Source organism: Myxine glutinosa, chromosome 6 (assembly GCF_964187855.1).
Source record: "Myxine glutinosa chromosome 6, kmMyxGlut1.1, whole genome shotgun sequence".
Classification (NCBI taxonomy): Eukaryota; Metazoa; Chordata; class Myxini; order Myxiniformes; family Myxinidae; genus Myxine; species Myxine glutinosa.
The window spans coordinates 107769571-107913749 of NC_136266.1; the positions used below are offsets into that span (position 1 = coordinate 107769571).

A 144179-nucleotide genomic window follows, 5' to 3' on the forward strand; every position below is an offset into this window, starting at 1 on the left:
GAGTGGAGATGATGTTCCAGATACTTCTGGCACTCTTGACACCATTGTGGAGGAAACCGATGAACAGATCAATGATGAGGTTGCGGTTGATGCTGCGCTTGAGGATCAATCAGTGATGACAGCCAAAGTGCCAGCCAGTGAAAGTGAATTGTCAAGTAATGATCAGGTGGTCTTTATGGAGGTTGGGGAAACAAACAATGCAGTCACTCAGTTTGTTGGAGACAATATAGATTTAAACATTGTCTCTATTCACGGAAACACTCCCTTTCACTCAATGGGTTGGATCGAAGTCACCTCTCCGGCACCACCTTTGCCAGATCCACAGACAACAGCAGCTTTCCCCCCGGGTGAAGTTGAAGGCACTCGACAAAGCTAAGATCCTGAGAGGAACTGAAGTAAAGATTATTCCATTTACGAACAGGAAACAGATAGGAACGAACGCGATCATGTTTCTCCCCCTCGCTGAGCTTTCCTCCTCCCTGGCTCATGATCAGCCACTCCTCACTCCAGGTGACACACTCTGGGCAGCGGGGTGGGTGATCAAAGCCAACGATCCTGAGTTCCCACACTCCAACTGGAATGGCTGGATGAAGAGAATCCATGCTAATGATGCAAAGCAGAGCACACAGATCGAGTTCCTCCCAGTTATTGAAGGAGACCCTAATGACCTCAACACCATCTTCACCACTCTGAAAGAGTGCATACGGCGCGCTGGGGTCGCTATAGTGACCTTTGATCTTCCGATTTGGCTGAAGGCTGTGAATATAATAAAGCAGGCAAATCTACCCGTCATTCCAAGGCTGGGTGGTTTTCACCTGCTGAAGTCTTATCTTGGATCAATGGGTAACATCATGGAAGATTCTGGACTACTAGATGTGATCCAGTTGATCTATCCTGGAAGTACGACAGCCAACCACATCATGGATGGAGGATGTTTTGACAAGGCAATCCGTGTTCACCTCCTCATCGATGCAGCCACCCTAACCCTACCTGCAGACCTGGGACTGGATCCTTCTACAGAGCGTGTCTCTGAACCCCAGTGACTATGGATGGACAATAGGTGTGCATGGGTATGAGCCAGTTCCAACACTGGACCCCACGGCTCCTGAGGAGCTATTGCAGTTCACGAGCTGTAATTGTCATGGAGATTGCAGCAACCGGCGATGCAGCTGCAAGAAGAATGGGGTCACGTGCATCTCGGCCTGTGGAGTCTGTAATGGCATTACATGCAGAAACTGCAGTCATGATGTTGTTGAGTCTGAAGAAGACATAGACAATGACTGTTGAAACTTCTGACATTGTGAATGAGAAATAACTCTTGAGTATTATATATGTATGTGAAATAAAAGCTACTTTGTGTGTAAATGTAAAAGTGAAAATATAAATGTTAACAATAATAATAATAATAATGCATTTATTTTATATAGCGCCAACTCAGAATCATGAAAAACCCTTATTTGACCCCTCATAAGTTACTTAAGGGCCGATTTAAAAAAAAAAAATTCTCGAAAATAATTTTTCGGTACCCGAATTCAACAGCTTTTTTTCTGGGTTTCCCACGGGAGTTGAACTTCAACATTTTAACACATGTTATTACACACCTTTACAAACATATTGGTGAAGAAATTTTTTGGCAACAATTTAGTTAACAGATTTGTGAAATATCTCATAAAATGCCCTTACTACAAGGCAAGGATAACTTTCTTCATCGAGGGGATAACATCTTTAATACTGATGATGAGTAGTTAAAACGACCTCATTAAAATGAGATAATCAATCATTTCCATATAAATAAGACTGATTGATTGATCAACTGCATTTCGCACTTCTAGAACCTCGTTCAGTGGCAAGGCGTTATTATGTATACAGCTATCACACCATATGTAAAGTCGAAAATGCAGTTCATGTGTACCGATGCTGCCAAAAATGAAAATGCTTCGCAGATCGCTTCACAATATTATTTTTTATTTTCCTTGACAATGATTGCATATCAAACTAGAACGGCACTCAGTAGAGAGCACACCTCCGCCTGGTGAAGTTTTTTTTTTTTTAAATCCCACATAATGTACTTGTTGAATCCGTGGGAGTTGTTGTATGCAGATGATCTGGTGTTGATTGCAGAAAGTATGGATGGACTGAAGGAAAAGATGAACAAGTGGAAGGAATGTATGGAGACAAAAGGTCTGAAGGTGAATAACGGAAAGACGAAGGTGATGGCAAGTGGTAAAGCATGTGGTGAGGTGGAAAGAACTGGGAAGTGGCCCTGTGTTGTGTGTAGGAAGGGTGTCGGAGTGAACTCCATTCAATGTACAATGTGCGCTGAGTGGGTTCATCAAAAATGTAGTGGTCTGAGACGGTCATTAACCAGTGTGGCAGCTACATTCAAATGTAAGGTGTGCACAGAGGGAGCTGCAGATGGAGGAAATGTTGAGTTGGATCTTGGAGACGGCGTGAAGCTGGAAGGTGTGAAAACATTTTGCTACCTTGGAGACATGCTGAATGGAGAAGGTGGATCAGACTCGGCAACGGTTGCTAGAGTGAGATGTGCATGGAAGAAGTTTCGGGAACTGAGTGGCGTGCTGATGATGAGGGGAGTGTCGTTGAAGCTGAAGGGAAAGGTGTATGCTGCATGTGTGAAAAGTGTTATGATTTATGGGAGCGAGACATGGGTAATGAACGTAGAGCAGCAACGAAGGTTGGAAAGGGTGGAAATGCGAATGGTTCGGTGGATGTGCGGAGTATCGTTGAGAGAGAGGAAGACAAATGATGACTTGCGAAAGATGATGGGAATAGAGCCTGTGATGGATGCTGTGAAGAGGAACAGGTTGAGATGGTTTGGTCATATGTTGAGGAAGGATGAAAGTGACTGGTTGAGAAGAGTGATGGAAATGAATGTAGAAGGAAGTAGAGGACGGGGAAGACCGAGAAAGACTTGGCTAAAGTTGGTGGAAGAAGAAATGCGGGCAAGGGGGTTAACAAAGAGAGATGCAGAAAATAGGGCAAAATGGAGAAGATTGTCATGGGGACCGCAAGGTTAACGCCTGCTCTAGTAGGGAAAATGGCTTTTAAAATGCATGTTGTTTGTTTGTATCCCACTGATAGGCCGGATCTGGATTCGGACCTGAACCAAAATCTAATTGGCTTGTTATTGTCACCTAACCTGAGTTGTGTACTCATCATCAGTCACTATCATCCAGAACATTCTCAATATAAACTTTTTCAACTGTTATAATAGTATTGTGGCAATCACAACAGCACCAAGGTCAGTGCAAGACAAACTAGAACGGCACTCAGTAGAGAGCATACCTCCACCTGGTTGGCAATATCGCTCAATGGTGAAGAATCACTTAAATTAAATAATTCTCAAATCCGAATCCACATTCAGATCTTCACCAAAATCGAACCTATTTGGCCTTGTCAGACACCCAACCGGTCCACCAGGTTTCGTCCAAATCCGTCCAAAACATTTTGAGATATCTTGTTCACAAACGGACAAACAAACAAACAGACAGACAGACAGGGGTGAAAACACAAGCTCCATCCACCTTTGGTGGCAGAGGTAACTAGAAGAGCACTCAGTAGAGCGCATACCTCCACCAGGCGGAACAGTTTATATTTTGTAATCCCACTGAGGCCGAATCTGGATTCGGACCTGAATCAAAATGGAATCGGCTTGTTCTCGTCACCTAACCAACTCGTTCCCCAAGTGTAGTCATAACTCGTCCATAACTTTTTAAAATATCATGTTATATATCTAGTGCATGGCTTAGCGGTTCGGGTGCCGGCTTGGGATCTTAGGGTCCTGGGTTCGAATCCCGGTCGATCGCTGAATTAACGCCAGGAGGGGTTGACTCAGCCTGTCATCCTTCCGAGGTCGGCAAATTGAGTACCAGCTTGCTGGGATGAATGATCCCAGTGTGTACCCCGATTTAGAATAGGTACACCGTATCCCTGCGCATCGTAAGAGCGTGACTAAGGGTTGGCATCAGGAAGGGCATCCGGCCATAAAAACATTGCCTCAAACAGGGAACCGATTGTCATGGGGCCCACAAGGCAAACCCTGCTCTAGCGGGGAAAATGGCCTTAAAACGATCATTCATTTATTCATTGTTATATATCGCTTTTCGCACGATCTCTCAATAGTGAAGAATCACTTAAATTTTTTAATAATTCTCGTATCCGAATCCATATTAAGATCTTCACCAAAATCGAATTGATTTGTCGTCACACACCCAACCTCTCCACAAAGTTTCGTCCAAATCCGTCCATAACTTTTTGAGATATTGTGCTATGTATCGGCCCTATCTCCCAATGGTGAAGAATCACTTAAAAATTCTCTGATCCGTATGCGAATCTGAATCTTCACCAAAATTGAATAAACTCTTCCTTGTCACATACGCAACCTCTCCACCAAGTTTTGTCCACATCCGTCCACAACATTTTGAGATATCTTGTTCACAAACAAACAGACAGACAGGGATGAAAACATAACCTCCATCCACCTTTGGTGGTGCAGGTAATATTTTGTTATGGTAGCAAGGTAAATATATTATACGGTATAGCTTCTCTTACTGAATTTGGAGACTGGTTTGCATTGGGTTCATTGTGTCTATACTTGCTACCATAACAAAATATTTGGTGCACTTTCAACAATCACAGTGTATAAGTTGATAGACTCTGATAGCTTTAACTTTTTTTTCGCAGATTACCGACTTTCAGCCCTCCAAGCCATCCACATAGTTTATGGTGATTTTATTTTAAGCATCAAGTTCAAAATTGGCACTTTTCCCCCTATTTCGATTATATTCAGAAGGCTGTGTATGAAAACTGGGGCTGATCCAAACGTGGAAAAACGATTTTGGATTCAGCAACTCATCCCTTTGCCAAAACAATATTTTAAACAATACCCCTTAGGGTCAACAAAAGTCAATTTCTAGCCACATTTTCCGACCACACCTCACGGCTTAGCACAGTTACCCTGAGGCATCAAGTTACTCGTAAGTTTCAATAAAAAACAACCTTCCTCCTCCCTCACAACATGGTGCTGACTCGAGACGAGATTTGAATAGTCTTCATTTCAACAAGAAAAAGTTATTTATTTTATCTCATTCTTTCTTTGAGATGTTTTACTCATGCCACTGAAGGTGGATGGAGCTTATGTTTCCACTCTTGTTTGATTGTGTTTCTGTCTGTGAGCAGGATATCTGAGTTATGGACAGATTCAGACGAAATTTGGTGGACAGGTTCTGTGTGTGACATGGACGAAATTATTCGATTTAGGTGAAGATCTGGATCTGAGAATTTTTAAAGTGATTCTTCACCATTGACAGCCAAAAACGACATAACGCATGATATTTCAAAAAGTTATGAACGGATTCGGACGAAACTTGGTTGGGTAGACGACAAGAACAAGCCGATTCGATTTTGGTTCACGTCCGGATGCAGATCCGGCCTACTGGTGGGATACAAAAATGTACACTGTTCACCTGGTGGAGGTGTGCACTCTACCAAATAATGTTCTAGTTTTTCCTGTAAAGCACCTTGAGAAGTCTCCTCGTGAAAAGCGTTAAACATTATAGTTAATGACTACGCCACTATTGACGAAAGCCTAACCTTTGTCACTTAAGGTTTATAAAAAGCAAACAATGTGTTCAGGACAAATGTTTCTCCTTTTTATTGATACAGAGGCAATACTGACTAATGGTAAAACAAATAAAAATAAGAGAAGTCAGAAAAACATTCGAAATTGTGACGTCAATAATAAGCTGTGTTTTTAACTGCTATTTTATGTGTGTTTCATTACTAAATAATATTAATTCATAAACTGCCTTTAGACTTTGGATGAAAACTTTCAGACACTAACAAAGTTCAACCTGGAGGGGAGGAGCCGTTTGGGTATCGTAAACATATTAGTTACTAGTTAGGGGTGGAAATTTAATAAAATGGCATTAGCTGGATAGAATAACTCCATTCCATGGATCCGGCCAGGTTCGAGGGTAGCTCACCCTTTTGGATGTGGATCCAGGTTCGAGAGATGCTCACACATTTTTATGTGGATCCAGGTCGAGGGTAGCTCACACTTTTTGGACGTGGATCCAGGTTCGTGGATAGCTCACACCTTTGGGACGTGCATCTAGGTTCGTGGGTAGCTCACCTTTGGGACGTGGATCGAGGTTCGTGGTTAGCTCACACCTTTGGGATGCGGATCCAGGTTCATGGGTAGCTCACACCTTTGGGACATGGATCCAGTTTCGTGGGTAGCTCACACCTTTTGGACGTGGATCCAGGTTTGTGGGTAGCTCACACCTTGTGGACGTGGATCCAGGTTCGCGGGTAGCTCACACCTTTGGGACGTGGATCCAGGTTCGATGGTAACACACCTTTGGAACATGGATCCAGGTTCGAGGGTAGCTCACACCTTTGGGACGTGCATCCAGGTTGGAGGGTAGCTCACACCTTTGGGACATGGATCCAGGTTCGTGGTTAGCTCACACCTTTGGGACGTGGATCCAGGTTCGTGGTTAGCTCACACCTTTGGGACACGGATCCATGTTCATGGTTAGCTCACACCTTTTGGACGTGGATCCAGGTCGAAGGTAGCTCACACCTTTTGGATGTGGATCCAGGTTCGTGGGTAGCTCACACCTTTGGGACGTGGATCCAGGTTCATGGTTAGCTCACACCTTTTGGATGTGGATCCAGGTTCATGGTTAGCTCACACCTTTTGGACGTGGATCCAGGTCGGAGGTAGCTCACACCTTTTGGATGTGGATCCAGGTTCATGGTTCGCTCACACCTTTTGGACGTGGATCCAGGTCGAGGGTAGCTCACACCTTTTGGATGTGGATCCAGGTTCGTGAGTAGCTCACACCTTTTGGATGTGGATCCAGGTTCGTGGGTAGCTCACACCTTTGGGACGTGGATCCAGGTTCATGGTTAGCTCACACCTTTTGGATGTGGATCCAGGTTCATGGTTAGCTCACACCTTTTGGACGTGGATCCAGGTCGGGGGTAGCTCACACCTTTTAGATGTGGATCCAGGTTCGTGGGTAGCTCACACCTGACCTTGTGTACATGGATCCCGATCTCTTGCGTGAAACACCTTTTTGACGTCGACCCTAAGAGTAATATCTTAGCTCACGACATGAAATGAGATTTTGAGAGTTCAGTTGGATATTCTCAAACCAAAATCATTATAGGTTGTTGCACTTCTGCGATGCCGATAGTGTCCATTCAATGTGTACAACAACTACAAGTGTTGAATCGACAATCCTCTCAGTATAAGGCAGTTGGCCTACGTGGAGTGCGAGTTTATATTCCCAAATCGCCTCGTCCTTCATGTACAATGTACACGCCATTTTATCATGCGACTCAGACGCGGTAAAAACGTCGGCCCACACTGCCCGACACGGTCTTCGTGATAACTATCAACACTCACCGCGACCAATGGTAATAACGAACCACCTACCTACCGCCCTCTCCCCTATGACTACCAGCTACCCTGGTCACCGATACTTCGTACCGTCTTATTCACTTACCTGCTACCTGCGGACCCGTGCCGAAAGACCGCGGCCAGCAGATGACCCGCCATGTCCCTCCCAGAACCACACCACCTTAGCGACCTCTGACCTCACATCGAAAGCCAAACATGCACTTCTATACGGCACGCTCTCTCACGTCACGTCTGCTTCCTTTTACTCCTCTTTTGTCCAGTAGTCTTTTGTTCTCCATAAGATTAACACACTTGAAACGCATCACACCAGCGATCGAAATTTAAACCGAAGAGCACGTTGAATTTTAAAAAAAAATTCCACCGGAAGTGCAGCGACGGCCATGTTTAGACACCCAAATGAAGCCTTTGTTTAAACGTAGTCGAGCATGCTAAAATGGCACCTTATGCAGCATTTCAGTGTAGAAATTAGCGGGAGTCAGGAAATAATTTCACGTGTAAATGTTACGTTTATTGGATATTAAAATTCATTATTTAATATTGTCAGACTAAGGTGAAATGGTTTCATTTTGACGGTTTCAAGCGGAACCAAAGTTAACATCGACTTGTCGGTGTTTGGTGCCCTCTGCTGCTCTTTGTTCCTCTTCCGGTCCGTGTGGTGAAATTGATGAGAAGACGTTGCTGGTGGGGAAGGAGGGCAGTGAAAGAAATGGGTTTGGATTCTCTACCAGTAAATTAATCCCTTGAATAAAGTGGCAATTTGTCCCCTTGGATTCTACACGCCCCTGGTATATCCACCTACAGGGTGAGTCATAAGTCCCAGGACACGATTTTATCTCCTTTTACAAGATTTGTTTATACCTGCTAGAGCTGCCCCAGTCAACTCTAAGTGCTGTTATCGTGAAGTGGAAACGTCGAGGAGCAAAAACAGCTCAGCTGCGAAGTGGTAGGCCACACAAGCTCACAGAACGGGACCACCGAGTGCTGAAGCACATAGCGTGTAAAAATCATCTGTCCTCGGTTGCAACACTCACTACCAAGTTCCAAACTACCTCTGGAAGCAACGTCAGCACAAGAACTGTTCGTCGGGAGCTTGATGAAATGGGTTTCCATGGCTGAGCAGCCGCACGCAAGCCTAACATCACCATGCGCAATGCCAAGCGTCTGCTTGAGTGGTGTAAAGCTCGCCGCCATTGGACTCTGGAGCAGTGGAAACGCGTTCTCTGGAGTGATGAATCATGCTTTACCATCTGGCAGTCGGACAGATGAATCCGGGTTTGGCAGATGCCAGGAGAACGCTACCTGCCCGAATGCATAGTGCCAACTGTAAAGTTTGGTGGAGGAGGAATAATGATCTGGGGCTGTTTTTCATGGTTTGGGCTCGGCCCCTTAGTTCCAGTGAAGGTAAATCTTCACGCTACAGCATACAATGACATTCGAGACGATTGTGTACTTCCAGCTTTGTGGCACAGTTTGGGGAAGGCCCTTTCCTGTTTCGGCATGACAATGCCCCTGTGCACAAAGCGAGGTCCATACAGAAATTATTTGTTGAGATCAGTGTGGAAGAACTTGACTGGCTTGCACAGAGCCCTGACCTCAACCCCATCAAACCTCTTTGGGATGAATTGGAACGCCGACTGCGAGCCAGGCCTAATCGCCCAACATCAGTGCCCGACCTCACTAATACTCTTGTGGCTGAATGGAAGCAAATCGCCGCAGCAATGTTCCAACATCTCGTGGAAAGCCTTCCAAGAAGAGTGGAGACTGTTATAGCAGCAAAGGGGGGGACGGACCAACTTAATATTAATGCCCATGATTTTGGAATGCGATGAGTGATGTTCGGGTGTCCACATACATTTGGTCATGGAGTGTATCTTATGCACCCCCACTGTTGATCGCACACACAAAGTTTCATTTAAAAAACGTGGTCAAATGTGACTAATTGTATTTATTGCTATGTGACCTTTTGAACCTGCCCTAGGAGGCAGGACCAAAAATGTATTCTGCGCTCGCACCATCTTTCCATGTTGCGATCATAACTTCTAAGTTTGGTGAATTTCTGCACAACCGTTTAGGAGATAACGTGACGAACTGACAGACAACCCCGATTACAATATTCCCCCGTTTTTTTTTTCAAAAAGTGTGGGGAAGATTATTTTATTTCAAGTGGACATGGTTCATGGAACAGTTTTACAATAAGGGCAGTATTGTGCCATGGACAAAGCAGCATAGACTGATAAATTTGAAGCTGGTTGTTAAGTCAAGCATCATGATTCACATCACCTTTGTAATACGTACATATTGCTACGTTTATAGTTGGGGCGGGATAACCCTGGTGTTGGGCTAGCGGCTAGGGTGCCGGCTTAGGATCCTAGGATCCTGGGTTCGAATCCCGGTCGATCGCTGAATTAACGCCAGGGGGGTTGACTCAGCCTGTCATACCTTCCGAGGTCGGCTAATTGAGTACCAGTTCACTGGTAATTCCCTGTTTGTCGTTAAAGGCGGCAAAAAAGGTTGGCGTCAGGAAGGGCATCCGGCCGTAAAACATTGCTTCAAAAAGGGGACCAAAAAACAACAACAACCACGGTTCCCGGAAAAGGCCAACCCCCGCTTCGCGGGGAAAAATGGCCTCTAAAGGTGGTTTTTTTTTTTTTAAATAGTTGGGGCGGGATGGAAGTGGGGGAGGAGTCAGTTATTAGCATGAAGGTGCTTGGAAGAGTTAAAAAATATTTGGCTGGCAGGATGACCCAGAAGTGCGAGATGACGCACACTCGCTTCCAAGCTGTCTTGCCTGGGTTTGAATCTCGACCCAGCTATAAACTGTCATCCTATTGCTTCATCAATGTGCGTGCCCCTAGGGTGGACGCTAAATGGGCGTCCTGTCTGCCAACATTATTTGGTGGACGTTAAAGATCCCAGTGTCCTTCCCGAAGAGTAGAGTGGGCGAGCTATCACCGGCACCATGAACAAATTACGAATTCCTGCCCTAACCTTAATCGAATGTCAGGCCTGGACAGTTAGTTTGTGAAAGACTTGGGCCAAGTTTCCTCCCAGCCAACCCATGGTTGTAAGTTAATGAGAGTTGGAAAATAATGCCTTTTAATGATTTTTCAGTCTGAAATAACGACTTTTTAATGACTCTGCTTATGCATACTGTCGTGGCCAAACATATTGGGCACCCTTGCAATCAAAAAGTTTAAATTCACAAAATATTTGGTGTCCACAATTCTTTATTTCACTGTTAATATTTCAGAACCTTTGTTTTTGATTCAGAACTTAATATATCCTTTTATATCAGAAAATAAAAAGAAATGGCATTGACAAAATCATTGACACAATAGACTTAATATTTGGTAGCACAGGCTTTGGACAAAATAACTGCAGTCAAGCGCTTCATATAGCCATGAATGAGCTTCCTGCACCTCTCTACTGGTAGTTTGGCCCACTCTTCTTGTGCAAACTGCTCCAGTTCTCCCAGATTTGAAGGGTGCCTTCTCCCACCTGCTGTTTTCAGATCTCCCCACGTGTTCAACGGGATTTAGATCTGGACTCATTGCTGGCCACTGCAGAACACTCCAGCGTTGTCTTGAACCATTCCTGGGTGCTTTTTGAAGTGTGTTTGGGGTCATTCTCCTGCTGCAAGACCCATGACCTTCGACAGAGACCCAGCTTTCTGACACTGGGTAGAACATTGTGCTCCAAAATGCCTTAGTAATCTCCTGATTTCATCATGTCATGCACACATTCAGGCACCCAGTGTCAGGGGCAGCACAGGAACCCTAAAACATCACTGAACCTCCTCCATCTTTGACTGAAGGGAAGGTGTTCTTTTCTTTGAAGGCTTCATTTTGTTTTCTGTAAACATAGAGATGATGTACTTTACCAAAAAGCTCTAGTTTGGTCTCATCTCTCCACAAGACATTCTCCCAGAAGGATTTTGGCTTGTTCAGGTGTTTTTTGGCAAACTGCAGTTGGGCTTTCTTACATCTCCCTCTCAGCAGTGGGGTACTCCTGGGTCTTCTACCATAGAACCCCCTTTCATTGAGTTGGTGACGGATGGTGTGAGTTTTTTTTTTTTTGCATACTAAATCGAGGCTCGTGAAAGAGCTAACATTTACTTCACAAACAAATCAACCAGACAAACAAAATATGTAAAAAGAGGGAGTGGAAAAACAAGATGGGGAGAGAAGGGGAAGCACACAAACACAACATTTGAGAGCAGGGAGATGTGTGGAAGGAGAGGGCTTGGGGGGCAGAGGCGTGGGAAGGGGGGGGGGGGGGAGGGAGAAGTATAAAACAAGGACACCAAGGACTTCCAGGACAGAAGTTGGTATTTCAAAAAAGTGGTATTGGGGTGAAATTAGCAGGGGTATAAAAGACCAAGGTTTTGGATGGGGGAAGATAAGAGATGGTGGTGAACAGCTGTTTTAAAGACCTGGAGGGTGGAGTGGGATTGAAGAGAGTGAGGGAGTTTGTTCCAGAGGCGGGAGAAAAGAGCAATGAAGGAGTGAAGGTGAGCAGAGAGTCTTGATTTTGGCAGTTTCACCATAAGAGGGTTGCAGGCAGATCTTGTGCGACCTGCAGGAATATTTGCGGGACAGAGCCCAGAGAGAGCTGGGGGGGGGGGAGGGGGGGGCAAGGCCAGAGAGGAGTCGGTAGAAGATGGAAAGACCACCAACCTGCCTGCGGTGAGTGAGTGAGAGGCCCTTGGAGTTAGCTTCATCGCTGGAGATTCCAATGATTCTGAATGCTTTGGTTTCAACAGCGTGAAGACGAGCTAGGTGTGAGGCAGGAGCACCAGCCCAGAGGGGAGAGCAGTATTCCATTGAGCTGCGGATGAAAGCCTTGTATGTGGTGAGGAGCTCAGGTGTGCCAAGGAAGGACTTCGCACGACGGAGGATGCCCAGTCGGCGACTGGCTTTGGAGGCCAGATTTGAAATGTGGTTTTCCCAGGAAAGATCATGGCAGATAGTGAGACCCAAAAGCTTGAGTGACAGAACTTCTTGGAGAGGATTATTCAGAAAGTGGATGGGAGGGTTGTCCAGTCGGTCTTTTCGGAGAGACATCGTAAGAGAGTGAGATTTGTCAGGATTGAAAGACATGTTCCACTTGTTTGCCCAGTCTGTGATTTTGTCCAGGTCTGCAGAGAGTGAGGAGGCTGCAGACTGCCGATCTGAGGGATGAAGAATGGAGCGACAGAGAGTAGAGTCATCAGCAAAGAGATACAGAGGATTTTCAAGAGAGTCAGAGAGATCATTGATGAAGACCAGAAAAAGCACAGGGCCCAGAACACTGCCTTGTGGAACTCCAGCCTGAACAGGAAGAGGAGATGAGAGAAACCCATTCAGGGCCACACGTTGACTACGACTAGAGAGGAAGTCCGCCAGCCATGCGTGGAGATTTCCATGGATACCAAAAGAGGAGAGGTTGGTGAGCAGAGCGGGGTGCCAGACCGTATCGAAGGCACGTGATATGTCAAGGGAGACTGCTCTAATTTCCTGTTTGGCATTGAGGACCTCCATCCATTGTTGAGAAAGCAGAAGCAGCATGTCCAGAGTAGAGTGTCCAGGTCTGAAACCAAATTGATGATCAGAGATCAAGCCATTGGAGAAGAGGAAAGATTTCATATCTGAAGCAATGATGGATTCCATGACTTTGCTGATAATTGGGAGAAGGCTGATTGGTCTGTAGTTGCTGGGATCTGTTTTTGCACCTTTTTTGTGCAAAGCGGTGATGTTGGCAGATTTCCAAGCAGATGGAAGATGACCTTGAGCAAAAGAGAGGGTGAAGAGAACAGAGATAGGGAGTGAAAGAGCGGAAGAACAGGATTTTAGGACCCGTGGGCTGATGCCGTCAGGTCCAGTTGCAGAATCCGAGTCGAGGGTTGACAGAAACTTTTCCACCTTGTCAGGAGGAAAGGACACAGAGTCCAGGAGCAGCTGGGTACGACTGGGTACAGAGAGGGATGGGTTTGGGACACAAGATTTAGAGGCAAACACAGAGTTGAGGCATTCAGCTTTTTCACGTGCGGAGTCAGCCGTGTGGCCATTTGAGGTGAGGGAGGGGATGGAGGGGGAACAAACACCAGAAACAGATTTGACCAGACGCCACCAGGATTTGGAAGAGGGAGACAGATAAGAGAGTTCGGTCCTGAGAACGGAGAGATATTGTTTCCTGGCTCTCCTGAGGGTGGACCCACACTTGTTTCGGGCTTTGTGAAAGGAAATGAGATTTCCTTCCGTTGGATTTGCTTTCCAGGAGACGAAAGCAAGTTGTTTCTGGGCAATAGCCTCACCACAAGATTCCGTGTACCATGGACGGGAGGAAGGGTATGACAACAGAAGACGAGATGGGATAAATCTGTGCATGAGAGAGAGCAGTTTGCTTTGGAAGAATTCCCAGGAAGAATTTATGTCAGAGGCAGTAGAGATGGGAGACCAGTCCAGATGATCGATGGCTGCTTGAAGACCGTGCCAGTTGGCATGAGTGAAATGCCAGACTCGTCGACGCTGAGGAGGCTCTCTGAGAATGGTCAGAGAGATGTCCACTTTAACAAGCACATGATCAGAAGAGCCGATTGGAGCAGAAGAAGAGCAGCAGACATTTTCAGGGAAGTTCGTCATAACCAAGTCCAGAAGAGAAGATGCTCCGTTGACTGAAATCCGGGTCGGGAAATTGACAGATTGTGTCAGTCCCAGTGAGTGACAGAAGTCCTTTGCTGAAGAGCCATGGCTGGTGAGAGAGGTACCCACACCCAGCCAACTGGCATGGTGACAGTTGAAATCACCACATATGAGGAAGAGAGAGTTGGGATGGGTAGATAGAAGTTGGTCCATATTCTCAGACAGCGAGATGTAGATGGAGTCATCACTGTTTGGTGGGCGGTACAACACACATATGAACAAAAGGTGGGAGCGAAGGGGAAGCCGTAGCCAAAGGTATTCCTGGGGGTGAGGTGGAGAGAGGGCAGTGCAGGGCGAGTGAGGAAGAGAGTTTTTTATAAAGATAGCAACCCCACCTCCAGGACGAGGCTCAGGTCTATCATACCGGAGGAGGGAGTAACCTGGGAGAGATACCAAGGAATCAGAGACAACATGAAGGAGGAAAGTTTCTGTTAAGCAGATCACGTCTGGTTTGTCAGAAGCAACCTGTATGGAGAGATCAGACAAGTTTGAGCGAAGGCCCCGGATGTTTGAGGTCCATACTGTTAAGGAAGAGGAAGGGGGAGCATCGGATACAGAACAGGGGGGGGGGGGGGGGGGAGCGGTAGGTTAAGATGTGGAAGAGGAGGAAGAGGTAGGGAGAGCTGTTGAAGGTGTGTCGGAGATTACAGAATAGCTTGGAGAAAGGGAAGAATGGGGCAGACAAAAGGTTTGATGGTGATTGGGAGAGGTGCAGTGAGGTGTTATTTGACGAGGGGGAAGAGCGAGGTCGAAGGTTGAGGGAGATGAAGGTGAAAGTTGGAAGGGGGAAGAAGCGGGGAGGACGCTTTGAGGAGGAGGGGTGAGAGGGGAGTCTAGGAGGGGAGGAGCCAGGGAGAGTCTCGGAGGGGAGGGGTGTGGGGGGAGATTTGAAAGGAATGGGTGATTGGGAAGATTTGGAGGGGAGGGGCAAGGGGGAAGATTTGAAAGAGATGGGTGATGGGGATGATTTGGAGGGGAGGGGCAAGGGGGTAGATTTAGAGGGGAGGGGTGATGGGAAATGGGATTTTGGGGTGATGGGATTTTGAAAAGTGTACGATTAATGGGAAACGAACATTTATTGCAAAATGAGTTTCTTGAGACATTCGAGTCAAAAATACGTTTGAGGACGCTGGAGGGAGGATGGAGTGCTGGAGAGTTTAGGGAATGAATGAAAGATGCACCATAAGAGATGGAATTTTTTTTTGGAATGAAAAGATTTGGTGAGCAAGTCGAAAGCATCCTTTTATAGAAGAAGAAGAAAAAGGTGTTATAGAATATGACAGAATACAGGTCTTCAGGGGTCAGATGAGACATTTTTTAACAACGTGATCACGTGATCACAAACAACGTGGTCGAAGAACGAACGAACAAATAAGAACGAATAAACGAATAAGAACAGAAGGAAATGTTTTTTTTTTTTTTGGAGATTTTAAAACAAGGAAGTATGGGATGAAAAGACCATGAAAAACAGAGACCGGAAAGTAATTGCAGCGCGATCGGAGAACCGCTGAGACAAAAACAAAGCCTCAAGCCAAGGTCGGACACGGTAGCCTAGTACTACACTTAGGCCTCAGAATACGCGATACGAAAGACCGACGATTCTGTACACAGGTATGAAAAACCAACGCCAAGAATACTATTAAAGACACCCCAATAGGTACATACACCGAGAGAAAGATACAGTTTCGACAAAAACACAATTGTGAAAAGTTACTTTACTTCGAAAGCGAGCGTGCATGGACAGCTTTGAAGAGACGAGACCTCCAATCTTGCGCATGCGCAGACCTGAGTTGAAACTATCGCACCTTGTGTCTGAAGGTGATATTGAACCTGTTTGGCAGTTGATCAAGGTGCTTTCTGCACCATTCGAACAATCCTTCTCTGCCATCTTCGATCAAGTTTTCTCTTGTGGCCACGTCCAGGGAGGTTGGCTGCAGTGCCATGGGCCTTACACTTCCTGATAACATTGCGTACGGTGGACACAGGAACATCAGGGTCTCTGGAGATGGACTTGTAGCCTTGATATTTTCCATGCTTGGCTACAATCTTGTGTCTGACCTTCTCAGACAAGTCTCTGGTCTTCTTTCTTTTCTCCATGCTTATTGTGGTGCACAGTGACACAAAACAGCAGAATGACTCCTTTTCTCTATTCAAACTGAATTGAACCACAGGTGAGTTCAATTCCAAAGTAAAAGGAGAATCACCTGCTTGAAATCTAATTATTTCTAACAACTTCTAGAAGGTGCCAGTCATGTTTTCCAGGCCATTTTAGGATTTCTGTGTGGAATAAGCTAATATATATAGTAATTTTTTCAGCTTTTTTGTTTTGTTCAACGGCAAAACAAAGAAATACATATGTGGATACCAAAATATTTTTTTTATTTCAACAATTTTCTGGAAGAAATGGTGCATTATTTGAAAAAAGTGCAAGGGTGCCAATATTTTTGGCCATGACTGTAAAACTATAATTTTAAACCTGACAACAGAATCAATGTAACTGTCATGTTGGGCACCATAACATACATAATATGAAATACTCAAGCGTTTTTTAATGATGAAAAAAACAAAAAAAAACTAAATTGATTAATGAATAATTAATTCAGAAAAAAGAAAAATTAAATTGAAAAATGAGCTTTTTTTTTTTTTTTTTTTTTTTTTTTTTTTTTTTTTTTTTTTTTTTTTTTTTTTTTTTTTTTTTTTTTTTTTTTTTTTGTATACAAGGTCGAGGCTCGTGAAAGAGCGAACATTAATCACACAGAAAGACAAACCGACACATAAAACATATAACATAGGGAGCGGTAGACAAGATGGGGAGAGAGGGGGAAGGACACAAACACAACATTTGAGAGCAGGGACCGAGAGACATGGAGACATCGAGAGATCTGAGAGAGGGCGAGGGCTTTGGGGGGGGGGGGGGGCGTGGGAAGGGGGCGGTGGGAGAGGTATAAAACATATGGACACTGCCAGGACTTCCAGGAAAGAAGTTGGAATTCCAAACAAGGTGGATCTGGGGTGAATTAGCGGGGGTAGAAAAGATCAAGGTTTTGGATGGGGGAAGATAAGAGATGGTGGTGAACAGCTGTTTTAAAGACCTGGAGGGAGGAGTGGGATTGAAGGGAGTGAGGGAGTTTGTTCCAGAGGCGGGAGAAAAGAGGAATGAAAGAGTGAAGGTGAGCAGAGAGCCGAGATTTCGGCAGTTTAACCATCAGAGGGTTGCTGGCAGATCTTGTGCGACCTGTAGGAATATTTGGGGGACAGAGCACAGAGAGAGCTGGGGGTGCAAGGCCGGAGAGGAGTCGGTAGAAGACAGAAAGACCACCTACCTGCCTGCGGTGAGTGAGTGAAAGGCCCTCAGAGATAGCTTCATCGCGGGAGATTCCAATAATTCTGAAAGCTTTGGTTTCAACAGCGTGAAGCCGAGCTAGGTGTGAGGCAGGAGCACCGGCCCATAGGGGAGAACAGTATTCCATTGAGCTGCGGATGAAAGCCTTGTATGTGGTGAGGAGCTCAGGTGTGCCGAGGAAGGACTTCGCACGACGGAGGATGCCCAGTCGGCGACTGGCTTTGGAGGCCAGCTTGGAAATGTGGTTTTCCCAAGAAAGATCATGGCAGATAGTGAGACCCAAAAGGTTGAGTGACAGAACTTCTTGGAGAGGATTGTTGAGAAAGTAGATGGGAGGGTTGTCCAGTCGATCTTTTCGGAGAGACATAGTAAGAGTGTGAGATTTGTCAGGATTGAAAGACATGTTCCACTTGTTTGACCAGTCTGTGATTTTGTCCAGGTCTTCAGAGAGTGAGGAGGCAGCAGACTGCCGATCTGAGGGAAGAGGAATGGAGCGGCAGAGAGTGGAGTCATCAGCAAAGAGATAGAGAGGATTTTCGAGAGAGTCAGAGAGATCATTGATGAAGACCAGAAAAAGCACGGGGCCCAGAACACTGCCTTGGGGAACTCCAGCCTGAACAGGAAGAGGAGATGAGAGAAACCCATTCAGGGCCACACGTTGACGACGACTAGAGAGGAAGTCCGCCAGCCATGCGTGGAGATTTCCATGGATACCAAAGGAGGAGAGTTTGGTGAGCAGAGCGGGGTGCCAGACCGTGTCGAAGGCACGTGATATGTCGAGGGAGACAGCTCTAATTTCCTGTTTGGCATTGAGGACCTCCATCCATTGTTGAGACAGCAGAAGCAGCATGTCCAGAGTAGAGTGACCTGGTCTGAAACCAAATTGATGATCAGAGATCAAGCCATTGGAGAAGAGGAAAGATTTCATATCCGAAGCAATGATGGATTCCATGACTTTGCTGATAATTGGGAGAAGGCTGATTGGTCTGTAGTTGCTAGGATCTGTTTTTGCACCTTTTTTGTGCAAAGCGGTGATGTTGGCTGATTTCCAAGCAGATGGCAGTTGACCTTGAGCAAAAGAGAGGGTGAAGAGAACAGAGAGAGGGTGAGATAGAGCAGCAGAGCAGGATTTTAGGACCCGTGGGCTGATGCCGTCGGGTCCAGTTGCAGAATCAGAGTCGAGGGTTGACAGAAGCTTTTCCACCTTGTCAGGAGGAAAGGACACGGAGTCCAGGAGCAGCAGGGTACGACTGGGTATGGTGGGTACAGAGAGGGATGGGTTTGGGACACAAGATTTAGAGGCAAACACAGAGTTGAGGCATTCAGCTTTTTCACGTGCGGAGTCAGCTGTGTAGCCGTTTGAGGTAAGGGAGGGGATGGAGGGGGAACAAACACCAGAAACGGATTTGACCAGACGCCACCAGGATTTGGAAGAGGGAGACAGATAAGAGAGTTCGGTCTTGAGAACGGAGAGATATTGTTTCCTGGCTCTCCTGAGGGTGGACACACACTTGTTTCGGGCTTTGTGAAAGGAAATGAGATTTCCTTCCGTTGGATTTGCTTTCCAGGAGACGAAGGCAAGTTGTTTCTGGGCAACAGCCTCACCACAAGATTCCGTGTACCATGGACGGGAGGAAGGGTATGACAACTGAAGACGAGATGGGATAAATCTGTGCATGAGAGAGAGCAATTTACTTTGGAAGAATTCCCAGGATGAGTTGATGTCAGAGGTGGTAGAGATGGGAGACCAGTCCAGATGATTGATGGCTGCTTGAAGACCGTGCCAGTTGGCCTGAGTGAAATGCCAGACTCGTCGACGCTGAGCAGGCTCCCTGAGGATGGTCAGAGAGATGTCCACTTTAACAAGGACATGATCAGATGATCCGATCGGAGCAGAAGAAGAGCAGCAGACATTTTCAGGGAAGTTAGTCATAACCAAGTCCAGAAGAGAAGATGTTCCGTTGACTGAGATCCGGGTCGGGAAATTGACAGATTGTGTCAGTCCCAGTGAGTCGCAGAAGTCCTTTGCTGAGGAGCCATGGCTGGTGAGAGAGGTACCCACACCCAGCCAACTGGCATGATGACAGTTGAAATCACCACATATGAGGAAGAGAGAGTTGGGATGAGTAGATAGAAGTTGGTCCATATCATCAGACAGCGAGATGTAGATGGAGTCATCACTGTTTGGTGGACGGTACAACACACATATGAACAAGAGGTGGGAGCGAAGGGGAAGCCGTAGCCAGAGGTATTCCTGGGGGTGGGGTGGAGAGAGTGCAGTGCAAGGCGAGTGAGGAAGAGAGTTTTTGATAAAGATAGCAACCCCGCCTCCAGGACGAGGCTCAGGTCTATCATACCGGAGGAGGGAGTAGCCCGGGAGAGATACTATGGAATCAGAGACATCATAAAGGAGGAAAGTTTCTGTTAAGCAGATCACGTCTGGTTTGACAGAAGCAACCTGTATGGAGAGATCAGTTAAGTTTGAACGAAGGCCCCGGATGTTTGAGGTCCATACCGTTAATGAAGAGGAAGGGGGAGCATCAGATACAGAACAGGGGGGAGGAGGGGTAGGGTAAGATGTGGAGGAGGTGGAAGAGGTAGGGAGAGCTGTTGAAGGTGTGTCAGAGATTTCAGAATAGCTCGGAGAAAGGGAAGGATGGGGCGGACAAAAGGTTTGATGGTGATTGGGTGAGCCACAATGAGGTGTTATTTGAGGAGGGGGAAGAGCGAGGCAGAAGGTTGGGGGAGATGGAGGTGAGAGTTTGAAGGGGGAAGAAGCGGGGAGGACGCTTTGAGGAGGGGGAGTGAGAGGGGGGAAATTGAGAAGCAATGAGGGTGGGGAGATTTGAAGGGGAGGGGTGAGGGGGGAGTTTGGGAGGGAAGGGGCAAGGGGAGGGATTTGAAAGGGATGGGATATGGGGGAGATTTGGAGGGGAGGGGTGAGGCAGGAGTCTAGGAGGGGAGGGGCGAGGCGGCGTCTTGGCGGGGAGGGGTGAGGGGGTAGTTTAGGAGGGAGGGGGCAAGGGGGGAGATTTGAAAGGGATGGGTGATGGGGAAGATTTGGAGGGGAGGGGTGATGGGGAAGATTTGGAGGGGAGGGGTTATGGGGAAGATTTGGAGGGGAGGGGTGAGATTGGATTTTTGAAAGTGTACGATTTATGGGAAACGAACATTTATTGCAAAATGAGTTGCTTGTGACCTTCGAGTTAAAAATACGTTTAAGGACGCTGGATGGAGGATGGAGTGCAGGAGAGTTTAGGGAATGTAGAAAAAAGGCACTATAGGAGATGGATATTTTTTTTGGGATGAATTGATTTGGTGAGCAAGTCGAAAGCAGCCTTTTAAAGAAGAAGAAGAAAAAGGTGTTATAAAATATGACGGAATACATAACTTGAGGGGAAAGTGTAAACATTGAAGGTTAATGAGTGAAAACTATCTGGGGAAATGGGGGAGAAACACGTGGTCGAAGAACGAACGAACGAATAAGAATGAATAAACGAATGCGAACAGAGAAGGGAATTTTTTTTTTTTTTTTTTTTTTTTTTGAGTTGAGATTTACACAAGGAAGTAGGCTATGGGTGAAAAGACTGGGAATACAGAGAACGAAAGTTATTGGATCACAAAAGACGGACCGCTGAGAGAAAAACAAAGCCTCAAGGTTGTACAGTGCACACTGTACAAGGCCTCAAGACACGACACGGCAAACAGACGATCAATTTATGAAAGATAAACACCGAGAAACAACCAAAGTTGCACACAATAACTTCACACACCGAAAGATAAATACAGTTTCGACAAAATACAATTGTGAACAGACTTAACTTCGAAAAACGTGGAGACCGTGTGGAGCTTCGAAAATCCCTGCCGCCGTCTCCAAGATCTCGCGAGATCTGATCTGATATCTACATGTCTATTTCCCTGTTTGCATCAACTTCTCGCATTGACTTATCGCTTGTGGTTTTATCATCTTCGACACCGGATTAGTTTCAATCCCTTTAGCAAAGGTAAGCTTCTTATTTTTATTCTCATGATTTTATGAGTTTTGCTAATTTATGGGTCTTGTTCATCTTATGGTAGTCAGGGCCCTTAGGGATATTTTGGGGGCGTTTGGTTCAAATTCTTCCAAAAGCACCAAATTTGGCCCAGATGTTGCCCATGCCATACTCTTTCGATTTTTGACGGGCGCCCCCCCCCCCCCGGGGGGGCCCAATATTGGCAAAATACTAAATGGCCGCCACCCGGATTAGAGGATTAGAGGAAAATCAGTTAAATAACCAAAAGGGTTGGAATCATGTATGATACCACTTTTCAGGGGTTTTCGAGGTCGAGGAATCCAATTATGATGTTATTTTGATGATTCGAGGTCAAGGCCAACCCTCAAGGTCATCTTAAAGGTCATTTTTGAGTCAAACATGTCGGTTTTTGAGTTTTTTTGTCAATATTTACGCGAGGTTCACCATTTTATGTTTCTGGGTTGGGTAATCGAACTCTGACCTTATTTTTGACAATTAGAGGAAATATCTACATGTCTATTTCCTAATTTTCAGGCATATGCAGTTCATCAGTCTAATTACAAAGGTATGGATTTTGATGTTTTATGAACTGTATGCCATATCCTTGTGTTTAATTTTTGTGCGATCATGATCCGGGTTCATGTATACATGATTGTATACATGTCATAAATATGACGTCATAGGTCATGTGACCTGGCGGCCATATTGGATTTTATGAAAACCTTAAAAATGGATCCCTGCCTTCATTTTTCGATCGATTCATTTTGAACTTTGACCACTTATAGTACGCCATGTGATTGGATGCATATCCTAATTATGACGTCGTAGGTCAGGTGACATGGCGGGATGGACCGGTATGGTCCCCGGATCATACCGCCCTTGGCGCCCGTCAAAAATCGAAAGAGTATGGCATGGGCAACATCTGTGCCAAATTTGATGCTTTTGGAAGAATTTGAACCAAAATATCCCTAAGGGCCCTGACTATGGGTCTTTGACTGAAGGTGGCACAGGAATGTGGAAATTTATTGGTTCATGGTTTAGCATTCGCATTGTCTGTCTGCATTTGGGCTTCCTAAAGTGCATAGCGAGTACCTTGCTCGTGCTATATATTATTATAGCTCAGTGGACCTATGACATGTACAGTGCTACGGAGCAGTCCGGATCTTGTATCCAGGACTCACGTGCTACGGGGCCAGTCGAAGACTCGTGCCTTCACGTGCATACTCTGTGTGCACTTTTTACCTCTGCCACCAAAGGTGGATGGAGGTTATGTTTTCAAGCCCTGTCTGTCCGTTTGTGAACAGATTCGGACGAAATTTGGCAGAGATGTAGCGTATGTGACAAGGACGAAATTATTAGATTTTGGTGAAGATTCGGATCCAGCTACTAGAATTTTTAAAGTGATTCTTCACCATTGAGAGATAAGGCCAAAAACAATATATAGCAGGATATTTCAAAAATTTGTGGATGGATGATTTCGATTTAATGTGATTCTGTATTGTGATTTTCTGGTCTACTCTGGGATACAAAACGTAAACTATTCACCTGGCGGAGTTATGCTCTCTACTGAGTGCCATTCTAGTTCCAAAATCTAATGATTTTTAATGACATGAGAGTAAATATGACTTTTAAGGGCCTTAAAACCAGTTTCAAATACAATGACTTTTAATGATGCGCAGGAACTGAGCAACCCCACAAGAACGTGGGAATAATTGGGGCCGTTAAAGAAGAGTTAATTGGATTGTTGTTGCATTAGGGGTTATCTTTATTACGTACGGACAACAGGAACAGAGGCTCAACGACGAGAGTTACCTCTGCATAGTAATCAACAGTAAAATCCTCAACATTGATACCAATTACAGTGGCGTCCACTGAGATAGTACTCTGGAAAGTATCTAATGGAAACTCCAGGGATTTCTTTGTTTGCATGTGCAGCAAAAGTTTAGTTTTTTTTTTCTTTCTCCTCAAGCTGAAGGCAAAGCAGCCATAATGGAGTCTTGATTGTTGAGCAACAAGCCAATATCTCTTCCTTATGCAGTAGTATGACACTTGTATGTTTATTAAATGTGTACAGATCTCATCATGTCAAACTGTCGTATGCATGGAAGCAGTTTGTTTTATGTTGTCCGTTCAGATTACTATATATATATTAGATCATCAATGCTTTTCAGAGGTCACTTCTTCAGCTGAAGAGGAAATTTCAAGTGTGTGTAACTTGTCCACTAGCACCTTAGCATCACTGCTGCCAATACCAGCATCACTGTCTTTATCCTCCAAACAATTTCCATTCACTCTTGAAAGGTGTTGTTCTTGTGACTGTAACCAAGCCTGAGGATCATCAAGAAATACACGCCCAGCACAGCGCATCCCTGTCATCGGATCTACGACGGCACCGGCTTTAAAGACGATTTCTGCGACTCTGTGCTTGACGTTCTTGTTCAGTGGCTCTACCAGCGCGTGGAGCAGAACAACGTCCCCAACTCTGCACTGATGTTCAGGATCATGAGCAAAGTAAGTCTTGCGCTTGTTGTAAAACTGCACATTCACACACAAGGCAAGATGTCAAACCAACATATCACCGGAAGTCCAATTGGCAAAAACAGAACGAGAAACATGCAATAGGACTACAGAGCTTACAGAAAGTGTTCACACCCCTTGCCATTTTCACATTTTGTTGTGTTACAGCCTGAATTTAAAATGGATTAAATTGAGATTTTTTGTCACTGATCTGTTGACACGAAGTACGCCATAATATCAAAGTGGATTTTTTTTTACATTTTTTAGAAAATAATTAAAAATGAAAAGCTGAAATGTAATGAGTCAATAAGTATTGTTATGAATTTGGTAGAGCAATATCTAGAGCTAGGTAGATCTGAATAGGTAGGTATTCGGCTGTCGTGACAGGGACTCTACATGTAATAAGTTCTTGATGTTTAGGCGGTTGTCGGGGTAAGATGTATGATTGTGGATCTACCTGGAGGTCCGAGTGTTAAATAGTGAGGGATTAAAGGTAACGCCCCTGTGAGTCTCACCTGGTAGTCAAACCTCTGTCCATTATGGCACTGCAAACCACATAAACATTAGTTAGGTCCTTAGCGCAACATTAAATAATTCCCTTTCCCTGACATTGACTTCGTAATAAATAGACAGGAAACCAGGCCAAAAACACCGCCACGGTTGGCCGCCGCCGTTCGCACCTCAAAGGCCTACCAACCTCGCGTGTTACGTGTTACAAAACGACCGCGGGGGGGGTCGCGGACGGGAGATGTCAGGAGTCGCATGCCGCAGAGGGCGTGACCTGGGCGAGTTGGGAGGCTGTGATTGGCTGAGGAGTGCGCCAATGTGACGTCATCGGCCACCAATATATGCGACGGTCGGACGCCATTTCAGGCAGTTGAGTTCGTTGGGGCAGACGCAGGCAGACACCAGAGAGTTCGTAGGAGTTGGTTGGAGCACACAGTCGACGCAGAGACACAGTGGGTGGAAAAGCTCCCCGAAGGCAGTTGGTGGAGAGTTCGTTCACACACCGAGCACACCAAGCCCACAGAGCACGCGGCAGTTCGCAGCAGTTCGTTGCAAGTCGAGCCCTCCGTTGAACCATTGGTGCACGGGCCTTGTGGAGATCGTCCTCGTGTGAAGCTGCTGGCCACGCGTCGGACGCGTGGTGCTTGGAGCGGGGCCTCGTAGAGCTTGGAGCGAAGGACCTGGTGGTGTGCGATCGGGCCAAAAGGAGCGGTGTTGGACGGCCGCCCCGAGAGACGACGAAAGACAGATAAGCCGCATCCGCGTACATTTGAACGATGTGACGTGTTATTTTTGTATCCATAATCTCCCTCGTATCGTGTTTGCTGTCAGTCGTGTGGGGACGTCCCGATTTAGAGTTATTAGATTTACCGGCGCGGCTTTTTCACTGTATTACTATTCGATAATAAATCCTTATATTATTTTCTGTATATATATCTGAACGCAGTTTTCCTGGGTGTTTGATTTTTATAGGTAAGGTTGCGGAGCCTTCGCTGTGTCCCGCCATTCCGCGCGTTTGTGTTGAACTTGAGTCCGCCATTGAGTGTTCGCCTCGGGAGTTAAAGTCTCGCAAATCGGCCATCCGTAACTGTGGTGTTAATCACAGTTGCGTAACAAGTGGTGTCAGGAGTGTAGGATTTGAACCCGTCGGACAAATTTTTTTGTCCGCGGCGAGACATCGACACGGTCGGACAAATTTTTTTGTCCGCGGGGCGACATCGACACGGTCGGGCGTACATTGCGCTCGACGTTCGAACGCAAAATTTTTATAGTTGAGGCGGAGAAATTTGATAATCAATTGGGCAAACGGAGCGCGATATCGCGTCTTCGTCAAATTTAAATTGTGTTTCAGGAATTATTAAAATAAATACGCGCGCGGGGAACGACCTTCCGAAAAGCGGATGTCGGAGGTCGACGAAATGGAAGTACGCAGCGAGGCCTCCGTCAGCGTTGGGAGTGAGCCGGAAATAGGGGAATTTGATGCAGAGGTGAGCCTTGGAACCTCCCTCGTCCCGAGCACCAACTTATCCCCCTCCCCTACCGGGGAGTCGGGAACAAATGGGACGGCCCCGAGACGACCAGGCTTTAATGAAATTTTTTAAGGAATTAATGGGAGAAATGAAAAATAAAATGGAGTCCCAGGGGAAGGAATGTAGGGAAGGAATGAAGGGAATGAGTGATCGATTGGAGGAACAAATGGGAGAAATGAAAAGTGGGTTGGAAAATAAAATTGAAGGGATGGAAAATAAAATGGAGTCGCAGGGGAAGGAATGGAGGAATGAAATAAAGGAAAGGAATGAACAATTGGAAGGAAAAATTGGGGAAATGGCACAGCAGCTGGGGGAACGAATTGATGGCATAGAAGGGAGAGTGCAAAACCAAATTACGGACAGACTGGGGAAATTTGAGGGTAAAGTAGAAACTCAAATGGGGGAGATGGAAAAAGCCATAGGGGTGGAAATTGAATTGAAACGGGAAGAATTAATGTCAAAAATAGAGGAGGGCGTGACGCAGGCTGTCCAAATGGGGGAAAAGTTGGAGGGTCAGATTGGTGCCACAAATGCTCGAATTGATAAAGCAAATGGGGACCTGGAAGGCTATCGGGGCCGGGTGGATGCCAGAATGCTACAGCAGAGTGAGGAATGGGGACTGCTCAACCGGAAGGGGGGCAAATTGGCCGAGGAGGTGAGGGGGTTGGAAACCCGCATAAAAGAGCAGGAGCAAGGGTTAATTGAGAAAGGCCTGTGAGGGCCACTAATGGATAATGAAAGGGTGAGTGATTTTATGCAGGAGCGACTGGAGATCTGGGACAATACCATCAAGAAGGAGGTTGGTCGGGTTCAAGAGAGCCTGAAGGAAGAGGTGAGTAGGTCGGTTAAACATTTTCAGGACCAGATTAAGGTGACCCAGGAGACCCTCACCACGAGCCACATTTGGACACCAGAGGCTCCGAAACGGAATACCCAGTTGGGGGGGTGTTTTGGCCCCGGACTGGATTTGGACAGAGAGGAATCGGGGAATAGAGTCTCTGGAAAAACAATCCCCCTCGTACATTTTGACGGATCAGGGAGCCTCGAGGCTTTCCTGACACAATTTGAGTGCGTGTCTCAGCTCAATGGTTGGGGAGAGCGGGAGCGCATGGGGAATCTGGTGGCGACACTGCGTGGGTCAGCCGCCGACGTGTTGAACGTAGTCCCAGAGGGAATATTGACCAGCAAGGCCATTTGTGAGGCCTTGAATAACAGGTACGGGACAGGCGCAAGGTGCGACCTGGTCAGGGCACAGCTGCTGCATCGCAGGCAAAAGCCTAATGAGACGTTGCAGGAGCTGGCCCAGGATATATACCAATCGGTGAGGATAGCATACAGGGACCTACCAGCACAGGCGTGGGACAAGCTGGCGATAGAAAAATTTATGGCGGCTCTCCCTGATCCTGAGGTCCGGACGTTGGTGGAGTTACAGGACCCACCCACGGTGCACCGGGCAGCGGAATGCGCGGCGAGACTGACCTTTTTGAGAAGGTCGAACCGCGCATCGGAGAGGGCACCTGTGACGGTACGGCAGACCGAGGTGCGGGATCGGGAAAAGCCAGAGGATGACATCGGGCGAATGTTAAGGGGAATCAGCCGCCAGCTGACAAATTTGATGGGGGGACAATTTGCAGGGAGCGAGTCACGACAGGGTGGTCCAGGTTGGCCATCGGGACGGCCTGATTTTTATCGGGCTGGGCCGGAAGAAAGGGGGGCTCCACCTGGCTACCAGAGGGGTCCGTTCTTGGGGACTTGTTTTAGATGTGGGAGAAGAGGGCACAGTCAGAGAAATTGTCGGCAACCATATGGGCCCCCACCTCCTGACAGGCTTCGCAGTCCAGAAAGGAGGGGGCCCCCAGTAGGTCCACAGATGCCAGACAGAGGACCACCACCTCCGCCTGGGCCAATAGCAATAGAGTGTGCAGGAAACTAGAACGAGCCGAGCATATGGGCCATGCTCGGCTGGCATGTGTATGGCAAAGCATCTTTCTTTGGTGAGGTTAGTAAAATGTGACAAATGGTTGGCATGGGTAATCTGTGGGTTAGATGGAAATTTAAGGGTGGATTTTGAAATGCCATGGTGGACACTGTACAGTGACGCCATTATTGATCCAGGTGTGTAGACCAAAGTGTTGGAGGCTGTGATGCAATTAATAGGGTAGCAAGGCACAGCTTTCAACTGGTTGCGGGGGCAACTGTGCTGATATTTGGGACGCGGGATCCTGGGGATGCAGTTGTGTAGCCTGAGGGTCAACGTGGTGCTGTGCATGTCCGAGGTGTGTGGACCATGTCTTCTGGGTGAGTCTCCTGGTGGAGCATGGCTGTTGACTGGACCTTGGTGTGGTCAAGTGTGGGTGAGCACTGGGGGGGCTGCAGTTCTGTAGTCGGACTGGGGGATGATGGGGAGGTGCAGGGGACGTGGCTGTAGGGATGCCACGCACTGCGACCGTGCCCCCCAGGGCCGAGGTTGTGTGTGCGGTAGTGTGTGTTGTGGCAGCAAGTGCTCACCACATTGGCCAGCTGGGGCTGCTGCAGCTGTGTTCCTCGCAGGGGGGCCGAAGGATGGATGGTGGGTCGCACCCTTATGGACACTCATGGGCCATGTTGGCGTTTTGACTGCTCACCTTGTCCCGGTGACCCTTGCACGGTAGAGGTGCAGAGCTGTCGTGGCCACAGGTAGTTGTGTAGTGATGATCACCGTTGGATGCGGATCCACATACCTGCCAGTGTAGTGGGGACAAAAGAGAAATTTGGAAGTATTTGGTAGGCCCAATGTGAAATTTTGGGAATTGTATGGGTGGATGACACTCTTGGACCTGACCAACCTGCAACTACCTGCACTTGAGGTGAGTGTTTTGAGGAGTACTGTCCCAGGCTTCAGGATTTGCTTTGGAAATTGGGGACATGTAAATTGGAGTTGGGAGGCGGGTGAGAGTGATGACATGGCCGGTGAGGGGATGGAATGGGAGCCACACAGTGTCTTGTGGGTGGCGTATGTTTTTGTATTGTGGTTAGGTGTTTTGATGTGGTCGTGAGAGTGGAACCTGGAGAGTGAGTGATGATTATTGGAGATAATGAGGGGCGATAATTGTGCTTTTTGGAAATGTGCTAATGGAAATGTGTAAGGATTCAATGATTCGAACTGTGAATGGGATTTCACATTGGCAGGCCATGGCAAGCCTTGTAACACCTTTTACACCATCTATGAATTGTACTGAATTGTGCTGAGTTGTGTGGAGAATTGAATGGCAGCGGGGGAGGAGGTGTGTTTTGGGGTCTTGTGGGTGGGGAAGATGTGTGTGTCCGCAGGTACAGAGCAAGCTCTGAGGAGCGATGCCTGCGGGCCCCCCTCTGCGGCAATTACCCCTGGCAGCCGGTGGTAACTGGAAATTGGAGCTCGTCGGTGGAGGGTCTGGTTGGGCGCCGCGGGGTGAGGAAGTCCCCCGGTGACCCGTGTTGCTGCGCGAAAGCAGGAGGCAAAGGAGCCTGGTGTGTGTGGAGACCCTCACCGGCGAGGTAACGGCGGAAAGGGGCTGTTGGGCTGTCATGGGGCCAAGAGGTAAAGGGGGGGGGGGGGGCAATGAACTTGTAAGTCGGTTGACTTGTTTTTGGGACTGCGGGCACCACAGCCTGATGCGCCCCCACCATCTTTTTGGGCGGTACCTCCCCGCTGCCTAGTTGAGGAATGCACACACACGTGAATGACATCAATGCCATGGTCCTGCAGGGGGTGTATTGAAATAAGTGCTTTGTTGATTTTTGAAATGCCTTGATGACCTATGGAATGAGAATGAGTGGTTAAGGGGTCTGTGTTGCATGAATGTGGGCGAAATGCACCGAGCGTGTCACTCACCTGTAACATCTGGACAGGGCCGTGGAAATTTAGGGGGATGCATTGGGGATGGCCCCGCAGGTAAGGTTGTGTCTTGTGGCATCCACCGGGGGACGCGGTCTGTAGACCGGGGTATGTACAAAGGTTAGAGTTTTGAGTTTGGAAAGATGGTTAAGTTTTGTGGTTAAGTTAGTGTTGTGTGTTGTTGTTTCCTCCCTCCACAGGAACAACGAAGAAAATGTACATACTTGCATGATGGTTAAGGGGTTCAGCATGTTAAGGAAGTGTAGGTAGGTAGTCCGACTCACTTCCCACAGCCCTTCCTGATTTATTTAATAGGTTAATTAAGTGTGTGACAGTAAGTGTTAAGGCTGGAATGGTAGCGCCTGCGGTGAACCTTGCAGGAGCTACGGTTCCAGGGGGGGGGGGCTGTGTTATGAATTTGGTAGAGCAATATCTAGAGCTAGGTAGATCTGAATAGGTAGGTATTCGGCTGTCGTGACAGGGACTCTACATGTAATAAGTTCTTGATGTTTAGGCGGTTGTCGGGGTAAGATGTATGATTGTGGATCTACCTGGAGGTCCGAGTGTTAAATAGTGAGGGATTAAAGGTAACGCCCCTGTGAGTCTCACCTGGTAGTCAAACCTCTGTCCATTATGGCACTGCAAACCACATAAACATTAGTTAGGTCCTTAGCGCAACATTAAATAATTCCCTTTCCCTGACATTGACTTCGTAATAAATAGACAGGAAACCAGGCCAAAAACACCGCCACGGTTGGCCGCCGCCGTTCGCACCTCAAAGGCCTACCAACCTCGCGTGTTACGTGTTACAAAACGACCGCGGGGGGGGGGGGGGGGTCGCGGACGGGAGATGTCAGGAGTCGCATGCCGCAGAGGGCGTGACCTGGGCGAGTTGGGAGGCTGTGATTGGCTGAGGAGTGCGCCAATGTGACGTCATCGGCCACCAATATATGCGACGGTCGGACGCCATTTCAGGCAGTTGAGTTCGTTGGGGCAGACGCAGGCAGACACCAGAGAGTTCGTAGGAGTTGGTTGGAGCACACAGTCGACGCAGAGACACAGTGGGTGGAAAAGCTCCCCGAAGGCAGTTGGTGGAGAGTTCGTTCACACACCGAGCACACCAAGCCCACAGAGCACGCGGCAGTTCGCAGCAGTTCGTTGCAAGTCGAGCCCTCCGTTGAACCATTGGTGCACGGGCCTTGTGGAGATCGTCCTCGTGTGAAGCTGCTGGCCACGCGTCGGACGCGTGGTGCTTGGAGCGGGGCCTCGTAGAGCTTGGAGCGAAGGACCTGGTGGTGTGCGATCGGGCCAAAAGGAGCGGTGTTGGACGGCCGCCCCGAGAGACGACGAAAGACAGATAAGCCGCATCCGCGTACATTTGAACGACGTGACGTGTTATTTTTGTATCCATAATCTCCCTCGTATCGTGTTTGCTGTCAGTCGTGTGGGGACGTCCCGATTTAGAGTTATTAGATTTACCGGCGCGGCTTTTTCACTGTATTACTATTCGATAATAAATCCTTATATTATTTTCTGTATATATATCTGAACGCAGTTTTCCTGGGTGTTTGATTTTTATAGGTAAGGTTGCGGAGCCTTCGCTGTGTCCCGCCATTCCGCGCGTTTGTGTTGAACTTGAGTCCGCCATTGAGTGTTCGCCTCGGGAGTTAAAGTCTCGCAAATCGGCCATCCGTAACTGTGGTGTTAATCACAGTTGCGTAACAGTATTCAACCCCTTTGCCATGAGATGCCAAATTACTACTACTCCACAAAAAATTACTACTACTACTACTACTACTTCTCCACTACAAAGAGACCTACTCCACAAAAGTCCAATCAATAGTAGAGATCTGCTACAAACATCATTTTCAGCAATTAGTGCCTTTTCAGTTATTTACCAATATTGTCATGCAACAATCTTCTTCATATGAACATTTGCTTGCTAAGGCTTCTCTTTACCAAATTCTGGAATTAGCCTCACCAAGCCTATGCCAAACACAGGTGCAGTTCCACTTGCAATGGCACTGCTCGCATGACGACTGGTTTTTCAACCACCGTGAGAATATTTTAATTATAAATCAAATGTGGATTTTTGATTCTTGAAAATAAGTCCCCTACATGCCACATTTATAAATAAAGGTAAAATCTTTTATATGTGGGGAAAATGTTTGAGAAGGGAAAGAATAGAAGCATTTTTACTTTCCTTTATTATTTTTCAGAACATAAAAGAGCAGTTTAGAGTTGGAAAGAAAATAGAAGGAAGAACCAACTCAATGTTTTTTAGAAAAGAGAAGAGTTAAGAATTTATACCAAGGAACCAAAAAGGAGGAGATCACTACAAACAATTACCGCACACAGACACACAAGAAACAGCTCAGCAGGCAAGACAAGTCTTAGTATAGAAATACCTTCGTAAGATACTTGTCCAGAACCAATCTTGTGACATGAACTTTCGCAGTTTGCCACATCTTTGTTCCGACAACCTTCCCAACAATCCAAACGGCTTGCGCTGCTGGTTTCTTCACAGCTGACGCCATGCTTGGAATCGAGACAAAGACGTTAAATGACCATCGTTCTAAAATATGCAATTTGGTGTCTGTCTGTCTGTCTGTCTGTCTGAGTGACGGATTTTCAACATACATTTGGTTGTTACTTATCCAATCTCAACCAAACTTGACAGGAGGACTAAGGGTCACACGATGGAGGTTGTAGTGACCTAATTTCTCCTCCCCCCTCTCCCTACCCCAGGGGGTTTTCTACCTTGGCCGAAATCAGTGTTAATGTGTATAAATAGCTTATCATGGCATTTCAATGGGCACCCATACCGGAAGTAAAAATACATTATAAACCACAAACACATACGATTACGTTTTTAAACAGTTGCTACTGCTGTTTAACACCAAACTGAATGGAGGATACCTGATGTTCTTGGGGCATTATATGATTATCGCGACCCCACAGGCAAATGGACCCGAGCCTCGACCTACTGTAACCTATATACCCCAGAAAGGATAACATGACCCTTCTTGCCGCTCCCTGGTGTACCTGTTATAAAGAAAAGTTGTTTTTCAAATTGTAGATGTTAAAGTCCATCTAAAATACAGTCGTGGTCAAAAATATTGGCACACTTGCACTTTTTTTTCAAATAATGTACCATATTTTCTAGAAAATTGTTGAAATTAAAAAAAAAATTAGATCCACATATATGTATTTCTTTGGATTGCAGTGGAACAAAACAAAAAAAGCTGAAAAATGACTAAATCTGAGCTTATTCCACACAGAAATCCTAAAATGGCCCGGACAATATTATTGGCACCTTTTAGACGTTTTTAAAAATAATTAGATTTCAAGTAGGTGATTCTCCTTTACTTTGGAATTGAACTCACCTGTGGTGAGTTGCAGGTGCCTGCAATATAAAAATAACTCATTCAACCAGTTTGAATAGAGAAAAGGAGTCATTCTACTGTTTTTTGTCACTATGTCTCCAATGAGCTTGGAGAAAAGAAAAAAAAACCAGAGAATTGTCTGAGGAGGTCAGACACAAGATTGTAGCCAAGCATAGACAATCTCAAGGCTGGTTGATTTTGTTCTCAAGACATCTCATCTCAAGACATCTCACAAGACAATCTCAAGACAAGTCCATCTCCAGAGACCTTGATTTTCCTGTGTATACCGTATGCAATGTTATCAGGAAGTTTAAGGCCCATGGCTCTGCAGCCAACCTCCCTGGACGTGACCACAAGAGAAAACTTGAGCGAAGATTGCAGCGAAGGGTTGTTTGAATGGTGAAGAAAGCACCTCGATCAACTGCCAAACAGATTCAAGCTGACCTTCAGACACAAGGTACGGCAGTTTCAACTCACACCATCCGTCACCAACTCAATGAAAGGGTTGGTATGGTAGGAGACCCAGGAGGACCCCATTAATGAGAAAGCCCGACTGGAGTTTTACAAAACACACCTGAGAAAGCCAAACTCCTTCTGGGAGAACGTCCTGTGGACAGATGAGACCAAATTAGAGCTTTTTGGTAAAGCACATCATCTCCATGTTTACAGAAAACAAAATGAAACCTTCAAAGAAAAGAACACCTTCCCTACAGTCAAACATGGAGGAGGTTCAGTGATGTTTTGGGGTTGCTGTACTACCTCTGGCACTGGGTACCTTGAATGTGTGCATGGCATCATGAAATCAGGAGATTACCAAGGCAATTTGGAGCACAATGTTCAACCCAGTGTCAGAAAGCTGGGTCTCCGTCGAAGGTCATGGGTCTTGCAGCAGGACAATGATCCTTGACACACTTCAAAAGCACCCAGGAATGGTTCAAGATAAAACGCTGGACTGTTCTGAAGTGGCCAGCAATGAGTCCAGATCTAAATCCCGTTGAACACGCGGGGAGATCTGAAAACAGCAGTTGGGAGAAGGCATCCTTCAAATCTGGGAGAACTGGAGCAGTTTGCACAAGAAGAGTGGGCCAAACTACCAGTAGAGAGGTGTAGGAAGCTCATTCATGGCTATAGGAAGCGCTTGACCTGCAGTTATTTTGTCCAAAGCCTGTGCTACCAAATATTACGTCTACGGTGTCAATAATTTTGTCAATGCCATTTCTTTTTATTTTCTGATTTAAAAGGATATATTAATTTCTGAATCAAAAATAAAGGTTCTGTAATATTAACAGTGAAATAAAGAATTGTGCACACCAAATACTTTTGTCAATTTCAACTTATTTTTGAGAAAATTGTGAGTTATTTGACAAAAGTGCAAGGGTGCCCATATTTTTGGCCACAACTGTATGAAACACAATGTCTATGAGTTTGTGCAGATGTCTATCCCCCTTCATAAAGACAATTTGAGTCGGTTTCATTTCATAAGGATTCGTTTTTCAATGCCAATCTTTTAACATGACTGTGTGTTCACTACGGTTAATTTTTTTAGCTTCAACAAACTCGAAAAACATTTTTCATAAGAGTCATTACGTTTCTTCTATTGAAATTGTCGACGGTGGCTTGCAAACTGAGCCTCAAAGGCGGTGTGCAGAAGCGTTTTTTTTAAATAACAATAAATACAAGGTGCAGGAAGGTGAAATTTGCTGCAGGTGATCACGAGGTTGTACCGTCAAATAAACTGTTCCAACCCGTCATTATTGATGGGTTTTTATACTTGTAGTATATAAAATCAGTTGTGTAACACGCAGGCCAAGAGCCGACATGTTCACTTCCAACCCGACTCTAACGTGCAGCCTGATTTAACAGCAAAGATGTTCAATCCCAATTTTAAACTAGAAAGCATCTGAAAATTTCTTCTTATTCAGATTACTACTACTCAGATCGTATTCAGACGTCTTCTTGTTCTTCTTACGTATGCTCAAAATAATTAAAACAATTAAAAAAAAAATACAAACCGAAAATTTATGATTTTATGCAGCATTGACCTTTGACCTTTTGATCTAAAAAACAGTTTCTAGATTTTGATTGGTGAACCAATTCAGTGACCCAATATGCAAATTCTTTAAATTTCAAGGCAATCGGATGAAAATTGACGATTTTATGTGATGCTGATCTTTGGCCTTTTGACCGAATTATTCGTTTGCCTTCTCCATATTCTGCAAAAAGTGTTTTCATTTTTTTCAATAAAATAAAATAAAAAGCAAGAAAGTGTTTTCGGCGTGTGCGTGAGGCATGTTTTTGGTGGCATTGTACTTGAGCTAACTGATGTGGAATGTGATACACAAAAATGATTGTCATGATCTGTGCTGATTAAGGTAAATAACTACAAATAATCCAGAAAAATTCCCATGTTTCAAAACACAAGCCATGTTAAGGTGTATAGAGCAGTTTATAGGCCCTTCCATGGCATGGCTTTCAAATTACACCATAAAACTAGAACTGTACTTGGTAAAGAGCATACCTCCTCCAGACTCAACAGTTTACGTTTTGTATCCCACCGATAGGTCAGATCTGGATTCAGACTTGAACCAAAATGTAATCGGCTTGTTCTCATCACCTAACCAACTCAGCCACCAAGTTTTGTTCGCAGCGGCCATACCAAAACCACTCAGCGGGCCGCCATCTTGGTACACCACCACGGTTTTTTTTCTTTCTTATGAGCACCTCGTTAATCATCTTCAAAAAGGGTGTTACAACACACCCAAACACCCAGTTTTCATCCTTACAATCTGTTGTAAGTCCAGGTGGATGCATGCAAAGTTTGGGGCCGTTAGGTTTCATGGTTTTGGAGTTATGGAGGAGACAGGCGGACGGACACTGCCTTTTATCGTATTATTGTATCGACAAACATGAAACGGTTATTAAATGTGATTATTAATGTAGAGCCGCGCAAATCGCCGAAACCATACCATTACCATGGGCATGATCATGATGGAATGCTGCAATGACGCCGTGTAAGTATAACTAGCCACTAGTCCACTTGCCAAGTGACTTGGTTCGGCGGACATCGGACGAATATTTGTTACAAGGAGAAATCCAGCTTAAACAAACATTATTGAATGTCAATGGAAGTTATATCACACGAGACATACCGTTATGCAATGCAATCTCCAGGACACGAAATGACAACCACACCAGGCCTAACAAGAAGCCAACGCGCTCGTCTACGGTGGCCGCTGAAGTCCAAATGAAGCGTACAGTACGGCTACACCTACACTGTTGGTCCCGAATAAAATAAAAACGCTTTTTTCATTCAGCTGGGGATTGCATCTCGGACAACCCGCCCTTGGCGACATCGATTGTACATTATTTTACATTGTAGAAGCCAAATCCGTTTTGGTACCTTTATAAAAAGTAAATATAAATGCCGTATTTTGTTCCTATACACAGGTCTAAATAAACTTCTATTAAGCCGGCTGTCTTGACGGACACATTGCCAATACAAGTAATCAATTGTGTATGTTTTGTCGAGTGTATGTAATGGTGTACGGTATTCACTTTGTACATATAAATGCCGCATTCCTTTTTGGCGAAGTATGATTAAATGAAAAGGTGAAAAAAAAAATTCTGAAAACATGTGCGGTGTATGAGTACCGTAGCTATAGAAACGTTAAAAAAATAACACTGAAGAATATCTATATGAGCCGCGGTAGTCACGTGACAGTCCAAACATTCTGCCGCTAATCGGGCTTGAGGCGATTGTGGTTTTGACTTTTTCATTTTAGAAATACAACTCATTCCACTTAATCTCTCAAGCCGAACTCGTCTCGTCAAATCGAAAGGGGTTTGTTGGTAGAGCGGCGGCTGTGGGCTAATCGGGCTGTTTTTGTTCGTGTTCGGCATTGTGCTCAGTCGCCGAGTCAGTGTAGGCCCCGGAATGTGAAGGCTGCGAGCGCTATGTTGTGGTCAGACACCAAGGCCCGAGTGATGGGTTGGTGTGGTCTTCTCTTTCTTTGTGGTGGGGTCCGGTAGTTTGTGTAAATTTGTGGCACGCCGATAGACGACCATTTAAATCGTGGTTAGTCTTCCCGAGTCCTTCAGTGCGGGTTTACCACCAAAGAAGACCGCCGGCTGCAAACATGATGTCTCTGCGGAGGAAACATGCCAAGTCGTTTGTGGTGAGGGTGACCATGCTGGATGCTGAGCGAGACTTCACCTGCGAGGTAGGTGTTTGCCCCGGGATCTAGTTCCAGGTGGTCGTGTCCCATTGCACCGAACACTCAGAGAACCATGAATTTATGATATCCGAACATGGTAGTTGTTAGGAATACCGTGGGGTCCTAAGTGAGGTCCAGGGTGCTGAGTGAGGTCCAGGGTCCTGAGGTCGAGCCACTGTTATGTCGTTGAATCAACACCAGGTGGGTTGATTCAACCCGTCATTCCAATGTCGGCAAAATGAGTCCCAGGTGACTGGTAATTGGAGACACTGCATCGACGGCACATCAGCACCCCCAGAAAAAAATGATGCAGCCACAGGTTGCATACGAGCCGGCACCACCTGCAGTCGAACGTCAGGCCTGGCCAGCCGGTTTGTGAAAGACTTGTCCCAAAAACGTTCCCTATGGGGATTATTTAGGAAGTTCAAGTAGTAAGCACACCCAGATTGTAAGCACCATCCTTACATGTTCTATGCTTTCAGGAAAGGTGTGTTCTCTTGATTTCTGCAGCTCGGATGGAAGGGACAGGAACTTTTCGACCATGTTTGCCGCACTCTGGGTGTACGTGAATGGTGGTACTTTGGTCTCTCCTACCAAGTCAAGGATACAGTGGCTTGGTTGAAAATGGATAAGAAGGTATACCATGGTAAAGTTTGCAAAACAAACAAACTGTGTAAAATGCCAATTAAAACTGATTTTTATCCTCACACTTTATTATGATCATCACTTGGCAAGAAGGCGCAAGAGCAGTTTCATCATGGGGCGAGACCAAAATATCAAATACGAAGAAATCCAAATATGGGGAACATTTAAAAACTTTTCATTAAACGTTGTTTGAACATCCATCACCATTGGGGGGCCGCATGAAATATGTAACGATTTTTTGGGATTCGAGCCCAGGTTCGTGCCCGAGATGGGAGGCACTTACTGTCGCTGAGGTCAAAACATAATTTTCCTTTTAACTCACAATTTTGCCATCTTTCAACTCTGCTTTAGATGGGGATTTGCGATGGTTTGCCATCGACTTCGTTCTAGTTTTATTTTACTTAAGTTATGATATAATAAATATGCATAAGCGTTTTATAATTAGGCTGACAGGATGGCCTAAAGGTATGACACTCACTTCTAGGATGTCTGCCTGGGCTAGAATCCCAACCCAGCGATAAACTGTCATCCTGGTGTGTCACAGGGAGTGTGATTCCTGTGTGTGAGTGTGTGTGTGTGTGTGTGTGTGTGTGTGTGTGTGTGTGTGTGTGTGTGTGTGTGTGTGTCTGTCTGTCTGTGTGTGTGTGTGTGTGTGTGTCTGTGTGTGTGTGCGTGCGTGCGTGCGTGCGTGCGTCATCCCTCGGATGGATGTTAAACTGGGCATCCCGCCTGCCGCCATTTATAGTTGTTGAGTTGGTGGCTTTCATATAAGTTGATGTCCGAGAGTTGATGAAAGAAGATAAAGCTTTTGGGCCATGGGCAGATAAGCATGATTTTGGCAGAGCAGATAAGCATGATTTTGGCAGAGCAGATAAGCATGATGTTGGCAGAGCAGATAAGCATGATTTTGGCAGAGCAGATAAGCATGATGTTGGCAGAGCAGATAAGCATGATGTTGGCAGAGCAGATAAGCATGATGTTGGCAGAGCAGACAAGCATGATGTTGGCAGAGCAGATAAGCATGATGTTGGCAGAGCAGATAAGCATGATGTTGGCAAAGCAGATAAGCATGATGTTGGCAGAGCAGATAAGTATGATGTTGGCAGAGCAGATAAGCATGATTTTGGCAGAGCAGATAAGCATGATGTTGGCAGAGCAGATAAGCATGATGTTGGCAGAGCAGATAAGCATGATGTTGGCAGAGCAGATAAGCATGATGTTGGCAGAGCAGATAAGCATGATGTTGGCAGAGCAGATAAGCATGATGTAGGCAGAGCAGACAAGCATGATGTTGGCAGAGCAGATAAGCATGATGTTGGCAGAGCAGATAAGCATGATTTTGGCAGAGCAGATAAGCATGATGTTGGCAGAGCAGATAAGCATGATTTTGGCAGAGCAGATAAGCATGATTTTGGCAGAGCAGATAAGCATGATTTTGGCAGAGCAGATAAGCATGATGTTGGCAGAGCAGATAAGCATGATTTTGGCAGAGCAGATAAGCATGATGTTGGCAGAGCAGATAAGCATGATGTTGGCAGAGCAGATAAGCATGATGTTGGCAGAGCAGATAAGCATGATGTTGGCAGAGCAGATAAGCATGATGTTGGCAGAGCAGACAAGCATGATGTTGGCAGAGCAGATAAGCATGATGTTGGCAGAGCAGATAAGCATGATGTTGGCAAAGCAGATAAGCATGATGTTGGCAGAGCAGATAAGTATGATGTTGGCAGAGCAGATAAGCATGATTTTGGCAGAGCAGATAAGCATGATGTTGGCAGAGCAGATAAGCATGATGTTGGCAGAGCAGATAAGCATGATGTTGGCAGAGCAGATAAGCATGATGTTGGTAGAGCAGATAAGCATGATGTTGGCAGAGCAGATAAGCATGATGTAGGCAGAGCAGACAAGCATGATGTTGGCAGAGCAGATAAGCATGATGTTGGCAGAGCAGATCAGCATGATGTTGGCAGAGCAGATAAGCATGATGTTGGCAGAGCAGATAAGCATGATGTTGGCAGAGCAGATAAGCATGATGTTGGAAGAGCAGATAAGCATGATGTTGGCAGAACAGATAAGCATGATGTTGACAGAGCAGATAAGCATGATGTTGGCAGAGCAGATAAGCATGATGTTGGCAGGGCAGATAAGCATGATCTTGGCGGAGCAGATAAGCATGATGTTGGCAGAGCAGATAAGCATGATGTTGGCAGAGCAGATAAGCATGATGTTGGCAGAGCAGATAAGCATGATGTTGGCAGAGCAGATAAGCATGATGTTGGCAGAGCAGATAAGCATGATGTTGGCAGAGCAGATAAGCATGATGTTGGCAAAGCAGATAAGCATGATGTTGGCAGACAAGATAAGCATGATGTTGGCAGAGCAGATAAGCATGATGTTGGCAAAGCAGATAAGCATGATGTTGGCAGAGCAGATAAGCATGATGTTGGCAGAGCAGATAAGCATGATGTTGGCAGAGCAGATAAGCATGATGTTGGCAGAGCAGATAAGCATGATGTTGGCAGAGCAGATAAGCATGATGTTGGCAGGGCAGATAAGCATGATGTTGGCAGAGCAGATAAGCATGATGTTGGCAGAGCAGATAAGCATGATGTTGGCGGGGCAGATAAGCATGATGTTGGCGGAGCAGATAAGCATGATGTTGGCGGAGCAGATAAGCATGATGTTGGCGGAGCAGATAAGCATGATTTTGGCAGAGCAGATAAGCATGATGTTGGCAGAGCAGATAAGCATGATGTTGGCAGAGCAGATAAGCATGATGTTGGCAGAGCAGATAAGCATGATGTTGGCAGAGCAGATAAGCATGATGTAGGCAGAGCAGACAAGCATGATGTTGGCAGAGCAGATAAGCATGATGTTGGCAGAGCAGATAAGCATGATGTTGGCAGAGCAGATAAGCATGATGTTGGCAGAGCAGATAAGCATGATGTTGGCAGAGCAGATAAGCATGATGTTGGAAGAGCAGATAAGCATGATGTTGGCAGAGCAGATAAGCATGATGTTGACAGAGCAGATAAGCATGATGTTGGCAGAGCAGATAAGCATGATGTTGGCAGGGCAGATAAGCATGATTTTGGCGGAGCAGATAAGCATGATGTTGGCGGAGCAGATAAGCATGATGTTGGCAGAGCAGATAAGCATGATGTTGGCAGAGCAGATAAGCATGATGTTGGCAGAGCAGATAAGCATGATGTTGGCAGAGCAGATAAGCATGATGTTGGCAGAGCAGATAAGCATGATGTTGGCAGAGCAGATAAGCATGATGTTGGCAAAGCAGATAAGCATGATGTTGGCAGACAAGATAAGCATGATGTTGGCAGAGCAGATAAGCATGATGTTGGCAAAGCAGATAAGCATGATGTTGGCAGAGCAGATAAGCATGATGTTGACAGAGCAGATAAGCATGATGTTGGCAGAGAAGATAAGCATGATGTTGGCAGAGCAGATAAGCCTGATGTTGGCAGAGCAGATAAGCATGATGTTGGCAGAGCAGATAAGCATGATGTTGGCAGAGCAGATAAGCATGATGTTGGCAGGGCAGATAAGCATGATGTTGGCAGGGCAGATAAGCATGATGTTGGCGGAGCAGATAAGCATGATGTTGGCGGAGCAGATAAGCATGATGTTGGCGGAGCAGATAAGCATGATGTTGGCAGAGCAGATAAGCATGATGTTGGCAGAGCAGATAAGCATGATGTTGGCAGAGCAGATAAGCATGATGTTGGCAGAGCAGATAAGCATGATGTTGGCAGGGCAGATAAGCATGATGTTGGCAGGGCAGATAAGCATGATGTTGGCAGGGCAGATAAGCATGATGTTGACAGAGCAGATAAGCATGATGTTGGCAGAGCAGATAAGCATGATGTTGGCAGAGCAGATAAGCGTGATGTTGGCAGAGCAGACAAGCATGATGTTGGCAGAGCAGATAAGCATGATGTTGGCAGAGCAGATAAGCATGATGTTGGAAGAGCAGATAAGCATGATTTTGGCAGAGCAGATAAGCATGATGTTGACAGAGCAGATAAGCATGATGTTGGCAGGGCAGATAAGCATGATGTTGGCAGGGCAGATAAGCATGATGTTGGCGGAGCAGATAAGCATGATGTTGGCAGAGCAGATAAGCATGATGTTGGCAGAGCAGATAAGCATGATGTTGGCAAAACCGATAAGCATGATGTTGGCAGAGCAGATAAGCATGATGTTGGCAGAGCAAATAAGCATGATGTGGGCAGAGCAGATAAGCATGATGTTGGCAGAGCAGATAAGCATGATGTTGGCTGAGCAGATAAGCATGATGTTGGCAGGGCAGATAAGCATGATGTTGGCAGGGCAGATAAGCATGATGTTGGCAGAGCAGACAAGCATGATGTTGGCAGAGCAGATAAGCATGATGTTGGTAGAGCAGATAAGCATGATGTTGGTAGGGCAGATAAGCATGATGTTGGTAGAGCAGATAAGCATGATGTTGGTGGAGCAGATAAGCATGATGTTGGTAGAGCAGATAAGCATGATGTTGGCAGAGCAGATAAGCTTGATGTTGGCAGACAAGATAAGCATGATGTTGGCAGGGCAGATAAGCATGATGTTGGCAGAGCAGATAAGCATGATGTTGGCAGAGCAGATAAGCATGATGTTGGCAGAGCAGATAAGCATGATGTTGGCAGGGCAGATAAGCATGATGTTGGCAGAGCAGATAAGCATGATGTTGGCAGAGCAGATATGCATGATGTTGGCAGAGCAGATAAGCATGATGTGGGCAGAGCAGATAAGCATGATGTTGGCAGAGCAGATACGCATGATGTTGGGAGAGCAGATAAGCATGATGTTGGCAGACAAGATAAGCATGATTTTGGCAGAGCAGATAAGCATGATGTTGGTGGAGCAGATAAGCATGATGTTGGTAGAGCAGATAAGCATGATGTTGGCAGAGCAGATAAGCATGATGTTGGCAGAGCAGATATGCATGATGTTGGCAGAGCAGATAAGCATGATGTGGGCAGAGCAGATAAGCATGATGTTGGCAGAGCAGATACGCATGATGTTGGGAGAGCAGATAAGCATGATGTTGGCAGACAAGATAAGCATGATTTTGGCAGAGCAGATAAGCATGATGTTGGTGGAGCAGATAAGCATGATGTTGGTAGAGCAGATAAGCATGATGTTGGCAGAGCAGATAAGCTTGATGTTGGCAGAGCAGATAAGCTTGATGTTGGCAGACAAGATAAGCATGATGTTGGCAGGGCAGATAAGCATGATGTTGGCAGAGCAGATAAGCATGATGTGGGCAGAGCAGATAAGCATGATGTTGGCAGAGCAGATAAGCATGATGTTGGCTGAGCAGATAAGCATGATGTTGGCAGGGCAGATAAGCATGATGTTGGCAGGGCAGATAAGCATGATGTTGGCAGAGCAGACAAGCATGATGTTGGCAGAGCAGATAAGCATGATGTTGGCAGAGCAGATAAGCATGATGTTGGCAGGGCAGATAAGCATGATGTTGGCAGAGCAGATAAGCATGATTTTGGCAGAGCAGATAAGCATGATGTTGGCAGAGCAGATAAGCATGATGTTGGCAGAGCAGATAAGTATGATGTTGGCAGAGCAGATAAGCATGATGTTGGCAGGGCAGATAAGCATGATGTTGGCAGAGCAGATAAGTATGCTCACACGCTGTCAGCTTCCATCGCCTGGGATGGAGCGGAGGACGGTGTGAAGGAATGTGGGAAAATGTGGGTGTGATGAGCAATGGCATCTGTGAGGAGGGGCAGGGAAGGGGGGGGGGGAGGGTTGTCCGAGCTATCCAAACTAAGTCGTAAATCGCTCGCATGCGAACGATCCATGGCATTGGCAAATATTGGATGTTAAAAAGTAAATTGGTCACGAGCAAATTAGGCCTTATTGAGACCACCTCTTCCCGCATTTAAACCAACCTAGCACTTGCGTGGGACTACTGAATAATAATTTTTTATATAAATGGAGAAAAATGTGTGGAGCATCTAATAAGTGGCTAAATAAAGAATGTTGACAAATTTTAGGTTGGAAATGAATTGCTGATTTTCATGTGGGTCCTTTTTTTCTTCTTTTTTTTTGTTATAACTGTTGTGGAGCTAAGTCCCCACTTCGGATGGATTGAGGTGCCCCAGTGAGTAAATGAGTGAAGTGAGTGAGTGAGTGCAGGAGGGTGTGTGGAATCCACATGCACATCTGCATTATTATATACCAGCAATGGTACCCGCCCTATTGGCGGGGCTTCAATTGGGAGGCCCAAATGAAAAGGCAAAATGTCAGAAATAGAAGGCTTTTTTATTTTAAACGATTTATATAAACATCCGTTAAATCATGTCACACTCAAATCATCAAAATATAAACAGTATTTGTAGAATTTCAATAAAAGCCACATCACTGTTCATATCGGTAAATATTATTCCATCGTGTTTGGAAAAACTGGAAAATTGGAAAATCGGGAAAACAATATAGCCTATTTTACTCCAGGGGGTCCCAGGATTACCCACCCAAAATATCGTTGCGATCGGTTCAGCCGTTTTTGCGGTACCTGGGAACGGACAGACGGACATTTGGTGAATTATAGTAAGATAGATCGTTCATTCTCAGATCTAACGTTGATTATACAGCCTTGCAATCAAAAGTTTCTACATTGGGGCATATGATCATTCGAGAGATATGTATAAATTCAAGAACCAATCCTGATCAAGTCACTACTTTGACACAAGATACTCGACTGAAGGCTCTGAGATTTAGAATTTGTGCAGGATGCTGGTGATAACTCGTGAAAGACCTCAACGTCCACCAACTAATTCTGGTAGACGTGATGCCAGGTTTAACGTCCACCCTCAGGAAGACACACGTAATGATGCCTCCCCCTGCGTGTGAAACACCAGGACGACAGTTTATAGCTGGGTGGAACCCAAGGGTCAAACCCAAGCTTGACAGCCCAGATGGGAGTACGCATACATCTGGGAGTACCCTGTGTTATCATTAATTTCCTTGTGAAGACCATCATATCCGCTGAAATTCACAGCAGACTATCAATTCAATCTGATTATGTTTGCCTCGCAAAGTTAGTTTGAATAGCGTAGCGATATCAATAATGTCCGTGAATTGACGAACGATTCTGAGCATTTTCACGTGCAACCAACTGCTGTCATTCGAGCAATCATTCAACATGTTGAACGGATCATTTTGGAGATTTTCTGGAATACTCGATGTGAAATTGTTAAATAATTGGATTCCTATGTTGGAAATGTGTGTTTACCGGCCTAGGCCAGAGTTGCCCGGACTCAACCTCAAACTCTAACCACTGAATTTCCGCGATCATCGAATAATCCTTTGAAACTTCCCGGATAAACTTCAAAATGTGCATTGTGTTCAGAAACATTTGCTCTTTGTTAACTGTGGTTCCGTGGAATGCAGATAATGGCTCAAGACATACCAAAGGATGATCCCTTGACCTTCCACTTCCTGGCAAAATTTTATCCAGAGTCTGTGGCAGAAGAGTTGGTGCAGGAAATTACACAACACCTGTTTTTTCTGCAGGTAAGGCAGGCCTTTGAGCATTCTGTTTAATGTCTTTGTTAAAACAAAGTCCATCAACTATTCTAGATGACCAAAAGGTTTCTAAAATGGATGCATTTATGCCTATTTCATTGTTGCCATTCAAAATACACCATGAGGACTTTTAATTTTTGATCTCATGTATACGTTATTAACACGTCACCTCGATGGTTGTGCCATTAGCCAGTTTGGTCCAATCTATTGTGAAATTATTGATTTGCAGGCTTATTGTTATCCATATTAAATGTTTTGGATCGTTATGTCCTTTTGAGCAATTATCGTTCCCGTATGTCTCCAAATTCCATTTTCTTAATACAGCGACTTACAAATCCTTGACCTACATAGAAGATCTGTGGTGATTACCTAGCCAAATGGCTTGCAGGACAATTTTCAACCACCCTTATATCCACATGTACAAAACGGGTGGATTGGGATTGGACAGCCTCAGGAAGGTTTCACAAACCGGTAAAGAGTAATAAAAGAGATGAGTTGTGTGCTATTGATGATTCTGACGACTTACTTTATTAATTTTTTTTTTACCGTTGATTGTTTTGGCACACCTTGTTTAACTGGTTTCAGTATTCCAATATCAAAATTGCTTTTTGAGAGACCATCAATGTTTATAAAACAAAAGAGCATGCAGTCCAGTGAAGAAGAAGAAGCAACTGGGACTGCACTGTTATCTCCCAATGCTAACTGTACAGTGCTAATGACTTCGGGGTGTGAATTGCTGCCCGGTTGCATGTGACTATGCCAAGGCAATTTCCACCTCATTGAGACAAATTACTTTTGAAAATTTACCTTGTGCAAAAAATGCTTTTGCACACAAGTTTGGCAACCATATGACAAGGAGGAAAATAATAGTTTTGCCTTTTCTCTGTTGTATCCCATTAAGGAAACGACATTTGTCACGAAAAACATTGTTTGTGGCAATTGCACTTTTCTCACAGGTGAAGAAACAAATTCTTGATGAAGAGATATTTTGCTCTCCAGAAGCGTCCGTTCTGCTTGCATCGTATGCTGTTCAAGCCAAGGTGGATAGTGAGAGAGAGCTATTGATCAAATTAAAATAAAATGTGCTTTCAATGTCAAATTAAAAGCACGTTTTTGAAGTTTGAATAGTTTGAAGTGATTTTATTGAATTGGATCATGTCTGGAACTTAAAGCCTGAAATTTCTGAAATGCCTGAAATTGATACTTTATGATAGTTGTGTAGTCTGTGTAGTTGTCACTAAATACATTAAACATTGTTTTGTGCAAACTTTCTCTTCCTACTCCTGTTTATTAAAAATCGATGTTTGTTTATTATTTATTTATTTACTGTGTCTAAGGCTCATGATGCAGCTTACGCATGTATCACATGGAGGACACGATGCATTAATGAGATGTCATTGTATTCTTCCATGCATTACCATGACATTAGTAGGCATTTGACAAATCAACAGAGTATATGGGATTTTAACCTGACATCATGAGCAATCTGTGCAGGCGGGAACACCAAATGGGCCAACTTTTCTGTTTCCCATGAGTTTTGGGCCTTTATATTCAGCTCATCAACATTGAGTTTTGAATGGGCCTGAGAATGTGTTTCATCATTTGTAATTGAAAGGATAACGTTTTCATCCCCAAAATACTGTGGTTTTTGTGGAGACGGAGGGGGTTGGGGGTAAGAAATAAGGCCTTTGCCCATTTTGTATTCGCATTATGGACATAGGCCCAGTTGCATAAAGCATTCTTAAGGAAACATTTGAGGATTTACTAAAAGTTTTCCTCAAGTTTCCCCTTAAGGACATCCTTAATTTGAGGATCGTTGCATATTCAAATATTCCTTAAGTTTTTCCTTAAAAGCTTCCTTGAACTCAAGGGTGCACCACCTCCCTCTAACAGTCTAACCCTATCCTTAAACACCAATCTTTGAGTTTCCAAAATGTGCTTTTCGTGGAAATTGGTCATGAAGTGGCCGATTATTATCGCCGCAGAGGGCCTGTTGTGTAATTATAACAGCTACGGTTCTGCATAACATCACTCGGAGACATGGGCTACCCACTTCCGGGAGAGGATGAGCTTCAAGTACAAGTAGAGGAGAAGCGAGAAGTGATGGGCCAAAACAGCGTAGTGCGACACCAGAGGCTGATAGACAATACAGCTTGTTGTGAAATTAAGTCGAGACCTCGTTTCCAGATATGAGGCTTTATTGAAATCTATCTCCACATACCTTATAACACAGAATAAAAGAATAATATTAGAACTACAGAGAAAGGACCTTGCTCATAGCATTTCCAACTAACCTATAAGCAAGCGAATGACCATTTAACCTTCCCCATCATACCTTACTCAAGTGTCTGCTCACAGAATACAGAAACGAAGCCAACTCCCCCTCGTTCCGACCCTGCATTCCATTATATCCACTCCTCAGTGCCATCGCACAACTAATTCTTCTTCCTCATATTTCATCATATTCTCCCTCCGTTAAAAAACAAGCCAGCAAACAAATAGCAAATAAACAAGAAATCAACGTAACAGAGTGCAGAGCTCTACCAACCAAAATGAGTAGGTGGTTGGCACAATCTTCCAGCATGGGTCCGATAAATCCCTTCAGTCCCCGGATGCTCGGATCTCACAAAAGGAGGATCATCCTCATCACACCGCTTTCTTTGAGGGCTTCCTGACACCGATGGAATCTCCGGAACCTTGACGTTATCATCAATCACTTTATCCCTGGTCGATCCTTGCTGAGACTCTACTTTGACGGGGGAAACTGAAATTCCATCTCCCTTGTCAGCAGCCCGCTGATTTCCTTCTCCACAAGGCGCGAGATGTCGGACTGATACGGTAGTCTCGTGTCCGTCAGGCAACCTAACGTGAGCGTATTCCGGATTTGCTTCTAGGATTTCCACTCGATCCACCAACGGCTCATATTTACTTTGTCTGACCGCTCGTCTCAGTAGAGCTGGACCGGGCTCCATCAACCAAGAGGGTAGCGCTTGCCCACTAGCACTACGTCGCTGGAATTGAAACAAGCGCTCATGCAGAGTTTCCTTCGTGGCAGTACAGAGAAGCGAACGGATAGCGTGCAGCACCTCAGGCAATACACGCTCCCACAGCTGAAGAGGCAAACCACGTGTTTTCAAGCCCATGGACACAGCTCCAGATAAATTCCGTTATACCGTTCCACCAGCCATTTCCTTGGGGGTTATACGCTAGAGGCTACGCCTTGATCCTGAAGAAACTGTTTAATCTCCCACGACAAAAAGGTTGTACCCCTATCGGAGTGAATGAACGCGGGATATCCGAACAGTAAAAACCATTGCCAAAGACATTCAATAACCGTCGCTGATGACATATCCGCACACGGGAAGGCGAACGGAAAACGAAAGTACTCGTCGACGACTGTAAGAATATATCGGCGCATTCCTGCAGCAGGCAACGGACCTTTGAAATCCACGTTCAAATGCTCCCAAGGCCTTCCGGCATGAATCAGTGTTCCCATAGGTGGTCAATAAAAACTCGGTTTAACCTCGGTGCACACGGAGCATGTCTTAAATAGCCGCCGGACTTCATCTATAGAAAAAGGCAGATTCCTACTCCGCACGAAGTGGGCCATTCAAGTGACCTCTGGGTGGCAAAACGATTTATGAATATCACGGAACTCGCTGGTCATTCCAGAACAGACCGGTCGAGATAGAGCATCAGCAGCCAGATTATCTCGTCCCGGTCTATACACAATGTCAAAGCGAAAGTCAGCTAGTTCAACGTGTCAGTGAGCGATCCTCTCATTTTTAATCTTCTGCGGGTGCCGACCGTCATACGTAAATGCAACGGACTGCTGGTCCGTGATCAGCTGAAAATACTTACCTCGAATGAAATGGCGCCACCGTCTGACCGCTTCTACAATTGCATAAGCTTCCTTTTCGATGGCTGAATGTCGCTTCTCACTGTCAGAGAAAGGCCTAGAAAAGAACGCGACCGGCCTTCCAGCTTGATTGAGCGTCGCCGCGATAGCGCTATCCGAGGCGTCCGTCTCGACCATGAAAGGAACAGTCTCGTCAATTGAGGTCACAACAGCACTCACTATGTCGTCTTTCAGTTGTTGAAAAGCAGCCTGAGCAGTCAAGGTTCGCTGAAATATTTTGCATTCTACCAGTGGTCTGATCTTCTCTGAAAAACATGGGACCCACTTGGAATAATGAGCAAACAGACCTATGGCGCTAAGCAACGCAGTGCGGTCAACGGGAGGGGCCATACCGAGCAAAGGTTGCAGCTGAGCAGAATCAGGTCATATCTTCCCTCCGGTCACAGTGTACCCCAAGAGATCTACTGTTTTGACTGAATAGCTACACTTATCCTCGTTGAAGGTCAGATTGTATTTCTGCGCCACGTCCAAGAACCGCCGTAAGTTCGAATCATAGTCCACCTGATCTCGGCCGCAGACTGTGACATTGTCAATGTACACGAATACATATTTTAGCTTCTCTCTGGATATAATGTCATCAATTGCCCGTTGGAAGCACGCGACCCCATTAGTGACCACGAAGGGAATCCTACGGAATTGGTACAACCGCTGACCCTATTCGAAGGCGGTGTCATTGTTTTGAGAGACCATCAATGGTCTCCCAAATCACCATCTGTCTCCCTGATAGGTATCTGGTGATAAGCACTTCGAAGGTCCAAGGTGCTAAATACCCTGTAGGTACAGTCACGTGAAAAAGTAAGTACATCCCATGTAAAGTTTTGACTTTTTCAACATAATTCAACATACAGCTATTTGATCTTCATTTCAACAATATTGATAGATAAAGGTGATATAATATAACAAATATGAAACATTTACATTTTGTAGTCCATTGTATAATTTAAATAAACATAAATGCAAATTTCGCATGTGGAAAAAGTAAGTACACCCTTGGCTCTAATAGGTGGTATTGCCCCCTTTGGCAGAAACAACCTCAAGTAGGCGTTTTTTATAACTGTCTACCAGTCTCTGACATCGACTGGGAGAAATTTTTGCCCACTCCTCCATGCAGAATTCTTTCATCTGTGCGATGTTGAGGGGTTTCTTGCATGCACAGCTCGTTTCAAATCCCCCCACAACATCTCGATGGGATTTAGATCCGGGCTTTGACTTGGCTATTCCAGAACCCTCCATTTCTTTCTTTTCAGCCATTCCTTGGTGGATTTACTGGTATGTTTAGGGTAATTGTCATGTTGCACCGTCCACCTTCGGTTGAGCTTCAACTCTCCGGCAGATGGCCTCACATTATCCTCAAGCACCCTCTGGTACAATGAAGAATTCATAGTGGATTCTATGATGGTGAGCTGCCCAGGCCCTGATGCAGCAAAGCTGCCCCAAACCATAATATTTCCACCACCATGCTTTACAGTTGGTGTCATGTTCTTGTGGTCAAATGCTGTCTTTGGTTTTAGTCAAACATGTCTTCTGGTACTGTGGCCAAATAGCTCTACCTTTGACTCATCTGTCCAGGGCACATTGTTCCAGAAGTGCTGGTCTTTGCCGAGGTGTTCATTGGCAAACTTTAAGTCTTGCCCTGATGTTCTTTCTGGACAGCAAAGGTTTCCTTCTGGCACACATCCCATGGAGATCAAATTTGTTCAGCCTCTTTCTAATGGTAGACTTGTGCACTTTGACATCAACAGTGGCAAGAGCTACCTGTAGGTCCCGTGATGACATTCTGGGGTTCATAGAGACTTCTTTCAGCATCTTGCGGTCTGCTCTCGGGCTGAACTTGCTGGGACGGCCTGGCCTGAACAGGTTGGCAGTTGTTTGGAATCTTCTCCACTTGTAGATGATCTTCCGGACAGTCGAATGATTGATTTCAAATTGTTTGGAGATCTTTTAAAATCCCTTCCCAGACTCATAGGCATCTATAACCTTCTTTCTGAAGGCCTCGGAGAGCTCTTTTGATCTAGGCATGGTGACGCCGCACACTTCAACAACAAAGAGCAAAGCAAACTAAATGTCTGAGGTTTAAAAAAGACAGGTTCCTCCAAGATCCTCTCTGACGATGTCCTAATCATTTGCACCTGAGCTGGTGCACCTGATTCTAATTTTAGGTATTTGAAGTAGTGATAAATGTAGGGGCGCACTTACTTTTTCCACATGCGAAATTTGCATTTATGTTTATTTAAATTATACAATGGACGACAAAATGTAAATGTTTCATGATAGCTGTATGTTGAAATATGTTGAAAAAGTCAAAACTTTACATGCGGTGTACTTACTTTTTCACGTGACTGTAGATACTTCCCTGACCATGTCGTCCATCTTGGGGAGCGGGTAGGCGTCAAGTTGGGTAAATCGATTGATCGTTTGAGAATAATCTATGACCATTCGCTTCCGGTGATTAGGGTTATTAACTACGAGCACTTGAGCCCTCCAAGGTGAGCTGCCTGGTTCGATGCTACCTCACGTAGCAGCCGCTTTGTCTCATCAGCGATAAATTGAGCATCCGGGCGCGAGTATCGCCTGGACTTTTCAGTTATGGGACGGCAATTTGGTGTCAGACACGGGAATAGCGGGGGAGGCTCGATAGAGATCTCCGCCAAACTACATACCGAGAAGATGTTAGAGGATTGTTCACCATTAAACTTCATCTCTAAATGCCCGTGCCGATTCAAGAAATCATGTCCAAGGAGAACATCGGAGCACAGATTCTGCAGCACCATCATCTTAACATCCGTATACAATATATCATTAGCTACCAAGTTCACGACACAGAACCCTTTTGCACTGCGTTGCGCCATGGGTCTGCCATAGTGCCGCGGATGCCATGTACACGTGTTGAGTGGCTGGAACAGTGGGCCATCCATGTCTTCTAGCATGAGCTTGGCTGACGTAGCTTTCACTGCTCCCAGTATCGATCAAGGCGTCAGCTGCTTCACCATTAATCACCACAGGTATCACCGCTCTCGCCAGGATGCGAGGTGCAACCCCATTGGCAGGCGCAGCTATATACGCGAGCATTGTTCGTCTAGCCTTGGTCGATCTACAGACTTTTGCATAGTGCTTGCCACAACAATTACACAACACGTCTCGAGCTGGACACTGGCTCCTCGGATGTTGGTGATTCCCGCAAAAAATACATTTTGCCGTCGCCGCTGCAGGAGTCATAGCAGCCGTGGTAATCGGGCCGCTCTCCTCAGCATCCAGACTCTCGCCGAGGGGGTCCAGGCAAGCGGCATGCGACGGACAACCTGGCTCAGCGACGGACAACCTGGCTCAGCGACGGACACCGCTTCCGCACGTTTCTCGGCAGTTGCGGTGCTCACCATCAGATATTGATGTCCGTAAGTCTCAGATCGGACCTGGGCCAGTTGCAGAAGCCTGGCCTGTTCGTACGCAACCTCAAAGGTCATAGCCTCGTTCTCAAGCAGTCACTGACGAATAGCAGGTGATTGGAGACCAGTACTGAAAGCATCTCGCATTAGATCATCGGCACCTTCAACGGCCGTACGAGCCAGCACCTTGCAGTCCTTGCAGAGTTGTCGTAGCACCTGCGTATACTGCTCCAATGTCTCAGTCGGTTCTTGCCTGCGCGTAGTGAGCAGATGTCAAGCGTAGATAGCACTTGGTGGTTTAACATAGAGCGCTCGCAAAGCCGTCACAGATTCGTCATAGGTCTCACAGTGGGAGAAATAGTCAAAGACAGTGTTGGACACATTGCAAATGAGGACATACAACTTCTGTAGGTCCTTGACGTCGGGTACTGCTTGCATGTAGAGTTCTAATGACCTTATCCAGTGCGTCCATTGGCTCCTGGCATCACTGGCATTTGGGTCTCCATTAATCCTCTCTGGTTTGAGAAGTTTATCCATGGCACTTGAGTGTCGAGATGGATTTCAATAAATTGTTGTGAAATCAAGTCGAGACCTCGTTTCCAGATATGAGGCTTTATTGAAATCTATCTCCACATACCATATAACACAGAATAAAATGAATAATATTAGAACTACAGAGAAAGAACGAAATAGCATTTCCAACTAATTAGTGTAGCAGCATAGCAAACCTGTTGTGCATTTTGTGATACAAGCACCAAATTTGGCACAAATGTACATTAATATGTTGCGAACATTTTCAGATATTGGGCCACTTGAAATTCCGTAATTTTTTTTTTCAAATTTTTTCAAATTTCGTAATTTCAAATTTTTCGGGTGACACCGTCACAATTTCGGTCTTCGAGGCCGGCCGATATAGTGGGGCGGCTTAGCCCAAATATTCAAAAGAATTGTGCATTTTGTGATACAAGCACCAAATTTGGCACAAATGTACATTAATATGTTGCGAACATTGTGTGGTCAGCAATGAAGACGAGAGTCTGAATTACATGTATGCAAAAGACCTTGTGAACCAGTGAAGCAAATACACGGGTAAGCATGAATTAAATCTAGGGCATGATATAATTTCCATGATGTTTACCTCTACACTCAATGGTGGAAGGAGGTAATGTTTTGATCCCAGCTTGTCTGTATGTCTGTTTGTCTGTTAGTCCACAAAATTCCAGACAAAGCTTGTAGTAGTGGTAGTTGTAGTGGTAGTGGTGATAACAGAAATTGTTATATAGAACTGAACTTATATTATTATTATATGCAGAAAAGAACTTCATTTCTATATGCCCTGCAGTGGACAGGTTAATTGGTTTATGCACTGAAGGGGTCACCCTGGTGTGCACTGCTGTGTTCTGCCTCACTGAGTTGTTCAGGTATGATGTACTCAGCACAAGCTTCCGGTCGGCCCGGAGGTGGGGGTGCGGGGCCTGTCACGGAACGTCAAAACAAACGGCCTGCCGGGGCCGCCCAAAAGTCGGGCGTGAGGGGCGCGTCCACTAATGGAACGCCTCTCGCTTCCCAGATCGAGGGCCACGTGGTCAGGAGAACCTCGTCCCTTCCGGTCACACTTTGCCTATCGGCCGGCCTCGAAGACCGAAATTGTGACGGTGTCACCCGAAAAATTTGAAATTACGAAATTTGAAAAAAATTGAAAAAAAAAATTACGGAATTTCAAGTGGCCCAATATCTGAAAATGTTCGCAACATATTAATGTACATTTGTGCCAAATTTGGTGCTTGTATCACAAAATGCACAATTCTTTTGAATATTTGGGCTAAGCTGCCCCACTAAATCTACAAGCAAGCGAGACTAAGGATAGACCATTTAACATTCCCCATCATACCTTACTCAAGTGTCTACTCGCAGAATACAGAAATGAAGCCAACTCCCCCTCCTTCCTACCCTGCATTCCGTTATATCCACTCCTCAGTGCCATCCCACAACCGAATCTTGTTTTTCCTATTTCATCACACATCTGCAATGAAAAATTATTGTACATTGCGAAACACGCTCTGAGCGGCAGTGCAGTGACTTGGATAACATTTTCATTCTTTCATGACATCCACAATATTTTGCTCGTTGCTTTGCACCCATATTTCAATTTCATTATTTCACACTTTCACCGTTCTCAGAAGGTTTATAAACATTTACTGCACACATTAACGGATTCAAAATAAAATGTTAAATGAGAATCTAATGAATTTTATACAAGAATCATCTTATTCCTCCTTCATTGTGAAGCACATGTTCCCCGTGCAACATATAACAAGCGTGTATGTAGCAATACAACATGCGTCATTTAAAATAACGTGTTCATGTTAAATCTATAGCAATACAAGTTCATTCTTATCTCTAATCTGATAGGAGCCATTGCTATGCTAGGAAACCAAAGGATTTCTTCAACATTAAGGATATCCTTATTTGAGGATTTCCTAAAGGTTGTTTATGCAACATCCCTTAAGAAAATCCTTTGCTAAGGAATCGGAGTGTACCGTAATGGGAATCTTTCCTTGAGGATGAGGGAATTTTATGCAACCGCGACACAGCATTAAAACCTGTAATAAGTGCATGTTTAGTGTGAAGTTGTCTTTCGTTCCATTGCTGAGGGTACAGCATTGTTTAATATCGTAGGTGGGCAGGTTAATTTTGTCTCATCCTTTGTTCCCACAAATCTGAAACTGGGATGGGTCATGGTGGCTTCTAAAGAGTTGTGTGGGCCTGTGTGGGAAGACTTTGTAAGAAGGCTGCTGTGCGGTGGCCTGTGATTGGTGTGAGTACATTTTTGTGCACGAACGTGATTGGTTGAGGACAGTGCCAAGCAAATCGGGCTGCAATTGGTTGTGAGCATGCAAACAAGGGTACCGGCATGTGAGGGGACCGCCAGTGTTGGTCACTAGCAGACATGCCCTCAATGGCTGTGATTGGCTGCCGATGGGCTGGTGTTGGTTATTAGCAGGCATGCCCACAATTGCTGTGATTGGCTGTTGATGGGCATGTGCAGCGGCAATGATTCGCCGACAGGATCGGACAAGCCGGCCCAACTCCAGGGGTGAGGTTTGCAGCCAGAACGTGGGGGAGGCAATTAAAAACTGCGATCCTGGGGCTTGGCTCTCTGTCCTCTTCTACGTCTCTGCCCTCTTCTCCATCTCTGCCCTCTTCTCCGTCTCTGCCCTCTTCTTCATCTCTGCCCTCTTCTCCGTCTCTGCCCTCTTCTCCGTCTCTGCCATCTTCTCCGTCTCTGCCATATTCTCCGTCACTGTCCTCTTCTCCGTCGCTGCCCTCTTCTCCGTCTCTGCCCTCTTCTCCATCTCTGCCATCTTCTACGTCACTGCCCTCTTCTACGTCTCTGCCCTCTTCTCCGTCTCTGCCCTCTTCTCCGTCTCTGCCCTCTTCTCCGTCTCTGCCGTCTTCTCCGTCTCTGCCATCTTCTCCGTCTCTGCCCTCTTCTCCATCTCTGCCATCTTCTCCGTCTCTGCCCTCTTCTCCCTCTCTGCCCTCTTCTCCGTCACTGTCCTCTTCTCCGTCTCTGCCCTCTTCTCCGTCTCTGCCCTCTCCTCCGTCTCTGCCCTCTTCTACGTCTCTGCCCTCTTCTACGTCTCTGCCCTCTTCTCCATCTCTGCCCTCTTCTCCGTCTCTGCCCTCTTCTCCGTCTCTGCCCTCTTCTCCGTCTCTGCCATCTTCTCCGTCTCTGCCCTCTTCTCCATCTCTGCCATCTTCTCCGTCTCTGCCCTCTTCTCCCTCTCTGCCCTCTCCTCCCTCTCTGCCCTCTTCTCCCTCTCTGCCCTCTTCTCCATCTCTGCCCTCTTCTCCGTCTCTGCCCTCTTCTCCGTCTCTGCCATCTTCTCCGTCTCTGCCCTCTTCTCCATCTCTGCCATCTTCTCCGTCTCTGCCCTCTTCTCCCTCTCTGCCCTCTCCTCCCTCTCTGCCCTCTTCTCCCTCTCTGCCCTCTTCTCCGTCTCTGCCCTCTTCTCCGTCTCTGCCCTATTCTCCGTATCTGCCCTCTTTTCCGTCTCTGCCCTCTTCTCTTCTGTGTGCAGTTGACTGTGCTGATATGTATTGGCAAGTATGCTGATACTGATGACGAGTATGTAAGTATGCTTAAGTGCTAAGTATGCTGAAGGAATTTACATGTTTGCATGTACAGTCATTAATAACTCGCTTCTTCCAAATGTTTTGTTGATCATTGTCACATGAATAGAATGTTTTTTTTTTATTCCTGTTCCTCAGTTTGGTGATTATGATCGCATTGTTCACAAGTTGGGATTTTTAACTCAAGAAGAACTTTTGCCAAAGAAGGTACCAACAGCACAACTTAAGTACTCTCATTTGGTACAGGAATGTTGGGATGAAGGCTTGGAAAATGGGAGGGGTGTGTGTGAGGGATGGGGGGAGAGAGGGGTAGAGAGAGGGGTAGAGAGAGGGGTAGAGAGAGGATGGAAGGGGGAGGTGAATGAGGCTTAATCATGATGAGCGAAAACTTTTACACCTCTATCAATATCTCTTGTGAGTGGCATTTGTATTTCAAGGCTTGTTATTATGATTTGCCAGACAAAGTGTAATGTATTTCTTGATAATTATTTTATTTTTATTTTCATTATAAATATTTATTACAGGGCTGGCAGGATAGCTCAGTGTTACAGGGTGAGCAGGCTTCCCTTCTGAGCTGATTGATTTGATTTGATTCTCAGTGCTATCGGATCCAATCAACATTGCAGGCCTCATTTACATATATCATATGACATTATCCCCACGCGTTTTTAAAGAAACGGGGGTGGGGAGGGGGAGGGGGTTATTGAAATCGGCTCTGTCTGTCCGTCCGACACGCTATCTCCTCCTAAACGGTTGTGCAGATATTCACCAAACTTCATATTTATGCTCACACGGCAAGAAGGTGCAAGAACAGTATCATTCTTGGCCCCGCCCCCTGGGGTTTATGGTATGCCCCTGGGGTCAAATCCCGAAAAATGCAATTAAGCGCACATTGTAAAACATTTTAAAGTGGAACTTTGTATATGCAATCAACATTAGGGGACGCATGGAATATGTAACGTTTGGATTTTACCTCAGATTTCATGCCTCAGGGCATGGGGACTTCGGGTCACATGGGGGGTCAAAATGGAAAAAAGCCCTCAAAATTTCATATTGCGTTTGATATGAATTTGTCATTCACTCAAAATTTGATGTTCCTCGTGGAACTTTCTGCCTTCTTTCAACTTTGCTTTAAGTGGGAAGCGTGGGGATTTGCGATGGTGTGCCACTTCGCTCCAGTTATACGCTTCCATCGTCCTTTGGGGTGAATGGCTGGCTGTGCCATTTGCAATGTGGATACTGAAGAGTGCATCATCTTTAGCAGTTTTACTTAGACAAACTGAACAAACTCTATCATTCCAGTTCAGTTACAGTGCATGATTGGTTATGATATTTAATTATTTTCTTTCCTGTTCTGTCACCCTGTGGTGAGCCTCAGATCATTTATTGTGCACTTGATCCAATCTCTCTTTGCAATTCTCATGTTGGTGACTTTCATTTAACCTCTTCCCATTCCTCTGTAGTCTTGTGCATTTCCATTTCTTATTTTACTGCCTACTGTCACCAGGTGATCAACCAATACCAAATGACAGCACAGATGTGGGAAGAGCGCATCACATCCTGGTATTCCAATCATCGTGGTATGACCAGGTATAATTTCCCACCTCCTGCTGCTTCTGCCTTTTTTTTTTGTTGCACTTTGTCCAGGATTTTTTTTATTTTATGTTAATCTGAAGCTCATGGAAGAGCTTGCACATGAATCATATGTAGGATAAGGGTGTTGGGAGACATCGGTGTACTTTTACATAAACTATAATGAATGACATAAGTGTAATGCTGTATACATTAACATAGTATGTAGGATTTGAACCTGCGATCCCAGCATATTGAGCTCTGAGCTCAGATGGAAAGACCAAGCAGGTCAGTGAAGATGTTTTATTCACCTGCCACACTGCTTGTATATTCCATGAAATTTCCTTTTGGTATACAAAGTCAAGGCTTGTGGAAGAGCACGAACACTGAATGGATCAGGATGCAACAGAACAGTAGAAAGAGAGGGGAAATACCAACAGCAGAGTTGAAGGACAAAATAGAGGGAGACTTGAACAAAGAAGGAATGTGGGGAGGAAAGATGGGTAGGGAAGGACCCATGGGGTGGAAAAAATGGATGCAGAAGGAAATTCTCAGGAAGGAAAACTGAGAAATTTGAAGGAGGTGGGTTTATGGTTGAGGATGGAGAGGGGTTAACAAGGATAGACAAGGTCATGCTTTTGGATGAAGGATGATCTGAGATGATGGTGAACAGCTGTCTTGAAGACCTGGAGGGAAGTATGAGATTGAAGAGAATGTGGAAATTGATTCCACAAGTGGGAAAAAGAGGAATGAATGAGTGGAGGTGAGCAGTGATTCTGGATTTTTGGATTTTCACCAGGAGTAGGTTGCTGGTGGACCGTGTGCACCCTGCAGAAACCCAGGGGAAAGAGGGGGCAGGGAAGGGGACAAAGTACGGGGAGAGCAGAGGGTGCAGGACAAGAAAGGAGGCAGAATAAGACAGAGAGACCACCGACCTTTCTGCAATGGGAAAGTGATAGGCCCATAGACTTCAATGTGGAAGATTTAAATGATCTCGGTGGCCTTGTTTTATGTAGCATCAAGCTGAGCAAAGTGTGAGGCAGGGTCACCAGCCCAGAAGTGGAGCAGTACTCCATCAAGCTGCGGATGAAGGCCTTTATACGACATGGCCACTGGCTTTAGAGGCCAATTTTGATATGTGGTTTGCCTTAGAAATGTCATGGAGAGTGAGACCCAGGAGTTTGAGTGACTGAGCTTCCTCAAGAAGATTGTTTGCCGTATCGTCCTTTCTGAGAGAGATGATTGAGAGACATATTCCAACTACAATCAGTAGAAGAGAAAGTCATTAACCCAAGAGTAGAGTTGGCTTTGGATACCATAGGCAGGAAGTTTGGGGAGCAAGTGGGATGCCGGGTTGCATCAAATGCTCGAGATATGTCTTGAAAAATGGCCCTGAACTTATGTCTGACATTGAGGGCCTCCATCCATTATTGGGAGAATCGTAGCAACATGTCCAAGGTACAGTCACCTTGTCTGAATCTGAATTGATGATCTGCGTTGTGGCCATTGGAGAAAAGGAAGGATTTTTATGTCAACTGTGATGATGGATTCCATGACCTTGCTGATGAATGGAAGCGAGCTAATAGGTCTGTAAGTTAAGAGGATCGTTTTTTGCACCTTTTTAATGACAGTGACAGTACCATGACAATGACAATGACAGTGACAATGACATGACAGTGACAATGACAATGACAGTGACAGTGACAATGACAGTTGACAGTGATGTCGGTTGATTTCCAAGCACATGAAAGATGATCTTTGGTAAATGATAGGATGAAAAGAGCAGAGAGAGGATATGCAAGAGCAACAGCGCAGGTTTTCAGGACATGTGAGCTGATGCCATCTGGTCCAGTTGCAGAATCAGTCGAGGGTTTCCAGAAACCGCTTCACCTTCTCAAGTGCAAAATACACAGATTCCAGGAGCAGTTGGGTATGACTGGGTAGGTTGGGTACAGATAATGAGGGGTTCGGGACACAAGTTTTTAAAGAAAAAACATAATTGAGGCCTTCGGCCTTCTCATGAGTGGAGTCGGTTCTGATGCCATTTAAAGTGAGGGAAGGGAGCATATTCCAGTGACACACTTAAGGCACCACCAAGTTTTAGAAGAGGGAGACAAGTTTGAAAATTCAATCTTGAGGTTGGACAGATGTTGCTTTCTAGCTCTCCTGAGAGTAGACACACACTTTTTGCAGACTTTGTGGAATGGTATGAGATTACCTTCAGTTGGTTTTGCTTTCCAGTAAGAGAAGGCGAGTTGTGCCAGAGCAATTGCCTCACCACAGGATTCAGTGTGCCATGGGTGGGAAGAATGGGAGTATAACTGAAGGCAAGATGGGATGAATCTGTGCATAATGGAGAGAAGGTTTCTGTGAAATAACTCACTGATTGAATTAATATCAAGGGCAGTAGATTTAGGAGACCAATCCTGAGACTTAGATGATGGCTTCTTGCATTGCAGTCCCTGCCAATCTGCCTGAATGAATTGCCAGACCCACCGGCTCTGATGCAGCTTGCTGAGAATAGCCAGAGAGATGTTGACTCTTACAAACATATCAGATGAACCCATTGGTGAAGGGGAAACTTTGAGAGGGTGGGGTGAGGGTGGGGGATGCAGAAAGAGGGGACATGAAGTGGAGGGATGCTGAAAAGGGGGGCACACCAAAGGAGTGGGGTTGGAAGAATGCAGGCTTTTAGGATATGTGGCTGAGGGTGCTGACACGGATGGGTTTGACTGAAATAACGTGAAGGAGATTTGATAGAGTGCAAAATACACATGGATTTCTCAAGCTAGACTTCTGGAACTCTGCAAACTGGATTTCTCAAGATTCCCAAATTGGACGAGATAAAGATCATGGGTTGGGTGAAAGGAATTTTTGTTGAAGGCACAGCGAAAGGTGGTTCTGTAGGTATGTATGGTGGAAGGGTAAGTGAGAGGTGGGTTTGCAAAATATGCTTTGTGAAAAAGAAAAGGAATAGATCATGATGAAGAAGAAGGTGGGGTACTCATGAAATAAGGAAGGTGAAGCATCTTAAACTGCTTTTGAAGAAAGAAGCATTTCCTTCAATGAAGATTCAGTTTGGAGATATTGAGAAAAGTGAGAGATAAAGAATGAAGTACAGGTAGAAGGCAGAATGAGATCATGCTTTGGAGTGAAAAATGAAGTTTATTTTTGTTCATTTTTTGTTTGTTTTGAAATGAGGATAACAGGAATAGGATAATTTAAGAGGCAGAAAGGACAAAACTTTCGGAAGAAAATAACCAGAACGAGAAACAACCTCAAAAGTGAGACATATTTTGCTTGCTGGCTATCTGAGGAGTAGGCCTGAACTACAAGAAAACAAATTAGATGACAGCATAACAAAGTATGATTTAACACGGAAAATTGGACGAAAACACAAACGGTAACGCAGGGACTAAAATATAACAGAAAAACACGATAGATCCGGTTTGGAAAACTTTGCTTTGATTGAGGTGGAAGAAGCATTTGCAGATTCGACCTACATGTGGAGCCATCCGGAACTGGCATATATGGGAAGAGAAGAGAACAAAAGTATTGGTATTGTTACGGATTCGTCACTTCCGTTGTTGTGGTTCTCATCCACTGTAAACATTTTTGGTTCCATGTACTATTATTGTTATCGTTTAAGTGAAATAGAGATTACTGTTTTCAAAAGGTAAAAAAAGTTAGTGTTTTAAAAGAAACCGGAAACCAGATCGGGAACCGGATGAAGAAGAGGAAGAAGAAGAGAAAAAAGGAGGCGGAGCGAGTGAGGTCGGAGAAGGAGCCGAGCTGCGTTGAGGTTTTGAGCAAACGCTGGCGAACAGGGGTCACTAGTGAACTTTGGGGTTTCCTGGGAAAGGGATTCCTGCGACAGAGTTGTTATCGCTGTGACAGATAAACCTGCGTGACAGGTTTTGCGGTTGATTCCGAAGAGAATCATTGGAGTGCCGTTTCGTCTCGAGAACGGACCGTTGGCCATTTTGCCTCGCGCTGGATTTTCGCATCGCTCCAGGTTTTTCACCTCGCTTCAACCATTTCACCGCATCCAGACATAACCTGGTGTGTGTGTGTAACGTGGATTTTGAGTGTGAATTTGCGGTTCGCTGATTGGGAGCCGTTGAACGTCCATACCCGAAGGTGTGATTTCCCAGCCGCCTCTTGAGGACACCTTTGCCTATCTTTGGCAGTGTGACTGTCATCCGAGCGGGATTCTGGTCTCGATACAACATCGTTCTGACGATCACTAGAGCGTGGATCGACTTTGGTTTGAAACTGAGACAGAGACATTGGGAATGTTATTTTCGCTCACTTGGAGCACAGTGAGTTATATTGTACGAAACTGATGGTACCATCATAGGAATGATATATTGGTTGTACAATTGATTAATATTGGTATTGTACTGTTATTCTTGTGTGAGCTGAATACAATACTTGTTTGTTGGTAACAATTTGTGTGGTTTCACCATTGATCTTTGACACACAGAATAACACATCTTTCTGCCGTGACTCCTCTCGAGGCTCGGAGGTACAACGTGACCGGGATTTGGAGAGGAGCACGTGACAGAAATTGGGGGCCCGTCCTGGATAGAAATCCCAAACATTCCCAAAATTCCCAAATTTGGAATTTTCTAACATTCCCAAAAATTTTTGTGTGAAGGTTAACAGGTGCTAACTGATAGTCACCATGGTGTTTGACGCAGAAAAGTTTGCGGCGTCCCCTAATGAGGCACAGTTCCAGGCGTTAAAAAGATCGGAACTCATGATATTGGCCAAATATTTTAACTTGGAGGTCCGAGTTAGTATGAAGAAAGCTGAGATTCAGACATTGGTGGTGGAGTCTCTAGTGGGACAAGGAACATGGGAAGATGTAGCCTTGGATTGGTTACCCGAGGAGAAAGGAAATGTGTAGCGCCGGAAAATGGAGATGCAACTGCAGAGCCAGGAAAGGTTAAAAGAGTTGGAATGGAAAGCCGAGGAAAGAAGAACAAAGGAAAGAGCAGAACAGGAATGAGAACTCGAGGAAAGAAGAGCAGAGGAAAGAGCAGAGGAAAGGAGAGCTGAAAAGGAACTCGAGGAGAGAAGAGCAGAGGAAAGGAGAGCTGAAGAAGAAAGAAGAGCAGAGGAAAGGAGAGCCGAAAGGGAGTTAAAGGAACGTGACATGGAGTATCAGAAGGAACTTAAACTCAAGGAGCTGGAATTACTGGGAGAACGGAGTAGTATCCATGCCCGCTAGTTCGACAACTAGTGAGAACTCTTGGGATGTTGGTAGGCATGTGAGGCTGGTTCCACCCTTCAATGAAAAGGAGGTAGCCAAGTTTTTTTTACATTTTGACAAAGTGGCTAAAATGGCCTGTGGGGTCCTGGACTATGTTAGTGCAAAGTGTTCTGGTGGGTAAAGCTCAAGATATATATTCTGCTTTACCGATTGACCAATGTGCAGATTAATGAGATAGTGAAGAAAGCCATTCTCATAGCCTATGAATTGGTCCCTGAAGCTTTCCGGAAAAAAGTCAGGAATGCCAGGAAGAGGGAGAGTGAGACCCATGTGGAGTTTGCTAGAATGAAGGAAACCATGTTTGATAGGTGATGTGACTCGAAGGAGATTGGGAAAGACTTCAACCTGTTACGACAATTGATCTTGGTGGAGGAATTCAAACAGTGTGTCCACGTGGACATTAAAGTACATCTGGATGAGAAGAAAGTACCAGAGTTGTATGAGGCAGCAACAGTGGCAGATGACTATGCCTTGACACACAGGATGGGGTTCCACAAACCTAACTTCCCGCCTAGAGTTAGCAAGGGGAGTTACGGAAAATCAGGTTCGGAGAACAAATTTTCATGGAGGCGGCCTATAGAGGACTATGGGGATAAATCTGATACAGCGACTTTTAGGGGTCAGAAGACTACAGTTCCAAGACAGACTTATCTTCCGGGGGGCCCGAGGCAGACCACGAGTTTTTCCTCTGGGCCTACTTGCGCTTTTTGCAAGAAACCTGGGCATTTGATGTCCCAATGTTACGCCCTGAAAAGGAAAAATCAGGAGTGGAGTCAGGCTAGTACAACTCCAAATGCATTGGCCAATGCGAGAAATCGTCCTTGGAGGACAGTGCCTTGTGAAGGTTCCCATGCCAAAGTTACGGCATCACAGAACGACCTTGTTCAAGAGGGTTACAAACCTTTTATTTCAGAGGGGTTTGTGTCACTGGATGGAGACTTAACGAACCAGAGACCTGTTAGGGTATTGAGGGACACAGGAGCACATCAATCTTTGATGCTTGAGGGCATTTTGCCATTGTCAGAGAAGACGGCAACTGGTGTTAGTGTTCTTTTACAGGGGGTTGGTGGCTATGTTTAAGCTCCTCTTCATGTCATCCATTTGAAGTCTGATTTGGTGTCAGGACCGGTCACCGTAGGTTTACAAGCCACTCTTCCTGTAGAGGGAATATCTTTTATTATCGGGAATGATTTGACTGGTGGTCGAGTTTCTGGTAATCCGATGTTGGTTGAAAAGCCCACTATGGAAAATAACACCGCACAGTTAGAGCAGGAGAATCCGCGTATCTTTCCATCCTGTGCAGTGACTCATGCTATGGGTAGGAAGCGCTCTGAAGAGAAGGAGAAGGAAGGCGATGTGGATTTGGTTTCCTTAGAGGTCTTGGAGGAAAATTCTGAAAGAGGTAATAGGAAAGGGAGTGACATCAAGGAACCTAAGGAAAAGGTGGCATCTGGAATAAAAGAGGAAATGGAGTGTCCATCGGAGACATCTGGGAACGAGGTTGAACAAACGGTGCTGGTCCGAAAGAGACTTGTTGAAGAACAACATGGAGATTTGAAGCTCCGGAGTTTGATTGATAAAGCCGTTACAAAGCAAGAGGCTATGAAGATACCTGTTGGTTACTTCATGAAAGGGGAAATACTAATGAGAAAATGGAGACCACCGGAGGTGCCAGCAAACGACGAGTGGAAAGTTCATTACCAAATTGTGGTGCCACCGCCGTACCGGAAGGAGATATTGAGTTTGGCGCATGAGACACCTTTGGCCAGACACCTTGGAGTGAACAAGACATGTGACAGAATATTGGTACATTTTTTCTGGCCAGGATTGCGACGTGATGTGGCGGAGTTCTGTAAATCTTGCCATTCTTGCCAGCTGGTGGGAAAACCTAATCAGAAAGTCCCATCCGCACCTTTAAAACCAATTCCAGCTTTTGAAGAGCCACTCAGCCGTGTCATTATTGACTGTGTAGGCCCTTTACCTAAAACTAAGGCTGGACATCAGTATTTGCTGACCATGTGCACTTCCACAAGGTTCCCAGAGGCAGTGCCTCTTAGAAAAATTACTGCGGCAGTTATTGCGAAGGCCTTGATTAAATTTTTCACTTTGGTTGGCCTACCTAAGGTCATCCAGTCTGATCAGGGTTCCAATTTCATGTCAACACTTTTTCAGCAAGTGGTACACCTGTTGGGAGTGGAGCAAGTAAGATCAAGTACTTACCATCCTGAGAGCCAAGGGGCCTTGGAAAGGTTTCACCAGACATTGAAGAATATGATCAGAACGTATTGTTTTGAATGTGACAAGGATTGGGATGAAGGAATACCCTTATTGTTGTTTGCTACGAGGGAATCTGTTCAAGAGTCATTGGGATTCAGTCCTTTTGAACTTGTGTTTGGACACGCAGTGCGAGGACCATTGAAATTGGTGAAAGAACAGTGGCTACAGGAGGAGTCACAGTCAACAGTGGTAGAGTATGTGTCAACGGTTAGGCACAGATTGGCAAAGGCTTGTGAAGTTGCGAGAAGAAACTTGAAAGTGACACAGGATAAAATGAAAGTGAGACATGACAAGAAATCTCAGATAAGAAATTTCAGTCCTGAGGACCGAGTGTTAGTGTTGCTTCCTGTTCCAGGTCAGCCACTACAGGCTAGATATTTCGGTCCCTATGCAATCGAAAGGAGGGTTAATGAAACAGATTACGTGGTGACAACTCCCGACCGACGGAAAAAGTGGCAGCTGTGTCATGTCAACCGACTGAAGAAATATTATGAGAGGAAGCCTGTGGAGAAAATGGTTCCTGTCTCACCTGTCTCACCTGCAGTCGGGGTGCAAGAGAATCCAGAGGTTGAGGCCGGTGTGAAGTTTGATAACTTTGATGACCAGGCTTGTCCCAGATTGACGAACTCGGAAGTGTTGAGTCATTTAGATGAGAAATTAGGTCATTTGACGAGGGAACAACAAGGACAACTATCCAGCCTAATTTTTGAGTTTGCACATTTGTTCACAGATGTACTTGGTCGTACTGACTTGGTATATCATGATATTGAGGTGGGTGAAGCCACTCCTGTGAAACAACACCCCTATCGGATGAACTCTGTGAAGATGGAGTATCTTCGGAAGGAGGTTCAGTATATGTTGGAGAATGACATCATCGAACCAAGCAGCAGTGAATGGAGCTCACCATGTGTGTTGTTTCCAAAACCCGATGGCAGTTTTCGCTGTTGTACGGATTTAAAATGGGTTAATGCAGTGACCAAGACCGACTTATATCCCATCCCGAGGATTGATGACTGTATTGATAGAATAGGCCCAGCTAAATTTGTAACTAAATTTGACTTGCTGAAAGGGTATTGGCAGATTCCTCTTACTGATAGAGCCAAGGAAATCTCGGCTTTAGTCACACCAAATGGGTTGTATCAGTACAAGGTTCTTCCCTTTGGATTGAAAAACGGGCCTGCTACATTTAAACGCCCGATTAATAAGCTTATTGCAGACCTTGAGGGGGTGGAGGTTTATCTGGATGATGTCATCATACACACCATGACCATGGAAGATCATATTAAACAAATTCATGCATTTTTCAAGAAACTGACCGAGGCAGGGTTGACCATCAACTTATCTAAGAGTGAGTTTGTAAAAGCACAGGTGGTGTTCCTAGGCCATGTAGTAGGTCAGGGTCAGGTGCAACCGGTGACAGCCAAGATAGAAGCCATTGATCGCTTCCAAGTTCCAAAAGGGAAGAAGGAGCTTATGAGACTCTTGGGTATGGCTGGTTGGTACCGGCAGTTCTGCAGGAATTTTTCTGATGTGGTAGCCCCTTTAACGAATTTGCTGAGGAAAGAGACCAAGTTTCTTTGGGATGACAAATGTCAGGCTGCCTTTGCCCGCGTCAAAGCAATATTAATGAGCTCTCCTGTCCTAGCAGCCCCGGATTTTCAAGAACCATTCAAGTTGGCCATTGATGCAAGTGATGTGGGGGCTGGGGCAGTTCTATTACAGGAAGATGAGGATGGAGTGGATCACCCGGTGTGCTACTATTCCAAAAAGTTTAACAAACAACAGGCAAATTATGCCACCGTGGAAAAAGAGACCCTTGCTCTCCTGCTCGTGCTTCAGCATTATGAGGTGTATCTAGGAACTACTACCTTTCCAATAAAAGTCTTCACTGATCACAACCCCTTAACCTTCATTCAAAAAATGAAAAATAAAAATCAGAGGTTGATGAGATGGAGTTTGGCTTTGCAGGAGTTCAACTTGGAAATTGAGCATGTAAAGCGCAGGGACAATGTCGTTGCTGATGCTTTATCCAGAGTGAACTAACTTTGGAAATTCCTGTAGGTTGTGTGGAAGTTTTGTTGCTTTATTTTGGGGAATATTAATTAATGTTGCTCACGTGAATTGATCATTTGGGGGTGAGTTTTACTTTTGTTTGTTAAAAGAGTTTTTGCATGCAAAGAAAGTTTTCACTATGTTCCAACTTTCTTTCTTGAGCGGGGGGAAGTGTTACGGATTCGTCACTTCCGTTGTGGTTCTCATCCACTGCAAACATTTTTGGTTCCATGTACTATTATTGTTATCGTTTTAAGTGAAATAGAGATTACTGTTTTCAAAAGGTAAAAAAAGTTAGTGTTTTAAAATAAACCGGAAACCGGATCGGGAACCGGACGAAGAAGAAGAGGAAGAAGAAGAGAAAAAAGGAGGCGGAGCGAGTGAGGTCGGAGAAGGAGCCGAGCTGCATTGAGGTTTTCAGCAAACCCTGGCGAACGAGGGGTCACTAGCGAACTTTGGGGTTTCCTGGGAAAGGGATTCCTGCAACAGAGTTGTTATCGCTGTGACAGATAAACCTGCGTGACAGGTTTTGCAGTTGATTCCGAAGAGAATCATTGGAGTGCCGTTACGTCTCGAGAACAGACCGTTGGCCATTTTGCCTCGCGCTGGATTTTCGCATCGCTCCAGGTTTTTCACCTCACTTCAACCATTTCACCGCATCCAGACGTTAACCTGGTGTGTGTGTGTAACGTGGATTTTGAGTGTGAATTTGCAGTTCGCCGATTGTGAGCCGTTGAACGTCCATACCCGAAGGTGTGATTTCCCAGCCGCCTCTTGAGGACACTTTTGCCTATCTTTGGCAGTGTGACTGTCAACCGAGCGGGATTCTGGTCTCGATACAACATCGCTCTGACGATCACTAGAGCGTGGATCGACTTTGGTTTGAAGCTGGGACAGAGACATTAGGAATGTTATTTTCGTTCACTTGGAGCACAGTGAGTTATATTGTACGAAACTGATGGTACCATCATAGGAATGATATATTGGTTGTACAATTGATTAATATTGTTATTGTACTGTTATTCTTGTGTGACCTTAATACAATACTTGTTTGTTGGTAACAATTGGTGTAGTTTCACCATTGATCTTTGGCATACAGAATAACACATCTTTCTGCCGTGACTCCTCTCGGGGCTCGGAGGTACAACGTGACCGGGATTTGGGGAGGAGCACGTAACAGTATGTTGAAATGTGGGATAATTAGGAAACATTAACAGTGAGAGGCATACTCTTGATACACTGAAAGCACCAAACCTGCAAACGTTATTGCAATGAGGAAATCTAAACCTGCTTTTGTGCGTTGGAATTTTCAATAACTATAACGAGATCCCATGCCTTTGCAACAGAGATGAAGCTGAAATGGAATATTTGAAAATTGCACAAGATCTCAACATGTATGGAGTAAACTACTTTCCCATAAAGGTAAGATAGCATGTCCAATAATCGTTCATTTCTCGTTTTTGCCTTTTCGTACTTGAGCTTGTGAGTTTGTAATCTAGTCCGCTCATGCCTGTCATTGGAACTCTGATGACAGCATCTGGTCAGAGCATGGATACTGATCTCTCCTAATGTCCATATCCTGCTTTTGTAATACCTGGACAAGTTCCTTTGTGAGTCTTGCATCACTAAAATAAAAAAAGGAATCTACACACACTAACCTGTGCTTCAGATGCTGCTAAACTGATGTAACTCATGTTTAAGAAGTGCATGGAAAGGAAGGAAGAGTGGAAGGTCTTTCATAGTTTGTGTGGATTACTTCCTGTTATTTTTGCCAGATGGAAAGATGTCCATGCATCCCAGGCATCCGAGTGGACTTGTTAGTAACAAAGGTTATCATCAGTTACATGTGACCCTTTTTTATATTGATAACTAATATTGCCTTCAATGCAACATGCCCCCCCCTCCCACAAGGATAAGAAATCTTTGGACGTTTTGCTTGGGGTTGATGCCCTGGGATTGAAGATTTACGATCCTAGTGACCGTCAGAATGCCAAGGAGTCCTTTCCTTGGAGTGGCATAAAGAATGTGCAGTACAGCGACAAAGAGGTATCACACGGGTGGTACTAGGAAGCTTGCTTTTCACTCTGAGTGAATTTAATGCTGGCTTTTATCTTTTTACATTGACTGATAACTTGCTACTTCCTGCAGTTTACAATCAAGCCACTGGATAAGAGTGCAGAAGTTTTCAAATTTTATTCTTCCAAGCAGCGAGTGAATAAGTTGGTAAGTTGTTGGTGTTTTTTTTATTTATCCACTTGCATTGCACCCTTTTTCCACTCTATGTACATACAGCAGGAGGAGTTCACTTAAGGTTAAGATGTCCACATATTGTGAAATATACAACCAAGCCTTAGTCAAGTCAATGTAATCATCTTTTATTTTTCAATTGACAATATTTAGCTAAAACAGAGATATTGTCCTCAATATTGATGAATATAAGCTTGTGCCGGTCAAGAGTGAAGTGTCAGTTTCCTACTTGTACATTGTTAGCTCATATAGTCCACTGTCTCTATTTAAAGATGTCCATAAGCTCCATTCTCCATGGATTTCGCCTTGCAAAGTCATCAATGATGCCATTCATATCCAAGTCCACACCATTGTGAATGTGCGTTAGTAGCAATCCATTCATCCGATCTTCACACATTGTTATGTGCATGTAAGTCTCAAGACGTCTCAGTCCGCTAATGGACCGCTCACACTCACATGATGTTACGGGCATCGTGCAGAAGAGACGCATCAGGCAGTGGATGTTGGGGAAGAATGATTTGTCTGTCTGTTTGAGGGTTTTTGCTGTTGTGTTTGGGACCTCTGATGCCGACTTGCCTTTCCACTTTATCTGCCAGCTGTGCTCCTCTGTCTCAACTGCTATTGGTGATGGCAGGTTATTTGGTAGAAGTCCACTCGTTCACTAATGACTTCTGTGTCAACTGTCCCAAACGAGCAGATCACAGACGAGATGAGATGCAGTGCCTGCGTGACCCGTCTGGTATGCTCAGTGAAGCAGGGCTGTAGTTCGACGAGCAAGTGGTCGACTAGTGGAATGGTCAGGTTACGTTTGAAGTATTCTTCTGCTGTATGTGCTGGGTTATTGGTACGGTACTGCATCCGTCCGGCGCTACGGGGAATGGACGGCATCACGCCTACATCTTCGGCCAGTTTACTCGCCTCTGTGGACCATTTTTCATTGAAGGTTCTGACATCCTGAAGACTCTTGGTGGCATAGTCAATCTGCCTATATGCCTTGACCATGTCAACATCTCTACCCTGCAAACCAACTGACAAAGCCTTGCTGTAAGCCATTAGTGATATGGAATTGTGTCAGTCCCAAGTGGTAGGATCTTGCGTCTTTCAGGGTGTCTCGGTTCCAGTTGTGCACATTGTCCCCATAGATGTCCTCCAGGCATTGCACCACTGACAGGTACAGCATACGAAATAAAGTCGTGGCCAAATATATTGACACCCTTGCAATTTTTTTCAAATAACTGACAATTTTCTCGAAAAATAAGTTGAAATTGACAAAAGTATTTCATCTCCACAATTCTTTATTTCACTGCCAATATTACAGAACCTTTGTTTTTTGGATTCAGAACTTAATATACCCTTTTAAATCAGAAAATAAAAAGAAATGGCATTGACAAAATTATTGACACCAAAGACTTAATATTTGGAAGCACAGCCTTTGGACAAAATAATGCAGTTAGGTGCTTCCTGTAGCCATTTTTGAGCTTCCTACACCTCTCTACTGGCAGTTTCTCCCACTCTTCTTGTGCAAACTGCTCAAGTTCTCCCAGATTTGAAGGGTACCTTCTCCCAACTGCTGTTTTCAGATCTCCCCACAAGTGTTCAATGGGATTTAGATCTGGACTCATGGCTAACCACTTCAGAACAGTCCAGCATTTTGTCTTGAACCGTTCCTGGGTGCTTTTTCAAGTGTGTTTGGGGTCATTGTCCTGCTGCAAGACCCATGACCTTCGACGGAGACCCAGCTTTCTGACACTGGGTTGAACATTGCGCTCCAAAATGCCTTGGTAATCTCCTGATTTCATGATGCCATGCACACATTCAGGCACCCAGTGCCAGGGGCAGCACAGGAACCCCAAAACATCACTGAACCCCCTCCATTTTTTACTATGGGAAGGTGTTCTTTTCTTTGAAGGTTTCATCTTGTTTTCTGTAAACATAGAGATGAATGTGCTTTACCAAAAAGCTCTAATTTGGTCTCATCTGTCCACAGGAGATTCTCCCAGAAGGATTTTTGCTTGTTCAGGTGTGTTGTGGCAAACTACAGTCGCGCTTTCTTATGTCTCTCTCTCAGCAGTGGGGCCATCCTGGGTCTACTCCTACAGAACCCCCTTTCATTGAGTTGGTGACTGATGTTGCGAGTTGAAACTGTCGTACATTGTGTCTGAAGGTCAGCTTGAATCTGTTTGGCAGTTGATCGAGGTGCTTTCTCCACCATTCGAACAATCCTTCACTGCAATCTTTGATCAAGTTTTCTGTTGCGGCCACGTCCAGGGAGGTTGGTTACAGTGCCATGGGCCTTCAACTTCCTGATAACATTTCGTATGTCGGACACAGGAACATCAAGGTCTCTGAAGATGGACTTGTAGCCTTGAGATTGTCCATGCTTGGCTACAATCTTGTGTCTGACCTCCTCAGACAATTCTCTGGTTTTCTTTCTTTTCTCCATGCTCATTGCGGTACAAACAGTGACACAAAACAGCAGAATGACTCCTTTTCTCTATTCAAACTGGTTGAATGAATGATTTTTATATTGCAGGCACCTGCAACTCACTTCAGGTGAGTTCAATTCCAAAGTAAAGGAGAATCACCTGCTTAAAATCTAATTATTTCTAACAACTTATCATTCTACTCTGGACATGCTGCTTATGCTGTCTCAACAATGTATGGAGGCCCCCAACGCCAAACAGGAAATCAGAGCTGTCTCCCTTGACATAACACGTGCCTTCGATACGGTCTGGCACCCCACTCTGCTCACCAAACTCTCCTCCTTTGGTATCCATGGAAATCTCCATGCATGGCTGGCGGACTTCCTCTCCAGTCAAAGGGAACATGTGGCCCTGAATGGAATTCTCTCATCTCCCCTTCCTGTTCAGGCTGGAGTTCCTCAAGGCAGTGTTCTGGGCCCTGTGCTTTTTTTTGGTATTCATCAATGATCTTTCTGACTCTGGAAAATCCTGTCTATCTCTTTGCTGATGACTCCACTCTCTGCCGCTCCATATCTCAACCCTCAGATCGGCAGGTAGCAGCCTCTTCACTCTGCAGTCCTTGAACAATATCACAAACTGGTCAAACAAGTGGAACATGTCTATCAATCCTGACAAATCCCACACTCTCATTCTGTCTCTCCGAAAAGACCGACTGGACAACCCTCCCATCTACTTTCTCAACAATCCTCTTCAAGAGGTTCTGTCACTCAAGCTTTTGGGCCTCACTATCAGCCATGATCTTTCCTGGGAAAACCACATTTCCAAGCTGGCCTCCAAAGCCAGTCGCCGACTGGGCATCCTCCGTCATGCGAAGTCCACCCTTGGCACCTCTGAGCTCCTCACCACATACAAGGCTTCCATCCGAAGCTTGATGGAATACTGCTCTCCCCTCTGGGCTGGTGCTCCTGCCTCACACCTAGCTCGGCTTCACGCTGTGGAAACCAATAGTTTCAGAATCATTGGAATCTCCTGTGATGAAGCTAACTCCGAGGGCCTTTCACTCTCTCACCGCAGGCAGGTAGGTGGTCTTTCTGTCGTCTACCGACTCCTCTCTGGCCTAGCTCCCCCAGCTCTGTCTGTGCTGTATCCCCCAAATATTCCTGCAGGACACACAATAACTGCCAGCAACCCTCCTCTTGTGAAACTGCCAAAATCAAGACTCTCTGCTGACCTTCACTCTTTTATTACTCTTTTTCCCCGCCTCTGGGACAAACTCCCACACTCTCTTCAATCCCACTCCTCCCTCCAGGTCTTTAAAACAGCTGTTCGCCGCCATCTGTTATCTTCCCCTATGCAAAACCTTGATCTTTTCTACCCCAGTTAATACACTCCAAATCCACCTCTTTCAATCTCCGACTTCATTCCTGAAATTCCTAGTTGTGTCAATTTATTTTATACCATGTACCCCTTTCCTCCTCCCAGCCCCCACCTCCCCCCCCCCCAGCCCTCTACCTTCCACAGATCTCCCGATGTTCCTGTTCTCTTCTGTTGTGCTTGTGTGCTTCCCTCTCTCTCCCCATCTTGTCTCCCCCTCCCTTTATTGTTTTATGTGTCCGTTTATGTTTTTTTGTGTTTTATGTGCTGTGTGTTTAATGTGCTCGCTCTTACACGAGCCTTGATGCTGTATACAAATATATATATATATATTTTTTTGTTGTTGTTGTTAAGTGCTAATAATATTGTCTGGGCCATTTTAGCATTTAATTTATGTGTGGAATAAGCTAAGATTTAGTAATTTTTTCAGCTTTTTTTGTTTTGTACCACTGCAAACCAAAGAAATACATCTGTGGATACCAAGTTTGTTTTTAATCTCAACAATTGTCTGGAAGAAATGGTGCATTATTTGAAAAAAGTGCAAGGGTGCCAATATTTTTGGCCACGACTGTACCTCAAATGCGTCATGACATTCTACCCACCGTGTCAGACACATCTTTCAACTTCACGCGGCTCTGGTTGGTATTTGAGTTGAATGACTGCTCATCTATCACTTTCTCCAGTGCACCCTGTCGCTTTGGAGAGTTATTAAAGAATCTCGCAACACCATCCACCAAGTCCATCATGCTTTGCACGATCCGAATGTTGAGGCTTTTCACCATGCATAGATTCAGGATGTGTGAGGCACAGTGACTGAATGTGGCCTTGAAATATAAGTTGAGGATTCAGCTGGACACCCCTTTCATTTTGCCTGCCATAGCACCGGCACCATCATAAGCCTGACCTCTGCAGTTCTCCATATTGAGTCCCCAAGCATCTTGTACCTATATGGTGTTTGAGAGTGTCTCTCCATCTGTCCCTTCCTCACAAGCCACGAACGCCATGAACTCTTTTCGAATGTCATCATTTCTGTCCACAAATCTGATGACAACAGACATTTGCTCCTTGTTTGCTGCATCAGCAACGTTGTCAGCTGATATGGTGAAAAACATGGCCTCACAAATCTCTGCCAACAGATTAGCTCTAATGTGGTCCCTGCACAACTCTATCAGTTTGTTTTTGAGTAGTCTTTGATCTGTATGTGCAGTTCTGGCTCGATGTTTTAAAGTGTTGTTCTAACACTTTGTTCCCTGCATCCACCCGAAATTGGAGTAGTGCTTGGAAATTTATTGGGTTGCAATGTTCAACATTCAAGTACTTTGTGTCATCCCGGTGGCCATGGAGAAGGATATGCTGTCGTGCACAGAAGATGAGTGTCTTGAGAATGGACGTGAGCTTGTCTCTGTTCTCTGCAACATGAACTGCTGCTTACTGAATATTAGGCCTTACTGAATAATACGGTGCTGAGTTAAGGCGTTGGGGTGGGGGTGGAGGGATGGTTGGGGAGAGAGAAGGTTTCTGCTTTGCTGGGTTTTGTAGTAGGCCTTGTTGAGTTCCCCACCTGAGATATTGGAGGAGGGAGGGCTGAGATGGGGGGTGGGGGTGGTGGAGGGAGGGAGGGAGGGAGGGAGGGTAGTGGCTAATGTGGTATCGCTGAGTTCACTGGCTGACTAATATAAATTTATTCTGAAGCATTGCAGATAACTCGGTACAATAATTTATGATCTTCATAATGCTGATTCCACAGATCTTGCATTTGTGCATTGGCAACCACGATATGTTTATGCGTCGCCGCAAGGTGGATACAATGGAGCTACAGCAGATGAAGGCACAAGCCAAGGAAGGGCGAGCACGTAAGCAGGTAAGGAAGCTTGGCTGAGTAAGTTCCAACAAGAGCTTTGGGTCCTTGGCTGAGTGTGAAGACAGTCATCCTGTAAATGCTTTATTTTATCGATTCAAACCACTCTCCATTTTCCTTTTATACGTTTCATTCAGTCTTCCCACCGTGTCATTAACTGTTGGTACACAGTGCCCATAAGCCGTAAGTAAAACTATGCTTTGCTACTCTGTTACATAGCTGGAGCGGCAAAGGTTGGCTAGGGAGCAGCAACTTCGGCAGGATGCTGAGAGGGCCAAGGAGGAACTTGAGCGACGCCTCTTTCAACTGCAGGAGGAGGCTCGTCTCGCTAACGAGGCATTGGTAATGTAACATATCATTGCACCATGGATCTTAAGCATATTAAATAAAATATGATATCCCCATTGCCATTTGGTTGTTGACGAGTATTCTCCACCTTGGAAAATGGAATTCCTTAGGTACGGTCAGAGGAAACTGCAGAGCTGCTGGCCGAAAAGGCAGCCATTGCGGAAGAGGAGGCAAAGCTACTCGCTCAGAAGGCAGCTGAGGCCGAGCAGGAGGTACAGCGGCAGCGTTTGACAGCAATGAAGGGGGAACAGGAACGCCGCGCCATGGAACAGCAAGTCCGCGAGACTGAACATATGGCGCTACAACTAGCCAAGCAGTCGGAACAGCGGTATGCAAGACCTGAGTTGATTGTGTTTTTTTTAACAAAACATTTAGCTTCCTTGATAGTGGTAATGTTTTGTTGTATGTGTGTTTCGTTCAAATTTGTATAATGACAATGGAAATATACCCACGTCATGGTGCCCGTTATACTTGGAATGACAATTGCAGCAGCAACATGTAAATAAATTATAAGAATTACATAATTTACAACCGTAGTTGGTGGGCACAGCAGGGGTTGAACTGAGAACTAGTACCTACGGGCCTACAGCAGCAGCAAATTGCAATGTTAGGACCTCGTTTTTTATTCTATATTTTGTAATTTTTCCAAAATATAAATGGCAATAAAACAAAGTGAACAGACATGTGACAACAGTGGGATGTCGTGCATTGATGGGTTATCTACGTGCGTTTGAGTGGCTTGAGGGGGGGGGGGGGTTCCTTTTTTGGTTATTTGGAAGAAACCATGCATCCTGGAGGAACTGTGGATGGTTGGAGGACAGAGAGAGAGCAAAGAGAGCTAAACTGTGGAGAGGCATTAAAAACAGAGTCCTCTGACCTGCCTAGGATGTGACATCAACAGACCTTGTGTTTCGGCCTCATTGCAGGAGATTGCACAGAATCCAGGAGACTTGTGATGCAGGGTGCCATGCCATATGGGTGAGCAGTTGTTCATTGGACTGTGGACTAAGGCCTTGTAGACAGTGAGTTTTGAGGCCAACCTTGTTTCAGGATGAGACTGATACTTTCCATGTTTAAAGAACATTTTCAATTTATCAGACCAGCATCTAATTATCTCCAGATTAGTAGAGTGACGCAGCTGCTGTCTGCCTGTCAGTGGGATGTGGTACTGTGCGACACAGTGTGGCGTCGTCAACAAAAAGAAGAGAATCTCCTTCTACATATTGTCTGTGGAGAGAATCTCCATTTACAAAAAAAAAAATCTCTTTCTGGTGAAACTCCCAAAATCCAGAATCGCTGCTCACCTCCACTCATCTGTTCCTCTTCCCCCCCCCCCCCCCCCTTCCCACCTGTGGAACCAACTCGCACATTGTCTTCAATTTAATTTCAATGTTTTTATTATTTTGCAAGTATGTCAATAAAAATAACCAATACTAGAACGGCACTCAGTAGAGCGCATACCTTCGCCAGGCTGAACAGTTCACGTTTTGTATCCCACTGATATGCCAGATCAGCATCCAGACCTTGACCAAAATCTAGCCGGCTTGTTCTTGTTATCTACCCAACTCATCCGCCAAGTTTTGTCATAAACCGTCCATAATTTTTTGAGATATTGTGCTATATATATAGTTTTTGGCCCTACCTCTCAATGGTGAAGAATCACGAAAAAATTATTGGATCCGGATGGTCACCAAAATCTAATCATTTCGTCCTTGTCACATACGCTACCTCCGCCAAATTTCGTCTGAATCCGTCCACAACTTTTTGAGATATCTTGTTCACAGACAAACAGACAGACAGAGGTGAAAACATAACCTCCATCCACCTTTGGTGGTGGAGGTAATTATTGGATCCGGATCTTCACCAAAATCTAATCAATTCATTCTTGGAACATGCCCAACCTGTCCACCATGTTTTGTCTGAATTCGGCTACAACTTTTGGAGATGTCTTCCTCACAAACAACCAAGCAGACCAGGGTAAAACACAATCTCTGTCCACCTTTGGTGGTGGTGGTAAATATACTAAACTAGCAGGAGTACCCGGCATTGTCCGGTGATGTTCTAATCCTGTTGGCATTTTGAAGAAATCAAATTTGTTTTTGGTTTTTTTTCTATTTTTTTATGGGTGTTCAAAGCACTTCCCTAAACCCACAAAAAAAATTATATTTCATATTATAATTACACACACACGCACACACACACACACACACACACACACACACACACACACACACACACACACATTTAAACACACACACACACACACACATTTAGACACACACACACACACACACACACACACACACACACACACATTTAGACACACACACACACACACACACACATTTAGACACACACACACACACACACACACACATACATGCAAGTTCGTATTAGTATGAGTGTGAAATTCCCCTAACATAAAAGTCTTGCTTTATTGGTGCTTTTTTTTTCATTATTTGTCCTGTTCCATTTATTTATTTTATTTATTTATTTTATTTATTTATTTTTATTTTTATAGGCTTGCTCCAGTTGAGTGCTTAACTGAGAGGGAATGAACAGTGACTCTTTCAAACTATGTTTAGCCAATCTTGAATCGCTCATTCCCATTACCTCGAGAGCATCTTCGCTCTCCTCTCATTTAACCATTCCAGTCATTTAGTGATTCATTGTTGCATTGCTGCAGAAAGCTTTGACTCGTGTATGTAGGAAATAAACAAAGAATGACTTGAAATTGCTACCAAAATAATTCTTTATCGATACCTTGCAAAGAGAAGGGCTTTGCATAGTTTGTTGATTCAAAGCATTCATTTGTTACAATTTGGTCGACCGTAAGGTCCCCAAATTGTTTGAGACATTCATGGCTTTGCATCGATTTTTCACTCTACAAAAAAAACAGATCCTCAATCTTGTGGTTTTGTGGATTTCCACAAGTGCAAACCGTGTGAGAACAAGCCATGAGAACGGTTAGAATGACGCTGAATGGGAGGGATGTGTTGTGCACGTTCAGGCTGAAGGAGGCAGAGCAGCTAAAGAAGGAACTGGAGGATGCGCGCGAATCCGAGAGGCATTCCAAACATCGTCTGCAAGAGCTCGCCAGCCTCCCCAACATGGTAATGAACTCTCATGCAGGATCTTTCACAAGGCAGTCTTTAACTCGTTGATGCTTTATACTCTCATAATTTATGTCTCCGCAGTCGAAGGCCGGAGGCATTATGTTTTCGAGTTGTACTTCCAATCGTCCGTTATCGTTTTTTGTTTCCCCGTTATCGTTTTTTGTTTCCACAACTAAACTTGGCATAAGTATGGATTGTAAAACAATGATGAAATCCTTAGGTTTTGGGTTCAAAAGGTTAATGGTCTAAGGTCATGTGACCATTGAAAATCTTTCTTTTACTATGTTAACTTGTGAACCGCTGAAAATATTTCAACCAAACGTGGAACAAGTATAAACTGTAATACAAAGATGAAATAATTACATTTTGGGTTCAAAAGGTGAAAATGCATGTGTTCTTAAATTGAAAGTCATTTCCTTTGCCACCAAAGGGCGACGGAAGTCATGTTTTCACCCCTGTTTGCCTTCTGTCTGTTTGTGAGCAGGATATCTCAAATAGTTATAGACGGATTCGGACGAAACTTGGTGGACAGTTTGGGTGTGTGACAAGGATTTGATTCCTAATCTGAATCAGATTTGTTAGATTTTGGTGAAGATCTGGATGCAGATCTGGATACTAGGATTTTCTAAGTGATTCTTCACCATTGAGCGACAGGGCCAAAAATGATACACAGCACGATTTCTCAAAGTTATGGACGGATTCGGACGAAACTTGGTGGATGAGTTTGTGGTTGATAAGAACAAGCCGATTAGATTTTCGTTGAGGTCCAGTTGCAGATCCGGCCTATCAGTGTTATACAAAACGTAAACTGTTCAGGCTGGCAGAGGTGTTCGTTCTACCGAGTGCTATTCTGGTTTTGTTACTGTAATAATGTGTGAAACACTGAAGGGATTTCAATCAAACTTGGCTCCAGTATGGACTAATATAAAGATGAACTGATTAAATATTGGGTTTGACAGGTCAAAGGTAAAATGTCATGTGCCCTTTGAAAACAAGGAGAAAAAGATATAAAATGTCATAGACCCCGTGGTTTTAGAAATTTTGCTGTACGGAGCTAAAGACTGCCAGTCAGCCATCTATGGTCGGATTACCAAACAAAATCTTCTGCATATGTATACTCTCATTTATTATCTGTGTGCCAAGTTTCAACAAGATCGGTCCATACTTGTCCGAAATATGGTTGCGGACAGACGGACGGACGGATGAGACCCAATCCATAAGCCCCTGTTTCAGACTCAGTCCAACGGGGACTAATAATTTTGCAGACGATAACTTGAGGTAGAAACATCTGATGTTCTCTCGCTCCTTATATTTTCTCTTTTCTCTCTTCCACGCTCTATCATGTGACCTTTTTGATCAAATATAACCATGCGTTGACATCTAATGTGGGCGGAGGCATTTCCATCAAAAAATTATTGTTGAGTTTGTTTTTGTTTTTATTTGTAATGTCGTTTAATCACTTTGCTGTGTTTTCAGTTTGAGGTCAGATGCTTAAGAGGCAAACGGGAAGATATTCAAACTGGACAGTTATAACAAGGAATGATCTTTATACTGTATACTCACTAGGGTGGCCAATTTTTATATAGTATATATTTTTTAATTTTATATCGCACACGCTCTCATTTTAGGGGGTTAGATGAAAAAAATAACACAGTAAATATTTTAGGGCAATCCAACAAGATTAAGCGGTCTCCCAGAACCCTCTAAAAGTACTCTGTGTGACAGCATTCGGTGAAATTTCTGGTGTCCATAACTTTGTTTCTTCTCAGACAATTCTTGTGTTCGATACTTTGTTTACCTCAAAGGGACCAGACATTGAGCTTTTTCGTCGACTCAAGTCACAGTGGGATGTTATCGACAAGTCGAAGTTTGATGCTCTTGATAGCGACGACGCTGGTGCAGGTAGTTTGAGTGCATCAGAGAAAGCATGGCTGGAATCTCGCCATACTCTTGTCCATAACCTTCAACAACACCTGGAGACTGTCCAACCTCGTGAAGACTACCTAGAGTTCACGAGACTCACACTTTGGCTCCTGGAAGAGGATATGGACATTGGTACAGGATTTTGTGCTCCTGGTGCTTATCACCACGCGAGATGGATGGCAAAAGGGATTTATTGTCTTAAAATCTTTGGATTTCGCCATCAATTCCACATGAGCAAGCGCGAGATGGACTCATTGCGACGAATTTGTTTGTTCGTACAATCTATGCAAGCTTCTGGTTTGCAGCACCTTTGGCGACAGCTGCTCCTACAAATGACTTATTAATGCTACAGCTGATCGAAGATTACCAACAAGTTGACAGCAAAATTTCCAGAGTTGCAGAAAATAAAATGCAGCTGCACTTGTGGTACCTAAGTGAGGACCTTGCAGCACTGCCTTTGTTCAGCGATGACAGCACTGATGAAGATAAGGGGGCTATCGTCAATGCTCTGCAGAGAGATCCACTCCCAGAAGATGTTCGACGTATGGCTCCAAACAAGATCCCTGAGTTCCGGAACCTTTCTGTGGCACAGTTTGTCACACAGCGCTCGCTCAACCCCTTTGAGTCACTTCATTTGTCACAGGAGGTCCTGACGGCCGCAGTAGACACATGGTTCGAGCGTGATGACTACATTGCAGCGTGCAAGACTGTTCGTGCGCTGAAGGTGGTGAACGACTGTGCAGAACGTGCAGTCAAATTGGCTACTGACTTTAATGAAGTCCTTACCAAGAATGACCAGCGGCGCCAGCTCCTACCAGGTCGTTGAGCATCACCGGAAGCCTCTGCCAACCAGTGCCACTAAAAATCAACTGGTCAAGAGCACCAAGTAACACTGATAGCCTGACTGCCCTGGCACCATTGTTTTGTTACGAAACAGATGTTGTTTTTAAACATTGTTTTTGTTTTTGTTTGTGTTAAAAGAATGCAGTTTCACATTCACAATTATTTAAATAAAGTGTGTTTGATTTTGGACTCGATGATGTTGTTCATAGGGGACTTTGGGGGCCATTGGTGGGTCAATGGGGATGATGTGTTTTTTTTAATTTGAAAGGACATTAGATCAAGCTAAAATTTGGGTCCACATGGAGGCTGGTGTAGATTTGAAAAGAATTGGCCCAGAGAGAAAAAAGTTATGGATACCAGAAATATCAACGAATCCGGTCTTGCAGAGTACCTTTAGAGGGTTGTGGGAGACCACTTACTCTTGTTGGATTGCCCTAAAAAATTTTACTGTGCTATCTTTTCATCAAGCCACCTCAAATGAGAGGGTGTGCGATATAAAAGTCAAATATCTCATTTTTCGGGCCACCCTAATACTCACGTCAAAACAAAGTCTTTGAGAACAATTTTGATTAAACAATTGCAAAAAGTTCCAATCCCTATTTGCATAGTATTTTATTAAAATCTTTCTCAAATACCTTATTTAAGTTGGTATCACATGCATGGGAAGTTGTGGCGTTATTTGAGAGAATGAAATATCCAACGAAGAATAACTGAAGGGCATTAAGAGGATGTCGGTGGTGGAAGGGAAATGTATCGGTCGTGCGACTGAAGGCGATGAAATATTCTGCCATTTTGCAGATGTAATATGTGGATGACTCTTATGATGTGCTGTTTGTTTTTGATTGAGAAATGTTGTTTTGGAAACATTAGGTTATAGATGGACATCAAAAGATCTTCTGTTCAAGTTCCTTGTGCTGTCTCCTTTCTGTCTGAGTAACGTCACAGCTTCCACCAACCTAGTCACTGGTGATGCAATAAGTTAATTCATTGCCCCACAAGTGCAGTGCAAAGCAGGTTCACACAATCGGTTCACTCTGTCTGTCTGTCTGTCTGTCTAACAGACGTCACTCTATGACCACGGAACTACCTGATTTCATTTGAATTTCATATTTTGAACACTGTAGAACATGAATCGGAACACAAACATGCAGTTTAGCAGTACTTTGGTTTTGAATTTGTCAAATTGTATGGTGTCTCGTCCTTCGTGTGAGTGTGTCCTCGCGGTAAAGCAATTCATTAATTCTGTCTGTCCTTCAATCAGGCAGTCAAACACAATTGAAAATCATTCCAACATGAAAATTACTGTTTTTAGGGATGTTGGAAAGGACATAAACAACAGACACGGATAACTAATTAAAAGTGTTAAATAAGGTGGTGTAAGAGAGGGTGCATCCATGGCGGTAAACTTCAGATTTTATGGTTTATTTTTTTTATTTTTTTCTCCAGCCTTTAAAACTTTTATTTCATTTCAATCAAATTATATATCTGTACACTATAGAACACAAATCGCCTTGTTTGCACTTCCAAAAACCTACAGTTTAGCAGCACTTGGGTAAAATTTTACCCCGTCTCGACCAATCAAATTTGCCGTCTGCTCTGATGGCGGAGTAATAGCAAGATTCAGACAAAATGGTGGCATCTAGTGATACAATGACAAAGCTAACTTTTGTCAAAAGATTTGTTTTTTTGGTGCATCCTTTTCTCAAAGATCGTTCCAAAAACGACAGTTTCTCTGAGAAGAGTTGGCAGAAGGCTCAGCTCTGGACTTTTCCATTTGACCCATCGGCTTTGTATCGTTGCCATTGTGCCTGTTCTTCAAAATTCACAAACAAAGCAAGAGTTGAAAAGACCCTTCCCATTATCCCATGTCCTTTTCCTCAAGACTGCATGGGGTAAGGTGTTCTATCAACTCTAGTTCTGATTGTGGTTCATATTAACTTATTGAAGAAAAATAATAATTCTGTATTTTCATTCTGAATCAGCACTAGTGATGTTCTTGTGGACAGGAGTGATATTTTCTGCCTACTGTTTAGAGTTTAGATTATTAGACTAACTGTTGTCAAGTAGAATGTTAAGCACAGAACCACTTCAGAAAATCATACCCAGTATCACGCTGTCCTTATTATTCATTAGGCTAAATGTACATATGAATAAATGATTTTCCGTACTCTGACCTTTAATATCAACTGCTTTTTATGGCCTCATCTAGTCAGGAAGCATCGTTGGAGCACTCCACGGTTCCATGGAAGCATCGGGGACAATTACTGGGCAATCAAGCGCGGGATCGGCACCAGGTGGAGGAGCACCCAGTGCTAGCATTGGGTCAGACGGACGGCGCCTAAGCGGGGCAGAAGTGGCGGAGTCTCGTCGGCACTCACAGACGAGCGATTACCGTGACCCAGACATGAAACGTCTCTCCATGGAGATTGAACGTGAAAGGTTTGTTGGGGGTAGCTGTATGAGGGGTGGGGATGGGGAGTGGGGCTGAGTACAGTGTTCCTGACATGGTGAGTTGCAATGATGTCATCCTGCTGTTGGTTGCACTCAATTTCTGCCGTTATGGTAGCTAAGCAAAGACATAAGAGAAACAGCATAGCCCTCAATGGTCACTTTTGATTTAATTTGTCATTCATACGATGAAATTTTCTATGTTGATGACTTAACCACTCAATGAAAACATATCATCAGAAGATGTATTTTAGCGATGGTATAGAACCTCAAGTTGTGGTCAAGCATAGAATTCCCGGACATTGCTAACTACAACAGTTTATTGTTTTGACAATCAGTTCCATGATAAAGCTGGATTTTCCAGATGAAGGAATGATGCTGTGGGTTACACTGTCGACACCATGCAGAGTAAAAATCCATTGGCACGTTTTTTATTTATTTGCCGTAATCACACAAATTGTAGCACAAATGAAACTTTTTTTTAATGGCTCCAATTATTCGCACCTTATTATGGGGGTAGTTTGGGGAAAGTTTATTTTGCTGCCTCGGCCTGATGTTCAACGAAATGTAATTTGGGAATAAATTGGTAATCTGTTCAGGGTGCTGGTGCCAACTCTCCTACTCTTCACAAAATATACCATGGGATCTTTAATGTCCACCAAAGGCCTCGATGCAAGCAGAGGAGACACTATTTTCACTGGCAATAAAATTTAAGTTCACGTCCATGATTTGGAAAAAGAGAGTACAGTCCACCATGATGGCTACCACTGTGTGCAAAAGATATTAAAACTTGGAGTGATGTCATGTGCAATCCAACAATAATCTGGGAATTGCTGAGCTGAGACCATTGTGTTCTTAAAAGGGAAAATTCCTTTGTTTTGTTTGTATGATAGATTTTGAAATAATATGGGAGAAAGACCGAACACAGGGCTGCGGATATACTATAGGGCAAAGAAGCCTGCATGGGGATGGGGCAGAAACAGAAAAGGTTAATGCAGTCAGGAGATGAGAATTAGAAATAGACAGGCAGAGGGCATAAGAGGCCTGTAACAGAGAGGGGGGGATGGGCAGGATAGTACGAGAGTAACCCAAGACTGCGTTTTTTTTTTTTGTTTTTTTTTTGGACTTAAGTTAAACCCCGCTAACCCCGCTAAGTTGGCTAACCCCCGCTCTAGCAGGGAAAATGGCCTTAAAATGCATGTTGTTGTTGTGTTGTGTTTTGGACTTAAGTTATTAGAGCAGGTTCAGTTGAGTACTGACGAGGTTAGGAATTTATGGAAAACTTTGGGGCTACATCACCAACCCTTGCATCCCGTGGCGTGTTTCTCTTTGCATGTCAGGGCCTAAACTGTCCACAAGCTTTTGGGTTTGTTCAGGATGTGCACTTAACTTATGAGTGGTGCTGGGCTATAATGCTGACCTGAGTGAGATTTGACGAAGACGAGATTACACTAACCTGTTTGTTATAAAAGAGGAGAGTAAGTCCCAAAATTTGACCTCGTGTCTGCTTTGATATTTCCACTGCTGCAATTATCAGTGTCTGCGGTCATATTCACTCTGTCATTTGGTTCATTTGCACAAACAATTGAACCGTTATTAGGAACCATTAACTTTTCAGGCGAAGCTGTACAGGCGGTAACATCCATGATTATCCTTAAAGAGCAAGAATAGTTCTTCATTCAGCAACTATGATGGCCTATGTGTTTTTGATTTTGGTTTGATGATAATAATCATCTCATCGAATTCCAACTCTTGATTTGTGGGTTTTTGGGAGATGAAAGGATCAGAGACAATTTAAAGAATGCTTTTCCATGATGTAATGGAAGTCTTCTTTTGATGTGCTCCCATTGGAGACAAAGTACAACAAACATACTCTTGCAGTTGGCCGGCCCCAGGCAATTGTTATATTAAGGTAGTCACGCTGGTCGACTGATCCGGATGTTCAGAGCAGGGTCAAGAGCATGTATATATATATATATATATATATATATATATATATATATTGTTACGGACGCGGCTAGGATGTTACTGGATTTGCCGAGCGGATGGCCGCCGCGCCCAAACAGTTACCCCGACTAACCCGATTCCTGAACGTTGGCCAAAATCGCGCCACAGATATTCAATAGGGAAAAGACAAAGGCGACACGGATGTGAAGAAGAAGAAGGAGACAAAAAGGTTTGAAATACGATTATTATTTATTACTATTTACAGGATTGAAAGAAACCAAGGAAGAAGGAAAGATAAGAAAATAAAGCAGAAATAGGGACGGACCAGAAAGACACAGTGAAAATACTAGCTTAACTAAACAGGCTTAACTTATTATGCAGGACAGAACAAACAAAACAAACTCACGTACGCAAAAGGATCGAAGGGCAGGAATCGTTTGGAGGGATGAGCAGGTGGAATCACAGGGCACAGCGAGCAGGTCCACTCCGGGCGGGAAGCGAGGAGCCGGCAGCTCCTTGTATTCGGCTTTACACCGCACACCGGCAGGGTCACTCGCTGCCCCGTCAGGGCTTCACGCGGCTGGTTGAAACGGGGCTGGTTGAAGTGGCTCTTTGTCAAAGGCTTTTCGTATCTCTCACGCAACAACCACCCAAAGGCTTTCCGTATCTCTCACGCAACTCCGGTGCAACTCTGAACTCTCTCCCGGTGGACTGCCAACCCTCTTACGCACCTGGACTCATCTGCCGTATATCTGGTGTATCTTCCTTTTGCGATCGTCGCACCCTTCTCTCATACCTTCAGCGCGGGTGTGACACGCCCTCGTCGGTTTCGGTACCGCCCTCCCCCCCCGTGCTCTGTTTCGTGACCTTGTATGGCAATCCCACGGGCTTGTCTCCTTATTTGGGCATGGCGCCGACGGCACGCCCCTCGTGGCGAGCCACGGGCTTGTTTCCTTATTTGGGCATGGGGCTGAACAGCCCCGCCCTTCGTGGTGCGCCCTGGGCTTGCCTCTCCCTGGCGACCCCGCCCCTCCTGTTCAAACAGAGCACGGAGCACATATTCACTATAGCAGCGAAATGAGAGGGCGTGCACCCCACGCTTGTGAACTGCTTTACCCAGAGATAGAGAGTTTGGCTGGGAAATGGAATTATTGAAGGGGAGCTATTCTTAATTGATTCAGTGCAATGGAGTATTAATTAATGGAAGACAAAGCCTTAGCCTAATACACAGAATAAGGAAAGAAACTACCAACAAGGAGGAAATCTATGATTGGCTAACGTGATTGTTGATGACCTAATTACGGGACGCCCTTTTGACCTTTATACACAACTGGAGGAAGGAGGGCGATATTTTTACAACAATTTACACAACAACAACAAAAAAACCATTCTCATATCCACAACACTGCACCCTCCTCCTCTTAGGCACGTCCCGGGCCTCTTACCTTGACTTTTAGTGTGGCACGTAGGTGTAGTTCCCTCTACCTTTAACCTGACCCTGAGTGCGACAGTTTTAAAACATAAATAAATATGTCCCGCTGCTCCATTGCACCCTGCCTAACAGATTCACGCCCACAGCTAACCGAATTGCGGAATGGTCTTCAAACTATACATTTACGGTGGGGGCGCATTATTTACAATGGCTCTGCTTTTATTTACAATACTAACCCAGGACCTGTGATCGTTCTTTTTGGGGGGGGGGGGAGACAGTCTGCCCTGCATCGATGCACCATGAAAGCACCCAAAAACACACCAAAGCACCCTCAAGCACCAATCGGTGCACAGTCATCACTGTTCAATTATAAAAAATAAACCGACAAACCCTGCTGGTGGTCTCTTGCTCTTCGGCTCCCTCTACTGGCTATTTGTTCTTCCAGATGTTGTCTTTCTTTCATTTTCTTACTGGCGGCCTATTTGCAATAAAATTTGCACAAAACGTGTCCATTTTCATTTTTTTTATTTATGGCCCACAGGGCCGACTATGTATGGTTCACCTGTGCGGCATAGGTGCCCTGTGACCAAGGTCCGCCAGCAAGATCTCGGACCCTCATGGCCGGTTCCAGCAGAGGGGCCATGCCCCAACCCATGGGGTCCATCAGTGGTGCTCAGCCACAGACATGTGGTCCAAAGGTGGTGCATCGATGCAGACAGCTGTGGTTGCGAGAGGTTCGGGCGCCCAATGGCGGACTCTCGCACGCTCCCCTCGGCGCCCAGTGGCGCACAGTCCTCATGTGGGAGACAAAAGGGGGGAAAGACAGATGAGCGAGGGGTAAGGTCACAAGGGTACACATCAAACAAGGCAATGCAAGGCGAGGTGCGTATGGAGACGGAGCGGAGAAAAGCTCGTCCCTACCGTACGTCACCCCCCCCCCCCCCCCCCTGTCACCTACTCTACCCTTGCCCTTACCCCATATTTACAACAATCTACACCTTTACAAATTCGTCACTACTGTCACGTCTCCCCCATATTTCTTCGACACCAAATTCGTCTTCACTCCCTCTACTTCAAAATTTGCCATCACCCAATTCATCATCAATCCTCATAAGGAGGAAGAGATGGAACACAAAGCACAATATCACACCCACGTCATGATGCGTCTCACATTCCAAACATTTGCATCAAAATAATAAAACAACCTGGCATGGTGCAGAGGTACGTCATCTCAGGTGAGTGGATGTAGATGGTGCAAGGAGATTTTCATCCTAACTATCCTCTAAATGACATTAACACTCTTTACACTACCCGGGGTCTTTCCCTGCCAAACCATTGGCCAACTTACTCTATGGGTTCTAAAAACCAAATTCCCATTGACCAAACTGTGGTGCTTCTCAATTTGGGGTCTCACTCCCCCGATTCATCTCCCTGTGCCCTTGCACAATTTCAGGACTGGGGCGTGTAGCTCTCCCAGCAGGCCTACCCACCTGCACACCTCCACCACTGTAGTTGCCTCCGAGCTTACCTGCTCCTCACCTAACCTATCTAACTGGGGAAGGCCCCTCCTGGCTCTGTCACCCCTTGGTGCCCTCTGGCACTGGGCTACACGGGTCCGTCCTCCGGATCCTCGGGCCCCATCCACAACAACTACCGGCTCCCAGAGCCCACCTGCGGCCTCACCTGGCCGACATCCTAACAGTGGCGGAGTGTCAACCAACTACACACACGAACAGGCTACACGCCCAGCCATTTCCACAACACTAATGCACCCATCACAACACTCCTGAGCAACTACCCGCACCACAGATGCCAATATCCAACCACAATTTACCTATACCTTCTACCTAACTCTTACACTACCCTCCCCGGGTATTCGTGATGGGGTCCATCCTCCTTTCCCCCATCCACACCTTCGCACCATCCACTCCACTCCACAGTTTCCACCATACTCACTCCACGACCATCCATTCCAATACTCCATATACTCCAGACCATTTATTCCATACACCTGTTCTCCATTCACCTATTGTTGCACACCTGTGCAATCACTCCTGGTGCTTTCTGCACCCTCCTTCCTTCCTGGACCATTTGGTCAACACCAATCATCACCATCACTCCCTCATACACTGCTCCATCCACCTGTTGTTGCACACCTGTGCAATCACACCTTTTAACCACACACACTGCATCATCTAATCTACCTGTTGCCTTGCTAACTTAGTGCTCCCCGTCTTCCCTTTAAACTAAGCACATACCACGTCATTATCATCCAATCTAATCTACCTGCGTCCCCACTACAGGTATCATTGTCACTACCTAATCTTACCGTTACCTAAGGTCATCTTCTCTAGATCCCTATCATTATATCCTAACCCTCCCGGGCTAGTTTTCACTGCCAAACCCCATAAACCTAGTGCTCCTTTGCCCCCGCTGTGAGAGATGGCAGAGTTGCCATCCCATCACATCGGGTATCTCTCACTACTATCAATTTTGCTCACCAAATTCCAGCCAATTAAAAATTTGCCAATCACTACCAATCATCTGCCAATCATCACTCTGCCAATCCTTTGCCAATCAAATTTTGTTTTTCTAATTTCGGGGCCAAAACACTATCCTCGTCACACGTCTACTCACTTGAGCCTCTCGGTGCGCCAATTCATCTCCAAAGCTCGGCTTCGTAAAGCCGAGCAATGAATGCGGGTTGCTTGGTGCCGGCGGCTGGATGCGTCCGACACTCGGTGCAGGGAAGGACGCTTACCCGGGCCGAGAGCCCACGTACCACCTCGGCACGGAGCCGTCCAATGGCCCGATCTCGACCTGCCGGAACGCCTCAACAAAAAGGGGTCGCCATGACGACCCTTCCTATCGGGCTGCCCGCTCCGCCTAGTGGAGCACGGACGCGGCCGTTCAAAGCACGGCCCAGCGTGGATCCCGCACGGCGGTTCTTTCGAAACCGCCGCGGATCCCCGCGGCACGCAGAGCTGCCCGGCGCGCACCGAGGGCCCGATTCGGCTATACGTCGCTCTAAACCGCTAACCCGGTTACCGTCGATGCTCCACTTGCATGCTTACACCCCGCAGCCCGTTCCTTGCTCATACATCCAGCTGTCTCCATGCTCTTTGTCATTGCACCTTCCCTGACACATCCAGGTACACTCATTCCGCTCACAGACTTTGTCACACACCTGACCACCGCACACCTTTGCACACACTCGTCGTTCGCACACCTCACCAACACACCTCTTCGCGCCCCCTCCTCGGTCACCTCCTCTGTGACAACCACAGGTGTGCTCTCACTTGCACAGCCAATCACGTGCCTCACTACCAATTCCAGCGTGCATTCCCATACGCGCTCTACTATTCCAGGTGTGCATCCTTCCATTCCAGGTGTACATCCTCTCTCACCTGCCACAACCAACTCACGCTCCGTGTCACTCTCACTACTTTTACCACCACACTCGGTCGCGCCTTAGCCTAATACACAGAATAAGGAAATAAACTACCAACAAGGAGGAAATCTATGATTGGCTAACGTGATTGTTGATGACCTATTTACGGGACGCCCTTTTGACCTTTATACACAACTGGAGGAAGGAGGGCGATATTTTTACAACAATTTACACAACAACAACAAAAAAAACCATTCTCATATCCACAACAATATATATATATATATATATGTAATATGTATGTATATATTCTATACGCAGTCGAAGCTTGTGTAAGAGCTAACACATAGAAAATATAATAAAGGGTGCGGGAGACAAGAGGGGAAGAGAGAGGGAAACACAGTCCATGAGCGGGCCCCTTTCCTTGATCCCTGACTGCAATGGAGGGAAATGTCTCAGACTCACCTTTGCACCCAAAATCTGCCCCATAGTACAAAAGGGTTGTGCCTTTGCAGCGTTGCGAGACCAAATTATTTGATAAAATCACACTTAGGACAGATTTCAAAGGAAGGAACTTCAAAAGTGATTTTCGGGCAAAGTGTTTTTTTAGACACAACTATAAGGGAGGGAAGAGCTTTCTATACAAATAGCATGCATACTCCTATATCACATTTAAATTACCTCACGCTCACGTTAAACATGCACTATGGAAATAACTATTTCTAAGCTATGCCAACTTGTCCCCTAAAAGCCGTTTCCACAACAGTCTACTTCTATTACTACTACTACTACTACTACTACTACTACTACTACTCTGACTACTACTGCAACTACTACTACTACTACTACTACTACTACTACTACTACTACTACTACTATGACAACAATGCATGCCTAACTGCAATGACTACTACTCTGCATGCCTAACTACTACTACTACTACTACTACTACTACTATTCGCATGCCTAACTACAACTGCAACTACTACTGCTACTGCTACTACTACTCTGCATGCCTAACTACTACTACTACTACTACTACTACTACTATTCGCATGCCTAACTACAACTGCAACTACTACTGCTACTGCTACTACTACTCTGCATGCCTAACTACTACTGCAACTACTACTACTACTCCTACTACTACTACTACTACTCTGCATGCCTAACTACTACTACTACTATTCACATGCCTAGCTACTACTGCAACTACTACTACTGCTACTACTACTACTACTACTACTACTACTCTGCATGCCTAACTACTACTACTACTATTCACATGCCTAGCTACTAATGCAACTACTACTACTGCTACTACTACTCTGCATGCTTAGCTACTACTATTACGACAACAATGCATGCCTAACTGCAATGACTACTACTCTGCATGCCTAACTACTACTACTACTACTACTACTACTACTACTATTCGCATGCCTAACTACAACTGCAACTACTACTGCTACTGCTACTCTGCATGCCTAACTACTACTACTACTACTACTACTACTACTACTACTACTACTACTATTCGCATGCCTAACTACAACTGCAACTACTACTGCTACTGCTACTACTACTCTGCATGCCTAACTACTACTGCAACTACTACTACTACTACTACTACTACTACTACTCTGCATGCCTAACTACTACTACTACTATTCACATGCCTAGCTACTACTGCAACTACTAGTACTGCTACTACTACTACTACTACTACTACTACTACTCTGCATGCCTAACTACTACTACTATTCACATGCCTAGCTACTAATGCAACTACTACTACTGCTACTACTACTCTGCATGCTTAGCTACTACTATTACGACAACTTTGCATGCCTAACTACTAGTACTACTCCATATGCCTAGGCCACATGCCTAGCTACTAATACTACTGCCACGACTCCGCATGCCGAGCTACTACCACTCCTACTAATACTACTATTACTCCCATGGGGGTTAGCCTTTTTGCACTTCGATTCCTTGGGACAGGGGAAATGCTTGGTTAAGGAAATAATTTTTTGGGGAAAAAATCTTTGGCCATAATGCCGGCGATTGCTCGCCTACTCTTCACGAAGGACACCATGGGATCTTTAATGTCCACCAACTAATGTTAGCAGATGGGACCCCAGTTTAACGTCCATCGGAGGGTTGGCACACATGTTGTTGAATCAACCTGTCTGTGAAATACCAGGATGACAGTTTATTGATGGGCTGAGATTCAAACCCAGGCGAGATGGGTGCACACCTATAGGCAATCCTGCGAGCCGGCAACAACAGTAAGTGTGCTAAAATTAAATAAATAATATTGTTAGTATTAATCAACATCTTTTAGGTGGAGGGAGCACTGTGATGGGTGAAACGGGCCTTCTGTGTGTGAGTTTCTTCCTGTATGTTTTTATCATTTGTTTTTCCATCAAGGTTTGAGTACATGGAAAAGAGTAGAAACCTGCAGGAACAGCTGCGTGAGCTAAAGACAGAGATCGAAGCACTAAAGGTGGAAGAGAGCGAGGGATATGATCGAGCGGAGCAACGTTATAGTACTCTCACTAGGGTAAGTATGAGCTTTCGCATCAAGCAGTGTTTGTGGAACTCAGCCACCATCACCATTCATTCTTTGCTCTTTCCTATCCTTTTCATGTGCGCTTCAGCTAATCTCTAAACCCGAGTGGCATGTTTTTATTGTGTCCACAGCTGGCTATGCGCAGTCCGTGTCCTCAGACCTATTACGAAAGCTACTGAGCACAGGACGAGGCTCCGGTTGCTCTTCACCGTCGGTCCTGGTTAACTGGCTGCACACCAGAATTCTCAAACATGGTGCACGTTGCATTCATAATGTTTATAAGGGCTGCAGATTCATTCTTGCACATTATTGCCTTTATTTAGAAATGCGATTGTATAATTTCCTGTTTGGAGTTATCCGTCCAGCCGATGGGGTGTGTGCGTCATTTGGCGAATTGTTCATGTGTGTTGTGCATCTGCAGCTCTCAGTCCTACGTTCATGCATGTTACGATGCTGCTTACTTGTGAAACGCTTACCTTACTCGCCGCATATTTAGAGAGGAGTCCAGTTCGTACTTACCACCATGTTGTGTGAAGACATTCACGTCTGTGAATCTTGAATGCCAGTTTGCTATTACCTTAGGATTTATGGATGTTTTTTACGACTATTTTTTTTTAATTTGCCTTGTTGGTGAGATTGTACAGCTGAACAATACAAACTGTACTTAATATTTTTGTAAATGCATGATCTTTCTGACCTTTAAAGGGAGAAAAAACCCCCAGAATCTGGCTTTGCTCATAACTGTTTGAAGTATTGAGTACATGGAAAAGAGTAGAAACCTGCAGGAACAGATGCGTGAGCTAAAGACAGAGATCGAAGCACTAAAGGTGGAAGAGAGCGAGGGATATGATCCATAATGATACACATCCATAATGCTGCAACAAACCTTGAACACTATTTATCAAACTGAGGGCTGGGTCAGTCCCGTTATCTTGAGGCCTGTTTATAGCACGTCGGCATCTGAGCTCTCCCAGCTAGAATTACAAAACAGAGAGCAGAAAAAGTGTTTCCACATAAAGACACCAAACCAGCCTGTTTGTTGGCATTCTTCTTCATTCGTATGTAGCACAAGGCTGCGGGGTAGCGGCATTGGCTGGGAGTGGGGCTGTGCCGCCGATGGTTAGGGCAGGAATTTGGCCATGGTGCTGGTGATAGCTCGCCTACTCTTCATGAAGGACACCATTGGACATTTAACGTCTACCAACGAATGCTGACATACGAGACACCCAGTTTAACATCCATCCGATGGACGGCACACACATTGGTGAATCACCCCCTGCCTGTGAAACACTGGGGTGACCGCTTATAGCTGGGTTGGGGTTCAAACCCAGGCTAGACAGCTCAGAGATGAGTGCGCATACCTCTAGGCCATCCTGTCAGCACCAAGTACCGACTATCACTGTTAGATCATGCTCTCGCTGGATTTGAGCATCTTCTAGACAGCTTATGTATATTCAACTGAAAATGGCGACACAAAGGGAAATGGCATTGCCGTTGTTTTTTTAATGATATTGAATGAAAACATTTGAGGCTACTTCTACTATTTCATGCCTTTGTGACCATAAATACATGCCCCCTGACATATGAAGAAATGTGGGAAAGTAATGACATTTCATGATGCCATCTTGGCCAAGAGGTCGACACTAATCCTTTAGGTTGGTTGGGTGTTAAGTTTGAATATCCAAGAAAGATGTAAAGTGTGGGAGCTCAATCCTGGGAGGCATTTTTGACCACTTTGGATGCTGATTGGTTCATGTAAGCGGGCCTTTGGCCTGGTCGTGCATGGATACGACACGGATTAGGCAGTTCAGCCGCAGTGCTACTCCGTATCGAGAAGTCCATGTTGCTGTTAAACACCCTGGCTTTCGACCTATTTCCAAGTCTATATTATTTGACAAGTATTGTGAGTAGCTATCTATGCCTTTGCTTCATGGCATAAACGTACCAGGTACAAATCCGTCCATTACGACGGCGCTAATAATGTGTTGGTTTTTTTGTACGTGATGTTTGTTTTTGTACGTCCATTTGTTTGATGCCTGAGCTGGGTGACTCATTTTGGTGTCTATAAATGAACTATGCATTTTGTGTCAACATGCTATTTTTATTCGAGCAGCATTAAAGAGAGAAACATTTTCGTCATTGGCTCTTTGTGGAACTAAAGCCCTCATGACTCTCTTCATCAGATCTGAACACCATGGTTGTTTGTGGAACTAAAGCCCTCATGACTCTATCCATCCGATATGGCTCTTTGTGGAACTAAAGCCCTCATGACTCTATCCATCCGATCTTAACACCATGGCTCTTTGTGGAACTAAAGCCCTCATGATTCTAAAGCCCTCAAGAGCCTAAAGCCCTTGTGTTTTATACTTCTCCCACCCCCTCCCCCTTCCCACGCCTCCTCCCCCCAAGCCCTCTCCCTCCCACACATCTCCCGATGTCCCTGCTCTCAAATGTTGTGTTTGTGTGCTTCCCCTTCTCTCCCCATCTTGTCTACCGCTCCCTCTTTTTATATATTTTGCTCCCTCTTTTTATATATTTTGTTTGTCTGTTTGATTTTTTTTTTGTGATAAATGTTAGCTCTTTCACGAGCCTCGATTCTGTATACAAAAAAAAAAAAAAAAAAATCTATCCATCTGACCTCAACACCATGACTTTGTGGAACTAAAGCCCTCATGACTCTCTTCATCAGATCTGAACACCATGGCTCTTTGTGGAACTAAAGCCCTCATGACTCTCCATCAGATCTGAACACCATGGCTCCTTGTGGAACTAAAGCCCTCATGACTCTCTTCATCCGATCTGAACACCATGGTTGTTTGTGGAACTAAAGCCCCCATGACTCCTTTATCAGATCTGAACACCATGGTTGTTTGTGGAACTAAAGCCCCCATGACTCTCTTCATCAGATCTGAACACCATGGCTCCTTGTGGAACTAAAGCCCCCATGACTCTCTTCATCAGATCTGAACACCATGGTTGTTTGTGGAACTAAAGCCCTCATGAATCTCTTCATCAGATCTGAACACCATGGCTCCTTGTGGAACTAAAGCCCCCATGACTCTCTTCATCAGATCTGAACACCATGGCTCCTTGTGGAACTAAAGCCATCATGATTCTATCCATTCGACCTCCACACCACGGTTGTTTGTGGCACCAAAGCCCCCATGACTCTCTTCATCTGATCTGAACACCATGATGTGGCAATCATAAGCAGTGTGGAAGTGTAACTCAGTGTAACTCATTGGTTGGAACTGGTAACGAACCAAGGTACGAGCAGGTGGTCGCAAGAATGTCAGGAATGCATCTCGCCCTGTCGAAGCTGGGAGTCCTGTTGTGTAGCTTTAGCACGACCCCGGGCTAACACACATTCCCAAGCCCGTACTATTGTCTTTCATCGGGATGCAAAGAGGATGAAGCAAATTCCCAGCAGGGAGGAGCGAGTTGGTGCCAGGAAGGCGAGCAGGATGACTGAGTAACATTGCTGCGGAGAAGGGATTACGATTTCAGCGCACAGAGGATTAACTGAAGTTTGCCCATATAAACAGAAGAGACTTTGAGTCAAGGGGCACTCATCCTCAGAAGCCCTGCCCGACGGAATGAACGCGTACCACGAGTACAGCGCTGCAGCCACGAAAGAGGGACTATGCGGATAGAGTACCTGGTCCATTGAGTTATACGGTAGTTATTTGGTAATGGAATGAAGTGAACAACCAGTTAATAAAGTTGTGATCTTTTGTAAACCTGTGACATCATTGGAGTCTTGAGTCTCACTACACTTAACGACAATCTGGAGGCACCGCTGGGATTTCGAGTGGACGTCGCCAAGGTAAGCATGGCGTCTTGGGGATGGTCCATTATGAAATACGAACCTGTGTTTAATTCTGAACATGGTGGAGGATGTGTGTGTGGGGCTTGTCGCGATATAGGTAACATAATCCAAGGAGTGTAAACGTATTTTTGTCACGACCGTCTGAGGTAAAAGTCACGGATGGAACATTTTAAATGATTCTATTATTCGTGTGCTTGCGAGGATGCGTACGTTATACGCTGGGTGTTAAGAGCCTTACTCTGGTCTGCAGGCAAATCGGCTCATGAAGTGCACCATGAGGCGATTTGTTTGCCGGTTCGGTAAGGTCCGTACACGTGTACAATCGTGTACACCCGTTTTAAATTAATAAATAAATAATTTTTTTTCAGTTTTCCCGCCATGTCTAAAACTCGTTTGATCAACGGATATATTAATGACAGACAACGCCATCTCATGCCGGTCCAGAATTATTGTGAAAGATGGCGATTGGATGAAAATTGCATACCGACACTCCCTCACTGTCCCTCATTGTCCCTCATTTCCATTTCGGCTACCTGGCTCTTGCCCCCGCTCCTTCTTGCGAAATGAACGTCCTTTAAACAAGTTGAATGGTTTAGGAATGTTTAGAGATTATTGCAATGTGATAACTACTTGTGATCATCTATCTATAATTCCAGTAATCTCTGTGTGTGTGTGTGTGTGTCTGTGTGTGTGTATGCGACCGCTGTTTCTCGACACCTACCGGTCCGATATACTTGAAACTTGCCAGGTATATTGCTGGGGACCCGAGGATGTGCCTTTTCAAGGTTTCATATTAATCGGACAAGTAGTTACCGAGCTATGGCGATTTCTTTACCAAACTCCGCAAGCCGTTCGCTTTGGACCAAACCATTGCATGTAAATAGAGGGGGGGGATTGTCACCGTACTCGCAAGCCGTTCGCTTTGGACCAAACCATTTCATGTAAATAGAGGGGGGGGATTGTCACCGTACTCGCAAGCCGTTCGCTTTGGACCAAACCATTTCATGTAAATAGAGGGGGGGGATTGTCACCGTACTCGCAAGCCGTTCGCTTTGGACCAAACCATTTCATGTAAATAGAGGGGGGGGGGGGATATAATTTTAGATATATACACAAAGAATTAAGTTAAGCACCCCTACACAACGAATTAAGGTAAGCACCCCCTAATATATATTCTTTGTGTATATGTATACATTGGCATATATTCTAAGGTATGTGAGATCAAATAATGATTGGTATGACATTAGCAATTATCCATTGATGAAATTGAGTGATCAAAGTGAAAAAAAGTGATTGGTTGAGTCAGTGATCCGATCACGTGGGTCCTACACACGTTATTGACGCAAAGATCGCTAGAGGTCTTCTCAGAACAATGACTGTACGTTAGAAAACATAAACGTCATCCACACTGTCCGTGATGGACCTATAGCTCCATACTTAAATTGAGGTGAAAATATGCCTAAAATTCCCAAAAATTTTCACCTTAAATTATTCAGAATAAAATATTGAAAACGGCATGATTGTTATGTTTTTATGTGACCATAATATCACTTCTCCAGAAAATATAGCAATATCATGGGTATATTACACTGTTTTGACGACAACAAACTTGTAATGTGCGAGGTTGTAAAAAAACGGGGGGGGTGCTTAACTTAATTCTTTGTGTATATACTAGGGCATGCCCGTACTATATATATGCCCGTACTATATATCTATCTAAAATTATATCCCCCCCCCTCTATTTACATGAAATGGTTTGGTCCATTCGCAACGCCAAAGCGAACGGCGAACGGCTTGCGAGTACAGTGACAATCCCCCCCCCTCTATTTACATGAAATGGTTTCGTCCATTCGCAACGACCACAGAACCCCCCCCCCCCCTCTATTTACATGGAATGGTTTGGTCCATTCGCAACGCCGGCACACGCGATCGTTCGCTGCTCTCTGATTGGTTGAATCGTTTTTTGGACATAGCTCGGTAAGTAATTGTCCGATTAATATGAAACCTTGAAAAGGCACATCCTCGGGTCCCCAGCAATATACCTGGCAAGTTAAAAGTATATCGGACCCGTGGTTGTCGAGAAACAGCGGTCACAGACAGACAAACGTACAAACGTACAGAGATTACTGGAATTATAGATAGATATAGTACGGGCATGCCCTAGTTGGTGAAATTTCATGAACAGATATGTGAAATGGATCTAATTTGAGTGAGTATGAGAAAATTTGGTGCAGGATTCGTGGAATGAACAAGGCCGGTACATTTGTTTAGCACTTGCAAACGTACCCCTGAGCTGCCCGCTCAGGGTGTGCGATTAAGGTGTGCGATTAAGGGCCATTCCAATGTCCTTATATTTTGGAACGGCTAGGGGGATTTAAATAAAATAAAAATGAGTAAGCTTTTCAGACATGCTTCACGGTTAAATGAAAGATAATAATTAAGCGCTTTGGGGAAGGCAATGGTAAACCACCCAATGTCGTACACGATATTTTCAGCACGATCATGGATTTGAGAATGCATGTAACTTGCAGTGTTGAACAAATTAAGACAGAAAGTGAGAGAGAGACAGACAGAGAGAGATAGACAGAGAGAGACAGACAGAGAGAGACATAGACAGACAGAGAGATAGACAGACAGAGAGAGACAGACAGAGAGAACCATCAGACAGATAGAGAGAGACAGACAGACAGACAGAGAGAGATAGACAGGGAGAGACAGAAAGTGAGAGAGAGACAGACAGAGAGAGATAGACAGAGAGAGACAGACAGAGAGAGACATAGACAGACAGAGAGATAGACAGACAGAGAGAGACAGACAGAGAGAACCATCAGACAGATAGAGACAGACAGACAGAGAGAGATAGACAGGGAGAGACAGAAAGTGAGAGAGAGACAGACAGAAAGAGAGATAGACAGAGAGAGACAGAGAGAGAGACATAGACAGACAGAAAGAGAGACAGACAGAGAGAACCACAGACAGAGAGATAGACAGACAGAGAGAGACAGACAGAGAGAGAGACAGACAGAGAGAGACAGACATAGAGAGAGAGATAGACAGAGAGAGACAAACAGACAGAGAGAGAGAGACAGAAAGAAAGAGAGAGAGACATAGAGACAGACAGAGATAAAGATGATATTCAGACAGATAGAGAGAGACAGACAGACAGACAGACAGAGAGAGATAGACAGGGAGAGACAGAAAGTGAGAGAGAGACAGACAGAGAGAGATAGACAGAGAGAGAGACATAGACAGACAGAAAGAGAGACAGACAGAGAGAACCACAGACAGAGAGAGAGAGATAGACAGACAGAGAGAGACAGACAGAGAGAGAGAGACAGACATAGAGAGAGAGATAGACAGAGAGAGACAAACAGACAGAGAGAGAGAGAGACAGAAAGAAAGAGAGAGAGACATAGAGACAGACAGAGATAAAGATGATATTCAGACAGATAGAGAGAGACAGACAGACAGACAGACAGAGAGAGATAGACAGGGAGAGACAGAAAGTGAGAGAGAGACAGACAGAGAGAGATAGACAGAGAGAGACAGAGAGAGAGACATAGACAGACAGAAAGAGAGACAGACAGAGAGAACCACAGACAGAGAGAGAGAGATAGACAGAGAGAGACAGATAGAGAGAGAGACAGACAGAGAGAGACAGACATAGAGAGAGAGACAGAGAGAGAGAGATAGACAGAGAGAGACAAACAGACAGAGAGAGAGAGAGAGACAGAAAGAAAGAGAGAGAGACATAGAGACAGACAGAGATAAAGATGATATTCAGACAGATAGAGAGAGACAGACAGACAGAGAGAGATAGACAGGGAGAGACAGAAAGTGAGAGAGAGACAGAGAGAACCACAGACAGAGACAGAGAGATAGACAGAGAGAGAGAGACAGAAAGAAAGAGAGAGAGACATAGAGACAGACAGAGATAAAGATGATATTCAGACAGATAGAGAGAGACAGACAGAGAGAGATAGACAGGGAGAGACAGAAAGTGAGAGAGAGACAGACAGAGAGAGATAGACAGAGAGAGACAGAGAGACATAGACAGACAGAAAGAGAGACAGACAGAGAGAACCACAGACAGAGAGAGAGAGATAGACAGACAGAGAGAGAGACAGACAGAGAGAGACAGACATAGAGAGAGAGACAGAGAGAGAGAGATAGACAGAGAGAGACAAACAGACAGAGAGACAGAGAGAGAGAGACAGAAAGAAAGAGAGAGAGACATAGAGACAGACAGAGATAAAGATGATATTCAGACAGATAGAGAGAGACAGACAGACAGAGAGAGATAGACAGGGAGAGACAGAAAGTGAGAGAGAGACAGACAGAAAGAGAGATAGACAGAGAGAGACATAGACAGACAGAAAGAGACAGACAGAGAGAACCACAGACAGAGAGAGAGATAGACAGACAGAGACAGACAGACAGAGAGAGACAGACATAGAGAGAGAGACAGGGAGAGAGAGAGATAGACAGAGAGAGACAAACAGACAGAGAGACAGAGAGAGAAAGACAGAAAGAAAGAGAGAGAGACATAGAGACAGACAGAGATAAAGATGATATTCAGACAGATAGAGAGAGACAGACAGAGAGAGACAGAAAGTGAGAGAGAGACAGACAGAGAGACAGACAGAGAGAGAGATAGACAGAGAGAGACAGACAGAGAGAGACATATACAGACAGAGAGATAGACAGACAGAGAGAGACAGACAGAGAGAACCACAGACAGAGAGAGATAGACAGACAGAGAGAGACAGACAGAGAGAGAGAGAGACAGACAGAAAGAGAGAGAGACAGACAAAGAGAGAGAGACAGACAGAAAGAGAGAGAGATAGACAGAGAGAGACAGACAGAGAGAGACATAGACAGACAGAAAGAGAGACAGACAGAGAGAGAACGTTTTGGGAACATTCAAATGTTGGGTTTTGCTAACGTTTCCACAACGTCGCTACAACGTTTCACTTTCGTTGTTGCAACGTTTTGGCTCCAACGTTTTGGGAACATTCAAATGTTGGGTTTTGCTGACGTTTCCACAACGTCGCTACAACGTTTCACTTTCGTTGTTGCAACGTTTTGCTCCAACGTTTTGGGGACACTCAAATGTTAAGTAAATCGGATAAGAATTCACGAGTTATTTAATTATTAGCGATTAATGAAGTACTTATTTAATTAATTACATTTCTTATTACATTACAGTAATTACATTACAGTAATTACCTGAGGTAATTACAGTAATTACAGTTCCGGTAATTACAGTAATTACAGTAATCATTACAGTAATTGCAGTAATCTTATTACAGTAATTACATTACATTAACTCAGGCACCTTTTGAGTAAGGAAGCTGATATTTGGACATGACACTGACCAAGTGATGTGGCTGTCAAGGAAAATTTTGATTTATTGATTAATCATTTAATAAATTAACTCGTTGATTTATAAATGACTTATTTAATTAAAATTCCTCAGAGATACATCTTCGGATGAGATACTTGCAGATTGGTTATGCTATGAGCCAATTGATTAAGGAAAATATTTTGTGATGGCCATATTGGCAATTTCGTGGCCATATTCGTGGCAACTCAGTTAGTGCCACTGCACCTTTAAAATGCATCCCTGCGTTCATTTTTCGATCGATTGAGTTGAAATTTTGAACAATCGGATCTGGACTGTCGTTAACGACTCTAGCACGCACCCGTCCAATCAGGATGGAGCGGTATGGTCCCCGGATTATCACTGCCCGCAGTTTTAATTAGTTTTACTTTTTCTCTTGGTCATATAATTTTGAAGACATGCATGTCATGATATAGGAAATGTTTGTTCTGTTGAACGGAATAAATGTTGTTTATTTGTGTGGGTGTGTATTTTTGTGTATTTTGTATATATTTTCACGGCTAATTCCAGTTAACATCCTGCAAAATTTGCTCGTTTTTCTGGCCGAGTCGAAATTGCGTTGAGTTCCTATGGCATGCGCCATTAAAAGCGCTGTGTAATGGTTGAGCTCCCTTTATTTCGTTTTGGTCATGCGGATGAGCAGACAAAGTGACGAATGCTGCGGCTGGAGCAGTAGAAGCGATGTTTTTTTTAAAATTGAAATGATGTAATTTAATTCAACGTGGTAGGTGGGCAACACCACAAAGCATACCTCTTTTAAGGTGTGTATAAACCCATGAACATTTCAGCAATCAATACGATGCTGAAATGGTGTAATTTAATTAAACGTGGTAGGTGGGCAACACCACAAAGCATACCTCTTTTAAGGTGTGTTTAAACCCATGAACATTTCAGCAATCAATACGATGCTGAAATGGTGTAATTTAATGAGTAATTTAATGAGTAATTTAATGAATAATTTAATGTGTAATTTAATTGTGTAATATGGTCGACCTTGGTTTTGTTTGGGTTTTGTTGTTTATTTTTGTGGGTGTGTATTTTTGTGTATTTTGTATATATTTTCACGGCTAATTCCAGTTAACATCCTGCAAAATTTGCTCGTTTTTCTGGCCGAGTCGAAATTGCGTTGAGTTCCTATGGCATGTGCCATTAAAAGCGCTGTGTAATGGTTGAGCTCCCTTTATTTCGTTTTGGTCACGCGGATGAGCAGACAAAATGACGAATGCTGCGGCTGGAGCAGTAGAAGCGATTTTTAATTGTTCAATGATTATTCGATATTGTCATGACTTATTGTCAATAGGTATACTAAGTGGCCAGGAGGTAGCCTGTTGCTATGTACAGTTTTATTCTATTGTTGATTATACCACATAGCTGTGGTGATAAAGGAAATGTTCGTTTTTAAATAGATGATTATGATAGGACCATGACTATAAAATCATGATGATTATTATGAATGATATCATAGGGTTCAAATGCAGAATGATTGCACGAACTTGGAAAAGAACTTTCAAGCCCTATGGGATAAATTGGGTATTACAAGCGATGGAGTTTCAAAATTTAGCATGATTGAAGGAATTTTACAGTCTTATTTCAGGAGTTTTACGAAATTTATATTGCCAAGAGATTTTGGGTACTATTAAAAGAAAAATGATGAGATATTTTTCCCAATGAACTTTAATTTTTTTCCCAATGAACAAAATGCCATCCATTTTGGCTGTCTCACGAATGAAGGATGAGTTGCCTTTAGTGGTTGCAAAGAAAATTTGTGGAGACCAGGCAAAATGGGGAAATATGTCAGATATGACCCTAGGACAGAACGGTGATTCATCAATTGACATGAGGTATGAACCAGAGGTGACGACCGATGAGCTTCGATCTCAGTCAATGGATGGACCTGTCCTGACATCATTGGGGAAAGGGCTTATGCAAGGAGTCATCCAAAATGATTAATTTGATTTATTGATGAATATTGATGAATTAATTGAAATTGAATAATTGATTGAATTGTTGATTGATTGAATCTAATTGATTGAATTTAATTGAATAAATTTAACTGGATAAATTGAATTGAATAAATTAAATTGAATATATTGATCGTTTGATTGATGAAAATGCGGTCTCAAGAAAGAAGCTTTAATATCTTTGTGAGATATTATCAATGTGAAGACAACCTTGGAAAATTGAGCAAGGTGGTGAGTTTATATATAGATATATATGTGCGGTTACCATTGTATGATTTCCCCTTCAACAGAGCGGACACCTGAGGATTCACCCATTTCATACTGACCCTTTGGCTCATCTGCAAATACTGATCTGTGAGATTGGATTGTGCAAAAGCCACAGGTGAGAGAGATTCTCTGGAAATCACCGTGTGAACAGGTGGAGAGATCCTTCCTGGAAGTACGAGTGAAGCTTTAGAGGAACCTGGAGCAAGCTACAACACATCCAACGCTACTTTGATAAAAGGTGGAACAAACTCCAGTAGATTTTATTTATAGGACATATAGTACAGGTGTGTACAGGTGCATTCCAAAGCGCAGATCCTAGTAATCTACCTGGTACATTGAGTGAATATTGAGTGTTATTCACATACAGGCAAAATGGGAAATGGAGTCTGCAAGGGTAAACAAGGTCAGCTGGACTTGTCCCAAAGAGGTGCTTGCGTCAACCACATGTATCAGCAATATGGTCCACATTCACTTAAAGATGTGGAATCTTGGCATGAATGGACAAAAGGGAGAAAGAAGGAATTCCCCAAGGATGGCACGTTTGACAGGAACACATTGGAAACACTCAGAGAAGAATTAGAAGCAAGAGACAGACAGAAGTTGAAGGTGGATTGGAAACCATTTTATTACTGGGACATCGAGTCTAGAAACAAGGAGACCAGAACGAAAATGGGGGGTGTGAAGAAAGAAATGAAACAGATACAACATAGGTTGGAAAAGGTATCCACTCAAATGCCTCTTGAAGTTAGCAATGGAAAGCGATCCCAGTCCAGATTGTACCCAGACGCAAGGTCATATGAGATAAATGAACTAGAAGAGGAAACTCCTCCACCCTATCGGCGAAATATTGTATATCAGCCACAGGAAGTACAGGTACCTGTACCTCTACCTGCCGAAGGGCCAGTACAGAGTGAAACGATTGGCTCTAGCCGACAGAAGACAGGTGAAAGCAGTGCCCCAGTTGAGGTAACTACCCCAGAGGGTGCAACTGGAGGACAGGAACCGACTCAAAGTGGGCAAGCAATACAACCAGCTGCAACAACTTCAACATACTTCCCATACCACCATACAAGGAGTAAGGTTCTGTGATGAATGCCAATCTATCCAACGATCAATATGATCTGCCAATGAACATTCAAAACTTGACTCTCCCACAGGGAGGTTTTGAACAATGTGGCGTTATGAATTTCCCGCAACGGCAATTTCCAGGGGCAAATGAGGAACGCCCAGATTTGATGTATAGACCTTGGCAAATACACCAATTGAAGGCATTACAGAGCGGTATGCCATCAATCAAAACAGATCCACTTCAATTCGCAGAAGAGCTACGATTGATTGTGGAGACGCAATTGCCGACTGTAAGAGACATGGAAATACTCTTAAAGTGGGTAATTCCTAATACCACCACTTTGAAGACATTAATGAGTGAGGCAAACTGGGTACATGCAGTAAATGGACAATTAGACATACCCACGGAGGCTAAAATGGCACAGATAAATAAATTAATAGAGGCCATACAAAAATTGCCGCCCGTGACTGATTGGAATAAAGTGGTTACGTGCAAACAGAGAACAGGAGAGGATGCTAGTGATTATTTAGACAGATTGCGAGATGTTTTTCGACTATATTCGGGAATAGACCGGGCACAAATCGACAATGCCCTAAAACCCCTTTTTATTAATGGTCTGTTGCCGAAATTGAAGAGTGAAGTGGAAAGACAGTGTATTGCTTGGGAAGGCAAGCCGATGCAAGAAATATTGAATTATGCTTTGCATCATCAGCGAATTCAGGCCAGGAACAGTGCGATAAATGCCGAAAAATTGAGGCAACTGCAGACACAAGCCCTGATGACTACGAACCAACGCAATAGGTTTTCTATGCAACAACGCAACAATGCAACAGACAACAACTATGAGTCAGGAGAAAACCAGATGTCAAAATGGCAACCCAGAGACCCAGACATGCAACCCAGCAAGACAAGTCAACAAGTGGACATACCAGGTAACGACAGAAACCGGTGTTTCAATTGTAGGAAAATGGGACATTGGAAAAGGGCATGCCCATACCTCAACAGAAGACAATTTCGACAGGGAAACCAAGGACAGGGATACTACCAACTACCACCACCTCAGCCAACATATAGGGCCCCATTGAGGAACGCCCCAATTAAGGGAGGACCTCAGCAGAATAAATGGGCTGCAACGCCCTTCTGACTAGACCAGAATGAACAAGTGGCAGCACTTCCTTTAATTTCAAGGTCGGCTGCACAGGAACCAAATGTTAATTTGACAGTAGGCGGACGCAAGGCTCTTTTCTTAGTCGATACGGGGGCCACGCGTTCCACGTTGCGACGAGCAGACTTTCCCAAGATACCATTGTCAAAACACTATACGACGGTGGTAGGAGTATCAGGGGTTCCCATACATACGCCCGTCACAAAGGAAGTACGTGTCCAACTCGGCCCGTTGACTGCACAACATGCCTTTCTTGTGGCATCTGGCGTTCCAGTAAATTTGATGGGAAGAGATTTATTGTGCAAATTGAACTGTACTGTCATATGTAAGAAAAACGGAGTGTATCTAGAAATGCCAGAACATTCCCACGACTTCGTCATTGATATGCTACAAAGCACAATGGAACCAAGAACACATCGATGGGAAATCAATGATACACAAATGGCAGAACTTTTGTACGATAGTTTTATGACATTGAAGGTTGCAATGCCCGAAGTACAGGAGTGGGTAGACAGCTACTTGATGGACTCTCTGAAATGGCAGACTGATCTTCATTGTACGACATGTTATGACCCTACAGGAGAGGAGGTGCCCTATGCAGAGAAGGTTTCTAGATACCTGGACACAAGGTATGATGTACATTTAACATCACTGTGGGTAGGAGAACAGGGAATTGGCATGTCAGTGTCTTTGACGCCAGATCAACAACTCCTGTGGAATCAACCAGAAACAACAACCCCACACGTCACCTTAGCGGTGGCACAAGGATATGAAGCAAAAGATGTTGGAACAATGATTGCAACTTTGAAAGATTGCAAAAACATGAGATATATGGGAGAAATTCAACAAGCCCCACTTTATGACTTAGATGGAGACGGATTTTGCTGGCAGCTTGTAGAGCAGGCGCTTTCTTCAACCTTCATCATGATTGATGAACCAATTAACACTAAAAATGTTGGGCTATACCTACTCAGCTCCGACACCAACGGGGATCCGGACCCACTCGATCAAATACCAACATGCTTGTGGACAACGCATCCGAATGATGTGGGACGGATCAAAAGTATGGCACCGGTAAGGATCACAGTAGATGATTCTAAGCCGCTGCCTAGAAAGCGCCAATATCCGCTGAGACCAGAGGCAAAAGCTGGTATTGCACCAGTGATTCGATCATTGGCGGATCAGGGAGTTATAGTTCGCACCGTGAGCATGTGCAACACTCCTATTTTACCTGTGAAGAAGCCAGGCAAGACTACTTGGAGATTTGTACAGGATCTTCGAGCAATTAATGATTGTGTCATCCCAGCCTATCCGGTGGTCCCTAATCCGATCACTATACTGTCAAGTATTCCATGCAATACAAAATTCTACTCCGTGGTGGACTTATGTTCGGCGTTCTTTAGTGTACCAATTCATGAGGATTCGCGTTATTTGTTCGCGTTCACGTACGAAGGCTCACAGTTCACTTGGACTGTTCTACCACAAGGGTACACAGAGAGCCCAACTTTGTTTTCACGTGCTCTACATGAAGACCTCAGCGACATTGAGTTTCCTGGAGGCTCAGTGATGGTACAATATGTTGACGACCTTCTCATATGCTCGACTTCAAAGGAAGCATGTAAACAGGACACTGTTGTGCTACTGACAGCATTAGCAGACAAAGGCCACAAGGCCTCGAGAGATAAGTTGCAATTCTGTAAGGAAGAGGTGAAATATTTAGGACATATTCTGAAAGGAGATACGAGACGACTTTGCCCTGAACGTGTAAAGGCGATCAGGGCACTCCCAAAACCTACAACTGTCAAGCAGATGAAATCTTTCCTGGGGACAACAGGGTTTTGCCATCAGTGGATTGCTGATTATGCATCACTGACTCGCCCTCTGCTGGACATCAGCTTACCAAACAGTCCAATTCCTTTGAAATGGACCTCGGAGGCTGAACGAGCTTTTACGACATTGAAAGATACCTTAGCATCAGCTCCTGCTTTAGGACTGCCGGATTATGAAAAAAATTTCTTTCTCTACTCACATGAGAAAGGAGGATTTGCCCAATCGGTGTTGGCGCAAAAACATGGGGGAAAACTGCGCCCTATAGCGTATCACAGCACTCGATTGGATCCAGTAGCACGAGGGTTTCCACAGTGCTTGCGAGCAGTGGCAGCAGCATAATATGCAGTAGAAGCCACAGCTACAATAGTCCTGGGGTGCCCCTTAATTCTCCTTGTTGAGCATGCTGTGGTGACGGTTTTGCTGAAGGCAGGAACACAGCACCTTTCAGCATCAAAGGCTACAACGTATGAACTAGGATTGTTGGCACCGTCAAACCTCACCATTCAGCGTTGCCCAACGCTGAACCCAGCATCTATGTTGCCAACAGAGGAAGATGGTGAGCCCCATGATTGTGCAGAGGTATTGGCACATGCACTAGTGCCTCGCATTGACTTGAAGGACATTCCCATCCCAGACGCAGATCTGGTACTGTATGTTGACGGATCATCATCAAGAGCATTGGACGGTTCACTACTGACGGGATATGCAGTATGCACAGATGCTGAGACATGGGAGAGGGGGAAATTACCAAACACTTACTCGGCTCAACAGGCAGAACTGTATGCATTAACTAGAGCCTGTCATTTAGCGGAAAGCCAGAGAGTAACCATTTATACAGACTCCAGGTATGCGCATGGGGTCGTTCATGATTATGGTGCTCTCTGGAAACAGAGAGGATTTTTGACATCTTCGGGAAGCCAAATAAAAAACGGGAGGTTGATTGCTAGCCTCTTGGAAGCAATCCTTCTACCATCGGCCATTGCAGTGGTAAAATGTGAGGCCCATACACAAGGAAGAGATGAGGTCTCACAGGGAAATGCAAGGGCGGATGAAGCAGCGAAGCTTGCGGCACATTTGGAACAAGACCCGGTGATCATACAGGGACCTGTAAGGGTTCCTGAAAATACCCCGACGCTGCAAGACATCAGCGCTATGCAAGAAGTGGTGGAAGACCGGGAAAAAGAGGTGTGGGTACAGACTGGATGCACATTTGACAAAGAATCTAAATTATGGACTACTCCCGATGGACGTGTTGTCGCCCCTCGCCAATTGTTGCCATGGATTGCTCGTCTGGCTCATGGAGTGAGTCATCTATCTATAATTCCACTAATCTCTGTGTGTGTGTATGCGACCACTGTTTCTCGACAACTACCGGTCCGATATACTTGAAACTTGCCAGGTATATTGCTGGGGACCCGAGGATGTGCCTTTTCAAGGTTTCATATTAATCGGACAATTACTTACCGAGCTATGTCCAAAAAACGATTCAACCAATCAGAGAGCAGCGAGCTATCGCGTGTGCCGAACGTGGCGAACACACTCTGCCTCGGACGGCACATTTGAGAGCGTATTCATTTATTTCACGTTGGCAAACTATGTTGCCGCTATGTTGGCGTTAAACTATGTTTTAAAACTAATTAAAACCATTTCATGTAAATAGAGGGGGGGGATTGTCACTGTACTCGCAAGCCGTTCGCCGTTCGCTTTGGCGTTGCGAATGGACCAAAGTCCAAAACATTTCATGGACCAAACCATTTCATGTAAAGCGTTCCCGTTCGCTTTGGCGTTGCGAATGGACCAAAACATTTCATGGACCAAACCATTTCATGTAAATAGAGGGGGGGGATATAATTTTAGATATATATATAGTACGGGCATGCCCTAGTACAGGTAAAGGAGGAATGTGTGCATCAGTGTTAAAACAATGGTATGCACCTGGGTTTACACTTGTGGCAGAGCAATGTTGTGCTACATGTCAGGTGTGTCAGACGTATAATCCAGGCAAAGGTGAAAAGACTACACCAGGAGCTCATCCCGCACCGTCAGGTCCGTTTGTACATTTACAGATGGATTTTATCCAAATGGAAAAGTGCGCTGGATTTCAGTTTGTCTTAGTGATTGTAGACATGTTTACAAAATGGGTAGAAGCTTACCCTTGTCGACATGCAGATGCCAAAACAGTGGTGAAGATTCTGTTGAAGGACTTCATATGTCGCTTTGGAGTTCCTTGCAGGATTTCTTCTGATCAGGGTACGCATTTCACAGCAGATGTTATTAAGGAATTGGGTAAGACAATGCAGATAAACCTTCATCTTCACTGTCCTTATCACCCCCAATTGGCGGGAGCAGTGGAACGACATAACGGAGTAATAAAGAACAAGCTGGCCAAAATCTGTGCGGACACTAACTTGAAATGGCCAGATGCCATTCCACTTGCACTCCTCGCAATGAGGGCTACTCCCAATAGGAGAACGGGATTATCCCCGCATGAAATCTTGATGGGGAGACCAATGCGGGTACCTCATTCACCTCCCCTGATGATCAAGGAGATGGATATTCACCAGATGGATGATTTGATGTACTCTTTCTGTATTGAATTGACCAAAATCGTGAAGATGTTTCATTCCCAGGTGAAGGAAGCTTTACCAGAACCTGCAGAGAATGAGTGTCATTCTTTTCAACCTGGAGATTATGTGTACATCAAAAGTTTCAAACGAAAAACTGCGTTGACACCACGATGGTCAGGACCACATCAGGTGCTGTTGACAACGCATACTGCAGTAAAATGCCAAGGCAGACCAAGTTGGATTCATGCCTCTCATTGCAAGCGAGCACATGGTGCTAAAGTGGATGGCCCCACAGAAAATGAGGCTGCACCTAGCAGCCCAGCAGAACATTCAGTGGCGGATAAATGATACTCGTGATTTACATTCATTTGAATTACATTTTAACGCCCCTTGTAGTGATTGATTATTTCATCATGTAGTAGTCCTACTTGAGATAGTGACATTTATTTGCCTACATGACATACAATTACCTACTGATATTAGTACAGCATGAGTGATAATGTAGCACAATTACACTCATGATCAAGGGAGTAGGTGGACCCCGGGATATAAGGGAATCAGGGAAAGGCAAATAATCAGATTGATGTTAAATAATAAGGAAGTTTTAGGGATTTTCTTTCATTAACCTGTTAGGAAGTTTGTTAGTTTAGTTACGATGTTGAATTTTATTGACATGTAATTATGTTATAGGTACGGACATATACAAGGGGTAGCTCACATGTTTTACAGATGGATACAGGTGGGACAAAGGGAAACACCTTATCAAGACAAGCCGACCAATCAAGGGAAACCAGAGACTTCTACTTCAGATACTCCTTGAAAATGGTGATATTTATCCTCGGAATGGGTTCTCTAGTAGTGGGGACTCTGTGTTGTATGGATTATTTTGGGGGTAATGAGGGAACAAAACGCAACACCAGCAAATGATATACAGATATATGATCATGCGGAACGACAAAAGCAGAAGAGAAGTTTGATGAAGGATAAAGACACCTTTAGAACCCGATGGATTACACGGGATTAATACTTTTTTACATTTAGCCCATACAAGGGCTGCTATAGCAAATGAAAGTAATTGTTGGATATGTACACAAATGCCACATTCTAGTGAGATCGGAGTACCATTGGAGGCAGTTCCTTTTGGTTGGGCAGAGTTATGTAGCCACTTCCCTCACACCCTGATAGCATCAGATTTTAACGGCCAACTGTCCGGGGAAGTGGGATGGCAAAAAGGGGGATATAATTGTAACCAATTTAAGGACAGTTATAGACCTACATATGATAAGAACAAAATGCCCTCTTACATGACCGTCCAGCAGCAAATGACAGGATTAATGTGTATCACCAGACCCCAAACGCCTACGCATAACAGGTCTATGGGAACCTCTAAATGCCACAATTATGGTCGCGAAGAAGGCTGGATGAGAACACCTGTCCCACTAGGACCAAATGGCACGAAGGGTTTAGCTTTATATTGGGAAGGCATGTGGGGAATGGACATATAATAATACGTATTTTATATGTGGACACAAGGCATATCCGTATCTTCCCTCGGGATGGTTCGGAACATGTTTTCTGGGGTTTGTGCTTCCACACATGCGCCTGTTAACAAAGTCACCAACGCATATCCTGCATTCTAGGCAGAAAAGAACTATTAGCATGGGGGAATAGATTGGAATGGTAATATTTCCATTTTATGGAACCTGGAAGGCAGGGCAAGAACTCAGGCACATGGCATTGGCTATGGAGAAGTTGGCAAATAAAACAGCTAGTGGATTGGAAAAACTTACAAGAGAGCTGGCAGCAACAAGAACGATGGCATTACAAAATCGTATGGCATTAGATATGCTGTTAGCAGAAAAAGGAGGTACATGTGCAGTCATTGGTACAGATTGCTGTACGTACATACCTGATGAGTCAGAAGAAATTTATAACATAGCCGATACAATCAGACAAGAGGGAGCAAGATACCACGATTATATAAAAGGGGGTGCCTTTGCATGGTTGGGAAACACATTTGGAGGGTGGTAGCTAAGATACTCCAATATTTGTTTGGCAATTGTTTTAGTGGTGGCTTGCTTGAAAGCCTTAGTGACGGTGTGTCTGAATAAGGCAACCAACAACACGATGATAACGCATGAAGTGACAAATGAGGAAAGAAATGTGGAACCAGAAAAGGAAGACTTTTATGGCGACATAAATACTGAGATTAAAAGATTAAATCAAGTGATGTTGCAAATGAATACAGTAGAATTAAGATAATGGCATAACGACAATGTTATGAGTTGTGTCAATTACAATATCAGTGAACTCATATCACCACGAGTGACACACTGTTAGGAGAAAAAAAAAAAAAGGGAAAAGAAAAAGTGGAGAGGAATTATGGTAATAATACATTATGCTTAATTTGTTGGTTTGGGAAAATTGTTGTTGGGAATTAGATATTCCCGTTTGTGATTGTAATCATATACAATTTATTTTCTTAGAGTAGTGCTAAAATACCTGCATGAGTTAATTTTTGAACTATATTAACCTGAAAGCAATTGTGGATGCTATTCTTAGTTTAGTAATAAAATACATACCTGATTGAATATTATTTGTGTGACGCATATAAATGAATATAACTTTTTTGTGTTAAGGAAAAACAACAAATTGTTGAATGTGAAACTGTCGGAAGATATACATGATTATGCTGATTTCATGGTAAGATGTACCCTATCTGATTCAGTGTGTGTGGAAAGCAGATTCAGATGTGACTGAGCATAAGGATAAGACGAGATCACATTTGAAGGGGGTGCTAACGGAATTGGGATGAAGTTCGAGAAAGAAAATTTGTGGCTAAAAAATGAAGTTAAACGTGGCATGCACCCTCTTTCTCAAAGAATGATGAAGACATTCTCCCGTGTAACTTGGAGATGGATGCTTACCTTCACCAAGGAAATTTATGTGACCATTTGCCTGGATCACACTGCAACATATGAAAGAATAATTCCAGTAATCTCTGTCTGTACGTTTGTACGTTTGTCTGTCTGTGACCGCTGTTTCTCGACAACCACGGGTCCGATATACTTTTAACTTGCCAGGTATATTGCTGGGGACCCGAGGATGTGCCTTTTCAAGGTTTCATATTAATCGGACAATTACTTACCGAGCTATGTCCAAAAAACGATTCAACCAATCAGAGAGCAGCGAACGATCGCGTGTGCCGAACGTGGCGGGCACACTCTGCCTCGGATGGCACATTTGACAGCGTATTCATTTATTTCACGTTTGCAAACTATGTTGGCGTTAAACTATGTTTTAAAACTAATAAAAACGAATTTGCGATTCATTCGCTTTCCTGCGCGTTTGTGCACGCGATGGCGATTTCTTTACCAAACTCCGGAAGCCGTTCGCTTTGGACCAAACCATTTCATGTAAATAGAGGGGGGGGATATAATTTTAGATATAGATATAGTACGGGCAATGCCCTAGTATGAAAGAAAGGCGATCACTTACTCTTGTTCGAAGGCTTGGAACATTCATCACATCAGAAGTTGCAGGACAACGACACCTTACCTGCAACCTCTGTGAAATGCGGGGACATATGTTATTACTTCACCAACTTCCGGGGAGCCAGCATGGAGCTGCAAACCAATGGCTGTGCCTTTTCACAACAGCTGTGCACGATTCTGCGGGCCACTCCTGGTATGGACCATGGATGACCTGAACACCATGGTCCCAACATCATTGTGGATGCATCCGGCATCCCTGTTCCACATCTTGCTGGCCAATCAACGTCACACCAATACTTGCTGCCCACTCACAATGAGGGAGGAGGCAAGTCGACTACAACTGGGTGAAGGCCTTGTTCAGGAATTACTATGGTTTACAGCAAAAAGTGGCAAGAATGCTACATGGAGAGCAGGGTCAGTCTATGACTCCGCAATGTTACCACAACAGCGAAATCCTACACGAAGTAGTGCAGGTGCTATGAAGACATTAGGAGAAAATATTTCATACCTGGATTCAAACACAAGTGATCAGCCCTTCCTTTCAAACAAAGTCAACATTTGTGTGGAGGCAAACGTTTTTGCCAGATGGTGCAGATGCTTTACAAAACTTGAAAATGAAGTGAAATTGTTGTATCTTGGTGATGGTGAAGTGTTGTTTTGAAAAGATATTTGTGATGCAAATGCAATAGATTGAACAATATGGAAGGAGTCAATGACCAACGAAATGTTTTGTGATTCTTGCAGGATGACGGTGTATGCCTAAGGGAATTTGATTACCAAAGTTATGGTTTGAATACTTGTATTGATATTTACTTGTAGATATTGATTATTTACTTATACTTGTAATGATGTTTACTTGCAGTGATTGGTTATTTACTTATACTTGTATTGATGTTTACTTGCAGTGATTGATTGTTTACTTATATTGATGTTTAGATTAATGGTTAATATAAACAAAAAACAAAAAGATGAGGGAATTGTGGAAGTGTAACTCAGTGTAACTCATTGGTTGGAACTGGTAACGAACCAAGGTACGAGCAGGTGGTCGTAAGAATGTCAGGAATGCATCTCGCCCTGTCGAAGCTGGGAGTCCTGTTGTGTAGCTTTAGCACGACCCCGGGCTAACACACATTCCCAAGCCCGTACTATTGTCTTTCATCGGGATGCAAAGAGGATGAAGCAAATTCCCAGCAGGGAGGAGCGAGTTGGTGCCAGGAAGGCGAGCAGGATGACTGAGTAACATTGCTGCGGAGAAGGGATTACGATTTCAGCGCACAGAGGATTAACTGAAGTTTGCCCATATAAACAGAAGAGACTTTGAGTCAAGGGGCACTCATCCTCAGAAGCCCTGCCCGACGGAATGAACGCATACCACGAGTACAGCGCTGCAGCCACGAAAGAGGGACTATGCGGATAGAGTACCTGGTCCATTGAGTTATACGGTAGTTATTTGGTAATGGAATGAAGTGAACAACCAGTTAATAAAGTTGTGATCTTTTGTAAACCTGTGACATCATTGGAGTCTTGAGTCTCACTACACTTCCCCGACAGCAGGAACCAGACGCCATCACTTTACCAAGTCTCACTGACACTTTATTCAATCTCGCGAGTATAAGAAATATAACAATAACCACAACAACCGGAAGCTTGCCCAGGATCATGACAAAAGATCCAGTATCCACACATCTTTCCCTTTAAACAAATATTGCTGAGATTAGATATCAAAGGTAAAAATGAACTACGATGAGAACAAGATGGCATTGCTTCTTCAGCTAATATTGAGCAAGATATTATTCGAAATCAGGAACAGTTTGTTATTCAAAATACTTGTTCAAAATCAATCAATTGACATACAATCCTAAGCTAATTTACTGGGCTATAGAATGGCAGTCACCTTGGTGTTGGTTAACACTGCAATCATTATTAGGTTGTCAACATTATATATCTTCAATTAGTCTGGCAGGCTTATTCGAGATTTGAGTACTGTGTCTCGGAGCTGTTACAGGCATTTGCTCCTGCACCTGACATTGCACTGGCACCGGCAGGATAGCTGATCCTGCTTGCTCTCTTTGTGGTGGTCGCTGTTTGGCTCCTCTGCAGCGGACAACTTGTCGATCTTGGGCCACCCAGCCTATGCTGTGAAACTCTCCCCTGGTAGCCAAAAGATGTCGTCTGTTTGTTTAAAAGATTCCTCCATCATCAAGCTCCACCTCATATGATATGGGGCCCACCATCCGCACTATTCAACCTCGGTCATCCCAACGGCCATTGTTCCACACACGGATGGTTTCCTTTACTTTCAGTTCTGGCAGCTCTTTGCCACTGATAGATCGAGGCTCAGGGAGCTGCAACTTTGGCTTCTAAGCTATTGTTGGAAGGTGGGTTCGGAGCTTCCTCCCCATGAGGAGTTCTGCTGGTGTCCATCCGTTTTCTAATGGGGCATCTTTGTAAGATAATATAGCCAGATATAGATCTTCTCCTCACTCTCCAGTCTTTTTAAGAAGTCTCTTTACAATCTTGATACCACTCTCAACCATACCATTTGACTGGGGATAGTAAGGGCTTGACAATATGTGCTCAACCTGCCAATCTAATGCAAACTTCTTGAATTCAGCACTGGCAAGTTGTGGTCCTCCATCACTCACCACTTGCATCGGGATCCCTTGACGTGCAAAGATAGACTTAAGGTGGGTGATGACCTCCGTGCTGGTCTCTGACGTTAGCAAGGTTACCTCCGGATAGTTAGAGAAATTGTCCATCACCAGCAGATAGGGCTTACTGGCATAGTGAAATATGTCACACCTGACCTTGATCCATGCTTTATTCGGCCTTTCATGTGGCTGTTGGGGTTCTGTACACTGAGCACTGCAGTGTTGCAAATACACATCACAGCGGATCACATAGTCATCAATCTGACCATGCATGCCTGGCCAATATATAGCCTCCTGTGCCTGTCGTTTGCACTTTTCCTTGCCCAGGTGCCCCTCGTGGATCCTGCTGAGCATACCACTGCGCATGCTGAAGGGTACGACTATTCGCTGGCCTTTCATCAACCTCACTCAGTTCGTCCTGAAATGTGGAGTAAGGCTTTGTGCACTGTATACTCAGGTCCTTGATGTAGCTGATCACCTGTTGCAAGATGGTATCCTCTGCAGTTACTGCTGCTAGCTCAGCCCACATAGCCCTAGAGACTGGAAGGTTCACTCGGATCATGCAGCCATGAAATTCTACATCTGTTTCAATCTCCCTGCCCACGGCTTCCGTTGGGCAAGCACGACTCAGTGTATCTGCAACCACCAGGTGTTTTTCCGGTGTATATTGCCAATGCAGTGCATACTTTTGCAGACGTACGTGAAGTCTTTGTAGGCGACGAGATGCTCCACCAAGTGATATGCCCGTTATTGCAATGAGTGGCTTATGATCTGTTTCTGTGTTGACTTTCTGCCCACAAATGTACGTATGGAAACGTTCACAACCATGCACTGCGCCTAGCATTTCCTTCTCAATCTGTGCGTAATTAGTCTCTGCCACAGTCATTGATCTTGAATCATAGGCACCGGGTAGCCAATGTCCCTCTCTCTCCTGCAGGAGTACGGCTCCTAAACCATTCTTGCTGGCATCCGTCTACACCTTGGTTTGCCTTTGTGTATCATAGTACTGCAGTACAGGCTCCTTGGTCAATAGCTGTTTAATACCCTGCCACTCTTTAGCATGCTCATGGTTCCACTCTGCCAATCTGCATCTTGTTCCAACAATGATCTGAGAGCGGTTGTGCGGGCTGACTGGTTAGGCATGAACTTACTTACATATGTCACTAACCCGAGCGCTCTTCGCATTGCATCACTGTCAGACTGTCAGAGGGTGTGGGCATCCTGGTGACCGCCTCCACCTTTGCTGGATCAGGTTGCACTCCCTGTGCCATTATACGATCTCCAAGGTACATAATCTCAGTCTGACTGAAATAACACTTATCCAGGTTGAGGCAAAGTCCCACATCAACTAAGTAATCAAGTACTGCATCCAATCGTGCATCATGTTCCTCAGCTGTGCGATCCCACACAATGAAATCGTCAATGAACACGACAACCTGGCAAGTCTTCCATTAGCTGGCTACGTTTCTTGTGAAACACTTCGGGAGCGGATGAGATACCCATAGGCATGCAAAGAAGACAATATCGCCCACATGGAGTAGTGAAGATTGTCAATTTGGATGAGCACTCATCTAATTTGATTTGATGGAACGATTCTGCTATGTCCATCTTCGTGAAGAACTGTGCTCCCGCGAGCTCACTCAATATTTCCTCCTTGGTGGGCAGCTGGAAGTGCTCTCTTAGAATCTCCTCATTCAAGGCTTTGGGGTCGATGCACAATCTTATTTTTCCGTTTGCCTTTTCAATTATGACAAGTGAGTTTACCCACTCTGTAGGCTCACTCACATTCTTGATAAAACCTTGTGGTTCTTGTCTGTCGCGCTCTGCTCGGAACTTCTCCTGACAGGCAAAAGGCACACGCCTTGGTGCATGGATGATGAGTTTTGCGGCCTCACACAGTTGGATGGAGTGCACACCCGGTAGGTTTCTTCTTCCAGTATACAGTGATGGGTGAGTCTGCACCTGCTCCTTGAGTGCAGTTTCTCTTGATTGAGAGCATAAAGTGCTGTTGCTACTGTGTACACCCATTTCACAAGACCCAGTCTGAGGTAATCTTGGCACCCCAGTAGTGCAGGGTGGCCATCAGGAACAACTTCCACATTGGTCGTGAATGTCTGCCCCTTGCGCTCGAGCTGCACGTCGCATATACCTAGACTTGGTATGGGTTTGCCATTGTGTGCTTTCAGAGATACTGGGCTCCACTTCAGATGTGGCTTGGCCTGCAGACGCTGATAGTCCCTATTACTTATAATAGTGGTGTCAGCTCCAGTATCAAGCTTGAAGCGTACCTGGCATCTGTTTATCATTACTGGCACGATTCAATCACTTTGTCCTTCTGGGACACAGCTGTCTGAACTGGTGCTGATGTTACTGTCCCTATGAATAGATCTGTGTCATTGTCATATGACTCCTGTTCGACTGCATGGGCAGTTCCTTTTTTCTTCACTCTGTTCTTTGAGCGACACTGCACCTGAAAGTGATTTGGCTTGTTGCAGCCACAACAAAGCTTGCCATAAGCTGGGCAGCTACATGCTGGGTGTTGCATACCACAATTACCACAGCTTCCCTCTTGCTTATGGCTATGACTGCTATCTCGTTTTCTGCCCCTGCCTCCTGGTTCTGACTGATTTCTGATTCCTTATCGTTTTGCTTTGTGCCAATGTACAGCGTGCACCTGTGCGGGGTGCTGACTAGAGGGCATAGCTTAAAGCTGGGTTTTAGTCGCCTCTGCTGCATGACAAATATCCAGAGTCTTCTATAAGCTAAGGTTCTCTTCCTTCAAGTCTCTCCTTCACTCGTTCATCTGCCACCCCAAACACAATCCTATCTCTGAGATTTTTCTCTTTCTGGTAACCATAGTCACAGTTGTCCATCTGTGTTTGCAAATATTTGACCCAGTTGTCCACAGTCTCCCCGTCGCACTGACCACATATTACCAGAACCTGCGTCTTTCAAATACCTCGTTCCTTCGGGGCTCACAGTAGGTATGGGACTTCTGGAGTACCTGTTCCCAATCATCAGGATCCTCCTCGTCAGAAAATATTACGTTATTTTGGATATCCTGCGCTTTCGTGCTAACATACTGCAGCAAAATGGCGACTTGCGTTTTTCTTGCCTTTTGGGCAAGCTCCACGGCAGCTTGATAAGTCCGGAAAAGCTGCTCCCAACACCTCCAGTTATCTACCACATTCCCCGTTGTAAAGGAGAAAGTTTACGGTGGCTTAAGCGGGAACCAGAGGCCATCACCGTACCAAGTCTTACTGATGCTTTATTCAAACTCACGAGAGTAAGAAAAAGAACAATACGCACAACAACCGGAAGCTTGCCCAGGATCATGACATAAGATATGGTATCAGCATTCAGCATACATGGCTCTTTGATTCATGGTAATTTGTAGGCAGTGCCTGGAGTTAAAAGGAAATCCAGGCACTGCCTATGAAATAATACGTTTTGCAGTACAAAGTAAAATGTTTGCAGTTGAATTCACTTGTGGTTTTATTTCATTTACTAGCAGCGGTACCCACCCTGTGGGCGGGGCTTCAATTGGGAGGCCCAAGAAAAGGCAAAATATCAGAAATTGAAGGCTTTTTTTTATATTTTAAACGATTTATATAAACATCCGTTAAATCATATCACACACAAATCATCAAAATCTAAACAGCATTTGTAGAATTTCAATAAAAGCCACATCACTGTTCATGTCGGAAAATATTATTCCATCGTGTTTGGAAAAACTGGAAAATTGGGGGAAAAAATTGGGAAAAACAATATAGCCTATTTTACTCCAGGGGTTCCCAGGATTACCCACCCAAAATTTCATTGCGATCGGTTCAGCCGTTTTTGCGGTACCTGGGAACAGACGGACGGACAGACATTTGGTGAATTATAGTAAGATTATATAGAAGAGCCATGGTGCAGTGGATTTGCTTGGTGTAAGGATGTCAAACTCGCCATGTTAACCGTGGCTCGGCGTTCTTTCCCCTTGCACCGTCGATCTATCCAAGTTGACCTTTCACACTGTTGTCTATACCAGTCTCAGCAAGGCCACATCAGCTCTCCCTTCTCTGGACATTGAGCTTAAGTGATTGGTACTGGAGCTCAATTAGGCTTCCAGCACCAGCTGCTATCGTTGTGTCTGTAGCTAAAGGCAAGGTCGAGCGTTCTCCTGTGTACACAAACTCGAGCAATTCCAATGAACATTTACTTGAGTTTCTGCTTTACATTGTTACGTCTGCACATACAGAAGAGTGAAAGTCTTCGCTTGTTTGGATGCAGGGAATTACTGGTGCAATTCAGATGCTTCTGCTACTAAACCGTCAGTTACATATTGCTGTCTGTTTGTCTCTCCTATCTCTCTCATGCCTGTCTGCCTCGATGACTGCCAATTTGATGATATTCCATGTTTTCACATGCATTGGGAAAGATTATTAGGTTGTCTGCGTCAGCTTGATCTCCAGGCATTTGCAGCCTTAAACCTCATCCAAATTCAAACAGCCAGGAGGATTCGAATTGCATAATAACCTCGAACGGCACTCAGTAGAGAGCATACCTCCACCTGGTTGGCCATATCACTCAATGGTGAAGAATCACTTTAAACATTCCACTAGCTGGATCCGGATCCGGATCTTCACCAAAATCGAATCGATTCTTCCTTGTCACACACACAACCTGTCCAACAAGGTTTGTCCAAATCCATCCATAACTTTTTGAGATATCCTGCTATGTATCGTTTTTGGCCCGATCTCCCAATGGTGAAGAATCACTTAAAAAATTCTAGTAGCCGGATCCGAATCCGGATCTTCACCAAAATCTAAACATTTTGTCGGTGTCACATACGCTACATCTCTGACAAATTTCGTCCGAATCCGTCCACAACTTTTTTGAGATATTTTGTTCACAAACGGACAGACAGACAGACAGGGATGAAAACATAACCTCCATCCACCTTTGGTGGCGAAGGTATTAATTAATGTTATACTTATTGAGGACTCATCTCACTCCCCCTTTCCATTCCCCTTATCCAAGTATCCCCCAAATGGTCTCTGAAAGTTTAAAGTCTTGGTGTCAAATGATCCACACAATGAGTGATGGGAACCATGCCACTCACCACAATACACCTGCGACTAACCACCACCGCTAGTACTTGTTTCGAGGCCAAAAAAAAAAAGCAGGATCAGGGGCTCGATGGTCATCCTGCCACAGGGCAGCTGTGCTGTTGCCTGAGACAAGGTACAAACCACGACAGCCTCTGTGTCAGGAAGGCCATTGTGCGTATGTTCCATGTGTCGATTTTGGGAGATGTAATCTTGCTGCGTTATGGACCTGGTGGTGGATCTTCCTGTGTTGGGACAACCGTTTTGGGCCAAGACCACTCATTCAGGATGTTGTTAAGCAAACGCAACATAATTTGAATCCCCAGATTCCACAGCAAAACAGGTAGGTTCTGCGTGACGACTACCGAAGGCCGAGACCTATTTTCCCATCACATTCAGTAGCCATGACACTTTTCCCAGGATTGGACCTACTCCACCCCCCCACACCCCCAACTCAAGCTCAAGATGGCACTCAAGGTCAGGCAAAGGGACAAGACTATAACGGGTGTGAAATGGATATTAGATATCCAAGCAGTCATGCGGAGCCAAGAGTGGTGTAATGGCGACATTGTATGAACAAAGAATGACCAGAGGGTCAGTAAACATTATAAACAGTCATACTCCTTCCTTTCACCTTTTCCTTTCACAAAGCCCGAAACAAGTGTGTGTCCACCCTCAGGAGAGCCAGGAAACAATATCTCTCCGTTCTCAAGACCGAACTCTTTCATCTGTCTCCCTCTTCCAAATCCTGGTGGCGTCTGGTCAAATCTGTTTCTGGTGTTTGTTCCCCCTCCATCCCCTCCCTTACCTCAAACGGCTACACAGCTCACTCCGCACGTGAAAAAGCTGAATGCCTCAACTCTGTGTTTGCCTCTGAATGCCTCAACTCTGTGTTTGCCTCTAAATCTTGTGTCCCAAACCCATCCCTCTCTGTACCCACCGTACCCAGTCGTACCCAGCTGCTCCTGGACTCTGTGTCCTTTCCTCCTGACAAGGTGGAAAAGTTTCTGTCAACCCTCGACTCTGATTCTGCAACTGGACCTGACGGCATCAGCCCACGGGTCCTAAAATCCTGTACTTCCGCTCTTTCACTCCCTCTCTCTGTTCTCTTCAGCCTCTCTTTGGCTCAAGGTCATCTGCCATCTGCTTGGAAATCAGCCAACATCACCGATTTACACAAAAAATGTACAAAAACAGATCCTAGCCACTACAGACCAATCAGCCTTCTCCCAATTATCAGCAAAGTCATGGAATCCATCATTGCTTCGGATATGAAATCTTTCCTCTTCTCCAATGGCTTGATCTCTGATCATCAATTTGGTTTCAGACCAGGTCACTCTCCTCTGGACATGCTGCTTCTGCTGTCTCAACAATGGATGGAGGTCCTCAATACCAAACAGGAAATCAGAGCTGTCTCCCTTGACATATCACGTGCCTTCGATACGGTCTGGCACCCCGCTCTGCTCACCAAACTCTCCTCCTTTGGTATCCATGGAAATCACGCATGGCTGGCGGACTTCCTCTCTAGTCGCAGTCAACTTGTGGCCCTGAATGGGTTTCTCTCATCTCCTCTTCCTTTTCAGGCTGGAGTTCGCCAAGGCAGTGTTCTGGGCCCTGTGCTTTTTCTGGTCTTCATCAATGATCTCTCTGACTCTTGAAAATCCTCTCTATCTCTTTGCTGATGACTCCACTCTCTGCCGCTCCATTCCTCATCCCTCAGATTGGCAGTCTGCAGCCTCCTCCCTCTCTGCAGACCTGGACAAAATCACAGACTGGGCAAACAAGTGAAACATGTCTTTCAATCCTGACAAATCTCACACTCTTACAATGTCTCTCCGAAAATACCGACTGGACAACCCTCCCATCCACTTTCTGAATAATCCTCTCCAAGAAGTTCTGTCACTCAACCTTTTGGGTCTCACTATCTGCCATGATCTTTCCTGGGAAAACCACATTTCCAAGCTGGCCTCCAAAGCCAGTCACCGACTGGGCATCCTCCATTGTGCGAAGTCCTTCCTTGGCACAACTGAGCTCCTCACCACATACATGGCTTTCATCCGCAGCTCAATTGAGTACTGCTCTCCCCTCTGGGCCGGTGCTCCTGCCTCACAACTAGCTCGTCTTCACGCTGTTGAAACCAAGGCGTTCAGAATCATTGGAATCTCCCGCGATGAAGCTATCTCCGAGGGCCTTTCACTTACTCACCACAGGCAGGTGGTGGTCTTTCCGTCTTCTACCGACTCCTCTCCGGCCTTGCTCCCCCAGCTCTCTCTGGTCTCTGTCCCCCAAATATTCCTACAGATCGCACAAGATCTGCCTCCAACCCTCTTATGGTTAAACTGCCAAAATCAAGACTCTCTGCTCACCTTCACTCCTTCATTGCTCTTTTCTCCCACCTCTGGAACAAACTCCATCACTCTCTTCAATCCCACTCCTCCCTCCAGGTCTTTAAAACAGCTGTTCACCACCATCTCTTATCTTCCCCCATCCAAAACCTTGATCTTTTCTACCCCCGCTAATTTCACCCCAAATCCACTTTTTTGAAATACCAACTTCTTTCCTGGAAGTCCTTGGTGTCCTTGTGTTTTATACCTCTCCCGCCTCCCCCCAAGCCCTCTCCCTCCCACACATCTCCCGATGTCCCTGCTCTCAAATGTTGTGTTTGTGTGCTTCCCCTTCTCTCCCCATCTTGTCTTCCGCTCTCTCATTTTATATATTTTGTTTGTCTGTTTGATTTTTTTTTTTGTGATAAATGTTAGCTCTTTCACGAGCCTCGATTCTGTATACAAAAAAAAGAAAAAAAACAAGAAAAAAAAACTCCAAGCAATCAGATCTAGAGCAATGTGACTGTTCTGCGACGTCGCCAATATGCCTCTATGTAGTCCCTGCCTGCGACTATGGGTAGATGCCCTCGTTGACTGTCCTAAAATAAAAATAAACAAGTTTGATTTAAATCCCTTCAGCTGTTCTCAAGTAGTATCACATTTTTACCAGACAGGACAGGTTTCACATCGATTGGTGAAGCGGTTTCGGAGTAAGGGTTAAAAAAAAAAAAAAGGCTTTCAAGCTAATATGGCTGCCAAACCACATGACATATGACATCAAAAATGCACACTCTGCATATGTATGGATAGGGGATCATGTTTGTGAAGTTTCGTGTTGATCGGATAAGGTTCGTTTTTCTATCCAATATGGCTGCCCAACCACATGACCAACTACATCATAATTTTCAAACTATATGCAGCAATGGTTTTAGATGACATTTGTAAAGTTTCGCATCGACAGGGTGAGTGGTTTCTGATATATAATAATTATTTAGTATTTTCCTTCAATCCAATATGGCTGCCACACCATGTGACCGATGACGTTTTCTTGGTCAACTTTTACTCGCCATGTCTTGTCAATGACACACATAAAGCTTCGAGTCGATTTCTTTGGTGGTTTTGGGAGATGATGTTTTTTTAATGTTTTAGGTTAAATGCAATATGGCTGCCAAACTATGTGACCTATGATGTCATCAATTAAAATATTTCAATACAATTGGGTCATAGATCATGTAAATGCAATTTAAGATTTTAAAGACAAGGCATTCGATTAAAACATTTATGGCTAATATACCACTTCACCGATGATAGTATAATTAACCATTTTTAATGAGGTTTGGCCTTTTTTGGTGGTCCCACCTGAGCAGGTAGCTCATTACACCGTTGTTCCCAGGTTTTTTTTTTTTGGTTTTTTTTTGTATACCGAATCGAGGCTCGTGAATTTTCAAATCTCATCGTGTGTTCATTTGTACATTGTCTCCTAATGTCCTTGTAATCCATGTTAAGATTCACTGATTTTCTTGGTCCTGCATTTCGTACAGGTGCAAGCCTTAGATCATTGTGAAAACAAAGGAAACCCATTTGTCGCCTGAGCTATGACGTATCTCAAGGTCACACGTATAAAATTTCGATATCGAGCAAAGTAATCCTCGATGTAGCAGATAGAGACCTGACAAGGAGAGTAGGCAGATTAATACCCTTCCCTGCAGGTCATTCATGAACCAGCTGGGTTTTACTGACAATCCATGAGTAGTGACATGATCATTCTCCTGGAAATATCTGTTTCCTCGACTGCTGCCTTCACCTGGATGTGAATCTCTAACAGTCTGGTTGATTCACCGCCCAATGGACTCACGAGTGGATCATCACCCGCGATTAGACCATCAGAGCACCTCGCCACCATTAGAGCATTTACTGTCTTTGCCAAACATATTGGCAGCCTTGCACTTTTTTCGATTAATGCATCATTTCTTCCAGAAAATTGTTGAAATAAAAATATATTTTGGTATCCACAAATGTATTTATTTGGTTTGCAGTGGAACAAAACCAAAAAAAAACTGAAACAATTATATTGTTCGAATGGTGAAGAATGGTTCGAATATCATCTTGATCAACTGCCAAACAGATCCAAGCTAACCTTCAGATACAAGGTACCAGTTTCAACTCGCACCATCCATCGCCAACTCAATGAAAGGGTTTGGTAGGAGACCCTGGTTCTATGGTAGGAGACCCTGGAGGACCCCACTGCAAAAAAAGCATGACTGGAGTTTGACAAAACACACCTGAACAAGCCAAATTCCTTCAGTGAGAATATCCTGTGGACAGATGGGACCAAACTAGAGCTTTTTGGTAAAGCACGTCATCTCTATGTTTACAAAAAACAAAATGAAGCCTTCAGAGAAAAGAACACCTTTCCTCCAGTCAAACATGAGGAGGTTCAGTGATACTTTGGTGTTGCTGTACTGGGTAACTGGGTTTATTACTCTGGCACTGGGTGACTTGAATGTGTGCATGGCATCATGAAATCAGGAGATTACCAAGGCAATTTGGAGCACAATGTTCAACCCAGTGTCAGAAAGCTGGGTCTCCGTCGAAGGTCATGGGTCTTGCAGCAGGACAATGACCCCAAACACACTTCAAAAAGCACCCAGGAATGGTTCAAGCCAAAACTCTGGACTGTTCTGAAGTGGCCAGCAATGAGTCCAGATCTAAATCCCATTGAGCACCTGTGCGGAGATCTGAAAACAGCAGTTGGGAGAAGGCACCCTTCAAATCTGGGAGAACTGGAGCAGTTTGCACAAGAAGAGTGGGTCAAACTGCCAGTAGAGAGGTGCAGGAAGCTCATCCATGGCTATAGGACGCGCTTGACTGCAGTTATTTTGTCCAAAGTCTGTGCTACCAAATATTACGTCTAGGGTGTCAATAATTTTGTCAATGCCATTTCTTTTTCTTTTCTGATTTAAAAGGATATATTAAGTTCAGAATCAAAAACAAAGGTTCTGTAATATGAACAATGAAATAAATAATTGTGGAGACCAAATACTTTTGTCAATTTAAACTTATTTTGAGAGAATATTTTTGAGTTATTTGAAAAAGGTGCAAGGGTGGCAATATTTTTGGCCACGTCTGTAAATTGCATCAGATGTGGTGATAAATGTGAATTGTTGCTCTCAGCTTGCCGGCTCGATGACAGAAGACGCCATCTGTATTTTTGCCATCCCCATCCCTACCTACCCCGTTTAGAATCCCGTGCGGCAGTTTAAAATCACGGACAAGTTGCTTGTAAAATGTAATAGGCCTACTGATATAAATGGACCGTCTTGTCCTCCACTTTGTCCCTTTATTCCATTATCTGTCGAACGGACTCTCTGGTCTGGGTCACCCCAGTCCCTGCAGTCCTTCAGGTGCTGCCCATCGTCATTTCATGATTTCTCTCATATCCATTACTGCTTTATTATATTCTCGCTGATCCTGCCATTCCCATCCATGTTCTCTACTCTCGCTGACCCCCTGATACCATTTTCCCCCTTTGTATCACTCATGTGCAACGTCTTTGTTCCCCTGTGATCCTCTGTCACTGGGAACCTGCTTCCCTCCTGCCGTTTGGTTCCCACATGGGCCGACGTTTCTGTATACACCTATAACACCTGTAACTGCGGTCGTGTACCGAAAGTAATTTACAACATCGGGGCAATACCTCTGGCGCTCACCTGGTAGAATAAACAGTACACTGCACCGACTAAGCGTATTTTAAACCAATTTCAATGGTTGCTAGAAAACAGGACAGCATGAGGAATCATATTAACATAATCATAAGACTTTAAACAAAGAAACAAAAAAAATACCTATTTTGGGGGGTCAAACCTGGATCCACTTTGACCCCCGGTAAACCCCCTTCGACCCCATGTTTTTAATGCCGTGAACAAACTTTAGTCACAACACAACAAATATCATTTCTGCCAAATTTGGTCGCAATCCCATCAGCGGTTTCGGAGAAGAAGTTTCAAGCGTTTACGGACGGACGACGCGCCGTCGCATAAGCTCTCCTGAAGTTCGTTCCAGGTGAGCTCAAAATTAGGGATGTTTCAGATTAGGGGTGACGTCACCACACACGAAACTCAAGCAATTTCCTGAGATCATCTTGAACATCATAGGCCTTAACCATTAATTAATTCGAGGTCAATCCGGGTACCAAGGAAAGAACTTGATCGCTCCAGTAAAGCATTAACCACCATCAATGTCAGTGAGATACGGTCCTAAGAGTCATCAATATCAACAACCACCGAGTCCTAAGAGTCCGGGTACCAAGGGCCAAGACTCCGTAGTCCCAAGAGTCTGGGTCCCAAAGCTCCGAGTCAATGTCTGAAGTCTGTGAGTCCCAAGGCTCTGCAGTCCCAAGAATCTGGGTCTCAAAGCTCCTAGTCAATGTCTCCGAGTCCCAAGAGTCTGGGTCCCTAAGCTCCGAGTCAATATCTCAAGTATTCGAGTCCGAGTCCCAAGAGTCTGGGTCCCAAAGCTCAGAGTCAATGTTTGAAGTCTCTGAGTCCCTCTGCAATCCCAAGAGTCTGGGTCCCAAAGCTCTGAGTCAATGTCTCAAGCCTCCGAGTCCCAAGAGTCAGAGTCCCAAGAGTCTGGGTCTCAAAGTTTTGAGTCAATGTCTCAAGTCTCCGAGTCCCAAGAGTCCGAGTCCGAAGAGTCTGGGTCCCAAAGCTCCGAGTCAATGTCTCAAGTCTCTGAGTCCCAAGAGTCTGGGTCCCAAAGCTCCGAGTCAATGTCTCAAGTCTCCGAGTTCCAAGAGTCCGAGTTCCAAGGTTCCGCAGTCCCAAGAGTCTGGGTTCTAAGAGTCCGGGTACCAAGGGCCAAGACTTCGCACTCCCAAGAGTCTGGGTCCCAAAGCTCCGAGTCAATGTCTCAAGTCTCCGAGTTCCAAGGCTCTGCAGTCCCAAGAGTCTGGGTCAATGGGTCTGGGTCTGGGTCAATGTCTCAAGTCTCCGAGTCCCAAGAATCTGGGTCCCAAAGCTCCTTGTCAATGTCTCAAATCTCCGAGTCCCAAGAGTCTGGGTCCCAAAGCTCCTTGTCAATGTCTCAAATCTCCGAGTCCCAAGAGTCTGGGTCCCAAAGCTCAGAGTCAATGTCTCAAGTCTCCGAGTCCCAAGAGTCCGAGTTTCAAGGCTCCGCAGTCCCAAGAGTCTGGGTCCAAAAGCTTCGCAGTCCGAATACTGCACTCGAGTTTCAGCATGTGGTGCTTCATCTTCACTTTCCCACCACAATCAGAACAACGAATCCACGAACGAGCTCCATTTGATGGAAGTTTACAAATAACGGGTTTAAAAATAAAACCTTCGGATTTCCAAACAATTAAAGAACTGAATCATTATAGGAAAAGTGGAATAGATTAAGTTAATTACAGGGTAATTTTTTATTTATTTATTTTTTACTGAACCTATTTATACCTCTAGCGAAATACCAGTACGTACATAAATATTGTATCTCACCTTTATTAGATCAACTCTAATTGATATTAATTATAACGACTTTATACTAATCACAACGGTGATCGATATAATTAAACAAGATCATCGTCCGTCCGGTACCTTGTTATTCGCGTTCGAGGTTCTGTTCGTTTTTCCAATCGGCACAGGTGTAGAGACCTGCGTGCCCGTTCCATCAAATAAAAGGCGCGCAGCAGGTGTCGTTACCTTTCACGGAGCACCGGAAGTCATGGGTGAGAATCTAGGGTCTCCGTTCCGGTATTATGGCGGCACGACCCCCCGCACGCCCACCCACTGGGAGCAACGTGCCGCCAACGCTCTCCTGGAGTACCAGCAGGCGAGCGCCTACCTGGCGAGCTACAATCGCACGCAATTTAAAGCTTTCCTATCCCAGGTGAACCCCGAGCTGATCCCACGCATCCTCAAGGCGAATTGCCGAGACGCTGCTGTCCAGGTGAACCCGTGGCGGGAAACGGCCGTGCAGTGCTCGCTGGGTTCTCGGACTCTGACTCCTCGGCCCGTGATACCAAACGGTGGAGGTGGAGGTACAGGTGGAGGTGGTGGTGGTGGTGCTGGTACGACCGTCCCTACGACGAGAGTTCCCACCTTAGAAACCCAGTACAAGCCTTCATCCCGGTCTAGTGCAGGTGCTGCTCCTCCCAGGGAATTTTCCCGCCTTGCCGGTGGAAGACGTCGACCTCGCCTCTCACCACCTTCGGTCAGGCAAGGAGCTTTACCTGGAGAACGTGGCGCGGGTCTTTCTGGGTCATCCACCATCGGAGGTCGCACACCCGTTGACGTGGCGCCGCCGGAGCGCAGGTACGACGTCAGTCGCTCGATTGCGAAGACCGACGGTAGGTCTAGTCGAGGTGCCGCGAGCGGTGCAGCAGCAACGGTAGCGAAAGAGGTGAAACACCTGAACTGGGATCTTTCGACCAAGGAGTCTGGAAGACTGGGATATGGCGGAGTCTCGGGGCGAACGGGTCGGACTTCGAGCGTACCTGGTCCATGGTCTCGGTCCACGCAGCAGATGGCGACGGTCACCTGGGAACCTCCAGTGAATGTACCTCGAGGGAAGGCGCAGCGACCGATGAGACAACGTAATCGAGTCCAGAGGTCTCGGCTTGGTGTTCCGAGTGTGGAACAGGTGTCTGAAGCTCTGGTCCCGTCTACGCAGAAGGTAACCTCGGCCAAGGATGGAGACCTCATTGTTTTGGATGCAATATGCGAGAATTCGTCGTCGGCCTTGGTTGGTGGGCCAGGTGGCTTGGTTGGTGGGCCAGGTGGCTTGGTTGGTGGGCCAGGTGGCTTGGTTGGTGGGCCAGGTGGCTTGGTTGGGTCAGGTGGCTTGGTTGGTGGGCCAGGTGGCTTGCCAACGCTACTCGAGGACCCTCGTTTTGGTGCTTCGAGGAATGACAGGTGGGCTCAGGCAAACGTGAAGGTGATGCCGAAAAGCATTGAAAATGGAGCTGGAGCTGCGCATGGAGAACGTGGGGCCTGGGGTATTAAAAATGAAGTGGAGATTGAATCTCTCGATGTGCGAAATGCAATAGGTACATTGCCTGCAGAGGTCACAGGTGCGAAGATTTACGCAGGTGTGCGTGACGAGTTTTGTATAAAGGACAAAGGTGGAGATGGTTGTGTCACTGAGGTTGATACGATTATACTTTGTGGTGGTGAGAATGAAGATTATGGAAGTCCGACTGGAAAAGATGCTGGTGACGGTGCGGCTGTGGTTGCCGAGGGCGACGCTGTGGTTGCCGAGGGCGACGCTGTGGTTGCCGAGGGCGACGCTGTGGTTGCCGAGGGCGACGCTGTGGTTGCCGAGGGCGACGCTGTGGTTGCCGAGGGCGACGCTGTGGTTGCCGAGGGCGACGACGATGCGCCTGCGGTTGCCGAGGGCGACGACGATGCGCCTGCGGTTGCCGAGGGCGACGACGAAGCGCCTGCGGTTGCCGAGGGCGACGAGGATGCGCCTGCGGTTGCCGAGGGCGACGAGGATGCGCCTGCGGTTGCCGAGGGCGACGAGGATGCGCCTGCGGTTGCCGAGGGCGACGAGGATGCGCCTGCGGTTGCCGAGGGCGACGAGGATGCGCCTGCGGTTGCCGAGGGCGACGAGGATGCGCCTGCGGTTGCCGAGGGCGACGAGGATGCGCCTGCGGTTGCCGAGGGCGACGAGGATGCGCCTGCGGTTGCCGAGGGCGACGAGGATGCGCCTGCGGTTGCCGAGGGCGACGAGGATGCGCCTGCGGTTGCCGAGGGCGACGAGGATGCGCCTGCTGTTGCCGAGGGCGACGACGATGCGCCTGCTGTTGCCGAGGGCGACGACGATGCGCCTGCGGTTGCCGAGGGCGACGACGATGCGCCTGCGGTTGCCGAGGGCGACGACGATGCGGTTGCCGAGGGCGACGACGATTCGGTTGCCGAGGGCGACGACGATGCGGTTGCCGAGGGCGACGACGATGCGGTTGCCGAGGGCGACGACGATGCGGTTGCCGAGGGCGACGACGATGCGGTTGCCGAGGGCGACGACGATGCGGTTGCCGAGGGCGACGACGATGCGGTTGCCGTTGCCAAGGGCGACGATGATGCGCCTGCGGTTGCCGAGGGCGACGACGATGCTCCTGCGGTTGCCGATGTTGACTGAGGGCTGCACCCCCAAGCAATCAGTTATGCAATCAGTTATGCAGTCAGAGGTGGAGGATGTCATGGTCTCTGAGCATTAATCGGCCAAAGAACCTGCATGACGGATCTAAATATGAGCCTTCAAATGTTTATTTACTTATTTTTGCAGTTTTTCCTAATTGTGCTGTTCTCGTTTTGTTGCGTTTTCTATAAAAAAAAAAAATTTTTTTTAAATCTTGCATTGGTGTCTGCAGTCATGAAAGCTGAAGATTGACATTTGTTCATTTATTATTTTTTTGTATTTGCTATGGCATCTGTTTTTCTTTCGTTGTCGACCATCTCCATTGCTGGAGGAAATTGAGCATTTGGTAGTTGCGTAAATACTTCATGTACTGTGCCTAAATGGGTGAACGTCCGGTCTATGCTGTGAAACGGTTTTTGATCATTAAACTTTGAATCTTGCGTTAATGAACCAACTTTTTGATGCTCTTTCTATGCATTGGCTGAACCACCATGAATGAAAAGTTTGTGTTTTGGTCAATTTGAAACCCCTCCCTCCCCCCTCCCCCCTTAAAGATTGATGGTTTACCTTCATGAAAGGCTTTATCCTTGGTCAGCCCGACTTCATCTCATGGGTATTTGCCTCGGCCTACTCAAACAGCCTTGCCTTGGAAACGCTCCCTACTCATGGAATAATTAAAGTATACAATATAAATATACTTTTGGATTTGAGGATGGGATCTCGTGGACTAAATTGTGGTTGCATGGTGTAATGGACGTGTTCTAGACCTAGTGATAATCTAGATGACCTTTACCTTGGGAAAGACGTTTTTCCCGAGCATGTCCTTTTTGGTCCTTTAAATCCCCATCCGGCCTGGTTTTTTTATATATCTAAAATGTCGGATTTTTGCCACTTTGATTTGGAATACTTTTTTTAATTTTAAACGGATAAACCATTTTTGTACATTTTCCTCTGGTGATGAAATTGGTTATGGAATGTTTGGTACAGGACAGCTTGGTACAAGTCTGTACTACGTCATTTTATAATGATCGTGTTTGAACATCGACACTCATGTGTCCACTTCCTCTTCCTGTCCAACCTCGCAGTGAGACCATCCAGTGGGTGCTCGGTCTGAGATTCGGTGTCTTGTCTGTCTACCATTGGGCCATATGCATTTGTTTGATTTTATTTTGATTATCTTCTTTACAATGCCAAAACGAAAGTGTAAATACTCAGTGGAACTAAAGACAAAATTCCTGTATTTCTGGAGTGGTTGAGAAGAATAGGAAGCCGAGTGCTTGGTATGCAGAGCTGGTACATACTCTGTGACAAATAACGGTGCTATTGATTTTCAATCTGTGTATTCAGACACGCATTTCGAGGAGAGAGCTCATCATCCTCATTAGCAAAATTAACATTGTTTTGTAAAACCAGGCAGCAAACCAGAGGATGCTGTTACTGTTGCAGAGTGTTTTTGTTTTTTTGCAAATTTGAACAATTGTAGCATTGTTTTTGACGTCATAACACTTGTTCTTATTTATAGACTAGGAGGGGTATCCGATGTTGCTTGGGTGGAGGGGGAGGGACTAAGAAGAGGAAGGGAGGCAGCAGAGGGGAATCAGAAGGGACAGGAGAGCCGGGGAGTGGGAAAACCACCGTAGAAGGAGGCTGGAGAACCACCGAGGTTGGGGGAAAGAGGCGGCGGAAGAAGAGTCGGTGGGAGGGGGACCGGAAAGGGGGTAAGGGGCAGGAAAGTTATAAAATGGTGAAATGAGGTGATGTCCGTTTGGGTTTATTTCGGCAACAAAATGATCAATAATAGCAAACTAGAAAGAGCAATCGGAGATTGCAGACCCTCCCCAGGATGTTTTCACTGGTTTTAAGGCTTTTGTGTTTAAACAAATATTCCGGCCAAACCATGTGACTGATGACCTTTTTTTTTTCTTTTCTTTTTTCTCCACCAATTTATCCCTAGATCAAGAAATTTCATCTTCATCGGATGAAGTTTTGTACTTGTCGAATTATGATGTCATAATGGAGGCATCTATGACATCATTAACATGTTATTCCACGTGGAGAGTTCTTTAAAATGAGCCATGTCAATTTTTTCTATGCAGCGCTTTCGGAGATAGACGTGCATTTTTGGGGGGTTTTTCCAAGCTGGCAGCCGAACCACGTGACCGATGACGTCATTGGGTTTTTTTCCTCCAATTTATCCCTAGATGATGCTCAATAAATTCCATCTTGATCAGATGAAGTTTTGTACTTGCCGAATTATGATGTCATAATGGAGGCACATATGACGTCATCATTAACATATTTTATTCCCCATGGAGAGTTCTTTACAATGAGCCATGTCTCAATTTTTTCAATTCAGCACTTTCGGAGATATAGAGGTTCAAATTTTTGGGTTTTTCCAAGATGGCGCCCATGCCATAACCTATGACGTCATAATATCATTAAAATATATATATATATATACAGGCCCCGTATTCACGTCATAAAAACGTAATCCCGTCATTACCGGGCCCCTTCGGTGCCCGGCAATGCCGTTATGCAGCGCCTGGACATGGCATAGGAAAAGAGCGGTGTACAATTGAATCGCTGAGAACAGTCGACAAGTGTAAAAGATCGAATCTTGAGGATTCTTGTTATATTGTGCTTTCGACAATTTCTACCATTTCTATCATACTAAAACACACACGGAGTTGCACCTATGGTGAAAACTTCCTGTCAATCAGACCAATGGTTGCAGAGAAAATCATATTTATTTTGTGCGGACAAACAGACAGACAAATGAAAAATCGCTCATATAGCGACGCTTGGAAAAAGAGAACAAAGTCGAATAGCACTCGGTAGAGCATCCTTTTGACCTCACAAATAATAGGTGGTTGAATTTTGTGACCTGATATGCAAATCGTCTTCAAATTTTAAGTTAATTGGATGAAAATTGACAATTTTAGAAATTTGGCCCATGTTGACCTTTTGGCCCATGTTGACCTCGAATAGTTGGTGGTTGGTTTCGGTAAGCTGATATGCAAATCCTATTCAATTTTCAAGTAAATCGGATGAAAATTGAGGATTTTAGAAATTCGAAAAATGTGGTTGACCTTTGGCCTGTTGACCTTGTGACCTCTGCTGACCTAAAATCGTTGTTGGTTGAATTCAGTTAGCTTACGTGAAAATCCGATTCAAATTTCAAGTCCATTGGATGAAAATTGAGGATTTTTAGAAATCTGGAAAAAGTGGTTGACCTTTGGCCTATGTTGACCTTTTGACCTCAAAATAAATAGGATGTTGTCGGACCACGAACTCTACCGTTTGGTGAAGTTTCGTGAAGATCGGTTTAAAATTCTTGCGACCTGTACGCAAGTATAAGTGAGCGGACAGACAAACAAACACACACAAACAAACACAAACCAGAGTGATCAACATACTTGTCCAAAACAATTTTTTTGCCAAGTAACAAGCGGACTCAAATGCAAGACCGTCTCCTCAGGTGAGGGTAACGAGAGCGGCACTTGGAGCACTCCACTAGCTGAAGTTTGTTTAGTATCCCTACTGATAGGTCACATGTGGATTCGGATCTTCACCAAAATCTAATCATTTCGTCATTGTCACATACCCAACCTCCACCAAATTTCGTCCAGATCCGACCATAACTTTTTGAGATATCCTGTTCTCAGACAAACCGACAGACAGGGGGTGAAAACATAACCTCCATCCAGTGGCATAGTTAGGGTTTGTGACGCCTGGGGCCAAAAGTCAATTCTAGCACCCAGCAGGCACCGGCAGAGTCAGGAATTTCCATTGGGGGGAATATGAAAGAGCTCCATGGTTCCTCAGTGGGCTCAGCAGCAGATGTGAGCTCTCCGACTCTTTCCGAAGAGCACCATGGAATCTTTAACGTCCGCCAACTAATGCCAGTAGACTGGACACCCAGGTTAACGTCCATCCGAGGGATGACACACACATCGATGAATCGCCCTTCCTGCGAAACACCAGGACGGCAGTTTATAGCTGGGTCGGGATTCGAACCCAGGCAAGACAGCTTAGAAGCGATGATCTGTGTACCTCGAGGTCAGAGGGCCAAGGCAATTGTTAAAGAACTAACTTGTCACGTGATCCTCACCGTTGCTAATTGAGCTGTACGGCCAAGATATCTGGATCTGAAATCTGATCGACACACGTAATTACGACATATCTGTCCAAAATTATAACTCCTCCTTCCCTTTGGCCTATCATGGGCGATCTTGCCTCGACCGGGTTCCCCACCTTGATTTTTGACGAGAGGGAGTGGGGTCCCCCACGGGGTACTTCGGGCTGCACCCTGCCCATATGTAGTTGTAATTGTCATGGTTCCCTTTTGAAAGCAATGGTTTTCTGGCCGGATGCCCTTCCTGACGCCAACCCTTTTAGTCGCCTCTTACGACACGCAGGGATACGGTGTACCTATTCTAAACTGGGGTACACAACGGGATCTCAGGAGAGTTACTCAGGATGAACTCTCAGGAGAGTCAGTCTCAGAATCAATTCTAATTAAGCCCAATTTATACACAGCCAAATGGAGCAAGAAAACGTTTTTAGAGGATGTCATTTGGCGCCCCATCCGCTTCTGCTCGGGGCGGTCGCCCTGTCTGCCCACCTCGCTCCCTCCCTTCCTTCCTGGAAGGTCTCGTGTTTCATGCTCACTGGATCCTGCCTTGTATTAGGGTCAATGATCCATTGACTCCTTAATTGTGTCTATTACTCATATACATTATGCATACGTGAGTTTTTGGAAGTCAACGAGACACAAGTGGCCTCAGCTGGATAACCTTTTGCCTAGTCTGAGTTTCTTTAGTTGTATATAAAGGAAGCCTGTTTAATGCGTAAAGGAGTTTTTTAAAATGTGCAAAATGTGCAGCCGGATCATTTATCGGGAGTTAGTGTATTGAAGATGTAACCAGGCATGATGATGTTTGGAGAAACTTTATTGAAAAGGAAGATGCCAATGAATTTATACTCCGTCGTACTGACCTTCGGTCTATGGACTTGTAAAAATAGGATGTCATCTTATTGGCTTTCTGGCCTTGCTCAAGCATGCTTCCAAGCAGCGTTTCCAGCAGGTCAAGACAAGTTAAAATTAAGACTGTTGCCACAGAGGAACGAAAATAGGATTTGGAGTTGCGGCAGGGAAATTGCATTGAGAGCTCACTGCAGGCTATTGGGAAAAATCAAATACAATGCAAGTGACAATTTCCTGATGACACTTGCAGCCTGCAATGTGCAGCCAAGGAAATGCAAAAACTAGTTTGGCACTATAGAAGGCCTTGTGCTTCGCTGTTTGTTTGCATTCATTTTGATTTTGCAAGAATAAATGTTTTTTATGGCGTATCCCATCAGGCGAAGCCTTCCAGAACAGTGTTTGTCCGTCCGTACTCCGTATGTATGTATGTATGTTCCCTCAAACGTATACCAATCAGAGCTGAGGATATGGTCACATGACAAGGTGATGTGATTACGTCTGATGTCATTACGGCGTCCGGTGGCTGACCACGGAGTTATAAATAGAATCTATATATACCTTTGTGTGGCTGACTCTCCCCGCTCCGCCATTTTGATTTATATGCCGTTCATGCCGAACATATCACAATCGCCATGCCCTACCTTTATGTTTTTCATTCTGTGTGAAACACAAACAAACCGATTGTTAAAATGATCATGAAATATCGAAAGCATCGGTGTTACGTCTCTTCCAACAATACAGAATGGTAGGCCTTAGGCGTTATATGACTCATCTTCGGACCACTTCGGACAGATTAAGCCCAGGTTTCTCAATACAGCAATGTATCGTTTCAGTAGTATCGTTTTCGTGATAATAATATTAATATAGTAAATATAACCATAACACTTTAATCCCAATGTCGTGAATGGAAAGTTAATGGATTGAAGCGGTGTATGGTTCATGATCAGTGATGAGCGTTGTTCGGCACTAATATTACTAACTGAGGAAGTAAGGAATTAGCCTCGGTTTTTTAATGGTAATATCATTTTCGAAATAATGATAATGTAACGTTAATATTAAACAAGAATGTATCAATTGAATGCAGGTTTATTAGCAACAACGATGAACAATCAATCTGCAAGACAAAGAAAGCGATGGTAGATATTAGAATAAGATAATAGATACAGAATATGCAAATAACAATGCGCAGTATTACACAAGATGAGAACGCAATAGAGAACAGCATCAATTCATACAAGAGTTGTCTATCTCCCTTTCCCAAAAACGTTCAATTGTGACACAGAATAGAACGAAAACTGGAGACCGAGAAAAAGGATCACATGAGTTTATAATTGATATTGTTCTGAATTGAATCGGGCTGGTGGTTTGATAATTCGCTTCGGGCGGCCCGTCACCACCCGATCAATCGTCGGAGTCCTCTGAGGGCAGTTCGTAATTTCCTGGTCCATTGTGGGAGTCTCCGGTGGGTGGTTCACTATCGCCCTGTCCGACGCCGGAGTCCCCTCCAGCTGGTCCATCATCACCCGAACCATCAAGGGGGCAGAAATAGGCAGTGACTGTGGAGGTGTGGCGGTGGTCTGCACATGTGGTTGGTTAGCGAGTCTCGCGGGTCGTGTCATCGCGGTAGTGGAGCGGAATGTCTGTGATGGTAAGCCCGGCGCAATGACATGTTGGGGTTCACCCTTCTGGGGAGTGGTAACAGGATTGAGACAGACTCTTGGAGCGGCGATGGGTTGGGTACCAGACATTAAGTATTTCGGTACGATTGGCATAACACTTGGCATAACGCTTGGCAGCATGCCACTTTTGCCAGTCGTAGTGGGAGTTGTCATGCTGAAAGACGTAAAACGTCGCAGGAACTTACGATTCCAGAGAGTGATTCTTCTGGAGCCATCCACCTTGACAACGTATTGATCGAATTATTTTACCTCAATCACGGTTCCGGTCCGGTCCCATTTTCGTGGTTCCAGGCCGGTCTGGTTCTGGACCCGGACATGGTCCCCAACGGCCAGTGGAGGTAGTTTTGTCGTGTGTTCAGAGAGTCTTTCGATCTCCCTGGCATGCCGAATGCGCAAAGCTTCCTCACGATTGTTGCGTGTTTCCAGCCAGGTGTCCGATGGCAAGTATCTGCCTGGGATGATGGGTATGAAGTCCTTGACTGGCCTCTTGAAGATGATCATGGCTGGAGACAACCTGGTGTCCTGATCCGGTGCATTCCGGTACTGGAGTATTGCACGTTGGAACCGATCAGTGTCTAGTTCACCATTGGAACCAGTGTTAGCGGTGATCATTCTTTTCGATGTTTTGACTGCGATCTCGGCGCGACAGTTGCTGTGTGGGAAGGCAGTGGATGACAATCGATGGTTAACGCCCCACCGACGCAAGAAGTCTTGGGTGTCATGTGCCGTGAATTCTGGCCCACCGTCAGATGCCAATTCGTTGGGGATACCATAAGTGGCGAAGTTCGACCGCAGACATTTCACTAGGCCTTGTGCCCCGCCAGTTGTTAGCTGAATGATTGGCCAATTAGAGTACCGATCAACGGTGACCAAATAACTCCGACCCTTGTGATGAAAGTAATCTGAACAAACGTACTGGAAAGGGTAGGCAGGTTCAGCTGAGGCTGTAGGTGGAGCACTTGGTTGTGATGGGGCCATCCGATTGCAGTGTGAGCAGCGATTGTGCATCTCATGAATCTGGGGAGTGATTCCAGGCCAAAAGATCGAGCCGCTGACCCGGGTGGTCATAGCCATGACTCCTTGGTGAGCAGCATGAAGATTTTCAAGGACAAGCTTCCGTAGCTTCGGTGGGATGATAATCCTCCCCTTGTAAACCACTATGCCATCAATAGTGTAGAGGTGTTCACGGAAGGGAAAGTATTCCAAAATGGACACAGGGAAATCGTCCCGACTGACAGGTAGACCCTGCTCAATAGAATTGAGTAACTGCAGCATCTGAGTGTCACTTGCTGTTTCGTCCCGAACATCGTCCCAAGTGACGGACCGCACAGAATCGAGCGTCTTGATGGCTGCCATAGAAATAGCCATTTCCATGCCAGTGTCGTCATCTGTGGTCCACAGCCCAGTCAAGGTGTGCTGTCATAGTGTAGTCGATGTGGCCACATCCATAATGGAGGAAATGTCATCCACCAGTGGCAGTCGTTCCGATGGTCTGGCACCCGACGGATGTCGTGAAATCGCATCTGGTACGCAGTGTCGTTTTCCCGGGATGTGGATAATTCGGAAACGATATGCTAGAGTCCTTTCTTTCAAGTTGGCAAGCCGTGTGTTATGGATGTCCTCTAATCGTCTGTCGCCAAGAAGCTTGATTAAGGGCTTGTGATCGACGGCAATAATCAGGTTCTTGCATCCCAACACAAAATACTTTACTTTTTCCAGGCTGTCCGCCACTGCTAGAGCTTCACCCTCTATCGGAGCATAGCGCAACTCCACTGCATGGGTGAAGCGGCCTCCAGCAAGGGTGATTTTCCAGCCATTGGGGCAGCACTGTGGGGTTTCACCAGGGCATCTGCAGTGTTTTTGGAGGAGCCAGAAGCCAATCCCATCCTTCGACCAGTCAGTTGCGAGACATATTGTCCGTTCCTTGTCAAAGATCCAGACCCCATTTGCGACTTCAGATATGATGAGTCGTTTTGATTCTTCGAATAGGGATTGCAGTGTTGCATCCCAGTAGAAGGGGGTGGATGGTTTTAGGAGGTCCCGAAAAGGTCGCATCTTCTCGGTCATGCTGAAGAAGTATGTTACCTGATTGACTAGCCCAAACCAGGAGCGGATGTCAGTAATTGTTTTTGGTGTGGGGAAGTCCTGTATCGCTTGGAGATACCTTTGGCATGGTCGTACACTGTCCATGGTGATCTCGAATCCAGCGAATTCGACCGTGTCCTGACCAAAATGGAATTTCGTCGGATTTTGCGTAATCCCATTACGGCCGCACAGGTCGAGCCAGTTGCATGTCTGAAAAAAGCTCTCTTCCAATGTGTCGCTCCACATGATGGTATCATCAATACATTTGGACTTGTTTTTGAAGTCCGATACAATTTCGTCAAATCGTCTGGAGTATCCATCACCTGAAGCGATGTAACCTTGGGGAGTGGTGCAGTAACGGTATCGGCCCCATGGTGTGATGAACGTTGTCAGATGGCGGTCACATTCTCTGATTGGAACGCTGTGATAGCCATTCCAGGCATCTGTTACCGTCTTTTTGGTGTTATGTGGCACCGCCATTGCTTGATGGAAGGGTGACTGGGTGTGGTGGGTCTCATGTGTGCAGTGCGCATTCAGTGGTTGCAGATCAACTGTCCTCCGTGGGGTCCCATCCTTCTTTGGACAGACGACCATTCTGCTGCACCATGTCACTGGTTCACCAATTGGCACCGGTTCCAGAACCCCTAACTTGATGTCACGATCGATACCAGCCTTGACTTCTGCCTGCCAGTGTAAGGGGACAGGCACTGGGGTGTGCACCGCTTTTGCTGTTGCCTCGGGGTCAACCATCAGTGTGAGAGGCGGACCTTCCATGTGGGGTAGTGGCTGGTGTTCGCAGACATTGAATGTGCTGCTTTTGTAGTACTCCAGTAGCCATTTCTCCAGCCTCTCTCGGTTCTCGTCAGTGGCCGGAAATGGGATAGATGTAGGCAGTGTAGGGGGAAGCGATCTTTCCGGGCAGTTACAATTTGCATCGATAACTGCTGCCACTGCAGCACCAACTGTGTTGGATTCGCCAATGGTTGGGAAGCTACTAGACACGAGGCCTAGATCGACGCATGCCTCACGACTGAGATACATGTTCCGTGTGTCAGGTGAGATGTAGCAGATTTGTCGGGTTTCAATAATGTCGCCATTGGCTGTGCGACCAGACAGGTGTAGGAGCATGGCGCCGATAATCCGGACCCTTCCGCTGTTAACAGCATTCATCTTCAGGTTGACAGGTATCAGGTCTTCATTACGCAGCCCGAGTTTGTGGAAAATATTGAGTCCTGTGAGGCAGCTTTGACAGCCAGTGTCGGCCATGGCCTGGAGCCTGGCCGATTTTGGTCGGGATGACAGTGGCTGGCCGAAATGGTCATAAGCTTCCTTATCGATCCGTGCTATGAGTGTTATGTACGGCTG

General features: G+C 45.1%; 5 protein-coding genes across 7 annotated transcripts in view; 2 read left to right on the forward strand and 3 right to left on the reverse strand.

Moving 5' to 3' along the window:
- The window catches only part of LOC137430161 (protein NipSnap homolog 1), a 22620-nt gene extending 14852 nt beyond the window's left edge, over window positions 1-7768 (reverse strand). The window contains exon 1 of the mRNA XM_068120795.2: window positions 7539-7768. Within this exon, the coding sequence (XP_067976896.1) occupies window positions 7539-7591 (53 nt within the window). The 5' untranslated portion in view covers window positions 7592-7768. The remainder of the gene's footprint in view (window positions 1-7538) is intronic.
- An 8721-nt stretch (window positions 7769-16489) lies between these two features.
- Window positions 16490-36569, reverse strand: MRPS17 (mitochondrial ribosomal protein S17). Of its 2 annotated transcripts, XM_078780339.1 has the most exons (5): window positions 36434-36569; window positions 32307-32436; window positions 22498-24024; window positions 21383-21561; window positions 16490-16765 (listed from the first exon to the last, which is right to left on the reverse strand). In XM_078780339.1, exons 2-3 carry the CDS (start codon window positions 32433-32435, stop codon window positions 23647-23649), a joined length of 507 nt encoding a protein of 168 aa, XP_078636465.1. In that variant the 5' UTR covers window position 32436; window positions 36434-36569; the 3' UTR covers window positions 16490-16765; window positions 21383-21561; window positions 22498-23646. The 2 variants fall into 2 exon arrangements, with proteins under 2 accessions (XP_078636465.1, XP_067976897.1); XM_068120796.2 differs by having other exon boundaries at window positions 21383-24024.
- Window positions 36570-36964: 395 nt separating this feature from the next.
- NF2 (NF2, moesin-ezrin-radixin like (MERLIN) tumor suppressor) lies at window positions 36965-96402 on the forward strand. 2 transcript variants are annotated; one of them, XM_068120797.2, is made up of 16 exons: window positions 36965-37504; window positions 38009-38134; window positions 45593-45715; window positions 46684-46767; window positions 57305-57373; window positions 58674-58756; window positions 69692-69767; window positions 70257-70391; window positions 70494-70568; window positions 76137-76250; window positions 76467-76589; window positions 76706-76923; window positions 79606-79708; window positions 84687-84916; window positions 94129-94261; window positions 94402-96402. In XM_068120797.2, the coding sequence occupies exons 1-16, from the start codon at window positions 37421-37423 to the stop codon at window positions 94447-94449; spliced, it is 1824 nt and encodes a 607-aa protein (XP_067976898.1). In that variant the 5' UTR covers window positions 36965-37420; the 3' UTR covers window positions 94450-96402. The 2 variants fall into 2 exon arrangements, with proteins under 2 accessions (XP_067976898.1, XP_067976899.1); XM_068120798.2 differs by having other exon boundaries at window positions 36993-37504; window positions 46684-46774.
- On the reverse strand, window positions 56312-57261 carry LOC144892543 (uncharacterized). Its single transcript, XM_078779511.1, has 3 exons — window positions 57237-57261; window positions 56680-57191; window positions 56312-56649 (listed from the first exon to the last, which is right to left on the reverse strand). Exons 1-3 carry the CDS (start codon window positions 57259-57261, stop codon window positions 56416-56418), a joined length of 771 nt encoding a protein of 256 aa, XP_078635637.1. The 3' UTR covers window positions 56312-56415.
- A 35243-nt stretch (window positions 96403-131645) lies between the features above and the next one.
- LOC137429430 (uncharacterized) lies at window positions 131646-134063 on the forward strand. The gene has a single exon (XM_068119379.2). It carries the CDS (start codon window positions 131646-131648, stop codon window positions 134061-134063), a length of 2418 nt encoding a protein of 805 aa, XP_067975480.2.
- Window positions 134064-144179: the final 10116 nt, after the last annotated feature.

Bases quoted from the DNA above. Each gene is read 5' to 3' on its own strand.
- NF2 (XM_068120797.2), top strand. From the start codon at position 37,421: ATGATGTCTCTGCGGAGGAAACATGCCAAGTCGTTTGTGGTGAGGGTG. The intron at 37,505-38,008 runs GTAGGTGTTTGC...TGATTTCTGCAG, and splicing joins AGCGAGACTTCACCTGCGAG to CTCGGATGGAAGGGACAGGA. The intron at 58,757-69,691 runs GTATAATTTCCC...CCTTTGCAACAG, and splicing joins AATCATCGTGGTATGACCAG to AGATGAAGCTGAAATGGAAT.
- LOC137429430 (XM_068119379.2), top strand. From the start codon at position 131,646: ATGGGTGAGAATCTAGGGTCTCCGTTCCGGTATTATGGCGGCACGACC.
- LOC144892543 (XM_078779511.1), bottom strand. From the start codon at position 57,261: ATGATCAACAAAACATTTGGAAGAA. The intron at 57,192-57,236 runs GCGAGTTATTAA...AAATTCCTTCAG, and splicing joins CAACAAAACATTTGGAAGAA to CATACTTAGCACTTAAGCAT. The intron at 56,650-56,679 runs GCAGAGACGTAG...GCAGAGACGTAG, and splicing joins GGGCAGAGATGGAGAAGAGG to AAGAGGGCAGAGACGGAGGA.
- MRPS17 (XM_078780339.1), bottom strand. From the start codon at position 32,435: ATGGCGTCAGCTGTGAAGAAACCAGCAGCGCAAGCCGTTTGGATTGTT. The intron at 24,025-32,306 runs GTATTTCTATAC...GTGAATGTGCAG, and splicing joins TGGACAAGTATCTTACGAAG to TTTTACAACAAGCGCAAGAC.